The sequence below is a fragment of the Lagopus leucura genome, unplaced genomic scaffold, assembly GCF_019238085.1.
Source record: "Lagopus leucura isolate 7727_CA_CO unplaced genomic scaffold, USGS_WTPT01 Super-Scaffold_100030, whole genome shotgun sequence".
Taxonomy (NCBI): domain Eukaryota; kingdom Metazoa; phylum Chordata; class Aves; order Galliformes; family Phasianidae; genus Lagopus; species Lagopus leucura.
In genome coordinates this window covers 6,108,853-6,250,494 of record NW_024962281.1, presented here as the reverse complement: position 1 = coordinate 6,250,494, position 141,642 = coordinate 6,108,853, and the positions used below count along the sequence as shown (strand labels likewise).

The following is a 141,642-nucleotide window of genomic DNA, read 5'->3' as shown; positions in this document are numbered from 1 at the left end:
TTGCACTTATTTTCCAGCACATTAAAGGCAGGAGCGTGAGGATGTTACACTTCATTTAAAGCATCCTTGATCTTTACTTCACTGTTTGTCTTGTTTGTTCTAAAAGCTGTTGCTGGCTTCCCAAGGTAGTCACAGCACCTGGGAGAGAACAGCAAAATGCAGGGAAAGGACTAAAGGCTTTACAATGCTTTCCATGGCAGTCTCTCCTTTTCTCTAGATGAGCTGCCTTTACAATATACGATCTGGTTGATTCTCAGGAGAGGTAACCCAGACTTCTGTGATAAAGCCAGAAACAGCTTTAGATTCCTGTAAAGCTCACAGCTTAAGCCTGTGGCAGGCAAAGGGTGTCCACACACTTTTCTGTGAACTACAGCTTTGGAAACACAGAATACTGAAAAACACGGCACTGAATTCTTATTGCACTTTTTGCTAGCAGTCTGGAATAACTGACTCCAAGAGGTCGTGTAACCTCCTGATTTTCTGGACCATGAAGTTGTCATATTTTGTATGCATTAAAAAAAAAAATAATAATTACATGTGGTGTTCTTTTTGTTCCCTGTTGTTTGAGTCTTAATGACTACAGCACAATGCTTTGCCCTTGAAATAGTTTTTGTTTTGTTCATTATCCCCCCCCACCCCCTTTGCATAGGAATATTCTTGCACAGTCACAGGACTCTCATGAGCATTGCCAGATACCCCAAGACATTTGATAAAATCACGACTGTTAGCAGCTGTGATTACAGTCATTCCATCCTGCCTCCCTGATTTTGTTTTTTTTCCCTTTCATCCACCAGATGTCAACTATATTAGGCATCACACAATTACAACAGCTGCTAAATCAATCCAGATGCCTATTTTCAAAGTGACCATACTGAATCCTTTAAGAGGAAGAACCGAGGAGCTTTGCATTTTGTGCAGTACATTTCCTGCTGTCCTCAACCTTTCCTCTCTGCACAGCCCTGTCTACAGGATATCTTTGCACAGAACAGCTCATAGGGATAGAAAGGATTGCAAAACTGGCAGAGGCTCTGTGCTTCTGTACTCTTCTAATCCTACTGTGGGTGACAAGGACCAGTTCTTCGGGGATGACTAGTGAAGTCTGAAGGCTGCTCTCTAATTTGTGCTGCAAAAGCCCAAAGCTGCAGCAAGGATTAGCCTTGTATTAGCTGCACTGGTTAGTTACTTTTTTCCTTTCACCGTATCTATTTTGCACTGTTTCAGCTCTAGGAGGAAAAGAAGTAATATTCACAAAAGCAAATATTTAATAATGACATCACAGAGACACTTGGGGGTGACTTACACTATCATTTGGGCCAAATAGCCTCTGCAATGCAGGTAACAACCGTTGTACCATCTGGCCATAGAACACATAGTAGCAAATAAACATTGATGGAATCAAAAATAATTCTAAGCCGAAGTTTTCAGAGCCAACTAGCAGTGCCTGGAAATACACAATACAAATTAATTCCCTTGCTCCTCTCTACAACGTGTTTCATGAGACAGAAGTCTGATCATTGAAGACTAAGTAGGATTTATGTAAGGCTGGGATGTTTTCAGGGAACACACACAAATGCCCTGACAGCAGCACCACAGCTTCCCAACAAGCCTAAGAAAAAGCATTCCTGGTTATCTCAGAGCAGGGATGAGCTGCTGCCTTCATATGCAGACCACCAGCAGCAGCCTGAGCACGTGTCAAGCCAAAAGGACAACACACAGAACACATTCAATGTCATTCCCCCAGAGCCTCTTTCACCATGCAGACCACCAGGCTGACAGCACAGGGCTTTGTTAAGGCAGGCAAGCACAATCGTTACAGCTGCAATTAGGCAGCTCCGAAGTGTCAAGAGTTGAGTGCTGTCGTTAGAAGATGGGCAGAGGGAACTGATAGTTTATTAGTTTGTGCACCATAAGAATTTCTTTTCCAGACAGCAAAGGATGTCAGAATTGCTCCACATGTTTTGCAGAAGCCAAAACCAATTCAGCTTTCCAGTTAAAGAGGGCTCCTGCCTACAGCACTGCCAGCATCCCTAGGGGCCAGCACTCAGCCTGCAGCGTAAGCCCCATTCTCACTCCATCCAGGAGCTCACCAAGCTGTACACTGAGGAGATACAGCTTGCCCCCAAGCTGCCTACCTACAGCCAGCAGATTATCACATGTGCTTCCTGATTTGAGAGCGGCTTTCATGCTCCACTCCTCTCTGCTTGCTAACAGGATGACCTTGCCCTTACCTCAGCTACTCATAGATGTTGAGAGGAGATGGCTGCGACCCATTGCTAGGCAAAGAGCAGCCCCAATTTATACTGACAGAAGGAGTACAGAACTGCCTTGCTGTCAGCTTTTGTATCTGGTGTAACTGGCAGTCAAGGCAGAAGTCATACAAAGAAGGCCAAGTCATAAATAGTTTTCCAGTGATTTACTGGAAAATCCACAAGCCAAATCCATCCATGTGGGGAGAGAGAGGAAAAAAAGGTACCTACTAATTCAACCCTATATTGATAGAGTGGTGCAAAGAACTGAGATTTCTCCCTACCACGACAAAGGGCTGTTATGAAATACTGTGCAGTGGCACAAATTTCATTGCCCCCAACCTTTCTCCAGCCTAGAATATGCTGTGCACAAGCTGGAAGGATAAGAACAGCTATGAACTTGAAATAAGAACAGTTTTTAAGATCCACTTCTTTTTCTGGTCTTCAAAATTCTTCAGAAAGTCTTCCTTCCTGGTTTTATCAACAGAGTAGAGGCAGGATGAGCAGAGAAGAAAAACTGAAATCTTGCTGAATCCCAGAGGATAGTCTTGACCCTGGGTTCAACTGTCAGAAGCATCTAGAAGGTCAAATTTCTGACTGCCTGATACCCAGTGGAGCAAGGGACATAAACACATGCCCCAGTGCCAAGTGGATGCAAAGTACTGCCAAATCAGATGCAAAGGAACATTTTGAGCACACCTGGCACTGGTGTGAATGATAAACCAAGGTGCAAAACAGTATGAAAAAAAAAAAAAAAATCAAGCTCTGAGAGACATCTTCAGATGTACCAAGAATTTGCTGGAAGGGAAAAGGTTTAAAACTTTAAGCACATAGCTCTTGGGAATGCAGTTGTTTTGTCTATAGAAGAAGAGAGCTGTCAGCAGCTAATATGTTTTCAGTTTGTGAAATCCATGCTATTGGAGCAATCCACACTGGATGCTTTTTATTTACTTCTTTCTTGGCAAAGTCCAATTACTGAGGTGCTCCATGAGTGATGCTCCTGGCCATCCCAGGTGACAGCCAGCTCTGCTGGTGAAAGCAACAGCTTTCGGGGCTTTTGTGGCTGGATCCATTTCATCCTTCTATGTTTGTCCAAAGAAAAGAAAAGCACTAACTGTCCTGGGAGAAATCATGCTTAAGTAATCTTTCTACATAGAGAAAAACGCAGCAGAGCTATTACCTAGAAACGTTTCCTTAACAATACACCCACAAACAACTCAGGTTGTTCATATGCCCCCAGGATGGCCCATGCTCCTCTGGTGCCTCCTTGGCATTCCAGAAGATTTCTGCTCTTTCTCTTTCTATCTCACAAAAATTAACAACACAGAAAAGGAGACCCAACTCACTTGAAATTGGGCAGAGTAGCAATACGACACAGGAAGCAGAGTGGCTCCTTGTCCCCTATGCTCATCAGGCTACACTGGCATTAAGAGCTCCATTTTGCAATTTGAGTCGCTTAGAAAAGTCATCTGAGAGGCACTGCCCTGCAGCAACGACAGGGAGAGGAGGAAGAGGCTGTGGGGCTGACAACCCTCACTGCAATGCAGTGGGTCTGCAGCCTGTGAGGAGAAGATCCCAGGGGCACAAAGGATGCCGTGAGTTTTTTAAAAAAGACTTATACTTAAGGAATCTATTGTCTTCTTGCCATAGCTGCTCTAGCCCAAGAACCAATCAGCCAAAGCATTCCTCCCCGTTGTAGGAAGGGAAGTACAAAGGGGAGCATCTTCAGCTCACCATCCTTTCCTAGATGCCCCAGATCTCCTTTTCTAGAATTAGTCATCTTCATCACTTCCCTCTTGTGTGTGTGTGTGTACGTATTTTAATACAGCTTTCACAACATCTGGTCTCTTTTCCTAAGCGCTCACACTTCAGAAGGGTGCTGAGAAACCACAACGCTGGCTTTGTTTCCAGCTATTTGTCTTTGATTCCATTTCTACTTTCAATAGCCCTGTCATATATACAGTTTTTTGATCTCTAGATACAAGGACAGCTGCATGCTAACAGAGTCCAGCAAGAAATAAGGGTGAAAGAAAAAAAATACTCCTGAAAGGAAAAAGACAAGATGAATTCCAGTATCCTTTAGGGGTTTAAAAGCAAACTGTGGTTGAACCCAAATATTTGATTTTTCCAGACAGAGGGTGGTGTACCTAAGACTAATCCTCAAAGCCACATTCATTCAGCATAGGCACCCATTTCTGTGACAGCTGCTCTCCTGAAAAGGCCTTTCCCACAAAGCTCTCAGAAACGTTCAATCTTGAGACAAAGCACCTGGTGGATGCTTCTATTGAACCCATAATTAGCTCATTCTTCTAACAGTGTTTAGTGGAAGGCAGTGATTTACTTTGACAAAACTCAGTGCTGTAATATCTAAAAGCTTTATATTTTTGTTTCATATATTGGTAGGAAAAAAACCATTAACAATTCTGCATGCTCCTTATTAGAAAGGCTGCCCACATTCCAGCTCAGACAGAGCATAGCCTGATAAAAAGGCTTAATACATAAATGCTTGTTTGTGTTTGGAAAGCTCCTGGAGCTTTGCCAAACATTCAGTGTGCCGAGGAAATACAGAGAGACAAGGGCCTGCTTTTAAAGCGATGCTTGTCTGCAGCTCTGTATTATCCTGAGTGACATTCTGTCCAAGTACAGTAATAACACACGTCCTTGCCTGCCACTGAAAACAGATTTTAATACCTGATGGAAACAATCTTGCTTCTGGGAACATCCAGACCTGGAGGAAAAAAAAAAAAAGAACATTCTGCTTATAAAAATTCTGATTTTTTCCACGTATAATGAGCCGTTTTCCAACAACAAAAGCCTCTCAGATACTAGGTTGTAATCTCCTAGCTGCTGCCTTGACAGCCTTTTAGCAACGCCTATAACTTATACAGAGATGTTTCACCATAGATTTCAAGGAGGCTGAACATCTATCATTCCAACTCACTAAGAGGGAACTTGGAAGCAAAGAATGGGCCTGTGCTCATATCAGTGCTCATGCAGCAGGGAAAGACTGGGAAGATCCCCACCTCCCAGTGCCCAGGGCTACCCACAAAGCTCTCATCCCGAACCAGGGAGAAATCATGAGCACACATTCTATATCAACTCAGCTTTTACTTGAGTCAATGAGATGCACGCACAGGAAGAGCGGTCAAAGTCATGCTCAGCTGACCCACTGAGCTAAGCTGCCACGTATATCTAATCAACGTTCCAGGTGACGTCACTGAAATATGACATCTATTTCTTATCCTGCTTCCTTTGCTTCTCTGGTTAAAAGGTGTCGAGGTTTAGGCAACAGTTAAGGAGTGAGCCAACAAGGGACAAGTCTTAGGAGAAACCCAGAGGTGGAATTATACCAAACAGAGTCCTGCTATCCATCACCTCCCTAGAGTGATGGACAAGATTTTCTGACAAGTGACAGCGAGCTCTTTGATCCCACTGCAAGAAACTTACCCTAAAATGCATCCTAATGCCTGCACAAATATTTGCATGTGTTTGAAGGGTAAGACTGTGCTAAGCACCTTTTACTGCAAAGAGCATCATTCAATACCACAGGAAAAATTTCTGCCTCCGTTACTAGAGATCTGCCTTTGAGGTCCACAGCACTGCTCTGTAGTGGTCCTTGTTTCCTTAAGGGCTCCCTGGAGTATGGTGAGAGAGGGGCTGAGGGCAAGCAGGAGGTCTGTGAAGCCAGCATTGGGGAGGTAGCAAGGGGGCAACTGCTCACTGCTGAGTAAGTGGGGGTGAGGGGTGGAATTTGATGAAATGATCAGGCAGGCAGCATGTCTGACACAAATTAAATAAAGTGTTCTTTTACACAGCTGATTTATGGAACTCCTTGACAAGTTATTGCAGAAGACAAAGGATTTTAAAAGGATTTAACAGGGGACTAGACAAAGTCATGAAGACTTAGTACCTTAGGGTGCTGATGCCAGCACTGGCTTGAAAGCCTTTAAACCAGCAGTTGCCAAAAACTGGAAAGGTTTATCTGAGGCAGGTTCAGTGTGCATTTATTTCTCACAGATTTTGGGCTGAGGTTGTGATGCTGTGTCCATACTATCTCTAGCAGCAAGCTGGGGAAGAAGACATCTTGCAAGGCAAGATAGCAGGATTCAGCCCCTCACACTCAGCACTGGCCTGCAGACAGCAGGGCCATCGGCTCATTTTCTCCTTGATCACTGCTGAGGAGCCTTCTGTGCCTTTCAAAGAGAGGGGCTCTGATATTGCCCATGGAGTCACCTTCCTGCACATCCACGGCCAAAGCCAGCCCAGCGTGGTCAGCTCACAGTGTGACCAGCGGACCAGTCAGAGCTGTCCTCCAATGAATTCCACAAGCTTTTTAGATTATCCTTATTAAGCGAAAGAAGATATTTTCAGGTCTTTTTCTCTTCTCATTAAAGTCTCTGTCACAAGAATTACTTGTCACCACAAGTTTAAGTTTAATCTTCAGCGGAGTCCAGCCTTCACGTGTTTGCATTCATGAGATGAGGGACAGAACATGACGAGGAAATTGGACCAAATTAACCTGCTCCCATGACGATCCACAATAATAACAAAAGTGGAAAATGGCAGAGAATTAAACTGTTCTTGACAAAAACTGTAATGACCTCCAAGAATGCCTCTAAAGTAACTGCAAGTAATAGCTTCCAAGTGTAATTTGAAGGATATGCTATGCAAACTCGCCTTGCAGAATTTCAAGCTACTGGTTAACAAGCCTGCAAAAAGAATGAATGAAAGGAAGGGGTAATCAATACTACAATTAGCAACACAGTAATTTGAAACAGGGATATGGTTAAATAAGGACTGGTAGATTGGATTAGGGAACACTCAAAGGTAAAGCAGAAGAGTTTTAATCCAATCTGCTTTTAGCACTGCTAAAGTTAACACCTTAAAGAAGTTGTGCAATAGGGCATCTTGCTTCATTTCAAACTCAAAATAATCATTGGGGGGGGAAAAAACAACAAGAAAAGCAAACTGATTTCAGATAGGGTAATCTTAATTAGTCAATCCCCAAGTAGAGAAATAGCATCCACCAGTGTCAGGGAAGAATGAGAATGAAAGGCCATCTGTGGCTGGGCCAATCCTCTGAACAAAAAGGATCCCCAAAATAAAAATAGTTTTACAAAGTAAAGAACAGAAGCTATATCTTTTTTCAAGCCAACTGAAGAAGCCAGGGCTGTGTCTTTCTGGGATTAATAAAGAAAAGGGAAAGAAAACCCATGTCATTGTCCTTGTAACAAAGGCTCTGCCACCATCTAAATGCTCCTGCTCAGAATCAATATTTCTGAAAATGGAGTCAGTGTCTATCATACGAAGAAGAAATTCAAGAGGCTGTGCCTGAATTGTAAAAAGAGATGGAAATACCATCTTTAGGGTAACACTGTGTTCTGACATTCTGGCCACAGGCTACACAATAGTAGCACAAAGGCACCCTGGCCATATCAATGCACAGCTGTTCATAGTTCAAGGACTGTAGAAATGTAAGTAATTCCTTCAGATAAAACGAAGTCGCAGTACAGCATTGTCATCATACACCTCCTTAATCTAGTCAAATTCTACAAGAAGAAAGAAAGTAATCCTTAGAGGATTTGCACTAATTTAAACAGTAATATATTACCCAAGGGCTTAATACTGCTATACTAGGAAAGATCTCTAAAATGTAACATGACAGACTCCCAGATTTCAGTTCAGTACAGTACTTCATGTGGGATTCATTTGTTCAATGTCAGATACCTACAATATGCGTATTTACGTATGAAAATTCTTTTGAAGTCCACATTTGAAGATCCAGATAGATACTTCTGAAGGGAAATCCCTTTTATTCCAGGACTGACGGATGGAGAAGAATAGCACTGCACATGACTAATGCTGAAGATAAATCCCATTTTTCCAGTCTAAAAGACTGGAAGCTCTTTGGCCAAGATACAGACTTTTCTTCAAATTTTGTATAAATTAAAAAGCAAAGAAAGCCTCGGCATCACTTCACAAAGACAGAGCATTGCATTATTCACAAAGTTACTCTTATCACACAGTCCTTCTTTTAGGAAACATCCTCCAACATCACACGAATCTCAAGGGCACTACATGCAACACTTTGGGCCAAGTTTCTGTTTCTTTCTTTAGATACTGCTCCTACATGAAGTATTACTTTGTTTTAGGAGACAGTTCATGGCACAAAGTTGCAGTCAAAGCTGTCTTTGCCAAGTGAAAAGAGTAGGTAGATGACTGTGTTAGATGTCTTTCACTGGCCCTTTGATACAGCTTGGCTTTGAGGCAAAGGAATAGCTTGCTCTGAAGATGCACAGGCAAGCAAAGGTCTGGAAAATACTTGGATCTTGATGTTAACATCCCAAGGTAAACCCTTAGACCAAAACCAGGTCAAACCATGCTGTAAAATGAAGTAAAGAAAGAGGCGGGGAAAAAAAAACGCAGCTAAGACTTGGAAATGGTCCCACGTGTCAGGGGATGAGTTCACTATTGGTCTCTGTGCTTTTCCCAATTTGAAGATTCTTGTAAGAGTTTAAGGCAGAAAAGCCCTGCAATTTAAATAGACCTTTCTGACTGTCAGTTAGATTGATTACAGTTTTCTGCAAACAATGCATTTTTAAATAGTTCTGCATAGGGTTTATTTTACTCCCAACATTTTCCCTAATATAAAAACCTCGTAACAAATGCAATCACATTTCTATTCACTGTCTCTCCAAAGTCTTTCTCCCTTCCTTTTCTCCGGCCACCTGTTAGCTCTTCCTTCTCTAAATTTAACTCTTGTAGCTTTGTTTGGTAACCTTTTCCTCATGCCCTCATTATCTGAATTCTATTCCTGCTGTGGAAAAGCTGTGGGAGGCTGGATTTAGGTTGTTATTCTGGGTGGGGGAGGAGACAATGCATCAATCCATCAGCAGATGTTTATTTATGGATTTTTTTTTTTTTTTCCCCCCTAACAGATCAAGGTCTCTACCACCTTTTACAAGGAATTCAGTGCAAGTATAACTTTGGAATATATTAAAATACATCTGATTCCTGGTTGTCTGTTACTTTGGATAATAAAAAGGTCCTTTACAACTGCAAAAGGTATATATAAGCATGCCGGAATTGCAGCTCATTTGTTTAATGCTTGGTTGATGTTCATATAAGAGACTGTGGGGAAACCGTACAGAACAGAGCTGGGGTTCTGTGACTGTTGCGTTTAGCAGGCAGCAGTCCTGTCTTAGGCTAGCTGCTGCTGCTTCCCCCCACCTCTAAACACATGCCTGATACATTCAGGACCATCTTCCCTTCTACCTATCTACAGTGATACAGTATTTAGGAAATTGCCTCTTTGAGGATGAAGGTAATCTTCTTCTTGCTCTTTCATCTCACTGACTACAAAGATTCCTCACTGACCATTAGCCAAGGTAGATCTAGGTAGTGACCTAGAGTCTTTCCACATATGGTGATGATATCCAACTACCCTACAGGAGGCTGGTGTATGGAAATGTATTGTCAAGAGGGGAGAAAAAATAAAGAAAGTGTTTGCAGAATGAAGAGACAGAACTGCTTTACTCATTCTTCATAGACACAGATCTCAACCCTTTTTTGAGTTGTGCAGGTGCTCAAGGAAAATCTTCTATATGAGTTTCAGTCTCCATTTGTAAATTTTAGCAAATTAATATTTCTTGACACTTATATAAGAGCCACCTTAGTGACTTTCCCCGAGTTCAGAAGCCTCAGGTAGCTGGAAGAGACCAAAAAGGAAGCAGGATAACAACCATTTGTGTATTATTCTCCTGGAAATATTTTACCACTAGGATAGACTCAAGGAAATGAGACTGGTCTCAAGTAGCATCACCTCAGTGGAAGAAATAGTTGCAGCCTCTCCAAGTATTATGTTCAATGTACACCCAACACGCTCTTCCAAGAACTCCTTGATTGCTCTGGGTAAACCTAACTTATGGAAACCAAGCAATCCACATAAAAGCCGTACAGCTAACACACAGCGAGGTTACTAAAATAATTAATTTGGATGCAAGCAGGAAAATAAAATCTATATGCATATTTCAGTGACAGTGAGAGCATGGAAAACCCTGCTCCCAGAAAGCACATCCTGATTGTGAAAATACTGCGAGTTTGCATCAGGACACCGAGGGGAAATATTTTTGAAATGTTAAGTCGCTGGCTTGACACCAAGCATTGGTTTAATTTCATTTTGATACTTGATCAGAACCAAAATGACTCACATTCCCCATGAAATACAAATCTGTACACAACACTAGTTGTTAATTACTTTCCCTGTCTCCGTTAAAGAGCAAAGTGACAGTTTCAACCTCTCCCTAGGTGAGCATTGTATTCTCTCACTGTCTCCATCCCTTGCCAACAAATCTGTTGTTACAACTCAAGTGGCACTTGAGATATTCAGCATAGCATTTCAACAAGAGCATAACAACTGGTAATTTGACAACAAGAAGCCATCTTTAGAAAACTCAAGCCACTTGGAACTGCAGTAGAAATAGGTAAAAGTATTACTGCACACAAAGGAGCTCATTTGGCCCTGCCCAGCACTGATCACCTCAAGGCTGGGAGCTGCCATCCCCAAAATATTGCTGCTCTACCGCATTGGCTCCATTGATTGGAGGAGTTTTATCCTTCATTTACTTACATGGCTACATTATTGCATAAGGAACATTTTGAGAATAAGTGGGCTCAAAAGGAGATGATACCTAGCCACATGGTGCCTGTTCCAGGCATCCCCAACCCCAAAACCACTCTCCAGCTTCAAGGAGTTCCCCTCAGTGACCAGAATACACTTCACCTACAACTCTGTTGAAAACAGTTTAGCAAAATTTTATGCATTTCCTTTCTACCTTTGCACAGTGCATTAACTGGAAGCAAATGCAAACATCGTAGCAATTGCCATCAATAAACGTTCAAACAAATCATATTCTAAAAGTTACAGCAGCTTCAGACATGACCAACAGAAATTTAGGTCTCCTTGTTCTCTGAGCTTTGACCTTTTGGGAGACTGATTGTTCTCTCAGGACTTTTTGTATAGCTGTGAATGGCAGAAGCAATTTTCTTCAATATAAATGAATGTTTTGAAATGCCCTCCTGGGGGCCTTTATAGATAAAATGAAATATTATAAGATTTAGAATATAATCATAAGGAAAAAAAAAGCAACACTGAAGTCACTACTCATTTACAGTTGTGGTAGAACTGCATTCATGTATTACCTAAGAAACTGAAAAGAGTACCAGAATAAAACAACGTAACATTTTTGATAATTAGAGTAATCTCCTGAAGGAACCCAAAGAACAACAAAGAGCACTGAATTCCAGCCTTGCAAGGTTAATTGTACAAAATCCATCTGCATGAAAAGCATTGCCCAGTTAACTCCTGCCATTCCCCCCCCCCCCCCCCCCATAAAATAGTTTAAAGCTAGTTATTCATTCCATTGAATTTTTCATAGGGTTTTTCATCACATTTTACCGTTGTGGTGAGTGACTAATGACCTTGAAAAAAATAAAAAGTAGCCATACGAGCATTAGCAGAATAATGTATACTCCAGATTAAGGAGGGAATGTTTCACATTTGCTCAGTGAAGTATGCAGTTTACTCGACAGAGAATGATTTAGATGGAAAGGAATGGGAAAACACAAGATGTTTTTGAGAAACAGAGTAGGTATAAGCACAGATGTAGCTCCCAGGAAAGCAGGATCTCAGCCACCACCATGGAAATAGTAACGTACTTCCACGCTTGAGTTCCCTAGCCCATACCTACCCTATTTAAATCTTTGAATCCAGGGTCACCACAACTAATAGTCTGCGCTGCATCTGTTTCCACACATGGGAGAAGAAATGGGAACAGCTAACAGGGTAACATCAGAATCTAGTTTTCCTTCTAATGAGAAATTACTGCATAGTGAATTGATGACGATACCAGGATCACTACTTATTCTCTGTGGTGTGGCCTGTTCACAGGCAGCATGCTCAAAACTTTTAGGTCTTTTCCCCCTAAAGCAGCACTCATTTTACTTTTCACAGGAGCAATCAGCTAAAACCTAATGCTACTATTCTGACCCAATCCTAGAGATCATTACAATTGCAATCTATCCAACTCTCTGCTTTTTGGTAGTAACCAAAAAAACCACCAAATAAAAAGGAGTTATTCCAGATAAAAATGTTTTCATGGATACATGTTTAACTGCTGCACCCTGAAATGCCTTTGGAAAAATAAGACAATGCTCAGAGGTTGGCCACATATAGATTACTGAGCTGGAAAATTATTTTGGACCTAAAGTATCTGTACTTCAATTTTATGGGTAATTAAACCTAACGTATTGCCATTCAGAAAGCAATTAAGTCCAATATCTATATGCGGTGTCCCCTTGCAGTGAGCGATGGGGAGGAAGTGACAGGATTCACCATGTTGACTGACCATTCCTGGGACTTCTTTGAACTCTTATGTCCCCTCATAAAGCATGAATCTGGCAACATGAAGAGGTAGAGCAAGACTATGTTCCCTTATACACCTTGTACACGTTATCGATTGCACATTCACGGCAGGTTCATTAACAGACCTGAGAGAGCAGCTGGACAGAAGATTTTCCTGACAATTAGACAGCTTTATCTGGATATCATTGTACTAAGGAGACAGCAATGGCCAAAGAGAGGACAAACTAGGGACGCAGCAATTATTTCTGTTCTCTGTGATCTTATCAAACACACTGGGCACCCTGGAAGTCTTTATGCACTGGGGTTTTTTTCCTGTTCTCAGAAGACACCAAGTCAATCTGGCTAAAGGCAACAAGTCCATCAACAGAGACATTGCAAAATCACTCTGGCTGAGAGCCACACATAGTGTGAGGCTCTTGAATCAATTCTTAAATACCAGAAAGAAAGGAAAAAAAGGAAAAAGCAGAGCAACGTGCTGACATGACAGAGAGCAACCCTAGGTGTAAGTGAGCGAAAGGGGCTGCAGTTCATGAGTGGTTTCCCCCAGAGTCCACCACCCACTGTGCACAGCCCCAACAACTGTGAAGCATTTGCTTGTGCTGGGCTCCTTGGGCCCCAAACACTGCATGTGGGCCATGGCCACACAAAGGCTCATGCATGGTTCAGGAAAATCAAGAAAGGTGACAGATGTGACACAATGGTTCAAGATACAAAGCACAACGATAGGTGACCTGCCCCTAAGGTCACTGAAGGCTCTGAGTTGAGATCTTCTAGGAGGTCTAGGGGAGAAGGGCTTATGTCAAAGTCCCAATAACATCACAGTATTTGTTATAAATTATGTTATTGAATTTAATAACACGGGGCACTGGGACGTAATTGCGATCAAAAGGTTTGCCCAAGGTTAGAAAGAAAGTTGGCTGCAAAGTCACAGAACCAATCTAATCTCTCGCTGTGCAGTCCTACACTTTGGGAAGATGATAATTGTTACTAAAGCTCACCAGTGGGTAGCTGCTATGAATAAAAACTTAGGCATTATATGCACTCTCAATTACTATTTTTCAGTGTAACTATGGAACATGGAAGGAGATTGGTAGAAAAAAGTAGAACAAGAATACAAACAATACCTCCATGAATATCACATCAAATCACATCTCAGAGGTTCTATTACAACCATACTGATCTAGCCAAAGCATTGGTCATTTTGATAAGAAAAGTTAGCACCAAGCAGAGATTTCTTGAAACATTTTTCTCCTTTCCTGTTATTTTTTCTACTACTATTTGAATGCATCAGCTTGCTGCTTCCTTCGTGACTGGGTAGCTTAGTGATAAGCCTGAGCATTACAAATGTTTTCTCCATCTTTGAGAGCAATATGCAATATCATTAGATTTCCACAGTTTGCTTTGGCAGTGATACGTTCAACAGACAAGCTGGTCTTCCTATTGAAGAGATGGGACTGGCTCTGAGTAAGCAAGATAGAAGAGGAGCATTAGTGGAAACCTATTATCTCTGTTCAATTTTCCCAAAGAGTAACCAAGGCTTCTTCTGCAGCAGAGAATAAATGAAAACATTTATCGTCTGATAAAAATTAGTAAGCTGCTCTAACACCTGCCCATACTGGCATGTTTCCTTGCCGATTACAGTGCTATAGAGTGGCTTTGGATTATGAGCAGCACTGACAGCCTCAGAAACCACCGAGCATCCCAAGCTGCACGTATTTCACCTCTTGTGATAAGAAAAACCGCCCAAAGACCAACCCAAAGGCATTTGTGCCAGCAAAAGGGCGCGCGTGCTCGCAGTAGAGCAATACCTCATGCTTCAAGAGCTGTGCACCAGATTTGCTAACAAAGGTCCAGAAATCCACCCACACCCTTTCCTCCTGCCTTGCTCCCACAGCCCTGTGCTCACCCTGGGCTTAGGGTCAGCCCACACAGAGCGCACAGCTCAGGCACAGACACTGGAAGGATCTACCTGGTGCAGTTCTGTTCTACTCTCCTCCTTCTATTGAGCTGGCTCTTACTAAATCACTGCTGTCCATGGGCCACAGATTGTTGCACCCCAACAACTGCATGTTCAAATGATGACAGCCCTTCCTGGGGGCTTCTGCAAGAGGAATTTTCCCAAGACACCGAGCTTGTGGTTTTGTTGTATTGCCTGGCTGGTTTTACACCCTGTATCACCCACAAGAACATCGACACCTTATGAGCTCTGCTAATGGGCCATATTTCTGCATCACATCCCCCAGACACCCCTGAACAGCAGTGTGTGACACATCAGGAATTTCCTAATTTGTTGACTGTCACGGGTTTGTTTTCACCTTCGTGGAAAATCAGTCCCAGGAGTCTAAAGCCAGATTTTTATTCTTGACTGCAATGCCTTCACATTCAGCATGTGCTGGTTAATGATAGCGTGTAATAATAACAGCTCTTGGCCTTCAGCTGATGATACATTAAAGACAGGAAGGGGAGGTGAGATCTTGCTAGCTGAAGGCTTGTTCTGTATGCCTACAACAAGCTTTATACTCATAAAACATAGGACTCAGGTGGATTTGAATCAGTACCAAGCTGGAGCCTGCGGCAGAACCTTCCTTTACACAGAATGGGTCTGCAGTGCTTTTATGAACAGACGTCACTCGTTGCCATCTGCTTGTACCCTGCCATCTTTGTTTGGCCTGCTAGGACAGAAAGTTAAGAATTAAGGAGAAATAGTCTTTGGCAAAACGTAGGAAATGCTATAGGCATCCTCCCAGATGCACAATAAAGCAAAGGAAAAGGCCTAAGGTTTCATCAGATGCTTATTATCTCATTTCATACCTGTAAGCGATAACAAGGGACATCTATCCAAACTGTCAGACTTCTTCCCCTTGCATAGAGGGACAGAAGAGGACAACCCACAAGAGTTTGAGTTTGTAAAGGCAAGCTGGAAGGCAATTAAAACTTCTTGCACAAAATCAACTAACTGTCTTATAACTTCCAAGCAATTCCCAGTTCCCCCAGCAAGGCAGTAGGGACACGTTGGACATCAAATTGCGAAGCCTGAAAGCCTTTCAAACATGAAGACCTTTAGAAGAATTATCACTCGGTATCTATACAGTCCATTTGATCAAATTTGATTCTGCGCACAGCTTGCTTATTTCTACCAGCAGTGCTCTGATGATAGCACAAGCACCCAACATAGAACCCACCTGTGATGGCTCTCACCAGCAAGGACAGCTGGACAGAGCCTGCATTTCCTTAGCATGCTTCAGATCTGATCTGTCCAGACATGACACAGTCATGTCATGCTGTTATACAAGGTGTAGATTTAAGCTCCAAAACAGGACCCCACAACCCCCTCCTGCAAAGTCAAATGGTAGAAGTTCCCTTCAGCTCACCAGCAGCGCTGAGCTCCCTGCAGCATCCATCAGGGTGAGTGGCAGATGCTGGATTCAGTCAGCCCTGCGTGGAGTCTGCAGTGCTCGTGGGCTGATCATCAATCATTCAGAAGCTGCTTTGTGTCCAGAAGTTCTGAGGGGCTCTTCTGCCTATTGCCAGCCCCACAAGCGCTGTGACTGTCACTCTGGGTCCTAATGGCAACAGCAGGGTGATGTGTCCTATAGTAGCTGTCATCTTTGCTTTAAGGATCTGCCACTTGTGACATTGTTTGATCTGAGTCAGACTGAGTTACACACTTTTGGAAACTGCAGTCTCAGTCGTGAAAGAACTGAAGGAAAAGGAAAGCAGGTGGGATGGAGGACATTGGCTTTATTTTACACCCTCATCCACCAAGGGAGAGCCAGCCATGCTGCCAAGACAGTGACCAAGTAAAGGAGCAGTCAGGTCTGCAAACCCAAAGCCTGGATGAAAACAACAACATGAGGTCTGTGCTAACACTGGAGACCTTTTTAGAAGCTACAGACCTGTACAGGCTTTGGGGTAGGCCAAAATGGGAGGTGATGATACAACTGGAGAAGATGATGGGAAACAGAAGTTTCAACACTGCTGTCATGCAATAAAGGAACAGCAAAAACAACTCAGCTTCAATGAAATGAATTTTATATGTCAGGTCAGAGCAGAGTGAATGGCTGCTCCCATCTCCTTCCTGCCAGGGTAGTCAATCTGGAGTAAAGTTATATTGCTGAATAATTATTTCATTCCTGCTGAAGTTATTAGCAAAAGCAGCCTGGGAATGCTACAGAGTATGGTCCATACATTCTGTAATTCTTTTCCCATCTTGAGAGGAAAAAACTAAACAAAAGAAAAACACGTGGAACACCTCAACAATTCATCTTTCCTGTAGCTGTTTCACCCAACTGGACTCAGCATGTGGCAGTAAACCCATTTCAGAGCAGATAACGCACCAACTATTAACCTAAAGGTGAGAGAAGCCATCTAAACCACTGCAATGGGCTGTTAGGTGCCCCACACTCAACGCTTCCAGAGCAATTAAAGTGCTATATTGCTGAACATTCCTTCTAAAATCCTGTTTTGATAGGTGTACCATGTCGCATTTCTTTAAAATACAAGGGGAAGCCATACAAAAAAAAGTCTACAGCCACAGAAAGGAATGCAATCAGAGTGATCCCAGCAGAGAATCAAAGCAAGCAGTGAGCCATATTCCTCACTCCTTATTGGTTAGATTTCTTGTGGTCCTCTGCTGATGTGGTTCTCTGATCTACAACACCCCTAATTTTTGATTGCTTTGATGAAGTGTTCATGGAAAATTTAAAAAGATTTTTTATAATCTTTTAAAAGAAGATAAAATAAAACTTCTTCTGTAAAAAAAAAAAAAAAACACAGAGCATGAACCCAAATGACCCCATTCAAGGAGCCAGTTGCAGAAACCAAACCCTGACCTGTATCTGTCCATTGACAAGGGGATGCCTAGTGCATTTCTGTGACACAGTAACTCAGATGCTTTCAGACTGCAGAACAGCCCAAGCCCTTAGTGAAGCTGGAAGAGCCTTACTTGTCACCCAAGCACAGAGCATCGCTCATCTTTAGGGCTCTGGATTCCAAATTCAGCTTGTGAGAGCCACCACAGTGCCTGCATGAAGATGGACCACATCCTGCAGTGCAGGTTATGGCACTTTGGAACACAGCAGCACATCAGAGAAGGAGCAGATGCAAGCACTGAGTGACTGACAGAGCTAAAGTGACCAAAACAGGGTCCTGCAGGTGGCACTCCACAGACCCTCCAAAGATCTCCCTGTCTGCCAGCCACCAGCCAGAATGTTTGAAATGAATGTGTTTTCTTCTCTCCCAAACACTCACGCCTCCCCTGCCCTGAATAACCACTTAAATGCATTAGGTGACAAATGCTTTGTTGTCAAGCACTGCAGAAGCCCCATGGGACATGTCTTCTGACATCTCTGCTGGTAAATGAAAGAGTGACATAACATGACAGGGGATTTTAAAAAATTAAGTCTTCCCAGACACTCCCTGGGGGTGCTTCTGCTATGATAAGCAGGCTGGCAGCGCTGCTGCTTGAGAAGCCGCGTTCCCATATTTCCTTGTTTTACAAGAAATGGATTTCACTGGTTAGTGAATCTTTAATGTGACAAAAGGAGGGGACAAGGCAGTGGTGCTGGAGTGCTTCTCTTCAACAGCACCCTGCCACAGGAGGTATGCAGCAAGGGCTGCCTATGGAAGAGTGCTCACATTGCTCTCGGGCCTGCCTCTGCACAACCAATCATCAAATCAAATCAATAAATAAAACTTTCAGAAGGAGCAAATTGCAATCTTTGGCATGTGAGCCTTTTATGCTGAGAAGCGTTAGGAAGGGAAACAGAACTGGGGGTGGACCAGACAGCCACCCAAGCAGAATCACAGAATCAGTAAGGTTGGAAAGACCACTAAGTCCAACCACCAGCCCATGCCTGTGACCACTCCTGACCACAGCACTCATCAACCCTTTTCTTGATTGCCTCCAGGGATGGTGAGTCCACCACCTCCCTGCGCAGCCAGTTCCAACACCTCACCAACGTGGGACAGGCAGGTCCTTCTCTGTCCCTTCCTGTTTGAAACAAGGCAACACATTCCTCAAGATCATGCAGGAGGCTTTACGGCAGTCATAGAATCATAGAACTGCTCAGGTTGGAAAAGACCAGTCCACCAACACCTTTCAGCCTCCACCAACTGAAGCTCATATCAATGCCCATCTTCTCACCTCCAGTACCTGCCACTGTAAATCATACCCCAGAGAAATGCTTAAAAGAGAAGGCATCTAAATCACAAAATAAAACAGGTCAGAGCTGCAATTATGATCAGTGAAGCAGGCATCAGTATGTTGTGCATAATTAAAATGACTGTAGGACTTCTCTATAAATATCAGCCAGAAAAGTGTCTCTTTGTGTGTGGGCATAAAAATGAGATGCAGGAAACAGCCTGCTATGATGTGACAACATGACCTTGGAACAACTTTCTCGCCTCCATCCCAGAGTAATTACACTGTTGAAATGTCTGATTGTGTCCCTCTTGCCATCAGCAACCAAGTCTTTGCAGCAATAAAAGTGTAACCGCCAGTAGTTCAATAAGGACCCAGACAGAGAGAAACTAATTTTGTGATGGCTGCTGCTCCTTCAGGTTCTATGAAAGTGCTGCTCCAAGAGCAAAAGCTCTTGTTTTCTCCTTTAAAAGTCTGAACTCGGCTTGAAGATGATATCCACTCAAGATGATAAATGGTTACCATGCAAAGCTTGTCTTACACACATCTTTAAATATTTTACTTACCGCTCATCAATCTTCCCCATCCACGCAGCATTCTCAACTACTTTGCAGTAATGGAGCCAGCTCCTTCAGGGAATTTGGGAGGCAAAATATATTCCCACTCTTCTCAACACTATGATGACAGTAACTATAGAAATGTTAAATGGGAAAGGACGCTATGAAGCAGAGAGCTGCTTCAGCTCACTGTGGTGTGGCCAGATGGGGCTGTAGGACAAGGGCTGGTTCCCGTCGGTCCAGCAGGTGATGGGCAAATCTTCACAGCCCACACTGGATCTCACAAATCCTGGAATGTGGGCAGTTTCATTGGGAAGAACTAAGGCCAACAAACCAAGCCTGAAATGTTATGGCAGGTCCCATTACAAAACTTGACAGGTGAATAACATCACTGTTAATAGGCAACATAATGGAATTGCTCCTTTCATCACAGAGAACTGAAAAGGTTGGCAAGTGGCAACACGCATGGTATGTTTTTATTCAAAGCTATTCCAAAATCAAATTCTTTAATCTATAACATCTTACCTCCCATTCAATAACCCAGTAATCCCTCTTTGATCAGCGTAATGCCTGGACACATTTTTATTGACCCAGTAGTAAACTCACGGGACTTACCATTATTTTACTAGAAATGACTGGATATATTTCTCCCTGCAGTCAAGTACTTATCAGGCAGAAGGCAAATAAGTGATTCATTGACTCATAATACATTACAGATAAATAATAATGAAAGATCTATGCATCATTCTTGTCAATGTGCTGAAAAGATTTGCTGAGTGCTCAGAGGTCAGGGGAAAAAAAGTTGAAAGTGTTAAAATCTGCAGGAAAAGACAATGGATAGCAATGCATAGGCTCACTACCAATGGGTAATGGCACACGGCCACAGAAACCAGACTGTTAGTACTAGCCAATACACAGCCTGACGTCACATCTCAAAAACCGTGTCATCACTGTATATTCCAAATTAAATGCTCCAAATTATCCCACAGCCCAAGGTACAGTTGAAAAATGTTTAGCAAGTATTCAGGTTTAAAAAAAAAAAAAAGGTTTAAGACATTTCAGGATATCTTTGCAGATCTTTCAGAAGCTGAACTGAATAAATTAAATCTGTATAAATGATTTTTCTATATGAAATATTAATGTGCTGGCCAACTTTCAAACGTCACAAATCAAAATAAAGGCCCACAATGAACTGAATTGGAACACTGGAAGAAACTAAAGCAGGGAACAGTTGTTATTTTCAATCACTCAAATATAGATCTTCTTTATAAAGAATAATGGTGCATCCAAAACGGTCATCTCCTTAAAGTACATAAAGCACTAGAAAGAGAAGGACATAATACATGACTTATTGTTGCAGTGTTGTCAGGTCACCATTTTCTTTTTAAAGTGTTATATTGCTTGAGCTTCTGTTGGGAATTCTCCCTAATAAATCCCCCTTTTTATGTTCCTTTTCAGGACTATCATTTAAAGGATGCTATTAAAAGATTCAGGAAGCTTCTGGTATAATGCTTGCATCTGGTAACCTCTGGTAGAAAGGAGCACAGCAGCTCCCTGTCACAGGCCCCACTTGAATGATAACCAGTGTTGGTGCTAGATGTTTGTCAGGAAGTCTAATAAGCCATCTGGATGCTGAAAAGACTCCAGGTTCAGCTCCTGTAATCCTCTGGAACAGTTGAAGTGTGACAGGGAGAGCCCCTCTTTGTAGCAGGATTTGGGGAGACACAAGGACATCAACCTGCTGCAGGGTTGTCGTGGGCACAGTCATCATCAGAGCCTGTACCCTGTGGGGAAGGAATCCTCTTAACTCACATCCACTGCCTTGGTTTTTGTCCTGAAGAAAACTTATTCCAGAGCAAATGAAACATGGCACATTCCATTGGCCTAGAGAATTAGCACTGCCGTGCCTGAATTTGTTCTTTTCAGATAGACATACATGTGTACACACCTCACATACCAGATTCCACCTAACTAGCCTGGACATACACCTACCCTTGACCTTCAGTTGGGTCAGTATTGGATTATCCTCCCTGTGCGCACTCCAGGGAGGCAGACAGCTCTGCACTTCAGCCTTACTCATGGCAGGGACATATAATGTCACAGGGAAAAAAAAAAATAAATCATGTTTGCAAAATATTAGGCCAATGGCATTGCAACCCAGTGCTAAACAAAGCGAAAGAAACATTCTTAAGTCTCAAGCTCCACGAGGAACGATCCCCATAGAGCCCACGGGTACGGCTCTCTCAGCAGGCTGGCTGTGCTGTACTGGATCACCTGCCTCCTGCTGCCCAAACTCAGAGAACAGGCAAGAGCTGCTCCTCAAACACTCCTGTATCAAAGCCCATTAACACCCCATCTGCCCTCCTCTATATCCTTCACCCTTGCGGGAGACAAACTCCATTCAAGGCAACTAACAAAGAAAGCTCATTTCCTTTGAACTTATTTACGAGTTTTACCATTAAACTTGCCCACATTATGCAAGCAGCTTGCAATCTTCCCTAATTCTCTGACTTTAATTATATAATTGAACAACCCAAAAACTCATTTTTTCCGGGAAACATTAAACATTACCATCTTAATGAAATTCTTAATGAAACGGTCCTCTCTGCATGCAAATGACTGGCACTGGATTTGCTTATCACACTGCTAGACAAAAGGACAAATGTCCTTCATTTTGTCAATCGTCAGGAGTCACAGCCCTCTTTGCCAGCACTCCTCCTACATAACACGGAGGAAATCACAGACAGGAGGAAGGCAACATAGAAGGGTAAAGAAGTGGCCAGGAAGGATTGCAAGTTGCAGGAGGCCATAGGGAAGGAAAAACACCCAGACACCTCCTGCTGTCTCTCGCCTCTCCAGCCCACTAATCAGCAGCCCTCTGTTCTGCCACTTGTACAGGAGAGGAGAATTCAGCCCTTACCAATGGGGCAGGAAAAAAACTACTAAGATCATCTAGCCCATAAGCATCAGCCCGTCACCACCGTGCCCTCTAAACTCAGTGGTCCCACATTCTCTTCTGCTGCCCCACCGCTTCTCCAGCCATCACCCCAAACACCACAATAGACTTGGCTTACATGCTGCAGTACAGCTCTCCCAATACAAGCCCATCCAGCACACCGTTAGCACTTTTTACAGGGTGATTTTCAGCAGCTGAGGGATGGTGTGGTACCAGGCTCTGCCCAGCTGAAAAGTTTCATAACATCTTTCCACTGCAACCATCGCTTTGTTGTGCTTTGTGCCCAGTAGTTCAAAGACACCAAGAATGTCTTTCATTATTATTCCAGTTCAAAGACACAGCCTCAACATTCACGCTTCTGAGAACAAGGCAGACCCCAGCACTACACCAAAACTCACATCACCAAATCAGCTTGCTCGACTCTCTTCAAAAATCTAATTCTTCCTAAATCTAACTCTCACTGATCAAGAGCAGAATGGTTTTATTCAATAAGTGTTAGTTATTTTTCTCTCCACTCTCCTGCTTCATTGCACCTTCAGTGTCCTGCCCCCTTTAGTCCAGTGATGCTCCTCATCATGCTACAGCTCCCAGATTGGCCTGATTATTTATTGACCATAAATGTCAGGCCCTGGGTCCCTTTCCCTAATTTACACCCTGAACTGCAATTATGTGGTACATGGTCACAGTAAACTTTAAAACAAAAAGAGATGGAGGAGGTTATTAATTTAGAGGGAAAGAAGGAAAACCTGAAGAGGTTAAGCAGAGATGTCAGTACTGCAGTATGCAATATCATTCTCCAAGTCATACAGGTGACAGCGTCCCAGCATTATCTTAAGGAGAAGATTTGGGATGGGGGTGGAAATCTTGCAAGATTTAAAGATTCAGCGGCACTTTGGAAATGGGGATCTAAGCCAGACCTCTGCATGTTCTCAGTTAAGGCTGTTCTGCTGCCTCAGAGTCCTGCTGCTGTGAGATGGCTCTTTTCCCCCAGATGAGGGCAACATGGTCTTCTCAGTTTTGAGGCTAAATCATATAAAAATCTAAGTCAGCTACAAACATCTGACAAAAAAGCTGATACGCAGCTATAAGAAGATACATGACCCATGCAACATTAACTGAGGTGAATGCCTCATGCAGCTTTGAAGCAACATGTTGGGGAGCCTTGCTCTAACAAGCCAGTTCTCCCCCTAGATTTCTCAGTTGAAAATATTTTCTGAGTTCTGCCCAGGTTTGCAAGTAGGTTCGACCAGCTCAGCTCTCCATCTCTCCTTCAAATAACATTTCCCCAGCCATAACCCTACCCAGCATTGCACTGGGAATTGATCTGTGTTGGTACTAGAAGTTCCTTTTAAAACTGATATGGAAAAAGACTCTTGATCCCGTGACAGCTGACAATCCTGGGCAACAGCAGGAGAATTTCAGCTCACAATTAGCAGCCTTAGTGCTCAAACTTTCCAACTGAAATCAATTGATGCATTTGCCCTGAAGGGTAAGAGAACATTCACAAAGCACAAGGGATCAAAATGTGGCTCTCAAGGCCCAAATCCACTCATTAAAGAAAAATAAATTGAAGCAATTCCATGAGCTTCAGAAGGAATTCAATCCAGTGTACAAGCCACTTTTACCAAGTGCTTTTCATTCAAAGCACTCTACAGGAGAGAAGCATCATTACTTGCTGTAACCCCAGAACTTCCCCCTGTTCTTGTTTGGTTTCTTCTATATGATTTTTCCTATTCTGTGTATTCCCTAGTTGTGCATTTTTGTCCTTCACATTGGTTTGTGTCCTTTGTATCCCGCGCTGTATTCCTTGGCAATTATTTATAGAAGGACTCATCCACCCCAAAACCACATCCCTGGCTGTATGTCAGTGCAGCTCAGGCTGTTTGTCTCCCAGGAATTCAATCACCTTTCTGCTTGCAGGCTGCAGCTCTGCATTCACAACAGCTGATCCCCTCTGCAATAGCAGAGTTTGATCCCCCTAAATACGAGATTCCCATTCGGTCTCCAAACAGAGGGAAGAACTCTAATTTGGTGAAGGTGAACCTCTGAGCACAGCACAACACCAAAATCCTACTTTCCTCTAAAACAAAGTTGGGCTTTTTATTTGTTCCAACAGATTTTTTTTAGCGTAGTAGCATTTGTGACAACAAAATACAACAGCTCAAAAAAACATTACTGCAACAATCCCTCAAACAAAAGTACAATCCTACTGTGCTCTACAGGCCAGGGATTTTTCTTCTGACCCATTCAGTATTTTCTGTTACCTCTTCCTTTGTCCTCCATTTCTCCTCATTTTAAAGGAAAGGGACACATTTTTCTTTCTTTTCTGCCTGCCCTAAAGAGAGAGTATTTCTGCCTTTTCCTTAGCACAGCTGCTGCCCACACACCCCTGCAGTGTCAGCCTCCAACTGTCCTTCCTTGCAGCCAACTCTGAAATTAACTTTCCTTCCTATACAGATTCATACCAGTGCCCCAAACCCAGCTTGCTCCTGTGTCTGAGAAGAGCTGCTCCATCACCAGGCGCAAGCACCCAGTTACCAGCAGCAGCTGCTGTACTTTTTCATGCAGCTCAAGCACTCTTTTGTAATTCAACAAACCCCAGGTAACCCTTATCCTGCAGAGAATCCGCAGGGTGGGATGGGAAGGGAACCCTTCAGCAATGGGAGGGGCAGCAGAAATTGTCACTGAGATGCTCCCAAAGTGCTGACTGTGCTGCTGACCACCAGGAGCAGCCTCCTGGCCACGCTCTGCAGCTCTCCCCAAGAAAGATGCCCTTTCTGAAGGAGGCATATTGATGGCAAACAACCGTCCCAACAAGCTGCAGAGAAAGGTCACCAGCATCCATCTCATTTGCTCTGCAGAGATTCTGTGGATTACAACAGAGCAACTGTATCATTCCAGCTAATGAGAACGTAAGGTTTCATTAATGACTTCCACAGTCACTTAAATCCAAACTTAGCAAATTAATTTTGCAAAACAAAAAGTGACTAGCCAAATAAACTCCACCACAGCTTGACAGCCAGTAAAATTATATGAGTTAATGTTTGTTTAGAAAACAGACCACGAAAGCGCAAGGAGGAGCAAGGGGTGAAGGATTAATATTCAGCCAACAACTGGCTTTTAAATCAGCTCAAGAGACAGGGAGGGCAGCCTTAGCAGCTGCCACATCTCTGCAATGGACGAGGAAGACAATCACCTTTGCACAATACATTGAACCCCAGATCTCAGCCACCCGCAGCACAGGAATCAGTTGGTCTCACCAGCAGCATCCTGTCCTGAGGCAAACCAGAGGTCAGCTGTGCCAGAAGCAAAGGTTGGTCACACCTCTGGCACCCGCAGCCACCCACAGGTGTAAGCATGTAGGGACACACATACAGCACAGGTTTCCTAGAATTATACTGGCAGTAACCTATTTGCAAAGTGTAGAATCATAGAATCACAAGGTTGGAAAGGACCTACAAGATCATCTAGTCCTTCCATTCTCCTATCACCATTACTACCCACTAAGCTACTAAAGCATATCTCATAGCACCTCATCCAGATGCCTTTTGAACACCACCAGGGATCGTGACTCCACCACCTCCCTGGGCAGGCCATTCCACTGCCTGACCACTCTCTGGGAGAAAAAGTTTTTCCTTATATCTAACCTGAATCTCCCCTGGTGCAACTTGTGGCCATTTCTTCTGATCCTGCCTGTTGCCTGAGGGAAGAGGCTGACCCCCTCCTCATCATAACCTCCCTTCAGGAAGTCGTAGTGCGTACTTAAGTTAAAACAAATATATATATATAGCAATATATATATATATATATAAAGCAATTATATATATATATATATAATATATATATATATATATATATAGTAAGAACTCAGACTGGTTGCTTTTTTGGAATATTTTGAAATCAAAGAGATACAGCAGGAACCTTGCCTGCCCTAAACCAAACTTCCAGCCCCATCTCTTCTCATCAGAGAAAACATTCCCTCAGCAAAGGGAAAGGAAATCACTAAGAGACAGCTCTGAGCCTTGCCCTGAGCGGTGTTTAAGGCAGGCAGTTGCACAGCTCCTGTTTCAGGAGGTACTGCTGCAGGCTTTAGGAAGCACAGGGATAACAGATTAGCTTTACCACCCAGCAAATCTGACTTGGATGAAATGAACTTCGTCTCCGTGAGGAATGCAGAATGACATCTGAGAAAGGCTAAAACCGGAAGGTCCCACCAACGACCCCACTGCAGCTCTGTGTGAGCACCGGCCCCATCACGACATCACAGAAAGGCACAGGGGTTCAGGAGCAGCAAACCACACGCACTGGCAACTACACGGCAGCACAGTGCACCTCAGAGAAACAAAATTAAGCATCAGCAATGACCCATTTCCTTGCACAGCAGGGAACGGCGGAGCTAATCTGGCACTGAGAAGGAACACGCTGTGGGCTTCCCCACGCCCAGAGTGCTTGCTGCTAACACACGCACCGCCCGCACTAATCCACCTTGACCCAAAACTGTTGACCGTTTCTGTTGAAAGAAATAAGTGGGGGATTAAAAGGAGAAATCCTGAAATCCAACAGACTTGAAATTAAGCTGGCAGGGAAAGTGAGCTGCTGAGAAGCAGCAGTTTGCACGGGGGGAGGGGGGGAAATGCGTGGAGCTGCTGCAGGTCAGGGGAATTGTGTGGGGGTGCAGCAGCAGTCATCCCCTCACCAGCACTGGGGTTTGGGTGTTTGATCCAATCCTCTGACATTCACTTCCCAGGGAACATGTTGCAGTGTGACAAAGCACACAGCCAGCTGTTTGCACTTCATCCAAACTGCAGTGACAGCTGCTCCTGATGCTCACCGCCACCTTCTCCCCCTGCCACACTCACTTTCCTTTGCCTAAATCCACAGCCATTTGCATCTCATTTCTTACCAGATACATTTGCCCACATCTTCCTTTATAAAAAACATTCTGAAAGCCAGATCCCTAGCTGATGCTAACCAGCAGAGATCTCAGACCTGAATCAGAGAACTGTTCGTTTATTCCAGATGAGGATCTCACCTCACAGCTTCCAGTGCTTAATCTGTAACAGAAGTAGGATCAGACCAGGACATTACATGCCTGGGAGACTTCCAAGATGCTTTCAGGTACTATAGAAAGCAAAGCCAGCAATTCTGCCTTTCCTAAGTTTTATTCTCTCTCAATCAATACAATGGAGCAAAGGAATCTTTTCCAGCAAGCATACTCTTCCAGTTAACATACATGCCAAGAGCTGCCATGAAGTCTCATGATGGTAAAAATTCCAGGGACACATCTGGTCCATTTTCTAACTCAAATCTAACTTACATTCAGTTTTTCCACTCCAAAAAGCAGAAGACCCCATAAGCCTGGCAAGGTGCCCTGCACACAAAGCTTTCCCAGTCCAAGACTGGGTGTTTTTTTAAACAACTCTGCAGGTTTCTCCCCCTGGGAGCACAAACAGAGCCCTTCCCCAGCAATCTCATTTCTTACTTTGCCTATCACTATTAATGTCTTGAGGTAACTAATTGAATTCAAGTTGCTTAATTGAAACATGTGAAGTGCAGCGCCTGCTTCTAACGCAGCAGGAAGGGGAGAAGTGAGTTTCAGAGCTGTCTCCATTCGTGGACAATTTTTTTCCTACCTTGACGTAGAACGGGATGCTCAAAATAATTTGAGACTATTTGAATTCCTACCTAAGAGCGAGAGAGGAGATCTTCCTTCTGCACAACAGCATTGCTGTAAGTTTTGTTTAGCTTGCGTGGGATACAGTTAATTACAGTAATTTATCAAAGTGGCACAAGGCAACATTCACACACAAAGTTTTTCCCGCAGTCAGAATCCTTACTTTTATATGAGGCTGGGTTGTGCTAATTGAATTTTCACTTGGGTAGATAAAATCTTTAACAACTATGGAATAACGAAGCACTCTTTGTTCAATGATGTGAATCAGGATGATTTACAGCACCTTTCACATAATCACGTTAATTTTGCTTTCATATGATTAATTAAAACAATATGTTCTTTCTTTGTAAAATAGAATTAACGCACCCAAGGAGACAGGTTGCATTGCAAACTTCTTTTTCTGATAATAAAAGCAATTTTCACACACCATCTTTTTGGCAAAGAGAAGTAAACATGCTTAAGTGGGCAAGAAAACTGCAGCCAGGTCGGATCCCTTCCTGGTGCATCACCAATGAGCTGAGAAGATTGCACCAGAGAGGATTTAGCCCCATTGCTGTGAAGCTGGCCTGGACATCCCAACAACAGAGTAATGGCATCAACGAGCTATGAATGATAACAGATACTTTGCAGAGACCTGAAGCCATCCAGATTCAGATGATGAAGCTCAACACAGATGAGTAAAGAGACCACGCTGAGCCCTACATCATGCAGAAGCGGCACGTAACTCATTTCATACAGCCCTTTTCAAGGCTGGCAGAGGGTTTTGTGCCCAATTCTGGAATCCCTCCAGAAGACAAACCACGAGCTCTTGGCACTTCCCTAACAAGCTTAAAAACCAGAACATAAGGCAGGGTTTGTGGAAGTTCTTTGGAATTAAAGGACTGTGATGTCAGCAAGCAGCAACTGCAGCTCAACTCAGCACCTGGGTCACAGCTGCATGCACTTGGCCACCCCCACCCAGGATGGCACAGGAACTCCCCTGCTGATCTCTTCATACAAAGGTGACAATGGGACCTGGAGAAAATGGAGAGTACCTCAACCAAACCAACCAGCCACAAGAGGGGAAAGTTTAGATGATGCTGGAGATGCCCCAGGCAGCCCTGGCTGTATCAGACCATTTGATGGACATTGCTAATTAAGCAGGTGCTGGATTAACCTGGCAGTGCCCAGCAGTTCCTGCTGTTGAAGTGACCAAACCACACATAGTTAACCAAATAATCAGTAGGAACTACTCCTGCAGTTGCAGAAGTGATCTTTTAGGACCCACGCAGATGTTGTGAACAAATTCAGCAGGGCCTCACTCTGTGCTGGGTACCAGAGAAATAAGAATGGTCTCAAAAGCTAGGGTGTTTTTTTATTTGTTTTGAATTGCTCTAGTTTTATATTACTGTGTCTTGGCAGAGTTATTTAGATCCTTACTAAGGTAAATCCTAATGGAATACCCTGGATAATGAGACCTGCTACGTGAGAGTGGCAGAGCAGATCACATGGTGGGCTCTGGAGGAGAGGCAGCTGCTCTGGCTGATGGCAGGAAGGGAAGAGGGAGCCTTAAGAGACTCTCCAGTGGCATCAAGGGGCTGATTTTTCAACCTGATGTATGAGGATGCACACTCATGACTGTCATTAGCATTAGCAGCGATCAAGGATGGCTGAACTCCCCACACATAGCACTGAACATGAACATTCACCTCCGTGTGCTCCTGTTTTATTTCACTTCAAGCCTGCACAGAGGCACTGGCCCAGAGAGGTAACCCACTTCAAAGTTTCTGTACCTACCAAAAAGGTCTCTAAGCAGAACAGTGCAGGCTTTCTCTGAAAATCACTAGTAAACCCAGGGACACCAAACACGGGGGAGAACATCTCAGCACAAGCATTTGACAATTTTATGGAGTAAGGCCTCCTCTTCATGGGTTAAAATATTCATATTGGTATCAAACAACTAGCTGCATTTTTCACATGCCAGGCTATTGCTGTACTGCAGAGATGTGCCTAACCAACTAGTGCCAATGAAGTATCCGTGGTGTACAAAGCATCCATCTCTACATCTGTTTGCCTGCTCCAGCAGAGATGGGTGTGTGGTTGTTTTAAGAATTCCCATCGCTGCAAGGAAGTCACTGTGCGCACAGATCTCTGCAGGGCAGAGGATGAGCAAAACAGCAAACCACATGTGACAGGTCACTTAATGCATTTCATGGCAGTGCTTAGGGCTGTAGTCAAACTATCTACTATCAGACTCTAATTCAAGCGTCACGACTGCTTCTCTTTCGCGGCTGATTAGCAAGCTGCAGTCTAGGAGCCCTGGCCAATGCCTGGCCCCAATCTCTCCATGCACTCTGAGCTCAGGCTACAGCACAGCTGTAGCACAGGAAGATGTTGTGGCCCTTGGACGCTCTTGTGCTGAGGGCAGAATAAAACCAAACAAAACTGGAAAAGCATGGGGAGAACAGAGCAAGGGGTGACTTTCAGCTTAGGTAGTTCAGCCATAGCTGATACAGTCTGCGTGTCCTCGTGCCACTGGAGCCAGAGCCCACGCAGGCTGCATGCTGCACACCACGGCCACCTGCCCACTGGTTGGCATTTCTGCTTCTCTAAAATTAAATTAATGGCTGAATTAAACTAATAATTGACTCACTTCCAAATGCGGTCTCCTGGTACACTTGACTTAGAACGGGCTTCTCCTGGGAGGCACCAGGGAGCTCTCGTTGTATTACTTATGGAATCAGGGCTAATTAAATTAATTTTTTGAGGGAATGTACTTAATTTCACAGATGGTGGCTGCCTGTTTCTCGTGTAACCAGGGCCACAAAGTAGCCAATAACTTTTCACTTTCCCCATGATGTAAGAGATAATAATGGCTCCAATTATTAAAGTCACCTTGAAGGGAAGGCCTTTTATCAAGGGGAGAGCCAACAGTGGGCCACCACTTGGGAGAACACTGGTTCCCTTATTCCTGGTACCTCACTGCCATCCCCTCAACTCCCACTGAGGCACAGAAGGCTCAAAGAGAAGAGCTGCACTCTGCTGTGCTGACATTATAAGGTCTCCAGTACACGATTAAATTAGAGTCTTGCTACTCCCTCCAGGACCACATACTGTTATTTGCAATACAGTTGAGCTGCACTTAAAATGAGGACTTGTGAAAGGAATAGACTACCATAAAAAGAATTAATTTTCTACACTCCAGATCAGAGCTGCAGCACTCAAGTCAGTCCTTTAGAGGTGAATAACCAAAAAGCAGTAAACCTATTAAAAAAATAAATTTTTACTACACAAAAAGAGTGAAATAGTGACCTGCCACATGAATAGCTCAGTTAAATGAATACATTTTCTGTTTCGCAAATCAAAGCACATTTCCCAGGGAAAAGGACATTTTTGAACAAAATGCCTCTTTTAGGATTAGGCATGTTGGAACTGCAGCTCCACTTTACAACATGGCTGTGCATTAATTAGCAGGTTTTTACTAGAGCAAGAGTTATGGATGCAGTTAGCAAGAAAACCAAAGAGGATGATCAGAATAGTTGGGCAGTGAAGAGTGACTGAGACTGTTCTGCATGCAGTGTGCTCTGGAGCTGCCACCTTCTGTCAGTTACACACAAGGGTGGCCGCAAGGCTTCAGGTGGAGGCACTGCTTAGAGACAAGTGCTCCTTTTCCCAGGGACTCTGTAGCTTTGGATTTCCCACCTGCAGCCATTGCACATCCAGTCTGTTCACACCTCCACCACTTGTTTCCCAGGGGTCACAGCAGGGACTGACTGCTGTCATAGGTTCTGCCATCAGGTCCTCCCTCTGCCTGTACAGGGCCTGTGCATCAGTTGTGCATCTCTTGGGCAGCCTCAGTCCCAGTAATCTAAAGCTGCACTACTTATATTTAAGTCCTGGGATAAGTCATGATAAAAGAAAAGTTTGGGTTTCCCCTCAGGCTGACACTGACATGCTCCCAATCCAGCTACACAGATGAAGAAAGGAAGCCCAAGCCTTTACAAAGCAAACACATGTTTCTAGGAGCTACACACATCAGAAAGTTGAAGAGCCAAAGTTAAAATGGCAGAATAAGCCACGGTTATGTGAACCCACAACACCCCACAACGGTGAAAGCAAAGTCTGCCTTGCCCACATCCCACACAAATTCATGCAGTCCCTCTATTCTTCCAGGGAAACATTTTTATTTACCTTAAAAAAAGCTGTATCGTGATTCCGATGAGCTCTTGCTGCTTCTCACTCTCTCCCTGGAGAAGCCTCTTTCAGGGAGCATCCAACACAGCACAGTGCGGCCCTACCTGGCAGAACCCAGCTGATTGCCAGGCTTTACTCATCAGCAAAATCTGTCTTCTTTTGGGTCACTTAAAGAGCTCAAGAGTCCAACAGCACTGCTTGCAGTAATGCATTCTGCCTCCCCTTTGCTCCCCTCTCAAACACCCTCTCAATTTTGCTGGACTAAAGGCAGGGGTAAGGTCAGGCAGCCGACAAGGCTCCTGGGATACTGCAGGGGCCATAAACCAACCAGAATTAAAGCAGGATATATATGCCAGGTTATCGAGCCCATTTCCTGCCCAGCGCAGTTTAGTGGCCCATGACACATTCCCTTGTGCTTTATCTACAGGTCCTGAGTGGAGCTCGGAGCCATTCATTCTGGTCACTGGGATTTTGCAGCTCTTCAGGTGACATGTGGGCTGGTTTGATCCTACACCTGCAAGATTGTCTTGTCTAAGAAAAAGCATTTGGTGTATAAAGGCAGAGATAAGAACTTACTCCTGCAGAGACGGGTCCCCAAGGTTTCAGGGCTTTATGCACTACCAGCAAGTTCATTGTACTTGTAAGATCTGCCCACATCTCCAGTGCTTTAAAATCCACATTTGAAAAGAGTCTGCTTTCCCCCACCCCTCCCCTTTGGATTTTCAGAAGGCTGGAAAGGAAGGAGAAGAGGGGAAAAAAAGTCACAAAATAGGACCAGCTCCAAGAATATCAGCTACTTGTCAGCTTCGCAAAATATCCACTAATTTATAGAGGAGAAGTGTATGGGTTCTTTCAGAGCAATACGTCAAAGCTTTCTCGCTGTGATACCTAGCTTTATTTGGCCTTCATATTATGGACCAAATTGGATTTCTTTGGTTCTGGATAAAATGCATAAGGGTGATGTACGCTATGATTTATTACCGTAAGTGCTTAAAATGCCTCCCACTAAATTTGTTGTGACCTTACCACACTTTAAAACCCAAAGTAAATAAGTGCAGCAAGTAAAGGTTAACAACACACCAAATAAAACAAACAGCAAGCACAGAGGATGGGACCTGCTCACATTGCTGGCATGCTCCAGGAAACAGCATTACCACATGGTCTGACAACATGAGGGGAGAGCCCAGGGGGCACAGAGCCTTCAAGGTGGCAGAGAGACAGAATGGGCTTCAGCTCCCCCACCCAGCAAACATGACAGCCCAGCTCAGTGCTTTGCAAGCACCTTCCTGAGCTACTCCCAACATCCGTGCCCGCAGGATGCACAACTCCTCAGGCTGGTTAAAGTCAAAAAGAGCTGAACTGCTTCCACACGAGCCAAGAGGTCAGAGCTACCCACTTCTGGAGCAGGCAAACCATCAGATAACAAAAAGCACATCAACACAAGAGATATTATTGTCATGTTCAGAGAACCAGTTAGCATCCCTTTCCAGGCAAAATATTGAAACCTTCAGGAATAGCTCTGCATCCACAAGAAAAACCTTTAGAGAAAGGAACCTCATGCTATGGTTTGAAGGTGGTCTTCAGGACAAGTTTATCCCAGCATTTTAAACGAGAGCACAGTCTTTCATCCATGTACTTTCCCTATACTAGGTATTTACTTCCTGACAGATCATATCAAGGTCAACTTAGGCTCCTATCCTTCCAGTACATAAAGTAAACCTACAAGAAAACTGGGGAGGGCCTCCATCAAAGAGTGCTGTAACAGGACAAAGGGGAACAGCTTTAAACTGGAAGAGGGGAGATTTAGGTGCAATGTCAAGAGGAAGTTCTTTACTCAGAGGGTGGTGAGATGCTGGCACTGCTGCCCAGAGCTGTGGATGCCCCATCCCTGGGAGTGCCCAGGCCATGGATGGGTCCTGTGCAGCCTGAGCTGGTGGGAGGTGTTCCTGCCCATGGCAGGGGTTGGGACTGGATGGACTCTTAGGTCCCTGCAACACAACCATGCTATGATGCTATGACACCTTCTCACGCATCTCTCAAACATTTTCAGGGTCACTCAAATAATTCCTACCATTAGGAATTAGAGAACCTCTTGGAGAAACACCAGCAACAATTTATGAACAAATCCAGACCAACTCAAGCAAAAACAAACAAACCACTTTGAAACAGTATCTTAAAGAAGATTCCTTGCTGTTTTGTAGAGGTAGACAGCCTCAACCCCAGGTGTTTATCATTACAAGAACAGCTTGAAAAAAAAATAAGTAAAGCTTTGTACAACCCAGAACAATGGGACATGAGTTCCCACATCCCCAAAAAATCAGAACCTGATCAAATGAAAGCAACATTTAAGAAAGCATACTTCATTATGAAGCTTCGAGAAAGTGTTTGAAGTCACCAAGACAAAAGAAAACCAACAACAATTCCTGAATAAAAGCTGAGGCTGGTTGTGTTAGTCTGGCCCCTGCACTCAGCCTGATTACAACAGTGGTTTTGTTCCATAATAGAAATATTCCTGACATTCCAGGTGAGTGTGAGCTTCTGAAAACTTACCCCAAATGTTAAAGTGTTTGAATATAAGATGTAATACTCCAGGCCACGTTTTCTTTTGATATATCAGCAAAGGCAAGGGAGACTCAGGTCATTAGAATCTCCCTCTTACTTATTCTCACAATTGTGATAATAAATTCATTATTTTCATAATTACTACATTATAATTTAGTAATAGGTTCACATTAATTTCAAAAGTCTTACTACAAGGCATTATCCAAACAAAATAAGAAACAATTAGAATTAAATTAATCTAAAATCCTACTTACAAACCATTACACAAGCAAAATAAGTAATACACACCATGAAATTTATCTAAAATCCTATTAAAAATGATGACTTTGAGGCCAAAAGAAAAAAATTTATTAGACATACAAGAAAAAAAGAATTTTTCTGCTGTGTTTCTCCAGCAGAAGCAGCTAGTGAGCCACAGTGCCAGATCAGAGAGGCCAGGTAGATGGCAGACAACGAATCCAGCACCCCCCCCATGGCCTCTTGCAGTCCTCCAAGGCTGGTCCTAGCCCACCCTTCTCATTCAGCCTGTCTCTGCCCCCTAAATACTCTCCTCAGGGTGTTATCACACCAGTCACTCACTGTCATCTCTGCAGCCAGAACTCCCGATGCCTTCGAGCCTTGGGGTGAAGAAATGCCTTCTCTCTAACTGCAAAAGAGCCCCCATGCCTTCTCTCTTCTCCCTGTGAGCCCCAGCGCACACCTGCATTCTCCCCATATGATCACAAGCACCACCTGTGCTTCACCCCTTCCCCCCCACAGCCCCCACTGTACTGAGCTAACCCAACTCCTCAGCCCGTAATCACAAGCACCTGGGTGGGTTCAACATGGCTACCCATTATATAACAGTATTTCAATGAAAGAAGCCTTCAAACAACCAGCACGTGTCTGCTTTGGTGAGTATTCGTGCACTTGCAGAAAGCACAGCAGGTCTAAGGTTGTTATTTGTTCCCTCAGGCTTCTGAGATCTTTGTGGCACGATCTACTACCCTAAATCATCAAGTGCTTTATTGCTTGCTGCCTAGGGAAGTGCAGCAATTGGACAACTCAATACAGTGGGAAAGGTGTTACAACAAAGGTGTGATGACAGAAGGACCAGTGCAACAGAAAGGTGCTACAAAGGAAGGGAAGAAGATTGCTCACCTGTATCAGAAGATTCCAGGTTCACAAAGAAAAGCTTCACCAAGGAGGGATCTCCAGAAAGAGATCTTTCCCCACTGGCAGTCAGCCCTTCAAGGAGGTCTAAGAGAGGTGCAGCCAGGCTCCACCCCTTCTGGTGGCACTAAATTGCCTTCACCTGTGCTCCCAGGGCTGATCAGCTCCTTTCCCAGCTGCTCAATCAGTGGATCAGGCCGTGACTCAGCATTCCCATACAGGGAGCACGTGGCTACGTCCTGCCTTGGACTGTTCTTTTGAATTTCCCTCCATGAAGCCACAGCAGTTTGCAAGTTAAAACCCTCTGCATCTTTAATGTTAAGCATGTGTCAAATTGTTCTTGCTGGAGAGATGCATTTTGTCTGCAGCAATGAACTCATGTTAAGGCAAAAAAGCTGTGCAAGTAATACAATGGTAACCCTAATGCACTTCCACAGTTCATCTCAATATCTAGGTCACATACAGCAGTAGGATGAACATCACAGATCAGATTAGCATCTGTTATGCCCCTCACAGGGCACAAGGTCCTAACAGCACCCTGTTACACGAGGAACTTGATCAGTGTCCCATTTTACATAAGAGAACATGTCCACATTCAGAAATGCATTAAAGCAAACACTTCACTCCACCCTTGTCAGTTAACTCCTGCTTCTGCATTTCTGGAACGTGTCATTAACTTCATTTCATCTGTTCAGTTCCAAAATCTTCAAATTCAGCTGCAAAAATGGAACCCCTTTGATCTCAGATTGCCGCTAATTCATAATTGATAACCCAGACTGGAAGGAAGGGGAAAACTTCATCCCCATTAGTCGTTCCATTTAATATGTTCTGGTGCTTCAATTATGCAAAACTCAACTCTCAGGGTCTGACTGCCTTCCAAAATGTGAGTCAATGGGGGAAAGAGGAAAACCTAGATTGAATTATTCCAGCTGTAAATCTTTGTAATAGCATAGATGTCACGAGAGTGATATCCAACACTGAACAATTCTGTTTATTTTCTGAGCTGTTGCTCCATAGAATTCCCCAGGCATCCATTAATGACTTCAGAGAGTTCAACAGAGAAGGACTCACTCTCTCCCTCTTACATTCTTTGGTCAGGTCATTATGCTGCTTGCTGTAATGACCCTTTTTGGCTCAAGGCACTAAAAGCCTCGGAATAATATATGCCCTGGTAAGCGAGTAAGTGAGAAAGAATAATTAACACAAGTCATTTTGTCCTTTACTTTGGAGAAGGCAACTGTCAATTCTTTTTGAAGATGTTTAAATTATAAATGTTAAGAATATGAGTGCAATGAAGAAAACAGTAATGTGCAGACATCACTCGGGCAAAACACATTTCTCTATGGGGAGATGAACAAAAGCAAGACTGCGCAGCAGGGAACTCAGTTAAAATGGCACAGATGCATACACCACCTTACACAGATATCCAGCAATGAAAAATATATATGTGGCTATACCTAGCAGCTGGTTGTGTTTAAAGAAATGTTGTTTGACTTACAGTTCTCTTGGATAAAACTGTACAAACTCCCAGGAATCAGAGGGAAATAAGGAATGCAGTTGCATGGGTGCTGTTCAAATGAGGTGAACTTCTTCATAGCACAGCATGTCCCCCTGAAATCAGCTGGATTACCCATTCAGGGTGTCTAGGTCTGATCGTTGTCCAGAAATCACCTACATCAGCACAAGAAGAAAAAATGTAGCGCGATTTCCTTTTGGTTTGTGTGGAGTGACTGATGGAGATCATGCTGTAGCAAAAGTCGAATTCCAGCTGAAAGTTTTCCTGGATAGGTCCATAAGACTCTTCTCTGGACATCACCACAACTTTTTCAGGGGCTTATAGGTTCTCTGCTCTCCTCATCACTGACTCTCTAGAAATTTCACTATCTTTCAGACTTGTCATCAACTGTCAAACTTGGTCAGCAGGTTCTGACAGCACCAGAGAGTCTGGCAGATATCTGCAAACAATGCAGGTGGGATAAGCTTCCCTTCTGTAGTAAACCATGCTGAACAAACAAAAGCAGTTTGCAACAGAACTTCACACCCTCTTTCCTTTTGTGTTTCTTTACAGCGAATTTCCCACAGTGACACAGTAAACTCAAAAGCTTACAGCAAATGGAGGAAACATCTTCACTTGCACTTTCTGCCAGAAAGCCATCACCTGAACATCCTCGCATTTTACATAACATTTTAAGGGACACACCATTAACCTTTAGCAACACTGAATCTATCATGTTCTCCAGACCTCCCTTGCTCAGCTCTTCCTTCCCTGCAGAGATCCCTTCAGTACTTTCAACTCACAGAGTAGACCATGTACTTGCCATTGCTTTTTCCCCCCTGGCATCATCTATCCCTCCCAAACGTCCCTTTCCTTCTCAAGGGAAAGTTATGTCACAGCCTCCACCGGTTGATAAAGAACAGTCAGCCTGGTTCTCTGGGCAGTCCAAATCCTTCCTCAGACACCACGTCAAGGGCCACCCTACGTGTTACACAGGTCCCACAGCCAGCAGGATTGGGGCTTTGATCCAGGGCCAGTTCTTTCCTCACCCTTTGCTTCTCCTCCTTTGCTGCATGTTGTTTCTGTTTTTCCACAGATACCTGCCAAAAGAAAAACAACTCTGCACCTCAAAGACATTTTAATAATTCATATTCAACTTCAGTTCCCACAACTTTAATAAACAAGTACTTATTAGAATACAATCATTTCCTCTTAGAATGGGCAGTTTTTAGGAATGAAATAACAATAATTGTCTCTAAGAATATGTATGAACAACAAACATTCAACCTTCCTGGTTTTGTTCTTTGGTTCATGTGCATCAAAGCCTTCCCTGCTGCTCCCCTCGCCTTTGTTTTAGCAAAGATTCTGCTTTTAATTGGGTTCAAACCAAAATCTGTATGTAAAAAAAGCTACACACAGCAACCAGCTCATCCTAGAATTCACGGAAAGTAACAGGAGGGACTGAAATTAGATTATATCAAGAGCTCTCTTGGATTCATAGGAAAACAGTTTTATTGCACTTGCCTATTTCTTCAGCCCTCTGTTGGGATGCTTTAAGACCCAATTCCTTGCCAAGCAGAAACAATGGATTTTACACAGTAGACTGTGCAAAACTAAAATAAACCCAGACATTGTTAAGTGGCATCCACAACAAACACATCTACTAACTATCACACACCCTTAAGCCTTCAAAGTCTGTTGATCCCAAAAGCTTTGGGCCACTAAACAGAAGTCTCAGAGGCCAAGGTGTCTTATTCCAAGTTTTATTTCTTGTTGCTTACAACTTCCAGGTCCCAAACTAAATAAGCTGAAGTTTGGCTCTCTGTAGATGAAGGCCACACATTTGCACTGTACCAAAAGACTCCTAGAGTCCAGAGTAATTCCTCTGTGCCACGCAGTTTTCCTCTAAGTGTTAATCACTGGTATTGCATGGAGAGGTCTGTGGTGAAAGGCCCTAAAGAAGCACAGTCACCATTTCTTCCTAGATTCCACTTTCCAAGCTTTTGATGTTATTTTCTTCCCTAAAAGAGAACAGAAATTAATTGAGCATTAATAGGTCGCAGTTCTTTAGCACATCCTTAGCTGACATAAATTAACATGCCTCTGACTCATCCTCCCAATTCATACCTTCTTGCCAAGACAGGAGCGTATCTTTGGTGGTAAAACAGCATCAAGATTACTACAGTTAACCTTCTTGAAAGTGTTTGTTACTAAGAACTCAATTTCCTTTGATTTTGGTAGACCTTCTTTAAGGTCTAGAAGAGGAAATAGACTTATTTCAGTATCACAGTGTATCCGCTCCTGCCTGCGGCACATTGCTTCTTCCAACTCACTTTCCCTGGCACACCAGCATAAAACTGCACCAGGAAAATGCAGAAGGAAAAAAAGAAAAAGAAATCACCAACAAAAATAATGAGCTTGGATCTAACCTAGTTTGGGAATCCCTAGGATGCAGCAGAATCTGAACTGGCTACCCAGTTCCAGCTTAAAAAAAAAAAAAGAGCACTGGCTTCTTTTTAAGCTTTTTAATGTACAGATCAAACAAACAGACTTCCAAGCGCTTTCATTTAACTTTGATGCCAAACTTTGATGTCTTCACCATTTACAGTAATCATTTTTATGTGCACTTAATATTTTTTTTTTTTTAGTCCAAAATGTTACACATAAAAACACCAACTTCATTTGAAATACACAGCTTTTTTACTATTCGAAACCTCTGCATTTTTAATTTGTTTCTTATCAGCAGACTACTTCTGGGGCAAAGAGAGAACATCAAGTTTTGAATGCCTTTTAGCTGATTTAAATTAATATTTTATGTTTGCATTCAAACAAGCTGGCTACTAGAAGGGCTCTGACATTTTTTCCACACTTTTTCTGGCACATCTTAAATCAGAAGCAATGGTTATCTCTCAAATGTTTGGTGCTTTATTCCATGATGGGGACCCAGAAGATGACACTTCTACATAGTTTAATCCATTAGAATCATTGCTCCTTAGCCCTGTGCCAAGATGGGGAGGAGCAGCTCCCCAGTGTCTCAGGAATAAGACAACACATCGATCCTTCACTTCAAATGCAAATGCCTATTCTGTTCTTGAATGCCCTCTCCCCCAAAAAACAATACAGGGTTGCAATTCTCTAGTTCTGTATTTCCACCCAGCTCCTTCCCAAGAACACAGAAAACCAGATATGAGTGAAGTTCTAATGAAAAGGGGTCTGAATGATTTCTATTGCATTTAATAACCACTACATCACTGTCAGTAGATGAAAGCGCTGTATTGGATTCCACAGCTGACAACAGTGGTGAGTTAAAGGATAGCCTTCAATTAGCCTTCTTCCTTTTAAAACTGATGGGGAAGGAGTATATTTGAAGATCACAGACTGGGTCTACAATTAAAGTCTAGAGAAGGAGGGAACTTAGAGAAGAAATGTAGGTACACACAGCCCGTACTGTGGTGTTACCCCCACGATTCCATTTATGCCATTATCCAACAGGATAGGATACAGGGGGGAAGTTTTCCTCTCTAGGGCAGATGAAGGAGGAGAGCACTGAGAAGCAATTATTAGTAAGATAATCAGTTGCCTGCTTTGCACAGTTGCCACAAAGTGTCGATGCCATGAGTGCTGGCCTGCCAAAGCCACAGCTGTGCTAAAGAACTACATACTGCTGGGGCTGCTGCTGCAGTTCACCTTGTAGGTGTATGATGCACCCTTGGATCAGCACCCCTATTCCCCTGCTATGCCAGGCAACACATTGGGAAAATGTATTATCAGCCATCTGAAACCTAGAATTTTGGCCCCAAACGTAACATCTCTAACCTACTTTTAAGAAGTGTCACTTTATGAAAGCATTTATTTTGCACACCCCATTTTCCAACCAAGTTCAGTGCAGCAGTCCTTGAAAAAGGAAGAATGCTTTTGTTTCATGTGAAAGGAGACGAGCACAGAGAAGAACTAGCAAGAAACCCAAAAAGGGTTAAACAAGCATAAGCAGTCATTGCAAAAATTTCATCAAGAAGTCTCACTTATCAGAGAGAAATCATATTAAAGGATATGGTCTAGCAAGGAAAGACGTGCACTGCACAGTAACTTATTCATGTGCTCCAAGTGTAAAGAGAGCTGCTAAGAGCACAGTCCTTAAGGATACTGCAGGCTCCCTGCAAGATACCAATGCTCCCAGTTCCAGTGGTTTCAGAGCACTCAGCACACTGCAGGATTTACCTCCAATGGCTATCTGATCCAAAAGCCAAACTGTTAAATGAGTGAAATCCCTGCATGCTAGATCAGGACCGGAAACGACTGCCTGCATTACCGACAGATTATCAAATTAATAAATCTACCATGTGATAGCTAAAATAAATACCCAATAAAAATACAAATCTCTCAAAATACAAGGAAAAGAAATGCACAGACTCTGAAAACCATTAAAACAACAGACAGTGCCAGAATGAGAACAGGTGGAAGAATGAATAGTAGCTGCTTTCCAAGCACCTATCCCCACAAAAGTAGTGAGCATAGCAAAAGAGACAGGTAATAAAAGGAAAATAAAAATTAAGAGCATCGTTGAAAAATCAACTGCTTGATGAGAACGAATGAGATTCTCTGCTTTGAAACGTGGCACACTAGGGACAAATGCAGATGTTTGTATCTATTTAGCCAATAGTTTACATGGTACTGCTATGATCTCCAATAGAAGTTTCTATATAGTTTCGTATGTAAGAGACATAAGTGCACCACACTCCAGTTCCAGTTGTTTCACACGCAGTCTCTCAGTCAAAAAGGGCCACCTGCCTTCATCCACAGTTCTACACCATCTACAACCAATGGCCACGGGCAGGATAAAAGCTTAGCAAGTATTATTTTAAAAAGGTTACTGCAAACCAAGATCTTGGGATGCTTCCCCAGTGGACAGGGCAGAGAGAACATAGAGCATAGGTACAGGTCTACCATTACAAAAGAGTTTTGCTGCTGCTGTTATCTAAGCACGTTGAGATCATCTCTGGTGACCAAACCTTTCCAGCTCAAGGTTCAGTATTTGCAGTTTGTCTTTTTCTTGCAATAACTGTGCTATAGGTTCAGTATGCCTCTGCCATGGCACAGAGGGTCACAGGTTGCTACTGCTCATGCTCTGAGCCAACAGAATAAGAACCCATCCAGAAGGCCTTCAGACACAACACTGACCCGAGTCAAGCCCTGAGCCCGGTCCTGCTGCCTAACTCAAGGCTGCTTTCCCAGCTGTGCAGGCAGGTTCTTATTTAAAGACAGATGATCACTTAGATGCGCTGAACTAGAGACACACTGCAGGCCTGAAAGAAAAAAAATATAAAAGATATGTTTTAATAACAGGAACCATAAGGAAGAGCTGAAAACTAAAGCCATGTAAGTTATGACAAAGCACATTGACAAAAAACATTTACTTGCTGGAAGGAGGTCCCATCATCCATGCTGCACTACAGTGGAGTTCAGCTGCCTCCTCCTTTTCCTGAAAGCTTCTTTTCTGATGTGCAGCCCTGCAAGTGCTTTCCAGTACTCTTCAGTTCGGACGAGAGAGGGTAGCAGGATGAGGTTCGTTATTAATAATACAATCAGCCATTTGGGGGGTTTCTGGGTTTGTGCCAACTCTACCTTTGGAATTTTAGGACACACTGCACAAGGGGAAACAGGACTTCTGTGCATGCTCTCAAGCTGTTCCATTACACCTGATTTATAGCATGACACTGCTTGTTCTAGCCCATAACCTTGAGCTTGTAAACCACACAAGGGAAAATTTACTAACTACTGAGTTCATCTTAATGCACTATTGGGAATTTTAACCGGGGAAAACTAAGGCAAGGTGCTGGGGACATTTAGAAGAGCTAGTCCTGCACAGCAGTCTTTTAATGGCTCAGTGCAGCACACCTCATAGTCCACTCTGTTTTCTTTTAATTAAAGCTTTAATTTACATGGCCAGCATACAGTAAGGTCCTATGTTTGTCTTCCTCTGAAGATAATTGACAGGAGAGATGAAGACACATTTCATTGCCTCCGAGCTGCATACATTGATGGAGTTTAACCACAACAACGTGTATAAATGCTTTTATTCCACTCTTAGTTTGCCTAAGAGTTTGATTAATAACTGAAGCCAGAACACAGTTCTGCAGCTCTCCTGTTGAGAAAGAAAGAAAGATCATCACCCACACAGCAGAATCATTTCCTGGCGGTGAAGCAGTCTGCACTAGTGTATATAGAAAAGCAATGAGAGCTGGAACACAAGTGTCAAAGGTACCTGCTGCAATTTTGACAAGCAATCTCAAAAGGACCTAAGAGTTGTATGGGCACCAGGCTGAATGCGAGCCAACAACACTCTCTCACAGATACAACAACCTGCATATCTGGCTCTATAGGAAGCATGGCCAGCAGACAGAAGGGAGATATCCCCCTCCAGTCAGTGATGGCAGAGGTGTACCTGGAACATCAAATTTGGTTTCAGGTTTCCCGGAGCAACAGAGAGGGGAAAAAACTAGAAAGCGTACAGCACAAGGCCTGGAGAACTGGATTTAAGAAGAAAGGCTGAAGCTGGGCTTGTTCATCCTGCCAAAAAGAAGCTCCACAGGGTGATCTGACAGCAACATCTACAATGTGATAATCAGCCATTTCTCCACAACACCACACCATGGAACAAAGGATTACATCAGAGTATGATTTGAGGCTGAGCGTTGCAAGAAGTTTGCACAGAGAGCAGCTCAGTATCAGTACAGGCACCCAGAGAAGCCTTTGCAGGTTTCAAATGATTATTAGTCACATTAGTGACCCAATGCAGTGTCAAAAATGTTCCCACTCCAAATTAATTTAAAATAAAAACATCACAAGAAGATGTTGTTTAAGACAATTCATTATTTTTGGTAAAAGAAAAAAAAATGAAGTGAATTTAGGTAACTTAACTCTGCTGTACAAAAGTCGATGGTTGTATAATTAAGCAATACACAGAAATACCACGAGATAGTAAAGCGAATGCTCTGACCCACATTTTGTCTTTAGGTGCAAGAACACTCAGCTCTTCAAGCGTATTACATACTTTCAGATTCATTTCCTCAGTTAATAATCTGAGATGGATGCATAATTTGCCTGATGTAAAGTTACTCTCTCCTTGGCTTGTTCTGCTCAATGGCAGGCTGCCCTCTGTACCAGCACATAACTTCCTTGAAATGAGAGTTGATAGAGCAAATATAAAATTAGCTCTGCATTTGCTGTCTACTCCCAAGAGATATCTTGTTCCTTACTCCAGTCTAAGTACTCAAAAGTCAGTTCCTGACAACAGTTCCTGCAACTTTCCCCTCAAGTTATTTTCCCCAGGTAAGGCTCCAGCAAACACTAACTCATGTGACTATTAGCACTGTTACAGTCTTGTATTTTGTTTAATTAGTAATTATTTTAAATTACATGGCTGAAGCGGAGCTGGGTAGCTGTCATTCAGCTATAAAGACTTGTTCTTTAAAAAGCTAGGAATAGGGGCATTTTCAAGAGAACTATAGATCATAGTGAAGTATGTCACACTTTGTTCACATGGTTCATTGAAGACATTAGGAGTAACCTTACTCCTATTTAGAAAAGAACTGTTTGCAAATGACCTTCCAGCATCCCACCGGTGGGTTTTCATGGGGACTGACAGAAAGCAAAGAGTAATACCTACTGGGCATTTGAACAAAGGACTTCCCAAGCATCTAGATGCTGAGGAGGCAGCACTCTTACCCAGCTCCCATATTTGTGCAAGCAGAGTTAATCAGAAGCTTTATGCTGTATGACCTTGGTCCAGTCAAGTTTATTCCAGGTACTGCAGCACAGCTGAAGCACTGGGCAGATCTGTGCCGTGTGCCATTCCAGCCACAACAGGCCACTGTTTAATCACACTTAGATTTATCTTCTGTGTTTTTCAGAAAGCTCATGAATACTACATTCAAAGGTAGATTTAGGAAAGATTCATTAATAATCTCCTCAGTAATTGCCACAGAGTTCTAAAAAGGAAAAACAAACAAAAATTCATAGCACATCCAGCAAGACATCAAATTGGCAAAAGTACTTTGACTTTCTCAGCGAGTACTTCAAAATGTTTATGAACAAGCCCAACAGCAGGTTTTCAAGCTTTCATCAATTAAATCTCACATTGCTGAGCACAGCTCACAGTTCTGCTCTCCTCAGATTTCCCTGAAGCCTTACTACACCTTCACGCATACTTGCTCCTGCTGCAGTTTCTGTAACATCAGCACACAGGTACACAAGTGGTGAGTTTACAGTGCCCCAGATGCTATTAATAAAATTAGCATCAAGCAGAGGCCTAGGTGCCTCTCCCATCCTGTCTGATGACAGCTCATTTAAGGCTGTTCTTTTATTGGAGGTCACAGGAATAAACAATCATCTTCTGCAAATGACTTGTTGCAATTAACAGTGCTTTCCTTCTGAATCCATCTCACAAGCATAGATTTACTAATTAGTAAGAAAGCACAGCAGAATAAATGAGAAACAATTTTATATTTAGAACTTGACAGTATAAAGCTTTATCACTAGGTTGTACTGAAATCAAGATCCAGGCAGGCTCCATAAATCACTTCAGACACTTCTACCCTCCTATAAGCAAAGGGGAAGAATCAAGTCACTTCAAGCTCTGTATCTCACCAGACCTCCCAATGTACTGTTACAGCCAAGGATGTGGATCTTCCTTGGCCAATACCATAAGGATCCACTGTTATGCATCGTTCAGAAGGAAAAAGCAGATAAGATGGGGCCTGTAAAGCATGGCCAAAAAAGTCTTGCTATTTTTTGTTTTGAGAAAGATGACAGAAATGACGAGCAACAACCACTTCTGTGGTTGCATCTTGCCTTTTGACTGAAGGCCATTTTAGGAAGTGTCAGGGCCAGCAGCTGCATCATGAAGGTGGAAAAGACATCAGCCACATTCTCACTTCTCTTCCAGTTTTCTGAGAAAACGAAAGCAATTATACAATCTTGTCTGGAGTCCAAAGGGATTTGAAGGGAAATCTACAGCTTTCTCCTGAAAGAGGTTATCTAGAAGTCAGGTTTTACATGCTTAAATCACGAGTGCTGTTAAGTATGGATTATCTTCCAATTCTTTAATCTTCTCCCAGATCACTGACAACCCTCCATGAGAACAAGTACTGCGTCTGCAAGCACACCATGCAAGAACAGAGGGCAAATAAGCACCATTAGTAGTAGGAGCCATGTAAGTATCTGCATAACTTCACAATCCCCTAACACTCCTGTACTGTAAATTGTTTCTTCAGGAGCCAAAAGAAACAGCTGTAGGCCACTTCCATTAGGACAGCTAAGAATTTGTTTCCTTACAAACTGTCCCTTTACCACCACTCAAGCACTGATGAAATTTTCAGTCAGTGTGGTAAAAAGACCCAAATGAGGTAAGCAATCAATCTTCCACTAGTGCTCTCAGAATGAAAAGGTCTAAATATCAGATATTTTCATAAACAAGCAACTATAATTCTTTTTATGCCAATGTCCATGATCTGATTTTCACCTGGGTGAAAACATGACAGTGTGAAGATGTTTTCACCACTTTTTCTCTTAATTACAGTAATGAAAAAAAAGGATATTGGGGTTTTTTTTGTTTGTTTGTTTTTTTCCCCTCCAGAGAACTGGAGGTCTGGTTCATGCATGCAACAAGCCATTCCACATTAAATCCATACAGCATTTTACTTCCCTCAACATTACAAAAGCGATTTGCTCCCAGACAGTATAATTAGTTCACTCTCCACTACTCATATTGAGTTTCCACAGAGAACAGCATGAACTCCACACACACATCAGACTATTAATGCCACGGTCAGAATTCAGAACGGTTTCAGTGTGCTGCAAGTTTTCCCTACCACGTCCCTCCCTGACAAACTAAACATTGCCACCTACTGACACTGCCAAAATCTGAACTTGGAATTTTTCACTCCCCACAGTGCCTACAACAGAGACAGTAAGAAGGTGGCATTACAGCCCAGATAAAGGAATCATTAATTGATGCCTGAAATCCAAGACTGATGTCACTTCTGTTGAATTGTTGTGGCTACTTTCCGATGTCCAGTTCTGGTAAATTTACTCCAACTCGTGCAACCTGTCTGCCAATTGTACATTGCTACAATAAAGACCCTGAATGTACATAACAGAGTTGCATGAACTGCATGAAAGAATTCCCAACAAGTTTTAAGTGCATTGTTTCCCCTGGATTCGATAGCACAGAAGTTGAGAGCTGTAGTCCAAGTAACTCAAAAAGTAACATCTGTTGAATCTGTTGCTGCCCTTCCAACATTTTTGCACATCTTAGGCTTGACAAATAAGAGATCTATGATCATTCTTGCATCATTCAGCTCCAACAGTAACAAAACATAATAAGAACATGTTTTAGGTTTATTTTACATAACTACTTTGTCAAACAAGAAGTACCTAGGCAGTCACAAAAGTCCATCACAGTGTGTGAACAAGGGTTCTACTGCGCAGCTGTTGCACGTATTCTTTTGCTTGGTCAAAAGCAGTCATTCGTGGCTCTGGAGGAGGAGGAGGCCCTTCCACCAACTTCACAAAATAGTGGCACTTGACGATTTTCATGATGCCAAACATCCCCTTCCCATGGTAACGGATCCGTTTTGTATAGTGGCCTTTGCCTGCCAGTGACTCAGCTGGAGGAAGAGAGGTGGGGAGGAGAGAAGACCAGTCAATCGCAGAATAAACTGCTATAAACCTGCAGCTGGAACACTGTCTTACCAGTGGATTATTCCGTGACTGCAACTGAAAAGTTAATTCAATTAATGATTCCCTTCTCCATCCTCTGTAACATTCAGCAGATTAGTGCTACAGAGGAAATCCTGGAGTTGAACCAACACTTCAGAAGCACCAAAAAGGTGAATTTAGAAAGTATACAAATGAAGATAACGTCAGTTGTGACGCAAGTACAAAGCATATCTTTGAGTTTTTGCTGAAAATATTTACTAGGAATTGTATTTCAGCCATCTCTGCCAATTTGAGACAACAAAGTCTTACTAAGGATAAACTTTTCATGCAGTAGTATGACATTCTTCTGTGCTAAAATAAAAAAATACATTACCTATATATAAGTTTGATTTGAATTCCACGTTGTGATTTCTTACTGCCATTTCCTGAGCCTCTAAGAGAACCTGTAACAAAAAGAGATAGAAGTACTGAGCAGGAATTGAAACAACATTATTTCCTATCTGTGGATAAGATGAAGAAATTTGCGAGTTCAAAGTCAATTACAGAAAAGTATTTCAGAGAGATCAAAATTGTTAAAAACAGACTTATATCTTACATAATTACATTCTCTGCACACAAACTGGGAAGCTTCACATCAACCTTATTATATTTTTGGGTTAGATGGCTCCCACCAGCAGCTGTCAGTGAATGGACCTTCAATTGGTTTATATAAGATTAGAAACAGACATGGGTAGAAATCAAGTTATGCCATTCAGTATTTTTGAGCTAAAACTTAATACTACTCAATTATAATTATGCCAGAAACCAATGCTTTGGCCAAGCAACCAATTTGATGCTCCCAACAACCACTGTGTATGAAAAATGTCTGTGCTTTAACAGAGCTCAAACCCTTCCCCGATGACACTCCTCATCATTTATGACTTTGAAGAAATGAAGCACATTTACAGAGCAGCTATTTATAACAGATTTGGCATTACTTACCATGATCTTAAATCCAAAGATTATTATAGTGAAGGTACCCACATGCTGTTTGTTATCATCAAAAGTTTAGAACATTCAGCACAAGCTACTCCTGTATATCCTTAAGTCACAACATTACATGACTGCTACAAGAACGTGGTCTGAATGGGTTCTCACAGGCTTACAGAAACGTTTTAAACCAACATCATCAAATATTAGGGAAGTTTTCTTGAAACTGGGTTTGTTAGAGAATACAGCTGCATACCTCTTTGATCACCTTTGCTCCCTTTTTATCATTAAATTCCAACTGAGCAAGAGCTTGATCAATGGACATTCCTTTAACCTGCAATTTAAGTGTTAAAGTTAACTTGTGTAATTACAAATATTTCTTCTATTCAGAAGACAGTCTTTAAATTATTTTGCTGTTACAAAGAACAAATCAGAAGACCAAGCTTCCTTAACACACATTTCTTCAGTGCAATATCATACATACAATTCTTCTCAGCTAAATGCTGAATGATAAATTACTCAACTTTTTTTTAACTGTCTTCTCTCAGAGCAAAAAACCAGCAATTACTCTGCTCCAAAGATCCCTGGGTACACATTTGAGAGCATACTAAGATTAAGATAAAGTGGCTAAATCAAACTACAAACAACTGCCTGCTGCACAACTGCATCCTCAGTACTCTATCATAAAGATACTGATTACACTCTGATTGAACTAGACTGTTAAAGCAAATGCAACAATTAAATTTTGTTCTAAAATTCAGAACAAATAAGCACTTTTGCTTACCAGTTTTGCCAGATACCACATCTTATCTTTACTGTATTTTATTTCCCTCCGACAATGATATATTTCCTGGGTGCATAAGAGAGAGAACAAGTAATTTCACTTGAGAACAAAATGAAGCATACACACCTGCCCTGCAGTGCACATTGTTTTGAGGAATAGAAGAACAGCTCTCCCCTGCTACTCATACTCTGAACACACCAAGTCAGGCATGTTGCTGCCATTTTAAACTGTAAACTTTAATACTGTATAATAACAGTAAACCTCAATACAATCTTATAAGAATTAAATTAGTTTATAAACAGAGATCCTGAAAACCATATTCTATTTTTTTTTCCCCACATCTTTTCTTTCCTCCCCACCTTCTGAAGCAGGCTAACGACTCACGCGCCCAATCTTCAACGTATTACTGTGCTGCCACACCATCTTGCTGGGATAGCAACTCAACACCAATGAATTTAATCAGCTCTTCAGAAGTGAGGAGGGTTTTGAGTTTGACTGACATGACGAGGTGTCTCCAAAGGGCCATTTAACATTATTACTGCACCAAGAGAGCAAAAGCAGCCAGTAAAATTTAACGCTGATACATATTTGAAGGACATCGAATCTTTTACAGACAGCAAAGTAACTGATTTAAGTGAGCTGGTTGGTAACTCTATTTTCATGTATATATTGCACTAGTCAGCACTGTATTTCTAATTCTAGGCCACAACATTGATAGAGGTGATAAATGCTAATGGCTCACAAAAGCACGTCAGGAAAAAATGATTCTTATGAGATGCAAATAATTTATTTTGCTGAGCAGCACCTCTAACAGAGGACGCAAGACATCACTTCCCAAGTACACTTTAAAAAAAATGAAGATACAAGACATCAGTTTTCAAGAATGAGGAAATACTGAAAAATTCACCTAAAATTCTCTCAGGTTAAGGTGTAGAGAAATCAGCATTGATTACTCCCTTCAGTGACCAAAGACAACCAATTAAGTTTCCACAAACGACTCAAATTAAAAGACTTGCTTCTATTCACACTTATCTGCAATTCCCAGCTATGAAATGATCAAGAAGAGGGGACAGGGAGGGAGAAGCATGCATGATCTTGCTATTAGTTTTTGATGACAGCATTTGTTATGACTACGTTTTAAAAACAATCATGTTACTTAAACTGACTTCTGCCAAAGTTGTCTTGAATGGCTATCAGGCCTTCATTGGTTTTAGCCTCTTTGCTTCTATTTGTGGTTTAGTAAACACAAGTTATTGTGCAACGGACTGAAGAACAATTCCACTGCACAGTGTTTACAAAATGCTTTCTTAAGGAGAGAAGACTTCTGCCATCACATTCTTTACCTGACTCCCGTGTCTGTCCCCACACAACTCTACAATCCCTCACACATGTCAAACAAATGAAGCAACCATTATGAGATTAGACAACCTATGAACAGCCCCGTTAAGAGGGAGGCCACAGCGAGAGGCAACAGAATATCACATCTAAAAGAATCCTATAAAGCAGAAAACTCAAAAAATTAAAAAAGCATGCACTCTATTTAAACAGGTACCATTAGTTCCACTGCTAAGGGAAAGTTACATTTATAGTGATAGCAGCTGTCTTCTTTCCTAGATACCTACTGCTGGATGAACAGCACGAGTGTAGAACAACATTATTGGTGACTTTCATCTCTTCATTGTTCAGAGAATTCTACAAGCAGAGGATGGCATCTTTGCAGTTTGCAATACACTGAGTAGATGATCAGCTGCACAGCAGCTTCAAGTTCCAATTAAGTTAGAAATGGAAAAGAATCAAAGCAATGTGAACTCCTACAATTTCAATATGCGAAACAGAATAAAACCTTAAACAATCAACAAAAAGCAACCAGACTCGTGCCTTGTGGAGCCCTCCAGAGACAATCTGCTTTGAAATTGCTAAACACAAATGTGTAAAGAAAGGTGCAGGTGTGTGCTTACAGCTGGTCTGCGAGGTTCCCCGGGCAGCTGAGGAGGGTAAACAATCCTGTTCTTTTTCTCCCACTTCCCAAGTTTCTGCAGGGATGCACTTGTGTGGATGCATGACAGCGGGAAAGCGCTACCAGCTGCAAACCACCTGCAAGACAACACCACAGTCACTGCTGTTGAACATAAAAGTTCTTTGCCACTGTCCAGACTATCTGAAACAGCTGTGAACTTGCTTGCCTTCATAAAGAGAACTGACATATTTGACTACTTTCAAAGTAACGCTGTTAAAGTCCTTTACAGTTTACACTGAAGGGCTTTTTAATTTAATAAAAAGCTTAAGGCTTCCTAAGGCATGCCAAGTAGCTTAAGTTACATTCGTATAGCATCAGATTCCACACGTCCCCTGATCATCACACACAGACACCATTACCTCTCTTTTCTTGGATGTGGTTCATTACTTGCATAAGGAATTCATGTCTTGTAATTTTCCCAAGACTAATACTCATCTAACTTTTAACAGCAAGTATTCTAACAGCAATAATTTGTAGCTTTCTAAGGAACTGAGAGCGAAGAAAAAAAAAAAAAAGCATCAAAAGCGTGTAAGCATTTATCATGTCTGAAATTTGAAAGGGAAAATAATCTCCACTTCCAAAGTGCAAGGAAACCAATGCAAGATAGATGACAGCAAATATAAAACTTTCCACAGCTTCCAGCCAGTTTGCTCACTCAGTCACAAAGACTGAGCTGCATGTTGCCCCCTGCTGACCAGGCAGAGCACTACGAGGCAGCTGCTCACAACGGCAAGAAATCGACGAGTTCAAAATGAAACACTTGGAGCTTTAACGAGGCTCTAACTGCTCTGTGTGGGTTGCCAAGTTATGCAAAACATTTTAAAATGTCTGGCAAACAAAACGCACTGAACAGCTTCACGAAAGCATTGCACACCTTAGAAAGTGTTCACAATATCAGTACGGGGCAGGATGATAAATAAATGTTTTAGGCACCTTTTTTCCCCAGTTATTTACCAAAACAACAGTTTCCCACCACGACATAATATCAACCAATACAGACAATATTCGACCACCACGCAAATATCACTTTGCAGTTTCACAGCCTAACAGTGAACTAAGCATTACTCTCCAGGCATCAGCACAACACACACGAGCCCTGACAGACTGAGGAACCTTACATTTTGTATCTTAAGGCAATCCAGAGAACAACTCTATTTACCATAGTTCCAAGAGAGGAAAAAGGACACAAACATATTGCAAGGAAAAGAAAGTGACAAGCAAGAGAAGTTTTTGTACTTTACAACCAAGAGGTTCGTTTAAATAAGTTACATACTGTGCAACTTTACAGGAAGAAGCATTCACAAGCAAAAGGTGGGAGACACACAGAATTGAAAAACTGATCAGGGAAAGCAATTCAGCTGAGCTGAAGGGCAGTAACACAAGAACATTTCATTCTCTTCAGTGACCACCTCTGTGATTGACCTCCACAGGCTCCGGCAGAGACCAAAGCTCTGCACTTTGAGCACCACACCTTCAGCTTTTCTTCTGGAACTTGGGGATGCAGTGGGCATTGACCAGCACTCCCCAGCATGCCTATGCTGCTCCTCCAGAACAAAGGAGAGGCCAGACAGGAGGGCAGTGACTGGGGAGAGCACAGACAGGTGCAGGAGATGCGCTCTGAACCACGCAACCAGAGAAAAAGCTGCGTGATGGATACACGGGGCCAAACGAGAGCCTCTCACCGTGCCACAGAGCGCGCAGGAAGATGGGCACAGGGACGGGGAGCGGCCCAATACACACAGCCCAACCGGGCCTGCTGCAGGACGGCGGAACCCCGCACTCACCTCTCCGGCCGCACCCAGCCGAGGAGCCCCCGCACCCAGGCACTACCTGCAACGAAGAAACGAGGTGAGCCCAGAAAGGAGCGAGCGATACCCGCGGAGCACCGCACCCGTCCCCTCACGCTCACCCGCACCTCCCGCGCAGCGCGCCGCCATCTTCGCCGCTTCGCTTTACGGCGGCCGCTCCCTGCGCATGCGTAGCACGGCGGGCGGGAGGGCGGTTTTGCGACAGTTTGCGACGCTTTGCTCGGCGGGAGCTCCCGAGGTGAGCGTGTGGCGGCGGCGCGGCGCGGCGCGGCGCGGGAGCATGGCGGCGGCCGTGCGGGTGCTGCCCGCCTCGCCCAACTGGTACTGCAGCCGCTGCAGCGACACCAGCGGAGACGGGCGGCTCTTCGGCTTCGCCGCCAGGCATCGCATTAGCGTGCTGGATGTCAGCACCGCTACGCCGACGTTTCACGGTACGGCCGCGATCCCTTCTCCCGCTGCGCGCCGTATTTATAGGAGCGGCCGAGATCCGGTCGGGTGCGGGGAAACCGTGTTCTCACAGCGCTTCTCTCGGTACAGGGGAGCTGATCGGGCACACGGAGCGCGTCGCCGCCTTCGCCTTCTGCCCGCACCGCGAGCACGGCTCTCTGTGCGCCAGCGGCTCGGACGACGGCAGCGTGCGGCTGTGGGACGCGGCGGGGCTGGCGTTGCGGGCAGAGTACGGCCTGCACCAGGTGGGAGCCGGGCCGCGGGGTTTGGTTCGGGGCGATGTGCCGCGGGCGGATCTTGAGCTGCCGGGCGGCTCGTTCCCTTAGTTTTAGGTGTACGCTGCCGGTACAGCATTGTAACGGGCTGTTGGTCATTGTCGGCAGCTCCTTGCTGCCGCACCCAGCTCGCTTTGCCGTCTCAGTGCTTGTGGGCAGTTACTGCTGCTCGGGAGACTGGCAGATGAGTGGCAGCCCAAACAGTTTAGGACAGGGAATGCTTGCAGGTTAGTTTCTGCTTGCTATCCTGGGCTGTACAGTTACAGAATGGTTGAGTTGGAAGAGAACTCAAAGCCCAAACCGCTGCCCTGGGCAGGAACACCTTCCTCCAGATCAGCCATCATCCAGGGTCTTGAGCACCTTCAGCAACGGGGAACCCCCACCTCCTAGGCAGCAGCAGCACCTCATCTCCCTCTGAGGATGATCTCTAGGCAGCCAATGAAGGCAGGCTCTTAGAGCAACGTTCTGTTTTCTGTCCCAGAAGAGCCTCCTGCTAAATGCACTTCACTTTATGTTCATAGGATCACAAGGTTGGAAAGGACCTACAAGATCACTCCCTGAGAGAAAAAGTTTTCCTTATGTCTAATCTAAACCTCCTATGGTACAACTTGTGGCCATTTCCTCAGGTCCTGTTTGTTGTCTGGGAGAAGAGGCGAAACCCCTCCTCACCACAGCTTGCCTTCAGGAAGTTGTAGAGTGCAGTGAGGTCTCCCCTGAGCCTCCTCTTCTCCAGACTAAACAATCCCAGCTCCCTCAGCCATTCCTCATAAGACTTGTGCTCCAGACCCCTCACCAGTTTGTTGTGCTTTAGTTCTTTAAAATAACCTACAAAATGAATTTAGTTGGCCAAGCATGCTCAATGGCTTTACATGTATTCAATTGTCTTTCTTCAGAATGCAATCACAGCGTTACACTGGTCACCCCTTGTGAAAGATCTGATTGTATCCGGCGATGAAAAAGGAGTGATTGTTTGTTACTGGCATAGCAGAAGTGACAGCCAGCAATTCTTCCCAGAGCCTCGGACTATTTTTTGCCTTTCTTGTTCTCCTCATCATGAAAACCTGGTGGCTATCGGGTAAGTGTTACGTTTTGCTTTCCGTTCTTCATCTGAAAGTGTCTTGTTTGGATTTTTTGTTGCACAGTTGTGAGGTTACTTTTAAGAAATTTCAGTGGCTATTTTTTCATAGTATTCCAAATTGTATACAACAATTTAGAAATAATATTCTGGTAGATGTGCAAGGTGTACAATTCTATAACCATTTATAGAAATGAATTTGATTTAAAATCTGAAGTTACTTAAGACAGATTTTTAAATTAGATTTCATTAATGTTCATCACATTACAGGTTACCTCATCTAAAAAGTTTCATAGATTTATTAGCTTTTTGTTAACAGTTGCCATTCCAGTCCTTTGGACATCCAAGACTGTATTGAATGAAGCAGGAATGTGAAAGCCTTTCAGATGGGAGAGATGGAGAGAATGAAAGTTATTTGTAGAAAAAGGAAAAGTTTTTCTCTTATAAAAGCCACTGTTACTTTTTAAGACTCTGAAAACTGTATTGCAAATAAATTGGTGTTATTCTTGGAGCCAAATATACTTCTGGTGTCACTTCTCAAACAGAAGGCAGCTGTGTTTATGCTAGTGCGACACTTGAGCTCCAGCTGACTGGTCTCATTGCCACCTGTGATTGGGCTTCTCTTACTGATCCTGGGTAATGGCCTGAAAATCGGATTAGATGTTCTTCCACAAGGGTCTAACAATCTATCATTAACTGAAATCTCTGTTTTTAGCTACAAGGATGGCATGGTGGTTATAATTGATATCAGCAGGAAGAGAGAAGTTCTTCATCGGCTCAGAGGTCACGACGATGAAATTCATTGCCTGGCCTGGTGTCCTGTACCTGGTGAAGGAAGGTTGCCTGCTTGGCAAGATGAGCTCCAAGGTATGTACAAGTGATACATAGTTTGTGAAGTGATTTTTTTAGCTCAGGAAAATTCCCTTTGGAGAACTGAATTCCTTATCCCTGTGAAGTCAGCAAGTAGCTCATCGGATGGAACTGATGAGTTCAGTTACAATGTTCTGATCCAGAGCAATAGGTTTTCAGCTTATGTTCAGAGCTTTGAATTCTAATGGTGTTTCCTTCAATGGTGTTTCCTTCAGAAGAAGGTGACGTTCCAAATGGGGAGCTTAAACAAGATACAGCCATGAAGAAAAGTTGTTACTTGGCTTCAGGAAGCAAAGATCAGACGATACGAATATGGAGCTGTACTAGAGGCAGAAGTAAGTAAGATTCTTAATTTAAGTGACAACAGTATGGGTGAAGTGCTCCTATCTGACTGTAGGTTTCATTTGCTAACCCAGTAGTTTAAAGAGTGGAGAGCCTACTTAAAGCTTCAGATTCACGGGTCTTTTTTTCTGAGAATTCAGATGTACAAAGTCGAGATGATCCCTTTCTTTTCCTAAGGTGTAATGACTCTGAAGTTGCCACCCACAAAGAGGAGAGGTGGAGCTGTTGATCCTGCTGTTAAAGAGCGTATTTGGCTCACTGTTCACTGGCCTTGTGGTCGTCCCACAGAAATTGTATCCAGCTCTTTTGGGTAAGTAGGAGACAAAGCACGTTAAGTGCAGACAGCAATTGTAAATTAATTCATTGATATTTCAAGAACAGCTGGCAGGAAACACTGACCCCCATCTTCCTTCCTTCTTGGTATAGTGAGGTAGTGGATAGATGTGCATTAGCACTGATAGTCTGTATTATTTTTTGAAGTGAAGGATGAAATACACATACTTTCAATTTTACAGAGGAGAACTGCTACACTGGGATTTGACCCAACCTGGAAAACGCAAGTGGACACTTTTGGGATCTTCAGAAGGACAAAATCACTCTCGTATTGTTTTCAATCTGTGTTCCCTGAAGCATCAAGACAAAGAGCTGCTTCTTTCCATTTCAATGGACAGAGATGTAAGAACCATTTTAAAAATTAACATCAAAATAGCGGCGGCAGTTCAGCCTGACTGAGTGAAACTAACGCTTTGATGACCACTTATTTTCTCCTAAAGCAGGCTTATCCCTGGCTTTTATAACATCATGGCTCGACATTTCTTCTGAGCACAAGTTGTGCATTTCTTTGTTAGCGTGTAAGCTCAAGCTTTTACCGTAGTGGACAGAATGGTTATGCCGTATGGACTTGAAAATTAAATGTTCAACAGCTGGAGCTCACGATTTCTGCCTTTTTTTTTGTCGGGGGGGGGGGGGGGCAAGGCAGCTAAGGAGGGAAGGGTTGTTGTTTGATTTGGTTTTTTTGTGGGTTTTGTTGGTTTGTTTTGCCTTTTACCAGCAGAGAGCCTCCTATTTTGAATTCACAAGAGGACTACATAATTAAACCGTGGTCCTTTTGTCTTTTCCATCACAGTCTTGCAGTTATTACAGCCCTGTCTTTGACGTGTGCTGCTCTGAGTGGAGATTGCGTACTTTGAGTCTTCCTCTCACCTGTGCTTTGTTTTTTCCCCTATCATACCACTCACTTTAAATTTATCATTTGTTGTTCCTTAAATATTTTTTAGGTAAAGTGCTGGGACCTATCAACTCTGGATTGTAGCTGGACAATGCCTTCCCTTGGGGGATTCGTCTATAGTCTCGCTTTCTCCCCTGTGGACCCAGGCTGTCTTGCCGTTGGTGTTGGAGACAGCATGATCCGTGTATGGAACACGTTGTCTGTGAGCAACATCTATGATGTTAAAACCTACTGGCAAAGCATCAAATCCAAGGTTACAGCAGTAAGTGTGCTTTTGATTCCCTTTTTTTCTCGTCTCTTTTCTTCCTCCATTTTTCGCTTGGAGGAATGTTTTTGTCTCACTCTGAAGATTTTTCCTCAACAAAATACCATCATGCCAAGTTGTCACTTCTGCTCTCAACTCGCGTGATACAAATTTTAGAATTGAACAACATTTTAGATGTTTTTAGATCACTGGGCATTTACATTGCACAGACTGAAAATGAGCTGAATTTCAGGTGGTTACTGTCTCACTTTGTTGGTTTTGTACACCACTGTGATTATTCCTTTTGTCATCCATGGTTTCCTTTGCTCTGCTAGGAAGTTTAATGTGCAAAAACTGGCACGGATGTCTTCAGTTTAGGTTTTACCAGCAGTTGGCTAAAGCTAACATCTAGAAGAAGGTGGCAGCATTAGAACACATTAGTTGGTCATGCCAAAAGCTTTCTCACAGTTCTAAAATATTGTCTGTTTCTATGTTGTAATGTAGATGTCAGGTAGTATTTCAGTGATTGTAGTTCCTTTCATCTTGTCCTAATAACTGGTAAGGGAAAAGTCTTTGATTCACATCACAGAGTGTTTAAATTGAGTTGCTGTTGTTGGCAGGGTGGAGATAAGGGACAGTGCTTGCTCTTTGGTTTCAATGCTTAACTTTTTGTTCATCTTTTTAAAATTAATTGTCCATTCCTTTTGTCATTATGGGTCTCTTTCTATTTTTCTTGCAGCTGGCATGGCATCCAACTAAAGAAGGTTGCTTGGCTTTTGGAACAGATGATGGAAAGGTTGGCATATTTGACACATTATCCAGTAGGTAAGACAGTAGTTTTCAAATTCATTAGTGTCAGATCTTGCTGGCATGACAGCATGCATAGATGATGTGGTCTTTCCTGAGGTCTACATTTGCTATTTGTTAATAGTTAAAATTAAATTAAAAATAGTAAGATGCATTTTAAGTGTATCTTTTCATCTGTTGGTCGTGACTGGTAGCTGCTAAAGTAACCTTACTCAGACTGTGTAACATTCACCTGTTGCAAGTCATCAGTCAGGGAAAACTTTGGTCAGAAACAGTTGCATAAAATGAGCGACATGCAGGTGCAGTTCATTAAGTGTTCTGTTCTGATTTTAGTAGTGTTCTGCAGGAAGCATCAATGGCTGAGCCATTGCTTTAGTATATTGAAGCATCTGTTGTCTGTTTTCACTAGAAATACGTTACTTCAATTTTTGGGGGGTTTTTGCTTGTTTTGGATTTGGTTTAGTTTTGGTTTTTGTTTTGTTCTGTATTTTGTTCTGTATTTCCCTTTGCTGAAATCTGATTACTCCTGCTTCCTTACCTTCTTGCACAGTGCTAAGAATAAGCCACCTCAGATCTCCAGTACTTACCACAAGAGGACTGTATACACATTAGCCTGGGGGCCTCCAACTCTTCCTCTATCTGCTGGTGAGTGTTATAACATCTTGTTACAAAGTAGAAATCCATACAGAGCCCAGTCATGCCACAAAGTTGGTGTGCTTCCCTTCCTTAAGGATGCGAGCTCCATTTGCTTGGTAGCTGTCCTTTCTGTCCACTAAGGATGTAATCTGCCTGAGGAATTGTTAATAGCAAGGGAGCAAAATAACCTGTTCTGTGTTTTGAATTTTAGTAGCTTCAGGAAGTAGGTGGGAGTAGAGTACAACACCACATAGTCACACGTTTGCAATGCACTGTAATACTTGTACAGGCTCTCCACAATAATTGGTTAGGATCTAGTACAGATTCTTTAGCTCCATAAGTGTGTTTCTATCATTAAACAGAATGGCTCCACTGGTCATCTTATGCAACTTCCCCCCAAGTTTATTGACCAGAATTTAAAGGGAGTTTTAACACAGCAGCAATTGTGCTGTGGAGAATGAACGAGAGGTCCTTTTAGAGGATTGTATTTTGAGAATTTCTTCTTGCCAGATCACAGAGAATCAAAGCATACATACAGCATTTTAAAATAGTTTTGATTTGTAGTGACAATGACTGCTTTTCCTAAGACTGATGAAGAGCATAGTATTTTTACATTTTTTTCTCTGTTGAATAGGAGAAGAAGGCGAGCATCCCTCTGTAACTTTGTATAGTTGTGCTGGAGAAGGTATTGTTTTTCAACACAACCCTTGGAAACTTAGCGGAGAGGCAAATGACATCAACAAAACCATCAGAGACACTAATTCAATCAAAGTGAGTATGATTTTTGCCTTTTTCTATGGATCTGTGACTATAGTTGCTGTTGCCCTGTAGTTGTAGGCTTTTGAATTTTCTTGGAACATGTAGAGCTTTCTAAGGAGCACAAGGAGGTGGAGCATCAAGGTCCTTTTGGAATCCAGACAGATTTCATTGGACACATCCCCCTGCACTGATAAAAACAGCCACTGGTTCTTGCAACATCTTGCAGTTCATTCAGTCTTGAATTGCCCAAACTTATGTCACTGCTACAAAATGCAGCAGACACTTGTGTAGCTTCTGTTTTGCAGACTAATTGTAATTCTGTCTAGTTGCCAATTGTGTTCTGTTGATGTATGTGAGAGAGACCAAAGAGCTTGTGTGATGGCTGGTCATAGCTGTGCCTTCTCTCTACAGCACAAACTGCCTGCACGTACAGAGATCAGCTGGAAACCAGATGGCAAACTCTTGGCCCTTGGCAATGAAGATGGGTACGTTTCTCTTGTCAGGATTGGCGCATGCACAACCTTAACCTACAGGAGTCACTGTTACGAAGCAAAAGTACTTTTGTTGTCCTGGTTTGGCTCTTTTCTTCCATTGCCTATGTATCTGAATTGTGAAAATACAGCATTCTTTGCTGGGATTTCATTTAGTTGCTCTCAGCATGGAGGATCTACAACATCATGGTACATCATTTTTCAAGGATCTGCTCATGACTGACACTCATTTTCTTGATGTAAATTGGAGTGTGACTTGGATCCAGAACAGAAAATCTCATTTAGTTTCACAGACTGTCATTCAGGACAAACAAAACAAAATTGCATTTTCACTGACTGAAGGATTTCTCACGTTGTTATTCTTGCATTTCAGGTCAATTGAAATATTTCAGGCTCCAAGCTTGAAGTTGCTCTGCACTATCCAGCAGCATCACAAATTGATTAACGCCATTCGGTGGCACCATGAGCATGGGAGCGATCCAGAGTTGAGTTACTTGATAGCTTCAGGCTCAGTCAATGCCATTATCTATGTGCATAATCTGAAGAGTGTCATAGGTAATGGTTTGCAGGTTCTATCCCGTGTCTTGGCATCTTATTTTGTTTTCTTCTTGCTTTGAATCACTAACTAGCTTGTTCTTTTATTTCTTTCAGAGAGCACTTCAGAAAGTCCTTTGACTATAACAGAGCCTTTTAGAACTCTGGTGGGACACACAGCAAAGGTCACAAGTCTTTCTTGGAGCCCCCACCATGAGGGAAGATTGGTATCAGCTTGCTATGATGGCACTGCACAGGTACTTCTCTACAGCCACTCAGAATTGTATTTCTTTTACTTTCAAATCATCCTTTCTGCAGTATTTTAGAACCAAGCTGATTGAACAGAAAGCCTTTCTGAGTTCAGTTGCTTAATTACTGCATATTTACCCTTGGCAACAATCTCATTTTGGATACCTGATTTGGATACCTGATACAAAGGTATACTTTTTTCCTTTTGCTTATTCCCGCTTTTCTGACACGCTGCACAAATGAGAATATTGCAAAGAAGGCTTTTAGTCCAAACCTCTGGCAATGAACAAAGGGAAGCTGAGCAGTAGGTATGGCTTTGTGCCTTGCAATTTGATTTGTAAATCCAGTAGCATTTTTGGATTCTTAAGAAAGACGTTAGGCAAGTATATTGGTACAAAAAAAGAAAGCTCTCTGAGTTTTCTCTATTTGCTTGCTGGTGACTGAAATGCCTCTGCAAACTCACGAGAAGGCGAGCTCCTACAAATGTACATTGCTAAATTGGAAGCACAGAGTTTCATGGGTGGAAGAGGCTGAGTAATTAGGTTTGTTTCTTGGTCATAAGGTGTGGGATGTTATGAAGGAAGAGCCGCTCTGCAACTACCGAGGGCACCAGGGCCGGCTGCTGTGTGTCCAGTGGTCACCGGTGGACTCAGATTCCATTTATACAGGAGCTGATGATTTCTCTGTTCACAAGTGGCTCATCTCAAAGCAGGAGCATACACGGCCCCCTCAGGGTAAGTATATTCAAAGATCCTTCCCTGAAGGTGATTTGGGAGCCGAGAAGTAGAGAGTTGCCATGTTGAAATGGCAGTAAAGCTTTTATGCTGATTCAGTACTGCCTGCTTCCCCTTTAGGGAATACTGTCTAGGTTTAAATTCAATTGTATTCTTATTTGCAAACTCAATGTTGATCTTAAGAGGCAAACACCTTATACCCCAAAAATGTCTACGGTAATATCAGAGTAACTTCTTTGTGACCTTTCATAGGCAAAAAAAGTATAGAATTGGAGAAAAAAAGAAGTATCCAACCGAAAGTAAAAGCCAAGAAGAAGAAAAAGCCTGTAGGAAAGAGTCCAACCAAGCAGGATCTAAGTGATGCCATGAATGGAGAGGAGAGCATGAAGGATACATTGCTAGAGGAAAATGGAGTGTCTGACCATGAAGGAGAAAAAGAAGCTCAGGAGACAGAGTTGTCCAATAAAGATTGCGTGGCTGGTAATAAATTAATTGTCTTAGTTTAGTGGCTCCCAGACTGTTTAGCCTTCAGAGCATCAGCAAGCCTAACATCTGTATGCAGGATTTTCTTCTAACACAATTTTACTGAAATAGTCCACCTGAGGGAAGTATGATTCTATAACACCTTGCATAACTTTATAAACTAATTGAAAGACAACCATTTCCAAACAAGAAATTCTGGACTAACAAAGTTAACTGTTTGCCTTGAAACAGTGTTATTTTTTATCTCTGTTGATTTGTGGTGATAAATCTTAATACTGATAGACTGTCATTAATATCTTCTGTCATCTTAGTTTTTGACAGTTCTGTAATGTTTTCTTATTATTTCCTTTCCCTAAAAGGCTATTAAGTTATATGACAAAGCAAAGCTTGCTTTCTATATATTTTGGTATTACTGTTGCACAATATTAATGTCCATTATTTTGCATGTATTGTTAATCCTTTCTTAATCACTTCTTAACTGCAGTGCCCAAGGATACATCTTTATCTGCATATGATTACTCTTCATTCAGCTCATCAAAGCCTTTTGTAACCCAGAAAGTCACTCCTGTGAAAAAGGATCCACCTAAAGAGAAACCAGGTTGGTACATTTCAGATACTTGCACCAGTCCTATATCAAAAGAGTTCTTCATTCTTGGTTTAGGCTTGGCTGCATCTTCCCTTATTAACAAGTGGTGGAGAAAGAGAAGAGCGTGCTCATAAAATGTCTTAAAGATTTCAAGTCTCTTATTTGCCCTGCTTGCCAGATCAATTGAATATTGTTTAATGTGGGCACAGATGGTGCCTTACAGTTGCAAGTTTTAGTCTTGGCAGGCTGGCAGAAAAAAAAGCAAAGCGATCAGTATTTGAAAGTTATCACTGTAATAACAGGGATGCAGGTACCAGTTGAGTATGTTTTTCATTTTCTTCTGTGAAGAACAGGTAGGCTGGTTTCTGTTTGCTTTTCTGCATATGTCAGAGTTCTGCTTTCTCTGTGCAACAGTGACTAAATGTATTGGTTTTTCAGCTCCTGATGCCTCTCTGAAGAAGAGGAAACCTCGCTCTCTTTTACCCTTCAGCACATCCATGGATCACAGATCAAAAGATGAATTGCATCAGGATTGCTTGAGGCTGGCAACGTGTCTGAAAACCAAAGGTATCAGTCTTAAACTGTAGCTTCCCCTCTCTGATCAGCTAGGTAAAATACTTAGAGGGAAGGTGCTCTAAAGTATTGAGAAGCATGTCATGAATCCAAGGTGTCTGGACAGCTTGGCATTAAGTTTTGGAAATGGTGATCTACTGTCTCTTGTAGTGCTGTGGCACTCTGTAGGCACTCCAGACAGGTTTTTTTTAGGATCCTGCTTTGTAGAGATAGGGTAAGATTGTATAGCTTGGGTTTTTTTTTTCTCCTTCAGAAGGTGAAAGGGAAAATAAGTCATCAGGAAGACGTTTTTATCCCTAGATTCAGATCATTCCAAGGGAATTTCCTATGTTTGATTTGGAGTAAGTGTCCTGCACACACAAAATTCTTCTATTCAAACTCAGATGTAAGCTCTGAGTGACAATCTGCAAATGCACAAACTTCTTAAATCTGCTGTAAAGAAAATGGAAGACAGAAATATTTGCAATAGCTGAGTGTAGTAGAGCAGTATACTGACTTGGCACGTCCTTGTTTCCCCTGTTGTACCAAATCCTAAATGTTCATTCTCTTTATCTGTGTTAGATCATAATGAAGATGTGTCCCCTGACCTCCAGAATCGCATTCACTTGGGGCTGTTCACAGACAGAGCTTCTCTGCACAACATGATTGATGTGGAAGGTAAAACGAGCCCAGTTTGGCAGTATGTCCATTGTCACTGCGATATTCAAGAACAAAACTCCTACTGCATATTTAAGTGCAGGATTAACAATGCAAGTCTGCTCGAAAAGAACAAAAGGCTTCCTTTTCCCAGTTTTTACAGCTTTCAAACACAAACCTAAAATGCTTTAAGCCTGAACAAGCTCATTTCTGTCAAGATATTTTACTGTGTCAAATAATGCTGGTGCACTCATTCTGAAAGATAACGAGGAAGCTTGTTTACTTCAAACAGGAAAATACCACTTGGAGAATGGACATCCAGAGCTCTTTCAACAGCTCATGTTGTGGAAAGGAGACATGAAGGGTGTACTCCAGGCAGCTGCTGAGAGGGGAGAACTGACAGACCAGCTGGTAGCCATCTCACCCATGGGTACGTTTGCTCGTGTGACACATAAGCAGATAGAATTAGTTGCCAAACTTCGCCTCGTTGTTTTAGATTGGAAACTCATTACTCTTCTGGATTGGATAGCAGTTTCTTCTTTAACAGTATGATGACAAAAATCAAATACAAAACAAATTCTATTTATGACAAAGCCTGGATGTTCCCACAAGCACCCTTAGATTAGCACAGCAGAAAATAAATTTCCTTTGGGACTTTCCAGAGAAGCATGCTGTACCTCCAAGGGCAAAGATGCTGCTTTGTGATATGTAGCAGTCCTGGCTTGCTGTTGGTTTAAGTGTACTTTTAAGTTACTTTACTGCTTGTGAAATCCTACAGTTGTTTTCAAGTCCAAGCTTTGTCCCGTTTTATTGCCTCAAGTAGCTTGCAATAGAAAGATGAAGAAGTACCTGAGTGGGGGCAAAGAAAATGCGTGCTGAAGAAACCAATGAATTCTTGAAGAGAACAGGAATTTTTTCTGTTTTAGTTTTTTTGCCTGTAATTGTATTGCTTTCTCTTTTGCAGTTGGATATCAGGCTTGGGTTTGGACAGTAGAAGCCTTTGCAAAGCAGCTGTGTTTCCAGGAGCAATACGTGAAGGCTGCCTCCCATCTCCTGTCCATTCATAAGGTGTATGAAGCTGTCGAGCTCCTGAAAGTGAATAATTTTTACAGGTTGTTGCATGTTTGTGTTTTAGATTTTTTTCTTCTGTTTTGTTTTTGTTGTTTGTTTTTTTTTTTCCCCATGAAATACTTGAGGTAGTTTCTTTTTAAATGTAAGAGATGATTCCTTTATGAAAGGAGAAGGTATTTATGTATTTTTAATACAATCAATCTTCTGTCTGGTTTCTCTTACGTGCATTAGGGAAGCAATTGTAATTGCTAAGGCTCGGTTGCGTCCAGAAGATCCAATTCTGAAGGATCTCTACACCAGTTGGGCAGCTGTATTAGAAAAAGATGGTCATTATTCCATGGCTGCCAAATGGTAAGTGTTACTAGTAAGAAGACAGAACTGAGGGCTTCACATTTGTGATTACCAGTTACTAATAATATTTGGAATATTTTGGTCTGGGATTGCACACTGGCTTTGCTTGATGTTGTTTTTGGCTCCAGCATTTTTGGAGTTTTCATACTTCTGAGAAGGATTCAGCTGAAATCCAGACACAGGCACTAATTTTTGTCTCTTGAATCTATTTATTTGTATTACTCTTGTAAGCCATGCATGGTGTACATACCACCAGCAGTTTTATTCTGGACTATGAGGCTTTGTGACCTAGAGTCAATTTGCTGTTTTCTCTTTTCAGTTATCTGGGTGCTTCCTCACCCTACGATGCAGTTAAAGTGCTGGCAAAGAAGGGGGATGCAGCATCCCTTAAAACTGCTGCTGAGCTTGCTCTGATATCTGGAGAGGAGGAATTGTCAGCAAGTTTGTCTCTCAGATGTGCCCAAGAAATGCTGTTATCCAGGAACTGGGTTGGAGCACAGGAAGTCCTTCAGCAACAGAAAACTTTATTTGTGAGCCTCGTTCTTTCCTTTCTGCTTTATTTTAGTAATGTCTCTCTCCAGATTAACTTGATTAACTTTACACCTCTACACAATACCTCTTCCTGTGTATTAACAATCCACTGGTAGCCCTGAGCTTGTTTTGCCTCAAAATTTTTTTTCTAGAAGTTTATTGCAATGACACTTCAAAAAAACATGCATCTTGGCAGAGAAAAATGGCCTATGATAGGGAGGCATGTAGGCTCAACACACGTTCCATCCATAAGAGGTAGTTCAGAAGGTTTTTCTGCTTGTTTTTGCTTTGCTTTGTTGTGGTGGGTTTTTTTTGTTAGTTATATAGTGCAGATTTCTTTTTTAGTACATAGTACTGATCATAATAAGAAAGGTAAAAGAGTGTTCACTGTTTACATTAAATGAATATCTCTATCTGAGGCTTAATCCAAGAATTTCTTATAGCACAGACTGAGAAGCAGAATGTTGCCTTAGCCTGTTTTGATGTTTCCTTCTGACCTTAGAGCCTCTGTCAGTACTTTTCCTTTAGAGCTATAGTAGTGAAGTATGCTATCAGCAGCAGCCTGCTACTAGCTGTGTTTTTAATTTAGCCACTTGGTGTAGGCAGTAAGAGATTATTTTTCAGCTCAATGCTCTTGTTTTCTTCTCTTGTTAAAGGGGCAAAGACTCGTTTTCTGCCTCAACGAACTGCTCTGTAAGTGCCTTAGCGAAAGAAATCCCTGTAATCGAAGGAGCCCTGTGCCTCCCTGTTACCACAGCTGGGAGCTGAACAGAGATGCCTCCTTTTTCGACATGGTGATAGAGGTATGGCAGAAGGTCTTAGGCATGGACACCACTGAAAAAGCCACGTGTGCACGGGAGCAACTGCGCAGTATTGAGCATCTTCCTTGTACCAGCAACACTCACCCAAAGCAGGTAACTGGACTTAAGTCTGTGCACAACAAGCCTCCCTATGGCACGTGCAGCCACTTTGTGGTGTCCTGGGAGCTGTTTCCAGGAGACTGCTTTCTGCTACAGGATGAGGTTACAGTCTGAGAGAGTTAATGATGAGACAACTGGGGCAGCTTCCCCCAACAAGATTTTGTTTAGAACTGTCAGGGGAGGCCAGGATGCTTGCTGTTACAGATATGGTAGAGTCCAGGTATGGTCATAGACTGATGCTCCTGCAGCTCTTCTCTCTGCCCTCACTGAGTCACTGATCATTGGGGAACTTCTCAGCCACTTAAGAGGACAGAGGCAAGCACAGTTGCTGATAATTATAGTGACAGGTCATGTAAAGATGCTCTGATTTCCTTCATAAAGGAAACCATGTAAGTTACATCACTGTTAAAATTTCTCTTGGTTGTTATGTGCTTCTGGACTTTTCTGTAATAGTTTTAACTAGCAAGTCATTCCTATTTAGCAGTATAACTATGAACTGTGCTCTCTGCTGCTTCCTCTAGGTGCTTTTCTATATCTCCCATGACCTGACCCTCGCAGCACTGAGCTATCAGGCTGCTGCCTGGGATGAGGCAGTGAAAAGTATTCTTGGTGCTGTGGCCCGTAGTTACGATGCTGGCAATTTTACTCTGATGCAAGAAATTTGCAGTATTTTCCTTCCTGAAGGTACGTCTCTTCTTGTACATCTCCTAGCAATGACAAATATAAGAATCTTCCTCGTAAGCAGAGTTATGTGTCCGTTACATCCTTTGTTGCTCTTCCCTTTATTCTCCAGACTATGCAGTGCATTCAGCTGTAGCTGTTGATCACATGAATATCCTAATTAGTGATTTAGGACACAAGGGAGTTGAGTATGGATGATAAGAAGATGCAGTCTCATGCTAGCTAGAAGAGAGTACTGTATTTAAAAGGATGGCAAAGATGCCTGCTTTTGCTTTTCTGCTTCCAGCGTCACTCTGCTGCATCTGAGTAAATCTGTGTTAGGAGTCTCCTGTACAGCCATCCAGTTATTAGATCTGGTTTTTTTATTTGGAAATCCTTATATTTGTAACTTCTTTTTTTATTATTAGGCTGTGAGAACCTGAGAGACAAACTGGACAGCACAAATTCTCAAAGCGTAGATGCTTGCAGAAGTTTAGAGGGCTTTGTGGCTTATGGACTGCTGTATGACCTGTGGTGGAACCCACCGAAAAGTTCTTCTGCCATGCAAAAGGCTGGTTTGGATCCTGTGTTGTGTCCCAGTGAGCAGACAGCTCTTGAGCAGAGTTGCATTCCTGATCACTCCTCTCCTGAAGAAACTCCTGATCAAACTGCAGTTGAGATGGATGAAAACCTCAGCAGTACAACTGAATTTAATAGATGCAAGACAGAAAGCGACTCAGAAAGTAACTCAGTCAGTTTGGCAGACAGACAGTCAAAACTGAACGGCTGCAAAGTGCTCCTTTCAGAAGCAATTGCTGCTTTACAGAGCACACAGAGAGATATAGCTGAGGTCCAGAACATTTTGGCAGACATGATCCACCAGCATCAGCAGCAGAGGAATAACCCCCAGGGAAGCACAAATGGAAGTGTCCATGAGAACAATGTGCAGCAGAGTTCAGAGAACGAATGGGATGAAGCATGCTCTGACAGCAGTCAGGTTAAGCGGTAAGCTTTCGAACATGAGATGGATTGAAAAGCATAGCTTTTCAGTTGGTGCTTGTGCAGTGGATTTCTTACTTGCTCAGATTACTTCTAATCTCATGCTGCTCAATGAATGTATGCCTAAGAAGTCTTGCATTTCCCTAAGGCATTCACGTGTGTGTGAACTTACTATGGCTGAATGACTTTTTGATAGGTGGGTTTATTATAGCAGGGAGGCTACACAGTCATTTAAACAAACCAATTACTCATAACACCTGCTCTTTTCTTAACAGTAAAGATGAAGAAAAAGAAACAATTACCCTCCCTGAACTAACAAAGCGACTCTTAGAAGCAAAGCAGAAATTAGCAGAATTTCCAGACAGTTTAAAGGTAAGTTTTCAGTAGAGGCAGTATAATTCTGAAAGAGGACAGCCTTTTTGTAAGTCGTTGTAATGCTATAACATGATGGAAAGTACAGCAGTAATAGTGGGGTGGCAGAGCCCTAGCTGCAGCAAATGAGAAGCACAAACGCAGAGCTATGGATACAGAAACAAAGGGAAAAAAATCACTTACGTTTAGAAGGCTTCAGGCATGCAGGGATCTCCAGCAAGATCCTCTAGCCTCCACTGCCAACCCTTAAAGGAGGCCTGGGAAGGGATGGATCTTGGCTCCACCCCTTCTGTCTCTCAGGAGTGTTGCATGCACCTGAGCTCCCCTTTGCTGGCCCTGCCTTCCACCAGGTGCCCAATCACTGCTTCAGGCTGTGACTCAGCATTTCTGCTAGTTTGTTTATACAGAAGGAGCAGTGACTTTGTGCCACAGCTGCACTCTAGTGTAGGATAAAGGTGTAATGTAAATATAAGCTGGCTGATATAGGTGGGCAGAATCACCCTCCTTTTCCCTGAATGAATCCCACAGCAATTCTGAGAGAATTCATACCTGGCATCAGCGTTTGATTCTTGCTTCAAGCATTACTTTCTCCATGCAGTTGGAGCACATAGATGAAGTTTCTGCATGAGACAACTCAGTGGGATATCCTGTATGCATCTTTCCCATGTATTCTAAGAGCAATTCTATGCTAAGTACAGTAATTCCACGTACAGAAGAAGTTTTGATAGTGAAGTCCTGAACGTCAAGCATAACATGGCCTATTATTAATTAGAAACTGTTCAAACGACACATTGTGAGATTGAGAACCACCCCCTCTAGTCTATCATGTAAGTATTTACGGTGATTGTGCACAAGGGAGCAAACTTAACCAAGTTAAATGTGTGCTGGTGTCCTGGAAGAAGAGGAAAAAATCCATCTGACTCATGACTGCCTCTCCCAGATAAGATACTGTAAAGCAGTGTTTGTAGATGCAGCTGCTTGAACGTGTGGTAGTAGAACAACTCCAACTGAAAGAGTGGACTCACTTTTCGTTCTTTTTTGTATGCAGGTCTTTCCGTTCCCTGATGTGCTGGAATGCTGCCTTGTCCTCCTTCACATTGGAGCCCAGTGTCCTCCTGAATTACGTGAACAGGCAGTGGATCTCCTTAGGAAACATGGTAGTGCTGACGTTTATGGAAAGGCTGCCAGGAAGTTCTTGACGTGACCTTTTGAGACCAGACATCTCCTCTGAGCTGCTCACAGTTACTTAGCACCAATTAACACCAAGACTGTTCTTTCTTCAAAGTGAAGGCTTGTTTCTACAGATATAGTTACTGATGACTGCTGTTTTGGATAAAAGTACAAAACAATCGGGTTTATATGCATACATCCATGGTTATCAGCTACTACTTAATGGGATTGCGTGAGGAAATTGAAAAGTAGCAGATTGCAGCCTTGAAACTTTACAGGAGTTTTATGGCACAGGAAGTGATGCTAAGGAAATCTCTTGGAATTTACATGCAAAATAGTTTTGAGCAGCTGTCTTCCAGCAGAAGAGCACTAGCTGCCCTCTGAAGAAAATAATGGTTCCTTCAAGTAGTCTGACCTTTGAACCAGTGTTGTGTGACTTTATAAAGTGTGACTTTATTTTCCCGTCTTTAAATAAAGTCTTCTACAAGCAGGAACAGGCATTTAATGAGATATCATTAGAAGCAGTTATTTGTGTTGTTGCTAGAACAATAGAAATGGAACATGCTGGACAAAGCAGGTGTTTGTTGCATGTCGTAAATTAGCTTCGTGTTTTGTTTGTTAGTTTTTAAGTATAGTGAGGGTAAATTTGAGGCAGTAACAAGTTCTCCAAGTGTCAAAAGTGATCCTGGATCCTGCAGTGCTGAACATGCACCGTTTTGGCCATTCTTACAGTTTACTAGAGCTTTTTCCATCTTAACATAAGAACTTCTTCCTGAAAGAACAAGGCTGTAAAGAGCCTCAGTAAATTCTAGAAGCAAAACGATTCAAATGGCAGCAAGTAAAAGGAGGGAGTTGGATCAAAAGATTAATTAATTTTAGATTAATTAAAGATTAATTAATATTAACCTGGTGAGTTGTTCCCACTAACTTGGAATTGCTTGAACCAGAAGGGGGAGCTACTGCTTAACCAAACAGCTCTCCTCTCATATAGGCAAGAATGGGTATGGTGGAGCTGAAGCAGGAAAATTTCAGGCAGGACACATCAGCAAAATAGATTTGTCATTTTAAGTGGCTGAGCTGCTTGCTGAGCTAGCAGAAGGTCAGAAAGAGAATCTAAGTCCACCAAAGAGATTTTAAGCTCAAACTCACTGAAGAACAGCTGATAAAAGCAAATTTTAAGAACTATCCCAGTCGTATATCCTAAGTAGTAAAAGAAAAAAACTTCAGCATCTTCCCTTCCTTGCATGCAGGCACCTCTTGAGTTCAGATTCCAGCGTTCCATCAAGTACTAAAATTCCCAAACAAAGCCTTGTTTAAAAAAATTTATTTTACAAAATTTAAAAACAAGTACTATTTACAAGCATTTCAAAAACCAGCTCTAAACCTTCGTTCCTAGTAATGAATTAAGCTTGTTTAAAATTCATGACCAAGTCAAAATTTTAAGTTTGCCCCATCCAAAACTTTTTTTTTTCCTAAATCATGTCATTACAGAGCTGCTGAGGGAGGAAAAAAAGTATGGCTTGATTTTTAGAAGTCAGAATCCCACATTGTTCATCCATTCTCTAGCTCTGTTTCAGATGTTTTTAATGACAAGAAGGAGAGCTGTTTTGCAGGTTGTTAAGCGTAAAAAGGGGGGAGAAGAGGAACAAGTTTATCCATTTTCTGAATTAACTCTGTCAAAATGAGACTAACATTTGTAGATCAAGTTGAAGACGACTGAAGTCAGAATATTGGTCCTGGCAAGAGGTTCTCAAGCAAAAATTAATTTCTAGACCCTCTTAATCTCTATCTAGAACAGTTTAACGCCTGTAAGAACTAAGCCAAGGCTCAGTATGGATCAAGCCTGCACCATACAGAAGCAAAAACTACGAAGCTGACCAAATCAACTCCAGACTCAAGTAATATCCATTCCCATTGTTGTAAAGCAAATCTCCAAATAGTTTTAGCTGCAAGGATCGTTTTTAATGTTATCCTTTCCCAAACCTCTGCAGTGATCAAAGGGAGCATATTTTCCACAGACTAGGCAAAGATAAAATAAGCAAAAAATGAGGTGAAGCTGTCACCCTCACAACATGCAGAAGTTTTAAAATAAGCTTTCTAAAGCACAGTTTGTGAGTTTGTGTGCACGTCTGTGTCTGACTTCACTAGATTTCCAGGTCCTTGTCTTAAAGGAATATTATTACACTGTTAAGTCCTCCTTGCAGATTCTGTACAGTATAAAGAGGAAAAAAACAGAGGTATACACAGTAGTTTCTGTCTTTTGCCCTTCGTATTAAAAAGATGGCAAATCACAAATGCTGGCATTAGGAATTTAGTCAACTCTGTCCAGGGTTTCAAAAGAAGACGCAGCTCTTCAGCAAAACTGCAGGCCTTCCAAAGATTGTGTACTGTGCCTTTTGAGACACCGTTAGGGAAAATGGGTGAGGACAGCAGCTGCCAATGTAGTAACCACGTTCTGCTGAGGGCTACCACCTATCATGGCTGCATGTTGTTGATAATAGCCAAAATGCTCATTTTCTCCTGGGCTGAGTCCACATCTTCATTTTGTTTCTGAGCCACTCCTGTGCCAAGACCATACAGCCGCCCGCAATACTTTGCATCGTCAATCGTATCCTCAAAAAACAACTGCAGAGGGGAACAAAAAAAGAGGAAGAGAAATTAATTGTTCCTCTAAACTGGAAAGCACCTAACCTTAATTAAAGAGTTCATCTGAAATCAGCCACTCCTAGGATTCAGCATGGGCAGTAAGACAAAGACTGGAAGGAAGAATAAACGGGAAGATTCAATGCCAATATAAACGATCTCTATTACTGACCATTTTGAAGTGTGATACTCACAAGGCTCAAAAAGAAAAACACCACCAAAAGCATGGTTTGTATTGATGCTGATGGACAGAGACTGGAGAAAGAACCAAAAAGAACACTGCACTACCTCTTTCATTCTGAAGAATGCCATTCCTGTGAGAAGAGAGTCTGATCCTGCCTGGTGCTGTCTTCCAATTCGCTGCAAATCCAGTTGATCTGCCACTTCTTGAAGGCCGCCCTGCAATGAAAACAGATGAGTTTATTTTCTAAACATCTGTGTCTTACCATAAGTGCCAAACTTCTCCAGAACAGAACTGTTAAATACTGTGTGCAGATTCCAGTAACATACACACCCCAGCTGTGAGTGAAATACAACGATAAACATTGTCCAAGAATGCAGAAACACTCTAGTCAAATTTAGGTACCTTGCTTTCCTGTTGCAGACACACAGATGACTGTGGGTACAGTCACAGGTTACAAATGCTGCACCTTTCCCACCCTTTCCTGAACCAAGGCTGTGATTCAGTACATAAATAATTTTCAACCCTCTGAGTGCCTAGCAATTAATCAAGTCATGGAGTAGTTCACATAAGACAAAAATGCTCCACTTTGTGCAGGGGGAAAAAAAAAGATACACATGATTATGTGAATATTCCTTATATAATAAACATATTGACAAGCTTATAACAGGGGAGGCAGTACCTGTTAGATACAAACTTAGCCTTAAGTGTCTGTGTGGCTACTGGATTTGATACTTCAGTTTAGAGAGAGAACGGTTCTGTCATTTGGCGTCCTGCAGATGTGCAGGGCTGCTGTCCATCCACCCCTTGTTTGCACTGAAGACAAAATTACCTTGAGGTTTTTGCAGCTCTTCATTAAGTATTTTACATCATAGATAGATGGGAAGAAAAGGTTCAAGATATGGAAAAATTCATGTTCCTCTTCAGGTAACCTGGAATCTGTCAACAGCTTCACCATGTAGCCGAAGTCATAACCACTGAAAACAAACATAAAGAACCTGACAAACACCTATATTCAGCTGGTATTAGTGTTACATCAGTTGTAAGAGGGTGTTTTTCTATACTTACAGCCGCCTTTTCCACAGAGGAAGCAAAAGAACTTGCAAGCAGCACACGCACAAAATGCAGATCAAAATAGGTGCTGATATAAAATGAAGTACCAGCGTGCTTAAAGTTGGCCTTTACAATTTCAAACTTACATTAAGAACTGCACAGCTGCTAAAATTCATGTCATTAAAATCCGTGTCAGACTCCATGGTCCAAAGCAGCAGGATTTAAGCCAAAAAGAGGCATCTTGCTCAGTAGCACCAGTGATCATCAGACCTACCTGTGAAACGACAGCCACTTCACACTGTCACTAAGGACGACCCCTGAAGTCATGAGCAGCTCAGCAAAATGCAGGGTATCGATCCCTTCTTCCTCATGCTTCTGGAACTGCAGCCCAGAGCTTGCAAGGAGGTCTATGGAATCCTGAGAGTACATATCCTCCCTGAAGGAGAAAAGCAGAGCTCTGTAGTCGGCTCATTTCAGAAAGAATTCCCACACGTCGCATTTGGAAAATCAGAGCAACCTGCAGGCTGAGGCTGTCCACCTCTGAGCTCCATTGGGTGTCTCTACAAAGCTCCAATCACTTTTAATACCATTCATTACTCTTACACATTTAACAAGATATTCTACAACCTTAACCGAATATCAATTCTGCTGCTACTGCCAAATCTGAAGAATGCACCTCCATAGAACTGACACTGTGAAAGATATCTCTGAGGTAATGGAAGTGCCAGATGATGGGAGAGAAAAGGGAAGTCATCCCAAAGAGGAAGACACAGACCTCTAAAGCAGCAAGCACCACTGCTGTGTTTTATTTGTCACATGACAGCACTATATTACCTTATTATTATCTGCAATGCTATCTTAGAGACTAAACAAAATTGCATAACGCTTGACTACAGAGATGAGTGTTGATAAGGCTGGAGAAGAGCTGAGCAGACACCCGAGTTTTATACTCCTAAGCTCCATCTGGAGGTGGGGGACATGACAACACAGAACAAAACTCATACCAAACATGATAATTTAGAGTCAAATAGGGTTCACAGCATCAAAACCTCTTTGTTATGACTTAAATGCTTTTAAAAGGCTGAGAGAGTTGTGCAAGTAAACACTGCAACTTCTGTTTTCAAGAGCAGTATGATCAGCTTATATGAACAGTTTTTTGGTAATGTTCTGTTTCACAGTAATACTGATTCCCAAAGAAATGCACTTTTGCCAGAGAAACTTTCTCTATTTCCAGGCAGCTTTTGGGGCATAGATGCCAAACTTCTCTTTATAATCACACAGGAAGAGATAAATAAACTTGCTTCAACTGCAGCCCAGGAAACGATAGTGTGGAAGAATCAAGAAGTGCCACACTCACTTTGACAAGGTTGATTCTCCCAAACACGTGTGATAATTCCACCTATGCTTTTTCCTTTAGATACTTTAGCAAAGCTCTGTAAAGGGGCTTTTTCCTTTTTGCTGAAAATTGCACGTCCACTTTTATTTAGCAGAAAGACACAGATTTGCACTGAATCGATTACATGAAATATATGGAAATATATAAAAACCACCTAAAGTTTCAAATCATAACATTATTCCAGAAATACAATTCCTGTCATGCCAAAACTGAGCCTCGCATGATCTGCTCTGGAATCTCAATTTTCAATGCTCAGAACCAACCAGTGATGAGGAACAAATGGATTTCTGCATTTTCCAAAGACAAGCACACGGCAGCACTGGAAGCAGCCATTGCTCCCTGGCACAGAAGACTCACGTAAGGTTGAATTTGAAGTTGAACTGCCAGGTGTTGATCCCAGAAGGATATTCTCCCTTCTCATTTGTGAAAGTCAGGCCCAGCTGGATAATTTTCAGAAGATCAACATTACACCGAAGAAGCTGATACTGATAGTCAATGGAACTGCGGAATTCACCAATGGGCCTTACAACAACCCCAGGAAACTCCGTGTCCTGGAAAAGAAGAGGAAATCTTATCCCACATTCTGGCAGGATTGTACTCAGTTCCATACCTGCAGGTCTCAATACTGCAATCTGTGAGTCCTTCTATTAAAAACACTTATTTTTCATCCCATTTCATATTCTTGTATGGGCTTCAAACCGCTACAAGTCAGAACTAAAAGAAAACCTACATCATGTGTCAGCCGACTGCACTCATTCACTTCTCACTGGTAACCTTTCCTGTGGCTTTGTTTCAAAACAAACACGTCACAGAATCACCCAGTATGAGTTACTGCATCACTTAAGCATCTCTTACTCCCAAGGGCCTACCCCTCTTATTTTCCCCATATCTACTGAAAATGATTTATTTAAAAATACACATATAGCATTCTTTCAAGTTCCAAATGTAAGTTAAATCCAGCACTCTCACCAGTACAGATCATGGTAACACCATGGTAACAACAACAATACAGATCACGGTAAACTTTGTAGTTATTAAAAAAAAAAAAAATAGCCAATACTACACTGATAGAAATTGCTGCAAATCAAGACAGACTTTAACAACAAAGCGACCATACTAATTTCTACTCTCAAGTCAAATAGCATCAACAGATAGATAGACTACAGCAATACTACAATAGATAGACTACAGCACACAAAAACTTTCAGAGGATCCAGTACATAAGAGAATTTCTCCCTTGCACGTCTTCCTGTACCCACTCTTACAGCACAGCAATTACAACAGGCAAACAGGCCAGAAAGAGATGAAACACAAAGCATATTGAAGCAAGGCATTCATTTCCAATCAACATACAATTAAATATATACATATATGTTTACTGTTTACTTCACAACTTTGTTCTGCGCTGAATTCTATGCACACTGAAGGCACGTGTATTTCTATGTCATGCTTTTATTACAGAATTCTCTCCTATCTTTGAGTTTAGCATCCTCAGTCAAAGCTGTCGTAACTGAAGAGTACCATAACTCAGTTGGCTGTGTGAGTGCCTGGCTCCTGCCAAGCAGATAGAGACTTTAAGAGCAGAAAGGGATTCTTCCCATCTGGAGGATATTCTGCTGCTCTGAAATAAAACTTCCTGAAATGTGCTGTCATATCAACAGCCAGAATATTCTTCTGGAACAACCAACACATGAGCACGCTAAGAAGGAGCCACCGCTGCTAACAAGTTGTCACTTGGAGGTTTCTTCTCCTACAGTTTCCTGCCAATTTTCCAAAACGGGCAAGAAATTTACAGGACAAATATGCTGGGGAACCTAAAGATTTGTACACCTGAACGCCCCACCTTCTACTGTACAAACTAATACACGCTGATATTCAATTAATTCCCTTTTCTAAGGTGGTCTCTCCCTTCTCCGGCTTTCCATCAAACCAGAACGAAGACAAGACACACTATGTTCTGGTATGTCTCTCTAGTGATGAGTTTCCTAATATTTCACCAATTAACTGCTATTTTTGTTTGGTAACAGATGAGGGAAATCACTTTTCACTCTAGAAGCACCACAGAATCATCGACATTGGAAAAGATCTCTTGGTCCAACTATCATGTGCCCCTATTTCCCGAATAAGACAAACAGGTCAAGCACGAAGCATTTACCATTGCGATGTAGCTGTAACTCAGCACAATCTCTCGGATTTTCCTCATCTCTTCCTCCAGGTTGTTGGCCCACACCTCACAGATCACCTGGCTGTTCTCCGCCAGGGCTGCTGGCATCCTGCCGGGCCCAGGGCACAGCCAGCTCCCCCCGCCTTCAGATGGCAGCGTACAGCCGCAAGCCGCGCGATCTAATCAGCGTGCTGCAGCGAACAGACGGAAGGGCTTGAAAAAAGAGCTACAAAAAGGAACGAGCCAGCACGGTATGGCGCGCCTCCGCGGCATCACCGCAGCCCCACTTCCGCGGGGCTCAGCGGCCTCCGCCAACGGCCGCCCGAGGCAGCCGGCAACGAACAGCGGCCCCAGAGCCGCGCCGGCCCCGGCGGGAGCGCGCCTGGCCCCGCAGCCCGCGCGCCGCGCGCGCCCCCACGAGCCGCGCTGCCTCAGGGCAGAGGCCCACCAGCCACCGCCGCCCTGCGCCGCGAGGGGCCCCGCACCTGCTAGAGCCCGCCGAGCCCCGCCGCGCCGCCTCCCGCGGGCCTCCCGAGCCCCGCCCGTCCCCCACCGCTCGTCCGCTCCGCCGCTCCCCATCGCTTTCCCCTCCCCCAAGCGCTACCTGCCCGGAAGCTGGGGCCGGGCCTCTCGCCTCCGCGCAGGCGCGATGACGCCTCCGGCTGAGGCGGGATTTCCGGGTTGCCGCCCGGCTCTCGCGAGAGTTATGGCAAAGCCGCAGCGGCGCGCGGTGCGGTACGTTGCGGCTCGCGCCTGGCGCGCGCTCCCGCGGAGGGGACGGAAACGGAGGGGGCGGGGAAGGCGGAGCGCCACGCGGGGTTCTGCCCGCGGCGCGCATGCGCAAAGCCGTGTCCTTGTCGTGCGCCCCGCCCGGCCGTGGGCTCGCGGCGCGAAGTGCGTGACGTGGCGGCGCGTGCTGTTACGTGGCGTGCTGTAATGCAGCGTGCTGTTACTGCTGTATTGCAGCGTGCTGCTATTGCTGTAATGCAGCGTGCTGTTACTGCTGTTATTGCAGCGTGCTGCTATTGCTGTAATGCAGCGTGCTGTTAATACAGCGTGCTGCTATTGCTGTAATGCAGCGTGCTGTTAATACAGCGTGCTGTTATTGCAGCGTGCTGCTATTGCTGTAATGCAGCGTGCTGTTACTGCTGTTATTGCAGCGTGCTGCTATTGCTGTTACGCGGCGTGCTGCACGCTCGGGTGTCCGGGATGTGCTGCTTGTCCGTGCTCAGGAGCCGCTGTCTGACTGCTCACGGCTGTTATTCCGCATTTCTGCTGCTGCTTCGGAGCGGTTGTCTGTGCACCTATGGGTTCATTTCCCCGCGTGCCCTCAGCTGACTGCTCACCATTTCCATAAAAGTACCCAGGAAAACACCTTGGCAGCTCTTACACATCAGGCATTGTTCAGCGCCTCGGCTTTAGTCCTCATACCTCAGCAGAAAAAGCTCTGACAGTGCTGCTTTGCTAAAGGCTGCTCTCTTATCGATTAACCTTGGAGCTGTCAGCATTCTGAAGTTTATTTTGATTCGCCGTTTATCTCCACGGTCGATAGTTGGCGTTTTGCATGCTCGGCTCGGATCTGCGGTCGCTGCTGTAATGTATGCCACGTGCTGCATTTGCAGAAAGGTCTCTGTCACCTCTAGCAAAGAGCAAATCCCATTCTTGCATTGCTCAGAGCTCAGCCTTTGTCTCACACTGCAGTGTTTTTGGTGGAGGTGCAGCTCAGGGCACAGCCTGGCCAGCGAACAGCTGTGTGTTCAGTGCTGTCCCGTGACCCGAACTGCGGTAGAAAGCAAACGAAGACATCCTTTAAACTAATCTTAGAGGCTGTAAATCCTTCAGATAGAACCCATATCTGAATTGGACGGAGGTTAAAAAGAAACTGACATCCATGCAGTTCACTCTTATCACCTACTTTAGCATATTAGATTAACAGTGCTACCAGAGCGAGACCAAGTCCAAATAACATGCTGGACAACCTTTATTCTCTTGAAATGCCAATTTTCACTTCCTCCTTTGCACGTACCCAAATAGCTTGGAGGAATCACGTTGCTCCATATTAAGTCCATGATAAATAACAATTAGCAGTAACAGCTGAGAATTAAAAACTCTTTCCTCAGTAGGAAATACTTTGCGTTAGTCAAGAGAAAGTGTCAGTGGAAACAGTAGCAGTCTCAAATATGGAAATGAAGCAACGGGAACAGAGATGAAATGGCACCAGGCTGGGAGGGGAGTTAGGAATGTTCCTTCCAGAAAAGGTTGCTTGATAAAAATATAATGGTAGGTACAAAGAAATCAGGCAGGGACAACAAGGCACCACCATTACTCGTGCTTGCAGATCACTGCAATTCTCACTACTGCTAGCTTGAAATTCTGCTTACAAAACAGCTTCACTCATGAGGGGCTGAGGAAGTGGTCCTCAATTTTCCTCGCATGGAAAAATAAACACGGTAAGTTATGTCAAGTAACACCCTCATTTCTCTGAGCTTAGTTTACAATAGGACACTGTATATTGGGCAAGTAGTACGGATCGGGGCCACATCTGCATAATAAAGACAACACTCCAGCACCTTACATCTTGCAATACTGTAATTACAGACTTCATGGTTGGTAAGCATATTTAAACACAACTGAGCCCAACCACATTCTAACCTATTTGCATTTCATCCTTGTAGATGGAATCAATACCTGTAACTGTTTGATGTAGCGACAGCTGTTGCAGTTTATAGATTTAGTGAGACATGATGAAAGCTGGACTGCTGGGCTTTGCCAAACACCCCTGTAACTCACATGCGTTGAACAAATACACCTTTGACCCATTCAGTTGCATTGGCATCAGCTACTTTGTGCTGAAAACATGAGTTCATGCCTAGTAGAAACGACTTATCTTTAAGGTAGAGCTGTCTTTTTTATTCTCAATACACTCTTGATGAAAAACTCTTACCTGCAGAGCTGTATTCTGAGCACTGGACTGAGTGACAGCATGTGCACACGCACAGGGAGCAGTGCCAGCACTAACAGTGACACGGTACTGACTTCACATGACTCGTCTGGGAGGGGACAGCCAACTCCTGCCTGGAAACACCCCGGTGCCGGTGCCTAAACCCTCATAAAGTTTCCGCAGCAGTAGTGAAAGGTGAGGAGTTGTACTCTGAGCAGAAACAAAGGACCTCTCCTAGGCTACAGCCAGCGGGAGGTGAGCAAAGAGACTGAGATCAAAGGTATTGTGGCTTGAAAATACCCGATTGAAACTGAAGAAATAACTAAAAGGCACTGCCATGTGTGTGTTTAAAATACAATTGTAAGCTTTTCTAGGAACTGTAATTGCCTTGTGAGCTATGCAGAGCTTGGCACGATAGGAGACCCACCAGACACAGCATCTAGTCCCGTATCTGACTGTACAGTGTGGCTGATGTGCAGCTTTTGTGGAGAGCAGGTAGGTTGTCCTTACATTTTCTTTTATAGGTTTTGTACTTTTGCAGAGAAGTGGAAGACAAGGTGGTTTGCCACACTGGCCGTGCACTGTAAAGGTTGATTCCAGCGAAGTAATAAAATAGAAGATTCAAGCAAGAGGGAAAAAGGAGTCCCAAGCAGCTGGGCTGGCAGCCAGTCCATCACTGCAGACATCTCCAGTTATTCCTGCCAGCAGCAGGAGCACAATACTGGGTGCAGTACAAGGGGAAGTGGGCAATGGTGCATTCTCAGCATGGGACTGTCTGGGCAACAAGAAATGTAAGGGGGCATTAATAATAATAATAATAATAATGTAAATTTTTAATACAAAAAAATGTCTTTTTTATCAGAGTTTTCTAACAGTTTGTTTGGTTGTTTTTCTTTTCTGTTGATGTTAAGCATTTTAGAACATGGCCTGGACAAGCTAGTGCTTTCTGATAGCTGAAATGTAAAAGACGAAGCAGAGCTCATACTTAGTTGTTGGAGAAATGATGAAGTACGTGGAAATAAAAGAAATAGTTTGTGTTGGAATTCTTTACTGCCTAAAGCCAGAAAAGCATTGATTTACAGTTTCCTTTGGATCAAACTTTGTGTTAACAAGTCAGAGATAACCTCAAAGGAACTTCTATTTTAAACAGCACCGGTTCTGTCTAATGCTTGCAAATAGCTGCAGACAGCTGAGGTCTTCACTGATTGCTTCAGGGCTGTATAACATGCCAAAAGAAATCAGTGCCAAGCAGTTGGAAGGACTTTTTGTTTGCTCAAACAGCCATGGTTACATGAATGCTTCTGTTAACATACCTGGTGCATTCTGAATCAGAAGAGATAATCGGCATAAAGAGAGCAATGGGGGAAAACACAATCCATCAAAATGTATCTTGTTTTAGTGGAAATAACATGAAGTGTTTCTGTCAATAAAGGTAGAATATTGAGATTTTGGGGAGAGGGAGGGTAAGCAGAAATGGCAGTGCTGTTTCAAAACAGAAGGTTTTGCTCAAGAATGGCTCCTGGGATAAAATAATCCCGTGATTATTTAAAAAAATAGGAGGAATAGAAACTTATTTACAGCCCCACAGAAAGTGGGGCTCAGCCAAGCAATGGCTTTCTCTTCCCAGCAGCTCCAAGCAGAGGTGCGTTCTCCACTGTGCCCTTTGCGTGCAAAGATGCAGCACTGCTGTACGGAGCCGCTGATGGTAACTGAGACATCTGCACCTCTCAGATCCAGTGCTGTCTGTTACAAGATCGTCTGGGAGTGCAATAATCTCTTACCACAGACACTCTGGCCAGCACTATTTACTGTCCTGTCGCAGTAGAATAATTTCATTGTACTGTTTTCTGTCTGTGCTGGGTGGTTGTAAAGAAGTTAGCGAGGCATACAACAAAAGGACAAGGGACATGAGTTACAACAAGGGGCATTCTGACTAGATATTAGGAAAAAAATACAGGAGAGGTAGTCCAACACCAGAACAGATTTCACAGAGAAGCTGTGGAGTCTCCCTCCGTGTGGATGCACAGAGCTCAGCCCAAGGCTCTCAGCAACCTGATCTAACTTTGTAGTTGGTTTTGTACTGAGCAAGATGTTGGACCAAGTCTCTTCCCAAGTGAAATTGGGTTGTTATTTTATGTAGTGAAGTAAAACATCCTTAAAGAGTAAGGAAAGTGTTGGAACAGGGACTGGAATGGCTCAAAGCACCATGAATGAATGGGTTATTTATTCATTTGACGTGTTCCAACCTTAGTGGTGTTTTCATAGAGATAATCAGCACTCCTGCAGAGGACCTGTGTGACAAGATGAGAGCACACTGTGTATTGCATAACATAAACTCCTTCATCAAGATCAGGAGGTCTTTGCAATGAAGATAAGATCAGTTTGTCCCATGGCAAGTTATTTATGTTGTCCTCTCCAGACCAGCATGTTATTTGTTATTGTAACTCCTAGGATATAGTGCTCTCCATCAGGTGTATTGTAGTCCCAGTATATTTTACCAGTGAAGTTTTGGTTGGCAAATTTGACGCAGAGGGGGAAAAAAATCAGAAGTTCTCATAGAGTAGTTCTGTTAGCTCACAAAATCTCATAGTGAGGAGCTTTCTTCTCATCTTCCCATTGGAATATTTACAACTCCAGTGTTGAAATACAGGGTTGGGAGTTAGGGCTTGTGGTTCCACATCACATCTCTTCTTGTCTTTTTGTCTTTTTTCTTTTTTCTTCCCAGAACTGTTTCACTTCAGTAGTTTGGTGGACTGGCCTCATCTTTTTCTGTCCTTGAGTGAGCAGGGATACAAGTAGGAGGAAGGAGTCCAGTTTTTCTCTCTGCTGCCCATTGATCTGCAGACTAATCTATCGTAGGGAAACAGAGCTGGAAACACTTGAATAGACAGAAAATTTGTGAATAGACAGAGAATAGACAGAGTCACATTTGTGAGGCTGTACTCAGAAAGCTGTAGTCCAGCCTCCTGGATAACATGATGGTTTCTTTTTGGCAGTATATTCCTCCTTTCTGAAACACTGCAAGAAGAATACTCCCAAGACGCTTGCTATCATCACAAAGGTAACGAAACATCATCTCTCTAATTAGCCATTTTCTAACTGTTTGTACCTTATACAGGTGCCTTGGAGTCTTCTTTGTACACTCCTTTGTTACCTTAGGTAACATAGTTTGTCTGTGCTTCATTATTGTTCCAAGTATGAAAAGCAAAACAGCTCGAATTGTGCCATACTCAGTAAATCTGTAATTCCTGTTATTAGAGTTCACGTGCTTTTTTCTTAATGTCTGTGTGAAACCAAGAAAACCTTATGGAATGTCCTCTTAGCTTTCGCTAATTACAGTTTATGATAAGAGTGCAGCAATATGAAAACAGCTACGCAATATTCCCTATGGCAGGCACAGCACACCTCCTGAAACTGATCTTTCTGTGGCCAAGGAGAGCAGTTCAGACCCAGCAGCTCCTTCAACCTTGTGCTCGATGCTTTCCTTTTTTTCTCTGCTAAATTCAGAGGTGACAATCAACAGTCCAGTCGGAGCCAAACGCAAGGAGGTCTATGGTGAGGCAGCCACCTGCCCTTCGGGTTTTAATCCTGAAACTGACAGCTATTTCAGTCATTATCAACCACGGCTGGACTTAAAGCAGTGATGATTTTCTCACCATGCTCTGGGGCTGTATCTTCCAGTTCCTCTGCCACGTGGGTGAGGGCTGCACGGTGCTCTGCTGCATTGATACTTCATGGCACAAGCTCACATTGTAGTAGTCAGGTTTTTTGGTTTTCATCGATGTCAGTTTAGCAGCATTCCTGCCTTACAGTAGAGCAGTCATCTCGTGTCATTGTTTGCTTGTCAGCCTTTGCAGGGCAGTTCCTACAGAGTGCAGCGTGTTTCTGGGACAGACTGAGGGAGAGAGCTGTACTGCAGCACACCAGCTTTGGTTTGGGCTCTTCTTCCATTTTAGTTTGCTACCCTTACATCCCCATCAGCATTATGGTAAAACACTTAACTCACCTCAGGAAATAAGGGAACTTTTGTAAGGCTTTCTATAGAAGCTTTTTTTTCTTGTACAATAATGAAGGATGGACAGGGCACAGAGAGTAAATACCTCAGTTTTGCAACTAAACTTGCAGATGAAGTGATTTGCTGTTGTTAGTGGTGCATTCTTCCACCCTGCAGCTGTGCAAAGCTCACTCAGATCACTTCTTATTTCAGATGAAGAGAGACTCCGGGTATTCCACCATGGCTGCACATCAGGAGCAGGTAAAGACTCAAAGTCCATCTTTTAAAGGAAGTGATGAGCAGGTGCCTTGGAAAGCTGGATGAGCTGAATAACCTTTTAAGAGCAGCAACACACTCATCAACTCTGACCACTTCAGCACAATTAGGAGGTCATCACTCATCATACGGAAACATTTTCCCAGCATTTTTTCCTCCCAGTGAACCGCAGCTGTAGCGCTGAGTGGTGAAAAGCCTCTTATTGTTGCTTGCGTGGCAAGATACCATAATATTCCACATAGCCAGAAACTGTGCCACCTGTCTGTGCCCAGTGCCAAAAGTGGTGCTGCTGAACAGCCTGGTTCCCAGCTGGTGTGCCCCAGTCTCTTTACCTTGCAGGTAGGAACTCCAATTGGCACTCCAGCTATTTAGCAAATTGTACAAGGCCTTTGATCAGCGGGTCAGAGTTTGGAAACCTCTCTGGAGGTGTTGCTTGCATGAAGAGAAACAGGGTGTTAGCACTTGGACTTGATGAACAAGATTTTTTTTTAATGTGAACTTCTCTGTCCCCGCAGCTCATGTAATTATAGTGCATGGGATTCATTCATGTAATCACTTCCTCGCGTGTGGTAAAAGCACAGCCTCCAAACAAAACAGTTTCTATCAGAAGGCTTTGAAAATAGCTGAAGTGCTGAACTTTGGCTGCTCCCCGTCCTGCCTCAAAGCAGGTGGATCAGGAGTCATTCATTTTTGTGAATCTTTGAGATCTTCAGCTGGAGGACACTCAAGAATCAAATGTCATTTGCTCTAACTAAGCATTCCAACCCTCTAAAACTAGAGAGCTTTTCTTTGGTGTGTCTGTCATCTCAGGAGAAAGAAGGATTTGTAGGACAGAGTTCTGTTAAAAGACTTAAAGTATTTTATGGCTTTTTATACTTTTTTTTTCCCCTGAAGAATACCCAGATGGTGCTTCAGGCTTTAAAGATTCAGAAATCCTTATCTACTATCAGCATACATTACTGTAACATGGACAATGTGGATACAACTGGAAGCGTGTGACCTGTGAGAGCAAATGTCCAGCCCTGAACCCAGCACGTACTGTGTGGAGCTGGGACAGGTGACTTTTGCCAGCCTTGCATTCCTGGTGGAGTCGCCCACTGATAATGCTGGCAAATGATTGTATTGCTTTTAGAGTAGGCCTGTAGGGCTCACTGCCACGAAGCTGTAGGGCAAGAGTCCAGGAAATGACTTTCTCCTCAGTTGCCAGCTTGACAAAAAACTGAGATGATAAGAACAAATGTTTGTTTCAGTGAGGAAAGTTTCATTGCTAATGAGCAAAGTTCTGTCCTGGGACGGATAAACATTGCTGACAAGTTCTGGGCAATGTTTAATATTCTGTAGCTGATACAGAACCCAAAAGAGCTCCTAATGCTGAGAGCTGTGTTGAGAGGGTTCCTCCGTATTGCATTACCCAAAACACACCTGCATTCAACAGCTACTCCTGAGCTGCCTCTCTTGTTTGTCCTCTCTGCTGGGAGAGGACCAGGACAACAGCTATGAATCATGCTATTTTTACTCTGGTCTGTTTTTACAGCACAACGTACCAATAAAAACAGGAAGGACAGAGTTATGCACAAGGCACTACCTGGTTATTACACTGTATAGTTTTGAATTGCATTTGTTTTTTAGTCATCCTGGCAATAAATATAATGCATACTCACCTGAGAAAACTCAAACTAAGATTTCTGAACTCCAGAGTCAATTCCAACTGGGGCTATGCTAGAAGACAAATCGTTAATTATGTATTTGTCGTATATTTGATAAATACTTTAAAATATTTACTCAATCTATTTCAATATATTTGTTCAACTATATTGAATACTGCTTTCTGAATATTCCTATTCCTAAAATCAAAAGGACTCTGATAATTTCCTCATTGTTGCTTAGTGAAGTTCAAGTCCTTACTGTGCTAAAGGATCACGTTAACATCACAGTGCTCTCCCACTGCACGCAGGGAGATTCCACCAGCAGATCACATTTCTGTGACTGAGAGCAAGGATTTAGAGAACGCTGTACTTTTAAGAAGCTGCGTGTTTGGACTCCTTGTTGTTGTGCAGTTGTTCTGTATAGGTGGCACATGGTGCCTTCCAGACCAGCTGTACTCCCAGTACTAGAACTGAGTTCTATCTGCGATGGGCGAAAGGCACAGCACAAGGCAACGTAACGTCCTGTGTTAGACCTCTGTTATGGGGGAAAGGATAAGCTTCTGAGCACGAGTCTGTCTTTAGAACCAGTCTTCAAAGCTGAAAAGGGAGCTGAGACAGTAGCTCCAGATCACCTGAGCACAGCAGTTCATCGTGACTGCAGGGGGAAAGCCCATTGCACGCTGGCAGGAAGAACAGACTGGTGGGGTGGCAGAGGTGCTGTGATGCAGCAGCATTCCTTACCCTCAGTCTTCCATTCCTAGTGTTCTGAGTTGTCCAGAAGCCCTTTGTAGCACAGTTCAGGTACTGAGAAATCTATCCAATAAAATTGGGGAGAGAAAATTCCGTGGTCCTTAACAGCTGTTATCGTGTTCTTCAGAGCGTAAAACAATACAGGCTGACATAAGACAACCTGTACCACATACGTTTCAAAGACAAAAGCTCTAGTATAGCACAGCAGCGTGAACTTAACTCTCATTGCTTGTGCACAGGAAGAGAAGCTCTGGGCTGCTGTGAAGATGTCTGCCCTTGTCCTTGGCTCAGCCCTGCTCATATTCACTGCCTTAATGAACTCTGTTTCTTGGTAAGATTGCTCAGACAAAAGAGGCTTGAGGAGAAGTGTTTTTGTGTAGAGGGGATAAATGGGCTGTGAATGGATGAGTGACTAAGAACACTTGTTCCCACAGGTGCGTGCAAAAGATCTGCGATACTTCAGGCTACTTTTGGCAGACAACATGGCTGAAGCTTTACTACCTGTTTGAGGGAAGGGAATGGTCACTTTTCCTCTTTGGTGAGTTCCTCAGGTTTACAACCCTTTGCTGTGCTAAGAACCATCCATGCAGTGCATCTAAACTGGAACATGGGTGTCCCATCCCCAACTCACTGAGAACACACGTAGGCTTCCATGCCAGCTACAGCTGACGGCACATCCATGCTGCTTTGGAGTGGTTCCTCATTAGACCCATTACACAGGTTAAGAATTTGATCTTTTTGCTAGAAAAGAAATGGCTTCCTTACGTAGACATGCTCTTTGCTCCTGTGAGAAATGAATGACTCAGTAGAACTAATTTCTGAAAGTTGAAGTGAAATTAGTGAATTTCACGCTTGCTGTAGTGCATACACAACCCTTCTCCATCTGTGATTAACTGCTGGTGAACAGGCTTAGCAGGGATGTTGCAAGGTCCCAAGGATCAACTCAAACGTATCCAACGTGTATTTAAACGTCAACCATGAAGTAGTTCCCCGTCCTCCCAGAAAAGCCCACAGTTTTGGCAAATTTTAGCCTATGGGGCATTTATGCAGTTTAATTTCCTCACCATTCCCTAGATCTAAACTGGGTTTCAGAACCTGCTCGTTCTATTTTAAAGCATCACAGTGCAGGGGACCCAGCACACGTAGCTCCTAGTGAAGTCCTCTGGATACAATTACTTTTTCTTTTTTTTAATCTGTCCGCAGCTCCCCAGGTATTTAAGTATCTGTCTCTTCCTCACGTCACAGGGGCTGCATTGGTTCCTAGCCTTGCTTTTTGGTGCTTCAATGGAATCCTTATGGTGGCTGATGTAACAGGAAAGCCAACTTTCATTACTCGGTATCGCATTCAGCTGGGCAAGAATGATCCTGTAAGTATTTCTGTGTGCTGCTTCTGCTAGCTAAACACTTCTTGCAGTCTGTTAGGTCAGGAAAGGGGAGAAGAAGCACTTATGCTTTTCTCTTCCAAGCAGATAACTCCCTTTTCAGCTTTGAAGACTGATTCTAAAAGACAGGCTCATGTGCTAAGTATTGTATATCTATTGCAGAGGGAGGCAGTTCTTGTAATTAGGCTGCTGATCAGGTCTTGATAGCCCGCTTGTTAACAAGTTGATCCTACAGCTACCTAATGAAAGCAGCCAACAAATCTTAAAGCTCTTTGTCTTCCAGCTTAAAGCCACTGTGCTTCTGCTATAGCCCGGAATCCTGACTTCTTTTTTGCAGGTGGACACACAGAAATTGCGACAAGCCATCTACACAGCGCTGTTTAATCAGTTCTTTGTCTCCCTTCCCATGCTCGTGCCCATGTTCTATGTAATGAAATGGTGGGGCAACACCTTCAGCAAGGAATTACCCACTTTCCAATGGTTTCTTGTGGAGCTGAGCATCTTTACCTTAATAGAGGAAATCCTCTTCTATTATTCACACAGGTGAGCTGAGTACAGAACAGGACTCTGGTTTGAGCCCATGCCGTTAAGCTTACACCCATCTCTTGAAACAGGAATGGTCCTGGTTCACCCTCTTCCATCAGTCTTGTATTTAACCCATCCTTATTGCTTGAGGCTTAGCTGCTGCAATGCTGCTAGGAACTACAGGGAGCAAAAATGGGTAAAAACTACAGAAATGGCAGCTTAGGAAGAGAAAAAGAGCTATTTTATTTGAAAAGAGGAGAATGGGAGCATCCTGAAAGAAAAAAAGCTTAAGAATTCAGAGACTGATGTCCTCTTCACCTGAACAGCACCTACAAAACATAGCCTAGCTCCCAACACTACAAGCATTGTGACCATTTACTCCAGTAGTAGAAGATAAAATTGAAGCAAGGAAGGAAAAAGTCTGCAAGACCATGCAGAAGCAAGCACAGCATTCTCAGAAATACAGAGATTTCCCTTTTGGGCAATGGTAAAAGAAAACACAAGAGGCCATTTCTTACTAAGGGCCCAGGAAACTTAAAATCCTGTCTCTAATTGCTGCCAGTCGGAAAAGTCAGAATATGGAGAATATGAAGTGAGTCTTTCACTAAAATGTGCTCCCAAGTCTGAGCAAATCAGTCTTTCATAGACTTTGTTTTATGGGATGTATCAGAACTTAAGTTTAACATCAACCAGCAGACAGTGAAACCATTGGATGAGGGCTGATGCTAACGAGAGGAAACCACAGATCCTACACTGCCACTCCCAGCTCTAAGATCTGTTTTAGATGGACAGAAGCAAGTCTCTGGGAGATGTTCTATTACTCTGCATTCCTTTCTTATGGGGTGCAAAACTACATTTCTTTTTTTTCTCTACTTAGGCTCGTTCATCTCCCACTCCTGTACAAGCACATCCACAAGAAGCACCACGAATGGACAGCCCCCATTGGCGTGGTCTCCATTTATGCTCACCCATTAGAACACATAGTAAGTGGATTCTCCCATGCTCACCTTCCACTTCCTGCATGGAGTGCAGTTTCCATGGGATGAGGAGCAGCGGTAAGGGAAGCAGAGCAAATGCTTCCTTGGAATCTTCTTTCTTAGAGGAAGCTAAGCTGCATTACCAGGAAGCCTAGCTGTAGAAGTGCTGCAGTGCCTGTTTGTACTGCACCTCACCAGCTTTGAGAGCACAAATCCAAGGGCCTCAGGTAGGTAAGGAAAAGTCTGAATGGTGTTTCCTTGAGCACAGAGCTTCCACTTCTAAATACCATCTCCTGTTAATAAGAGGCCCAAACTGCTCCAGCAGCTCTGAGAGTCTCCCTCTGACAGACTTTGGCTATAAGAATGACTTTTTGGTGCAGTAAGCTTGTGATCTGGGCACTGACAGCTATTCGTGCCACTGGGAGGACGCAATCATCACATTGCTGCACGTGTCCACACATCACGTGGACTTAGAACCTTTTTACAGCTTGCTTTCCCAAGAATCTTTTATTGCAAGTTTAGGCATCTGGGGCACTGACTGTATTCCACAGCGAGCAAACCTGAGTTGGCTCAGAGTACAATTGTATCTTTGATGATTATGTAGTTTTGGTATTTTCAGGTCTGCCCTTTATGCTGCTTGCACAAAACCAATAGACCCAGGTGAAACAGTTCAGCCCCTAAAGGACAGCCTGCTCATTGTGGTCCCATTAACGAGGTGGTTCTACTTCTCTTTTCTAGCTCTCCAACACGCTGCCTGTCATGACTGGCCCAATGCTCATGGGGTCTCACATGGTTTCAATCACAGTGTGGTTCTCCCTTGCTCTTGTAACAACGAGTATTTCGCACTGCGGTTACCACCTGCCCTTCCTACCATCACCAGAATTCCACGACTTCCATCACCTCAAGTACGTCCCAGCTTCCCTTTCTCCTCCTTCCTGTGCCCTGTCACTGCCTGCAGACAAAGCTCCCTTCTGAGAGCCAAGTGATTTTCATCATTCACATACAAGCAGAGAAACCTATCCAGTTCACATAACAGCAGATCAGAATGCTGTCAGGTCTTAGAGCAGTTAAACAGAGCTTTGGTTTCCAAACCAAGCTGCCTTCCCGCGCAACTGCCATCCACCTCACTGACATCTACCCTCCATCAGCTGACTTGGAGAGCTTATCTAAAGCACAAGCACAGCAGCTGAGTCCAAGTGTTTCAAGTGTCCTAAGGTGACACGGGAGGAAAGCACGGAGTGTCTGAAGTAGCAGCTATTACCTGGACGTTCCCCAGCACAAACACAGACAGTTCCATGCAAGGCTATTCCTGGAAGTTCAGAAGATACTGTGTATGGTCTAGAATCAAAACAGAGCAGTGGTGAATCACATGGCACAATAAATCTGCAGTAGGAGTCTCCCTGAATCTTTCCCATACGCTGAGGTTAGTGATGTTGATAAGGTAATGCCTTGGCCAAACAGCCTCAGTTAACACTCCTTGGCAAAGGTTCCCAGCTCCCTTTTACACCAGAGAGAGCAAACTTTCAGTACAGCATTCAGGGATACTTACCAAAACAGAAGAAAAACAGTTTCCATCTCCCTGCTGTGCATTAAATTCATACAAACACTTCCTCAAGCAGTTTGCTTCTGCAGAAACAGAAGATGTGGTAGTTCTGATGCAACCTAAGTGCAAAGCAGCACCCAAAACGTGGGCCCAGTTCTTGTTAACAACCATTTCATCTGCAGCTCGGCTCAGATGCTGTCTGGGCAGAACGGCTGTGCCAGCATCTGCAGTGCTGGGAGCACAGCAGCTCCACATCTCTGGGCAGCCTGGTCTCAAGAACATGGCAAGGTGGGTGCCCACCTGCTTCCACAGCTCTGAGCTGCTGGGCAGTGGTTCAGGCAGTTGTTCAGTGCCACCATTCCTGGATAGCGATGGATCGAGGGGTTCATCAGAGCTGTGAGGCAGACAGGTACAGCAGCAGCAATCAGGTGAATGGCTTATCAGAGCTCTGAAAGGAGATGGGAACAGGGAGGGTGAGGTAACTTCAGTAACTTCCAGTGATGTTTGTTCTCCGTTTGACTTCCAGGTTCAACCAGTGTTATGGAGTCCTGGGAGTGTTGGATTATCTGCATGGAACAGATGATGTGTTCAGACAAAGCAAAGCCTACAAGAGACACAGGGTCCTCCTCAGCCTCACCCCGCTCTCCAAAAGCATCCCTGATATACCAAGAGAGCAGGGTGAACCCTCCAGGCTGCAGCTCCTGCAGAGCCCAGGGATAAGGAGAGGAAGAGACAATGATTTACACTAATATTTTACTTGTGAAACAAGTTATTATTCACACGTAATGAATCTCAAAACTGAACTTAAACACAATACTTGAGATGACTTCATGTACTGCCTGTTATTCTCCACCTAAAGCATGAAAAAACAACTCTAGAAAGGTATTTCTAAACCACTGCACTACTTCTTGGTTCCAGCTGCCTGCATGTAAGATGAATTCTAGGCTACGTGGTTTCAAGACTTGCTGAATTTTCACTGTTAAGGTTATAGCTTCTCATAGACCATGTCATGGCCTCTTCCAGCAGCATTCTCTAACAATACCAGTAAGGTCACTGTAACTACATACACAGGAATCAAGCCCACATGGCTTCAGACATCTCCCCTTCATGCACGTAACAGGCCTGCTTTTCCTTCAGCAGTTTTTCCACTCTGTAAGATGCAGGTCTGATTTCAGGGCTGTTCATCCTCATCAACACTCCACAAACCAACCTCTGCAAATGTAGAGTTTCTCCCACAGGAAAGGTAAAGACATTTGGAGCTAAGATTATATGGGGGGAAACAAGAAGCCTCTCAGTCACTGTCCCCACAAGAAAGGAGGTCCCTTCAGCCTGAAATCCAACTGACAAGTCCTGCTACATCAGCTCCTACTTGCAAGCCTCGTGTGTCAGCTCATGGCAGCAGCTCTTCCTGCACTGTCCTCCAGATCCTCCAACCACCCTGCGCCAGCCAGCCCATCCGCAGAGCCTACAGCCCTCTGTGGAAAACACAATGGTTAGCACAACAGAAAACCCAAACCGCACTGTCTTTTGAAGTTTTTATTTTTATACATTTTTTTTTTGTATTAAAAAGGAAAAAGCATAATTACCACAAATTACAAAGGACTAAAGCATTACTAGAATAATGAATCACATCAGCCTAGAAAGCAGATACTCTGAATAATATTAATGTTATAATACAAGCTCTCATTCAAGTATTTTACATTTTTCTCTTTTCCTTTTATATGCGATGATGATCCTAGCACATGGGTCAAAGATTATGTACTATCGACAGAAGATGGATCATGTACAGCGGGCCATATTAACAAGATTTTCCTCCCAACTGATAAATGGTCTGTGATGAGTCATTTTAAGTTTGTCTCTACGATAAATGCGGCTGAAGAAGGTTGCACACACTTTCTAGTCTGGGGAACAGAAGGCTGAGGTTGGGATATAGCCAGTCTGAGAAGGGCCAGCACATCGAACCATCGCCCTGTTGTCCCAGCCACCGAGGCTGAGGTCTTACCCACGTGACCTGAGCGAGTCGGAGCAGGCAGGCAGAGCCTCCCCTGGGTACAACTCAGCGATGGTTTGTGAGATCCAAGGATTTCCAACCCCAGCAGGAGCGGATCAGGCTGGGAGAGGAAGGGGGGAGCAGGGCGGGCTGCCTTCCCTATGGGCATACATCTGCACCAGGGAGGCTCGGGGACCAAGCACCCCTCCCATGACAGCTGTCACCGTCCCCAGCCCACCCACAAGACTGCCACTGGGAGATGGGGGCAGGAGGGCAGCAAAGGCCTTGGGTGACCCAGAGTGCTGCAAAGGGGCGGTGGTACCTGGGTCGGTCCATGCTCTTCTGGAGCTCCCCACTGAGGGGATGTGCTTGTCACAGATACGTCGGTCCTATGTTCAAGTGTCTGCAGAAAGTGAAGCTGTAAACTACTCATTGAAATGCTGCCCTCCAGGCACCCACTCTGTGCCACTGAGATGAAAATTTGCTTTTTAAAAAAGTCATTCTACCTGTATTGGAAACTTTAAAAAAAAAAAAAAAAAAAAAAAAAAAAGAAAAGAGTCAGTGAGGCATTTAACATCAAGTGTAGCAACCCTCTCTAAAAGAGCCTAGCATCCATTTCTAAACAGTGACAGTGACATAACCAGTCTCAGAGGAAACAGGAGAAAATAAGCATTGCAAACACAGCTTGCTACATTTACAGTTTTCTTTTTTTTTTTTTTTTTTCTTCTCTTTTTTCTTTTTTTTTTTCCTTTTCCTTTTGATAAAATAACTGGAAAGGCATTAACAGCTAAAGGCCCCCTCTGCACCGCCACGCTGAATGTGTGGACACGTGGCAGCATGCTGAGGTTCACAAATCATCGTTACAGTACAGTCACCAGTCTGAAGCAATGTGAGCAGTTGCCAAACCTCGAGGGAACCCATGGGCTACAGCAAAAAGCTGCTGACGGGGGGGTGCAGCAGGGAGAGGGACAGACAGGCAAATGGAGCAGCAGTACTATTATTATTATTATTATTATCTTTCTTTCCTTTCCCCCCCTCCCCCCCAAATGAACATATTAAGCAACAAAGTCTCCTCTGAAACACACCATCCAGCTTCACTGCTGACCCCTGCCAGAGGTCTGGAGCTGCTGCGAGTGCCTGCAGCCATGCAGGGGTCAGCAAGTGGCATTGCAGTCACAGGAACTGAGCACCTGATTGCTCAGATCGTTATAACAATTTTAAAAAAATCATTATATATGATCGTGATGAAGCATCCAAACTAAAAGCAAGGCCAAACTCCTTCCTCAGCAGGAGGACAAGAGGAATCCAAGCAAAACCACACTCTGGACAGCTGTCCTATTTCCCTGGGGCGGAGCGAGCCACGAGCGACACCTGATGCACAGTGCCTGATGCACATGGCTGCACAGCACCAGCAGGGTGTGCATGCAAGAGGGGGAGCACTGCAGCCCCATCCCCATGCCTGCTGTAGGACACGAGACAGCCATGCAGAGCTCAGCCCTCGAGCAGTTCCACTGTACCTGCGGATGTCATCACCTGCCCTGCAGGCACCAGCTGAGCAGGCTGTTTGTTTCCACCTTCCCTTCATTCTCTGGAGATGCTGCTGTCCCATGGAGATGCTACAGGGCACACAGCAGCACGCAGCTTGCTGTCCCCTAACAGAGACTGCAACGGCTGGGATCTCTCCTCTGACCTCCTGCAAAAGCCACCCTCAGCCACACCAATGCAACCAAGCACTGACTCAGAGGGGAAAACTCTTCTGTGCCAAGACCAGACAGAGCCTCAGCCTCAGAAATTAGAGGGATAATTTCAGATCAGTTCAAGTTCTGGAAAATTCTATGGGACATTGTTTGCCTCTTCTATCACCCAAACAATTCCACAGTCTGTTCCACAAGGAACATCTCCACAGCAGGAGTTTGTTTCTCCTAGTTTCCTGTTTTGTTTGTTGCTCAAAAGCAGCTCATCGGCATCCAAAGAACACGCACCAATGAGAGGAACACAGGGAACGCAGCAAGGACCACTTGCAGCACGTTCAAACCTGCTGCCACTTGCACACAACCATCAAAACTTCTCTAACAGCCTTGGTCAACCTCAAGTCCAGGCTCCAAGGCTTTTCCTTCCCAAAGCAGGGCCAAGCCCTGTCACATGCACTGTATCAGAGATCCGACTCAGCTCACAGGAGAAGAGAAATGCAGACATAACAGCTGAGGCTGCAGTTACACCAAAGCTAATTGCCAGCCCAGCCTGCGTACGCTGGGAAACCCAGAGCAAGTTGAGGACCTGGACATAACATCCCAAACCCAGCCTCCAAGCGGTACCAAGCTGCAGAACGTTGTGATAGCAGCAGACAGACCAGAACAAGATCACACCATGAGGAAACAGTGAAGCAGCAGCTGCCCAGTTTCACTCAACCCTCGGCTATGCTCTCAATCCCAAGTTCACAAAGCTGCCCTGTAGACCAGTACCTCTCCCTCACCTATAAAGCAAGACTTTGATGCAGTGTCAGTTCAGGAAGGCAACATCAGCCAGGATTCAGCAAGCAGCTGCAGCCACTCCAACCTCCAGCCCCTTGCCCATCTCAGCACCTTGAGTTCTGCTCAGCACCTGGTTACTCCTACCCGCAAGCCTCACAGCCATACAGACACAGCCTAAGGACACGGCTCCCTCCTGCAGCTACAAGACACAGTGCTGTACTGACTTCAAAATACTTTAGGGAAATGTTCGTTACCAGCTTTTGATTTTGCAGAGGACAATGCAATCAGCTGTATCTTTCCACAGCCCACCAAGCGCCCGCTCCGCACCATGCAAACACAGCATGCTCACAGCACATGAGGACAGCGTGCCAGAGTTTCAACCAAGCCAGCTGCAAAGCACAGGTCCTGACCCAGGGCACAGAGCAGAGCAGCAGGGCAAGCAGCTCTCACTGAAGAGGTGCTCTGAGCCGGGGGCACAAATCTCACTCCTGGACCATGTCCCCCCACACAGCCACGTGTTTGTGAGGGATGCAACCAATATGGACCTGGGGAGGATTTGCTGGCCACAGCCCAGCCAGTGCTGCACAGCACAGCCCCCAGGACATTGTCACAGCCCCCAGTGCAGCTACCCAGGCAACAGCCCTCCTCCAATGGGCAACTGCCTACTGGGACATAGAGCAAGATTCACTGGCTGGCAGCAGGAGTTGCACTGTGTATCAGACAACAGCATCGGGTTGCATGAGGCCTTGCCTGCCCTCCCAGCACCAAAGTCCCTCCAGCTGCCTTGACAGACGCTGCCCACCTCCCAGGCACAACCCAGGCTGCCCAGAAAAGGCCGAGCGATGTCACAAGCTCACAGTCACCGTTGCAGGGAGGATGCTACAGTAGTATGTACACAACATAGGACTTCAACTACGTGGTGAGCACAAGTCTGGAGTATGACTGCCATCAGTGCCTTCCCTGCAGGAGCGTCCCAGGGAGCTGTGGGTTGGAGGAGGCTGCAGGGCAGGTGGGCTCGGCAGCAGTGCCGGGAGGAGTCTGTGGGTGTGGGCAAAACGCCCAGCACGCCCTGGGGCACGAGAGGCCAGTGAGCCTCCCCATTCCAGCTCCACCATAAGGCAACTTTTTTTTTTTTTTTTTTTTTTGTATTTTTGTGTTTTTTTTCTTTTTTTTTTTTCGTCTTCAATTAATATATCCAAGGAAGAAAGCAAAGGAAGATGTCTTTCTAGAGTTTTTGTTGTTGTTGTTTCAGGGGTATTGTGTTTTTTCGTTGTTGTTTGTTTCATTTTTCCAAGGGAAAAGGAAGAGGAAGGCTCCTTCAGCAAAGTCCTGTCTTTGCATGCAATGGGCCCTGGGCAGGCGGCTGCGGCATCCACGCAGATTTCAAGTCCAGGTGCCTGCCAGCCTCCCAGCTGCCATTCTTGCAGGAAGGAGTCACAACAAACCTATCCTTGGCAAAGGTCCTTTGGTTGATTTCCAAATTGTCCGTGATGGAAGGGAGAAGAGGTGGGCAGAGGGAGAGCCAGACCCGCGAGAAGGTTGGAGATGAAGACGCTGGGGAGGACGGACCGGGAAGACCAACAGGGCTGGGTGCCTTTAGCGACGGTTGGTGTCGAAGAAGCACTGCCAGACATGGGATGGGAAATGTCAGCCAGGTCATGGAGATCAGAGGCTCCGCAGCACTGCAATGCTGTGGCTTCGGCCCCTGCGAGGGAACCTCACTCCTCTGAGCTTCCTGGCCGGGCTGCCCAGCGATCCAAGGGGTGGGGACACAAAAGGAGTCACCAGGGCTGCACAGAGCGGACTTGTTTTGGTAAATCTGGACAAACCTCTAGCAATAATTTAAAACTTGATATATATATATAATAATAATAAAAAAATCTCCCCTTTCCAACCCAGCCAGAATACTTTTTTGAAGATACACTAAGACACGAGCGTGTGCACAGGAGGGGAGGGATGAGAAGGAAAAGCAAAGGGTGGATCTGGTGGGGGTGGGTCTGGCTCTGGTCAGGTTTGTAATAGCAAAACGGTGTTTTAGATGCGAATCGTCTTTGCTTTCCAGCCACAAGAGAAAAAAAATCATGTGCGTTGAAGTTTCTCCCAGCAGGCTATTCCTGGGCACCCACATTCCAACTCCCTTCCCATCACAACCCCTCATCCTCTTCTCTGAGCCAGTCCCCCACAACCCATCCCGTCTCCTGGTGGGAAGCAGAAGCTGCATCCTCTCTACTTCCCCACTGTCTGCGACTCTGCAGCAGGGACTTGCTGGCTCAGGTTTTTGGCATCCTCTTGTGCAGGCTGACTGGGCGAGGCGTGGGCTTGGCTGGATGGGCACTGGCTGACCGTTTTGCTGGAAGACTGGGATGGGTAGCGCTTCCTGCCATCTCCCCCTGACGTCGTTGGGTATCTCTTGTGTCCACCTTCCTCTCCCATGGGTGGCTGCAACAGAAGCACCCCAGTATCAGCACAGTCTCTATTGAATGCACATTCTCTCCCCTGGATCAGAAAGCATCCCTGCTGCAGGCTCCTGACTGCAGCGCCTCTGACCCATGGGGAACACACATACCTACCCAAGTCACACAGTACTAGGACAGCTGCTCTCCTCTCCAAATCCACCACTGCCAGAATTGCTGACAGTCTTCCAAGAAAGACCAAGCTGTCACCCTGTGCTTAAGGCACCTCCTTCCTCCTGAGAGGAACAGTGTCCAGGAGTCTGGGAGACAAAGCTACACAAGGCCAGCTCCACTCAAGCCACTAAGGCTCACTTTCCTCCTATTTTTCTCCTCTCCCACCAAATCACCAGGGAAGAGGCAGTCATCTATTTCCCCATAGAGCTGCCCTGAAGCTGATGTACAGCATTCAAACCCTGCAGCAATTGCTTTGCTTTAGAGATATCAAGGCAGTAGTAACTGGAAGTCTGATTGATGATTCAGACATTATATGAAAGACCCAAGAAGTAAGAAAAGACCATGTGTCTGCATGGGCAGTGCATGCAGCTCTGCTGCTCCATTCAAACAGATATCCTCCTCTACCTACTCAATGGTTTATCTGCACTCATCACATCCATCTGAGCCACGTCTCCAAACCTTCACTCATCTCTGCTCATATCCTTGTGCTCCAAGGATGGTGTGTAAGCCTTAGCTCCTCAGCTCCTGTTCAGTACCTGAACTGATCTCTGAGCACCTGAGCTGGCAGCAACACCAGCACAATGCTGCCATATCCAGCCTCACTCACTGCCCAGCTAAGGTACAGAGAATGGCCTGCACTTTCCAGGGAAAGGAAAGCACACAGGGCTTCTTAATAAATTTCAGCCCTGACTGGCTTCTGAGCTTTTGCTGTCTCAGCGATGCAGGATCCTTCAGGATGACACAAGACTTTGAAGTGCTGAGGCTGCTTGTTCTTGGCCCAGCTGCAATGATGCACTATGACACTAGGTGTCACTGACTCCCCTGGCCACAGTGCTCAGCAACCCTGTCTTGAAACCCTCTGCCCTTGGAAAGGCCTTGGAGCAGCTGTGGGGGTCCTTCACTGTGGTGTGTGGGGGCACTGTTTCTACTCACATCCACTCGGAAGTCCTCGAGGCGCTTGAACTTGCTGAGGTATTCTTGCAGTTTGCTGTTGATGTCCAGATTTTTGGCTTTGGAATATTTTAAGAAGGCCCAGAACTTTTCCAGCCCATAGAGCTGGCCTAGAGGGGGAAGAAAATCAAACCAGGAGTCAGAAGTCTTTCCTCAGGGCTTCCTCACTGCCTGTCCCATGGGCCCACCTGTCCTACTGGTTGGCACTGACAAAATACAAGGAACCTGGAGGAAAGCAATCTACCATCAGCATAGGGCAGCACCCTTGATGGGAAATGGCTCCAGGCTCTGTGACTGGATTAGTGACCACAATGAGTGGTGGGAAAGCTGTGACTTTCCACAATCTAGCTCCATATTCACTCCACCCTCTCCTGCAAAGCAAGCAGCTCTGCTCTGTGCAGGAGCATTTCTTACCTGCAGGACAGCAGGGCTCAACGATGTCACAGCCTGTCACTGTCAGACACAGAATTACATGGCCTTCCCCAGGTCACAAAAGGAGGCACAAGAGCACACGTTCATCCAGGCAACATCACTGCTAAACTCAGGTGAAGGCAAAGGAGACACTTACCAGCTTCATAATCCTTGATGGTCTCTTCTTGAAAGTCTTTAAATATGTCTGGCCGGAATTTCTTCTCCAGCCCATAGCTGTAGTATCGGAAAAGGCACTCCAGACCATACCTGGAAACAGAAGAGTATGTGGTGCTCAGACACTGGTGCATGCAACACCTAGGCAAGAACCCTGCTGCATCTCAGAAAAAGGATGTGATCCAGGGTGGTCCTGGTCTTACCTTCAAGCCTTCAAAGACTAAACACCCTTCCCACAATCCCATCTCAAAAAAGGCCATTCAGCTCTTCCTCTTACCTGTATCCCTCTTTCCCATCCTCCACAGCCAGTTGCTTAAACTCCTCATACATTTTCTTATTGAAGTGATCTCGTAGGAAGAAGGACCAGAATCGGAAGAGCGTGTTCATCTCCTGGGACTGACCAATGCCCAGCCGCTTTCGCTCTGTTTGGGAAGAACGGCTGGTTACAAGACAGATGCTTTCTCCCAGGGAACCAGCCAGACACAGGGGATCTCACAGAGGAAGGTCTTATTTTATATATATATATACATTTTATACATATTATTGGACACCATTAACTCTCTGGACCATGAGGAATTATCTGCCACCAGCAAGCTTGTCCTACAGGACCCTGTCTACCGCTGTGTGTGGACTCTGCTGCCATACCCCATGCCCCTGTACATCAGATCACAAGCACCCTGCCCCACACCCAGAGGGAGGAAGCCCTCCCCACATGCCTACCATTAAGGCAGCGCCGACGGTACTTGTGGTAGACGTGTTGCGTGAAGCCGTTCTCCTTGAGCAGCTCATGGGAAGGATGCTGAAACTTGGGCAGGGACTGCGGGGTGCAGCCATAGCTTCCAACGGCCGGAGTTCCCTCAGAGGGGCTGGAGCTGCACACAAGAGAGCCTCATCAACCCCTTTCCTTTGTAACCAGACAACAAACAACACAGTGCACTCACGCTCCACTCTGCAACACTCATTTGTTTGTCCCACCTATGAGCGCATCCACTCCAAGTTTGGGACCTGAGCTACAGAGCATCCTACTAGAAAGGAAACCGACACTCCCAGATAAATTGTATCTCGTTATTTCAAAACTGCAAAATTTCACAGCTCCCTCTAGGATGAGACAGGTCCCAGCTCCTTCTGCAGTCACTTAAGAGGTGACCTGCCCTATGAGATCAAACACTGCCCTTCCCTCACTTGCTCTCTTTCCTTTTTTGGTCCCTCCATGACCCCATTCTTCCATCTCCAGTACCTGATGGAGGCAGTTCGGGGTCTATGCTCCCGGGAGTCCATCACCCAGCCCACGTGGCACTCCATTGGGGGGTTTGAACTGTGCCTTGTCTTCCTCTTCCGTGGGGTCTGTGAGACACAGTACATCAGGGACATGTTTGCTTCCTCTCCACATCCCAGCTGGGAAGTCCCGGCCTCCCACCCCACGCCCCAGCCCTGGTCCTACCTTGGCATCTATCGTCCTGCCCTCCTTCACCACTGGGTAGAACCGGGGTGTCTGTGTAGGGTCCTTCAGCTGAGGTGTGCGAGGGGTCCTGGGGGTCCTGGCATTGCGGTAGTTGGGTGATTCTGGTACGGTTGTAGGCAAAGATCGGGCGATGGTTGAAGGTTCAGGTACTCCAAACAACTTGTTAGCCAAAGCATCTGTAGGTACTGCAGAGACAAACCCCCCGAAGCTGGGTCAAATTGATCTCTGAGCACAAGAGCATCACTACAGCCAAAGGGCACCCACTGGATTAGGATCTCTTGGACACATCCTAGTCCTCCTGAGACAAACAACTGCAAAGCCAGTCTGCAACCAGAGAAATCAAAGCCTGGCAGCAGGAAAGCAGACACTTTCAGGGACCCTGCAAAGTATCTGCTTTCTAGGGGAAGATCACACCAGTGCTCTGCCTGGGCACCAGATTCCACCAACAGGCAAGCAGGGCCCAGCAGATAACTGCCTTTAAAATACTCAGCAAGGGACACTGAGAGGGAAGGGTCCAAGAGGAAAGACTCATGGAAGTCTGCCCAGATTTCCTCACTCTGTGGAGACACTCCTACTTTTGGAACTCCAAATCATTTAGCTGGGAGAACAACACCCCACTGGGAAAGATAAACAGCTATGGCTCTACTTGCTTCCCTCTAGCTATTTCTGAACCTCTGAGGACCACTCACCAAGAGGAAAGGGGACAAATTCAGTCCTACCCATTCCTGTCCACATTGTCTTACCTTGCTGGAACCTGGGGGGGCCAGGAGGGACCTCCTGGTTTGGATCCACGGGGGGTTCTGGGGTCAGAGTATCAAACTGCTCCCTGCTGATCATATTCACCTTCTTGAAGTTCTCCACCTCTTGCTGCATTGGAAGAGGAAGATGATAAAGCAACCAAACACTCTGTTGTCCCCTCATCTCAACAGCTCACTGTGACCACCACACTGCTTGTGCAACAGCCACAATGCTGAGCACAAGACACAGCTTCAGTCACTACAAGAGCCTGGGGCAAGTTCCTGATTGCAAGAGTCACCAACCTGGAACTCAAACTCAGAGAGGCAGGTGAGTTTCCTATAAAAAAAAGCACCAGCCTATGCAAACTGGCAGAAAAATGGAGAACAGCACAGGCCAAAAGTGTCCCAGTCATCAATGAACAGTAACTGAGGTCTCAAGAGACCATGCCATTAAGCAGTAGGCACTACAGGCAGTGCAGACAGCTAATTCCTTCAAGTCATCTGCCGCTGCCTATACACTACTGCAGTCTTGAACAGCCAAGACCCTGGCAGACAGCAGATCAGTGGACCACATTTTCCAGGTCACCTGGTTACCAGAACCTCAGTCTACTGGCTGCAGCCTTACAGCACGTTACAGAGCTGTATTGATCCCAAACATAGCACAGCATGACACTGGAAACCAGGAATCCTGAGTTCTGCAGCAAGATCAGTCCCTGCTGAGCTCTGTCCCAGTCCCGGGCCAGGAACTGCTGTACCAAACCCAAACCATCACCATGGCCAACCCACCATACCTCCCTGGGAGGAGCCATATGGCCCTTGTGAATTCTCCTCCTCAGATCAGCCTCTCTCACCTTGATCTGTGAGTACTCTGGCTCAAACTGCTCTGTCCACAGGTCTTGCTCATAGTAGTACAGCCCGTCATTGATCACCTTGGCCAACTCTGAACTCATTTTAGCCCTGGATGTGTGGTTGCCAGTCCGGTCTCCACCAGGATGCCGGCGTAGGTATGGAGGCGTCTGAGTCACGATGAGGATCTTGTTCACATCCCGATCATCAATTTCGTAATCCGAATCCTCGTCTGACCAGTCGGTGAACGTGTTCTTGCGGCCATCCATCTGCTCCATCTCCTCATCAAAAAGGAAGTCCAACTCCTCGGGTTCATCTTGGTCCTTTTGCTTCTGCTGCTGTGGGGTCTTTGACTCCTCTGGTTTCTAAGGGTAGAAGGAGCAATGGTGATGCAGCACAAAGAGCACACAGAGCACAGGCCTACTGCTGGGAGACCCAGCTCTTGCCCCGTGTTTCTTTATGACAGCCAGAAGTTGTCTGTCTGGGGAGAATTATTTATATCTCTGTCACTGAGGAGCAGCCCCAAAGTAGATGGGGGCATCACTCATGACGAACAGACCTTACGTGGTCTGAAACCTGCTGCTCACTTAGGGTTACAGCCCCTGAAAAAACAACCAGTAGGCCTCCACCCCAACAGTCTACATTGCTACATACCTTGGGCCTGGCTGGAGAGGGCCGAGGCCTCTTCTTCACTTCAATCCACGTCTCTGAATCCAGGTCGGGCAGGCTTGTGGACAGGCCCTTGGGCATTGTCTTCAGGTTACTGACTTCCTCTGTTTTTGTGGGGACTGGACTGGTGGGACGTGGGGAGCCAGGAGCAGACTCTAGAGCCAACAAGAGCCACAAATGCTTTAGTGGGAGGCTTGAGTGGTAGCATACATAAAGCACTTGATTTAGAGGAAGTTATTTTGGCAGCAGAGCTTGTGGGACACATGAGCAGGCAATGACTAAGGCAGGAACATTCCTGCTCACCAGCATATTGCCCCAGAGTGCTGAAAAAAATCTCTGGTTAAGGCTGTGATGCTGGTGGTGACCACAGAGCTTTGCAGGTGTGGGTTTCCCAGATACGTAGAGAGCCCTAAAGCAGGTGGTGATTTTGTTGCTCTGGGAGAAACTTTCCCATGACAGCCTGGTACCAGTGAGATGTTCTTCTGCATAAACTCTTACAACAGCACCAATCAGATCCTCTACTTGGCTACTCAAACTCAGGCCTACAAACCAAAAGGCAGAGCCCTGTCCTGGGGAACACTCATGACACTCAGGGGCTCAGACCTGCTGCGGCACCAAGCTGGGTCTCACAATTCCCTCCCTCCACAATCCCCAGACACTAACCTGTCTCCTTCTGGAAGCTTTGCCGGGGCACAAACTCAGGGCAGTTGATGAACTGTGAGAAGTCAGTCTGTGTGTAGTCTGCCATAGGAGGGCCAGGCAGAGCCCACTTTTCTGGCTGCTCTTTTCTTCTGATCTTCTGGTCCACAATTTCCACCACCTTGCTGTCCTTCAAAGCCTAGAACCAAGCAAAATCAGGTCAGCTCAAGGCCCTGCTTTGGCATACAGAGGGGCTCAGCTTCAGTCCTTCCTCCCTATGTGATTCAAGAGGAGGAGGGAGCAAGTCAAGGACAAGAAAACAAGAAGCCAGACAAGAGAGAAGGTTCAGCCTTCCTGGCCCTCACCTTAATGATGAGACTGATGTCAGTAGTCAGTGCCTGTACCCGGTGGAAACTGGCAATCAGGGTGATGGGAAGGAATCCATCTGAGTCCATCTTGCGACGCAGGAAGAAGTCTCGCTCCAGGTTGTCCACACTGAAGTAATATTCTCTGTGTGGACAACACATCAGTGAGAGACAGACCAGCCACCTTCCTCAGGACACCACCACCCCACCCCGTGGAAATAATCCCCCTGCTTCTGCTCTTGTGAGGCTGAACAGCTTACATCTGCCGCTTGATGTAGTCCTTGAGCAGTTCCTGGTCCACGCTATAGAGCTCGGTGCTGCTAATGTTGTCAAAGTAGTAAGTGATGTTGCTAGCATACTTCTGGGTGCGGGAGCCATCTGAGCCCTCAAACTTTCGGTATCCATACTGGTAATCGAAGTGCCCTGCAAGACACCAACAAGGGAACGTCTTGGTTAACACAGAGCCTCAAAATCTACCAGACAGCCTGTGCTGCCATGTGGGGCTGGGCACCAGCAATAACAGCTCTCCCAGCACCGCCCTTGGGGGGGGGGCCCCCCCCATGACAGCACAAAACAGGGCATTGCCAACTCATTCCTCCACCCATTTATCTCAGACTTTGCTGCAGCAGGGATCCCAGTGAAACCTTGACACACCAAGGCAAAGAGAGATCACTAACTCTCCTCCAGGGGCAATTAGATAGCCTAGGTAACGCACCAAGGTTCTGCACTGAAGTTATGCCAAGGGTCACACAGACACAGCTGTGCTGAATGCTAGTAGAAGCTCTTCCTAAAAAAGCAAAGATTCCTGTTTGGCTTTCAGTGCGACATAAAGCCAAGGCAGAATATCAGCATGCTGCAACTGCTGCACAGGAGTGTTGCAAGGGGCAGAAAACAGGTGGAAGAGCTTAGCCTGAATAACAAAGACATTCACCCTTATTAGAATACTAACAAAAATAATTTGCTGTTATTAAAATCAGCTCAGCTGGATGCCACCTCCAGAGCAGTACATAGCTCCTCACAGAGGATTTCAAATCAAGAGTCCTCTTTGGCAGCTCACGCTCCCCAGCTGGGATGACCTGCCACACTTCATTGTCTCTCTACAGCACTCTGCCCTGCCCAGTCTGCTTCAGAACTCCAGGTCACATATACATATCCCTGCACTCTGGCACGTGCCCTGTTCTCTCTTTCTGCCACAAGACAATACAAACAGCAAGTACCTCCTCTGCCCCGGCCACGGCCCCTGCCACGGCCCCTGCCTCGGCCCCGGAAGGCTCCTCGTACAGCTCCTCCCTCGCTCTTCACACTGGAGGTCTCATCATGGTCCTGCCAGGGGCGCTCATGCTTGTTGTCTGGGTGCCAGCCTGCAGCAAAGAGAGGCAGAAGGAGCATTAAAGGATGCAGGTACTTCCCAAGAGCAGGCCCACTGCCCTTGAAGCCCTTCGACTACACAAAGCATTCCCACCACGTGCCCCTGCTGCCCTGTGGTCAAGGAAGGAGAGTAGGGTCCCATTCTGAGCCCCCACCTTTCAGCTCGCCACGGTTGTTGGAGAGGTGCCTGTGCTGCTCATTTTGCCGGTTGTTCCGAGAGGCTGTTTTGTCCCGAGGCACCTCTGACTTCATGTCTATCTGCAAAGGGACCCACTTGTGTTTGTTGCCTGCAAAAGGACAGGATTTGAGTGTGACTCAGGTTCAGAGAACAGATGCTTCCATCCCACAGCCTCTTCCCTCCACACATCCCACCCAACTGTGGGGGAAGCAGTAGGGCTGACCTCTCCTCAGTTATCCCCCAGGGCCTTGCTGTCACCAAAACTCTGTAAGGGGCATAACGAGAATGCTGACAGACTCCAACTGAGACTCTTGGGCACGGAGAAGCATAATACAAAACTCCACTATGGCTTCATGCACTTGTCCTTCCTTTCCCCCCTTTCCACCCACTAAGGCTCAGGCAAAAGCAAGCCCACGCAGCAACCATAGCTGATGCAATCCACAGCCAGGAGCTCTTCTGTGTCACCACGGAGTATACTTAAGGAGGCAGATCACTGCCAGATTCCCTGGACAGACACACAGGTGCCCACACCTAGGCCCTGCTTCACATGCTTTCCTACATATTGCAAGATGCTGCTGAACAGAGCAAGGCCACTCCAGACCAGGCCCTTACAAATTCCCCAAGTGGCTATCCAAGCGCTCAGCATCTGCCTGAGCCTCTCCAGTTACCAAAATGAGACTTTGCTCTGTTGAAGCTTGCAAATACCTTTTCACTGCAGCTGTCAGCATGCTGAGACTGCAGCTGGTCCCACAGTTTTGGACACTTCCACCCAGCTTTGGGTCACAGAAAGGAAGACAGGCTGAGCCGGGGGGACTGTCCCTGCCAGGAGTCTGCCATGTCCTGCCTTACCTTTCTTCTTCTGGGCTGACTTCTGGTTGTCATCGTCACCGTTCTTCTCCTCACCAGACTCATCTGATTTGGTTTTCAGGCTCTCTTTGCCATCACTTCCATCCCCTTTCTCCTGTTCTTTCATGTCTTTCTTGATAGGCAGTTTCCGGAGGGATGGTGCTTTGTGTGGCTGCTGGAGACACGTTAGTGCAGGAAAGATGTGAGGGTCATGAGAAACTAAAGAGTTGGAGGCAGAGCCCAGCAATACTAGTGGGAGCAGGAAAAAGAGGACCTGGCCCTATGCTGGAGGCATCCCTGCTTCACGCTGCCCAGAGCTGTCTGATTCCTGGGGACAGACTTGTGTTTGACCAGGGTAAGGAGCTCCACAGATGCTGGGAAGTGCTCCAGCTAAGACACAAGTCCCAGGCACAGACATTACAAGACGAGAGGGACTGCCAAGAGTCCTGATGCTCCTGGACAGGTAGGTGTGTGGCAGGGTTCTATAAGGGACCAACTGCCACAGGAGCAAGAGGGACAGTGACCCTAGTGACCTGACAGTCAGCCAGGAGTTGGTGAAGCAGCATCCCAGAACAGAAAGGTTTCAACACCACCCATGTCTGGAGCAGAAAAGAAAGGCCATTCCCCTGTGTCTTTTCTTGCACATGTTTTCAGCTTCCCTAGAGAAAGTCTTGGCAGTTGCTCAGGTTCCTTTTAATGCACTGAGCAGCCCTGAAGACAGCAGATCTGGGAGCTGCTATACCTGCTCCACCAAGCCCAGGGCTTTAGACTAGCCTCCAGGCTCCCAGAATAGCATGCAGGGAGGGAGCCCAACATGCAGGGCAGCCCTAAAAGGCAAACCCCTGCACCCAGCATGCTATTCTTGGCTGCCCTCATGCTGGCACTCAGCACCCCCAAATGGCCTGGCTCAGCCAGAGCTTCCAGTGACACAGAGGAACAGGGAGGTCTGCAAGGGCCTGCTCATCCAAACTAGCCCCTGAAGCTGTTACCTGGGAGAAACAAAGAATGCAATTGTCTGCCAAACACACAGCCTCTCTGGGCACACTACAATGGAAGCAAATTACTGCAGCTCAGCCAGATGCAGTGTCTGAGGATTTTGTCTTCTCACCTGGACACTCTTGTGAGCTATTTCTCCAGGTGTTGGCCAATTTGTAGCATCACCGAAGTCACCAACCTTGTATACAAAAGAGAAAAGTCCCATTAGTGTGCTAACTATGAATGCCATTTTCTAGAGCACCAGTTAGAAGCCCTCCCAGCTACAATGTCACTGCCATTATCCACTGGTACACCACACAGCTGTTCCCAAGAGGCTTGGGCATGACACCCACAGCACCACTAGAGCCTTTTCTCCCCACTCTAGTAGGACCCCTGACTTAATCCTCAATAACTGCAGGTAAATTTACATCTGTCAGAGATTGTTACGAAGCTGCCAACAGCCCTGTAAGCTCCCAGCTCCCACTTAGCAGAGTGTATGGCACAAAGCTGCCTGAGGTAACTCACATAGTCCTCATCCCTTGGACAGGTAAAGAATGCAACTTTCTGCACACTTAATTCACCTAAAGCAATCACATACTATCAAAGAAGCTGCCTTGACCTACTGGTACATTACATCCAGGTTTAGTTTCATTTATGGGACCAACTGCCAGTGTTGAAAACCACAAAGCAAAAGGACCATGTAGCAATTGGTGAAGAGGAAAAAAAGTATAATAAGCAGTTATCTGGTGGTGATACTAGCTCTATTTCAGAAATCCCACTGTCACATGGGAGGATCACCAGTCTCTTCCACTCAAGAAGTGACCTGGCCAATATAATCATTATCACCTCCTCCAGCTTTCAGAGAAGACAAGGAAAGAACCCAAAAATCAGCTGCCTTGGCATACAATGAATCATGGCTCGTCACTGAATTTACAATGATCTGGGCACAGACACTCCTCCTTGTCCTTGAGGGGACTATTATTCCTAAGTTAATTTGTAGCCAAGTTGCCCATATGATCAGGACTCTGGGTTCAGGTGCCATGTTTCTCTCCCTTGGAGGCAAGTTTCCTGGGAAAGCCACTTGCAGTGTACAGCCATGCCTGTTTCACAGACAGAAGCACCTTTCACAACCAAAGCCCTGCTTCCTTGAGACGGGACAAGGAAGTCACATCAAGTTTCAAATGCATATTCAGTGGCTGCTGGGACAACACCAACAACCACATCCCTAGCCGTGCTTCAGCTGCACCCAACATCCTCAGAAATAACTGTCTCTCCATCACAGGTTGACTCCCTGGAACAGATTGCCCTGGTTCTTCCCGAGAAGTTGCTTTGTTTGAAGTCAATTACCCTTGCTCTCTGTGTACCAGTAAAGAACAGGCTGGAGAGGGAAGAAAAAAAACTTGCAGATACAAGCTTTCGACATCCAGCACTATGTTGTGAACGATCCCTTCAGGCAGGGAGGTGAACCAGGTCTCCCCCAGCCCAACTGGGCAGGAACCAGTCCCCAGAGCATGAAAATGTCAAAATGCTTAAAAGAAAAACGAGGACATTCTCCTGCACGCTCTGTGCTGACAGCCAGTTCACTACATCAATGCCTCCACCACCACATTTGCAAAGGAAGCTGTCTCCTCACCAGACCCTCAAGGCACTCACACAGCACTGACATCTGAATTAGAAGCTAGAAGCCAGTGAGGGGCACAGCAGGCACAGACTTACCTTGCTTCCCTTGCGCTGTCTCGGGTTGGCAGCCCTCACCACTTTAGCAGGAGTTGTGTTTTCTGTAAAAGGAGGAGAATAAAACTCTTAAACACAGCTGACAGTCATGGAAGCAGAAAGCAAGCCACCTCCCTATTCAGCACAGCAAGGCTACAAGGGAAAGCTGAACAGAAGAGAGCCAGCTTTGGACCAGAGTTTCACAGAGGCCTACCAAGATTACGTGGAGGTGCACTGAACACAGAGCTCTACTGCAGCACTGTGTGCAGATACGGGGTGAAGCCACATAATTAAACCTGCCACTCCAGATTAATACAGGTGACTGATGCTCCGAGAAGATGGGTCCTGAACTCTGCCCCTCTGCAGGAAGGCACTCCCGCACCTAGCTCAGCCCTCCCCTCTTGGCCTTGCCAGTCAAGGAGGAAGGGTGGTAAAGAGTTCAGCTTGTTCCATGAGGCACCATACAGAACTCAATCTGCTGTTACTCACAGCAAAACAAACATGCCCTTGAAGAGGCGAGGCAGCTCTCCATGCCGACACAGCTGGCTCCACACAGCAGAGGGCTGTGGACGTGTACCCACGTGGCCCAGCCCACAGCACATGGACACCGCTCATGTCGTGCCTTGCTTTGATCTCTGGTGCATCCCAGCACGGGGCAGCAAGTTCACAAGAAGGAACACACAGAGACGGAGTCAGATCTAGGAAGGGCTTAAACCCCACTGCAGCCAAGAGTATTTAAATAACTGAGTGCCTCTGGGGTAATTTAAGGTTCAATACCCTGAGCCCTGCCTGGAAAAAGAGCTGTCAAAACTGACCCTGCCAGAACAGCAACGTGGGGTCAAGCTGCTGCACCAGTCCCAAGGAAGTTGGAACAAGTTTCAACCTCTGCAGCCTTGCAGGACTTTGGTGCAGGTCTTAACACCTGTCTTGCAGGGCATGCTGGCTGCTGTAGGCTCTGCACTACAGCAGAGCCCACTGCTGTGCACTGCCAAACAGCCACGCTGGGCTCACCACTGAGGCAGCCCCTCCAGCATCAACTCCACTAAATTTGTTGGAAACAAAACCTTCCTCACTGGGGTAGGGAGGAAAGTGAAGAGAAGAGGCCCAAGGAATTGCAGGGCCTATCTGGGGACACCCCGGGAAACACCATGAATAGCCTACTTAACTCCATTCAAAGTTGGCTTTGATCTGCTGCAGAAGACAGGTTGACTTTGCCTAGATGATCAAAACCGGTATCCTTCCTTGCCTCAAAACTTATGATTCATCCTGCTGGCCCAGCCTTGCTCAGAGCTGGAGACTTTGAAGTGTCAATAAAGCAGAGCCAGACATGGCAGAATGGAGCCATCTGCACTCCCCCACCCCAGCTCCCTTTCATAAGGCTCCCACAGGGGGATTTCACCCCAGGGACAGCCCAAGCTCTCCGCCATGCCCCCAAACCTTTCCCCTTTTCTACCAGGAGTTTCTCAGCCTGCCTGCACTGCTTCAACCACCAAACAGTGGCAATCCCACATGTGTCTCATTCATTCCACGTGCATCTCATTGAGAATCCTGGCTCCACAGCACAAAGCTTGCCACAAGGCTTTTAAACTTCCCTTCCTTAAAACAGCGTAGGAAGAAAGAACGCTTTCAAAACAGTCCCTAAAAATCTTCCACTCAACACCCACAGGTGTCACCAACTAAATATAGCTTCCAAATGTACAAAGTGCTACAGCATAAGCCTGCCGCCAGCCCGGTTTACACAGGTAGGGAGCACCAGCCTGCTCTGACAGCACCAACATACCTGGCACTACTGAAAAAAATCATAACTGAGCTCACTTGGCAGCCTGGCTGCGCACAGATCACTTGGCTGGAGCAGAGCAGGGCTCCTGGTCCCAGCGCACAGGCCCCAGCCGTTTGCCTGCTCCCACCTTGCTGCAGCCCAGAGGTGACGATGATGGCATCCTGCTGTTTTCTACAGCTGCTCTCCAAGCATCAGAGGATTTTGTGCACTTTTGGGAGAGGGTAAATAAAGGTAGGCTCTCTGCACCTCCCCAGGAAACAGGAGGGCAGTGCAGGGGTGCCAGCAGAGGATTGGGTGCTGCAGCTTCTGTCATCTTTACGGATGAAGGAGTAGATGATTTAAAACAAGTTCTGCTAGTTTCCTTATTGGCAAGATAGGAACAGGGATGCCTTATCTAGCCAAGGTGCTGAGAAGACTAATTAGCATTTGCAGAGCGCAAGGGAAGACAAAACACACCCGGTAGAGCACTGCAGCAGCACAGGCACTGCAGCCTGGCGGGAGATCGATCCTGGGCACACAGCCAGCCCAGCACACAGCAAAGGCTGCGGCTGCTCCTGCCAGTGTGGAGAGCTGCGACCCATCGAGAGCTTTGATGGAGATGAGGGCTGCCCAAATGAAGGCAGGAGAACAAGGGGGTGGGAGAGTGCAAGCAGACAGACACACCATCTGCAGAGCCACATGTGCTCGGCCTCCTCCAGGGTGAGTCAACCTAACCCTGGACCTCACCTCCAATCCAACACATTTGCTACAGTGACGCTCCTTTACATCACATTAAAAATTGCTCTCCATGTTCCCTTGCAGAGACTCTAGCAAACAAAAAATCCAACGCACCCAGAGCACATTGAAGCTAACCCTTGTGGTCAGGTTTCAAATGGAAACCTTCACACAAGGACAACACCACAGCTTGCAGCACTCAGCAGAAAAGGCCCCCTGTCAAACAACACTGAGACAAAACTCTGCTGCTCTCCACTACAGTATCAGTTTGATGAATGGGGAACAGCGGGGTGCATCTCACCCATGTGCAGGCACCCAGGACAAGGAGTGCTAATGAGGGATACTAGCTACCGCCCTGCTGGATCGCTGAGCAACGAAGAGCTGCTGACAGCTATCTATCACAGAAGTCACAACACTCTCTGGGTGTTATAAGAGGAAAAAAAAAACAAACAAAAACAAAATAAGAAAACTACGGTAACTTTTCTTGTTGTTCTTGTTGTTGGTTTTTTTTTTTGTTGTTGTTTTTTTTTGTTTTTTTTCCAAAAGGCCTTTCCATTTTGGTTCTTGGGGACATGTAAAGCGTGAGTGGAGCATCCCTGCAGGGCCGTGCTCTGTCCCCATGCAGCACAGCAATGGTGCCAAGGAGCACAGGTGGCAGGGTATCAAAGATACTGAGGGAGAATGAGGAGTGATGTAGCAGCCCTGCCATGTGTCCTGCAGGCACCAACAGACTGCCCTGAAGGCCAGGCTGGGGGCACCCCAGTCCCATGGAGGTGGCAGCACAGCAGCTTCTTGCTGAGCTGGGCAGAGCAGGGGGACTGAGTATAAACACTGGCTTTGCTGAAAACTAACTGAGCACCCAAGGGAACAAAGCAAACCACCCTCCCTCACCACTCCACAGGCCATGCAGAGTCTGCAGGCTTTAGCTTTTTGATGTAAATACTACCAAGAGATTGTTCTGTTTCACAAATCTCATTTTGCACTTATTTGGTGGCAGTAAAAAACATTCAGTTGCATCAGTACTGCTTGAAAACCCAAACCAGGCTCCCGTGTGCTATGGAATGCCCAGGACAGCAGCAGGGGCAGCCAGTCTGTTAGCTGTGCAAGACTGGTAAGGGGACAGAGGCCAGCGAAGGAAGCAGTGGTTTGCCTGAGATCTGAGAGCAGATACTAACACTGCCAGGAATTGAAAGTTTTGATCCCAAACACTACCTGCAGCCTTCTGCCTTCTTTCTGCTCATTCTCATCCCAGCAGTATGACTTCAACAGGAGCACTGGGGTCTTAATGGTATTGCTGCCAAAGTCCTCCCAAGGCCAAAGAGTTTTCTGTTTTTTAACACTGTCTGTAGCACCTGATGAACACTGTAACTGGTAGGGCTGTGAGAACGCTTGTCTTTTCCTTTCAGACCACAGCTGCTACAGTAAGCAGTCCTTTCTGCAGGCATTAGGTCAAGAAGGGGGCAACCAGTTGAGCAAAGACCTCGTATGTGGAAGCACAACAGCCACTGCACAATGAGCAGGGAGCAGCACAACAGCAGCTCTGCAGCCACATGTGCTCCCCAGTGAGGGACTGTTGTGCATGGCCAGAGACATATTTACTGCCTTATCTGGGGAAATCAAACCCTACACCAGCAAAATCAGCTCCCTGCTGATTGTAATGGATTTTTAGAGAACACAGATGAGAGGCTGAAAAAAATCTGCAGGGCTGGGGCGGGACAAGGGATTATGCAGAAGAAATATCTGCTTCTCTAGCAAGAAAGCTGCAGTGCCTGCTGCTGGCACACCACTCAGGTGCAGCATGGACACTACAGTTGGGACAGCCTCTGGAAGGACAGCCAATGCTTGCAACTCCCAGCAGGAATTTGGAGTCCTTCAGGGCTCTGCATGTGCTCCAGCCCTAAAACAGCACACATCCCTCCTTTGCCTGGGATCCAAGTCAACAGAAGGAAGCAGTTCTGCTCCTGAGCCCTGCTAGTCCACAGCCTGGCATCTAGGCAAAACTGCTGATGAAGGTGGTTTTTCAGCCAAGGGCTTGGACTTTGTGCTGGAGAGACAGAGGCTCTGTGCTGCAAATCCTGCTGGGGCAGGAGACAAGCTGGAAGCCACAGATTCCCCAGAGCACCGGATGATCAGCCCACATGCCTCATGGTCTAACAGGATCCATGTAACTATTTTGCAGGGATGAGTCTCCAGACTGTTCTCCCTCCTCCCCATGTTATGCAGGATGCTGCTGTGCATACCAGCCAGGTACTGCAGCCCATCCCTTTCCTTATGAGACAGCAGCTCTGGCAGTGCTGCTCAGAGGTCTTCAGGTGAGCAGCTGAAGAGAGCAGTTTGAGCAAGGGGAGCTGAGCACTAAATGTGTCTGAGCAACTTGCAAAGGAGAGAAGAAACTCCTAGACTGCTAACACTGGGAGGAGAAGACACTGCTTTATCCTCCTGAGAAACCAAGAGACGACTACTTGATCACACTATTTTTGTATAAAGACTCATTTTCAAGACACAGAAAGTCAGCAGGAGTACCAGCAGCTTCCCCCAGAGGTAGTTTCCTCCTTTAGTTTTCAGAGCACGGGGAGAATCCCTTTGGGGTGCAATACATAGGACACACAGGACAGACCTATGAGCACAGCACTGACCTGCAGAGCAGTTTCAACAGGGCAACAAACCAGGGCCAATCTGTATAGGCTCCACCACAGCTGTGATCACAAGAACTGGCTTATGATTCCAGAGAAGAGCTGGGAAGCCAAGCAGAAACAGCTGTACACAGGCTTACTACAGTGTGTTCCCACCACGACAGCATGGAAACATAAAGCATGAACTCAAAAAAGACTTCAACTAGGTCCCAAGCAAGCCCTTTTTCCAAGGCAAGCTGATCCACCCAGTGGTAGGGGCAAGGTAGTGATTTGGGTGAGCTGGAGATATGTGCCTACCTGAGGATTCTTCAGTGTTTTGGAAGAGGTGACACCAGAATACACTCGTGGCACTAACCAGCTGACATCTCCAGCTCCTGGGACTGCAGGAACAACCTGAGCCAGCTGCCCAGGCCCTGCTGCCTGGAGCACACAGTCTCCCAAATTCCAGCTGGCAGCACAGCACCTGGCCCTGACCACAGAGGAATACTTTTGACACCTCTGCAATGCTAGAATTTTCTTGCAGGCATGAGAAAAACTGTTGTAGAACGGGCAACCAGAGGAGCAAGCAAAAGATCTTCAGCTGCAGAGCAGAGCAGGATCCGACACAGCATGTGGGCAGTTCATTCAGCATGCAAGACAAACTACAGGCTCCATGGCTCAAAGCCTTCCAAGGAATTTTCTGCAACTCCTCAGCAGACAGCTCGACCTTACAAGCCCTACTCTAACAGCAAAGGAAGCAAGGAGCTGCCTACACTTCTATGCAATCTAAGCTCTGCGATGCCTGCAAAGATCACTTGCTAAAAATAACTTCAAAAAGGGCATCTGACAGCTCTGCAAAGAGCATGGAAACACTCCTCCCGCCTGGGTGTCCTAAAGCAAGATCTGGGATGGGAGAACAGGAGTTTGCCCTGGGAAAAGGCAAGACACTGAGGGTACAGGCAGCTGTAGGCAGTGTGATGGAGCCGGGGCCTTGAGCAAGCAGTGCAAACACCTGGGTTGTGTTCCCAGCTCAGCCGCCTTCCAGCTCGAGACAAAATCCTTCAACTTGCAGCCAAGCTACCATGAGGAAAAAGCAGGTAAAGAAACACCAACAAGCATTTATAGCATTAACAGCATCAGTGAGGGCACCACAGAGACTTCCTGGCATAGATGACAATTAGAGGTAGCAAATGAACTATCTGAAGGGCAAGTGACATCTTTCCTCCTACTTTTCAAGCAACATCCTCCCCTGAAGATAATTTCTAGAAAACTTTCAACACAGATGATACACACACACACACGCACTCACACGCACTCACAGTGTGTGGGACATCAGGCTCACACAGAAGGGGATGACAAGAACTCCCCCCGTTCTGGAAGGAAAACCAACTTCTCCCATAGAATCTAAAGCAAAAGTTTTTGCTGGGACAGTTGATGGCTCCTAGACCACAGGAGCCACCTCAGTGGGGATGTGGTTAAGCGTGCACAGTTGAGAAGACCCGAGCACTGTCACAGCCAGGAAGCTGGGCTGGCTCTGTCCCCAGCAGTCCCAGGCCACCTCACAGTCACCAGGGAAGGACAGCTGTGCCCACACTGCAGCATCACTTCAGCCTTAGCCCAGCTTTCGCGGTGCACACAAATCTCTGGCCAGCATAGCCAGACTGAGCCAGCAATTCCCCTGTCATCACTCAGGAGAGCAATGCCAACCACTCTAATGCCGCCAAAAACATCTGCAAACACTCTCTGGCAGATTAAAGAGTTAACAGAGAGGGCTAGAAAAGCTAGCATGCTCACAGCTCCCAGGCATCAAGAAGGCACGGCGGTCCCAAACCTGTGGATGTCGATCAGGAACAAGCTGTGGTTGCAGATACTGAGCCCTGAGAAAAGGTGCAAGTTGCTTCAGCTGCTGCTCAGGGCAACGAGGCAAAGCAAGGACACCTCCATGCCAGAGAGAGAACACCAGGGGAAAATAACTTCTGCTTGCAGCCTGGGCAGTCCATGCTCAGTACTAAAGCAAAACTGCAAGGGCCTGGAGAGAATTCCAGTAGGCAGATGAGCCAAGTCATGGAGTCTGAGGGTCAGGCTCTCCTCCAAGCTGGCTCCAAGACCAGCTGATAGTTCATGACCTGAAAATCAGCAGCAAGGCAAAGGGAGGAGCAACACGATCAGGAAGTACAGGACGGCAAGGACAGACGCACAGGACAAAACAGGACTCACAGCTCCTTGTAGAAACGCAGAAGAAAAACCAACTCACTCACCTTTGGGGGCTACTGACTTGCAAATTAAAGGAGGTGTCCTACACTCCTACCAGGACTGGCCTCCACCCTCCAGGACAGACCTGCAGCAGTTTCCTTCACTCCTGCTTACCTCTGCAGACCGCTCTGCCTGTTCTGCCTGGCTCTAATGAAAAGCCAGTTAACAGTTAATTATTACCCATTGAGACACACGATCCCCTACACTGACTGACTGTCGTCCAGGAGGGATAAGACAGTCACGTGATGCAAAAATCCCAGCCTTATGAAAGCACAGGCAACTATATTTAGTTTGAAAAACGATGACCTAGTGGGACTGCCCCTTCCTGTGCCCGGCCCCTTTGAGGAGCAGATCTCTGATGTGCACAGGAAGCTCAGCATTGAACCAAGCTACAGGGTTGAGACCAGGACACTCAGCACACAAGTGACGCATGGTGTGTGTGCACATGCACTGGTCATCCCATGGGATGTCCTGGAGCACAGCACAGGCTGGGGAAACCTTCCTTCCCTCCTCATCCTTGGTGTTGCAGGTCACCTTGCCAGCAACAAAAGCTGATAAGCACCAAAAGCAACAAACAGGACCCAGCCCAAGGCCCTGGACTTTATCTTGGAAGCAGCAGGTATGCTGGGAACTTCACTGGTGTGACTAGTACAGGGGTGGCACTCAGCAGAAAGGCACCAGTTGCTGGTGTCTCACCCAGGGCTGGCAGTAGAGAGTGGGGCTCCACTGCCAAATTCAGTCCTGGATAACAGGAGGGAGGTGACGCTCAGATCTGGTGATGGCAGGCCCAGGGCTGGGATCAGCCCTGCTCCTCTTCCTGTAGTGTAGCTCAGCCAAGGAAGCAGACGGGACTGTACTGAGAACAGAAAGGGAGCAGAAGCAGCTGTGCAGACGTCATGCATGTGTTGTCACCACAGAGAGGGCCCCAGAAAAAAGGTGTGTGGTGACAAAAGCCCAGTCCTGCACGAGCATCATCTGCTCCCCCCTCCCACCTCAGTGGAAGAGCTTCAAAAGAAACAGCCTGAGGACCAGACATCATTAATCTCTTGTCACTGGCAGAGGGGTTTTCTCTGCCTGCATCCCGCTGCAGCCGATGAGACAGCACAACCAGCGGAGCCTGCAGCACAGTAGGGAGAGGTCATTGTGTCGCAGCCAAGCCCAAGGCTGTGCACAGATGCAATCCCTTTAATGGCCGTCAGCCTCTTCTGCAGCTGCAACTGGGGACTTGGAAGCTGACAAAAACCCTTCTACAGAAGCATCTGGTACTTCTCACTGTAAATATTTAACAATGAACAGACAGGAATCGAGAGCCAAGCGCAGCCGTGAGCCCCTTCAGCTCCGTGCCTCCCACTTGCCAGGAGGGCAATGCACACTTCCCACAGCAGGCACCAGCACAGGGAGTGAGAGGTCACACAAGGAAAAGGTGTAAACTCAACACAAGCACGCACACCTCTGGAGAAGCTGTCATCTCAAAGAGGAGAACCAGAGACTCAATTTCTAGAAAGGAATTGTGAGGGAATTCAAATAACATAGCCAATTCTTCCCTGATGATTCCTGATGTCAGGGTATATTCTCCTAGCACAGGAAAAAAACATCTTCACAAGCCCTATATCTCAAGTTTGTGGCAGCGAAATTCAAGATTTTTCTTAATAGTGAAATAACACATACTGCCAACTTCCTTCCAGAGCACACAAACATGCAGATCCTGCTATACCAAGCATGCTTACCCAGCCAGGCAGGTGGTTGCTTCCCCTTTCTCAATACACAACACAGAAGCATTAAAAAGACCCTAATCAGAGTGAGCCTTCCCAAAAGAAGCCACAGACAGAAGGAAGTGCAAAACAGCATCATCTCTCCTAATTTAAAGACACACCTCCTCCCCTTTTCTTTATAAAAGACTAAAAACTGGAAACTGCTTCTGTACAGTGTGAGCATCACCCACATCTCTTTATGAAAGAGCTTCAAGCGTACAATTCAAAGCAGCAATTTGTAACTCAAAAAAGGTATCTCAGTCACTGCTGACAGTTTTCCAATGATCAACTCAGGATGAAGAATAAAAAAAAAAAAAGGAAAAAAAAAAATCAGGAACAGCATGACCAATACAAAGAGCATCGTTTGCTGCTGTATGAAAAACCAGTGCATCCACAACTGAGCCCTGCAGTCAGGTCTGGTCTCTGCATCCCAACAAGAACACAGCAGTTAGAGACATATGGAGAAATATCAGTCAGATGGACCAGGGGCAGCCCTCTCAGAGGTCTGACCAAAAAGGCTGGGGTCCTCCACTACTAAGAGAGATGGGCTGACAGTGGTGCATGATATCGGGATGGCACTGCCTGACACACTGAAATCAGGAGTGCTGCATGAAACTGGTAGGAGATTCACTGAAAACAAGTGAAGTACTTCAAGCAGCAGACAACAAACTTCAGCAAGCCCTGTGAGGCAGACAGGATGGGCAGTCTTGCAGAGGATTCACAGCTGACATATCCACAGAGGTCCCAGTGGTGACATCCCCGCTGTCCTTATCCAACAGCAGGGGTGGGGAGAAGGAAAAAGCCTTTCCTTCTGCTCTATCAACATACAAATGAGCCCAGCACACATTTTTGAAGGATGTTGAGGTCTCTCAGGTTTTCTCCTGAAGTCCAGATCACAAGGTTTGCAGTGGCTTCTGAAAAGCAGCCTACATCTGAAGTACAGTCGCCCAAAGTGAGCAAGGAGAGGACTGAGACCCATCGTACCAGACATGGGTAAATCAGAAGTCTCCTGGACAGAGCAGTTTTATTTCCAAAGACTGTTAACCAAGCAGGATGCAAGCACTGCCTCCCTTCCACCTTCATGGCACCAGCACACGACACCCCACTGTGGGCAGAACGCCTCCAGCACCCCATACCAACAAGCAGGTGCATGCTCTGGGGCATGCCACAGCAGCTGTGCCTACAAAATGGCTGGTGCTTTGGCTCAGGCTCCTCACCTGACTAAGTCCCAGCTCTGTTGCCACAACTCAGCATTCTCAGTCACTGTGCCAAATACTTCCTTGGGCAAAAGGACAACTGACTTTTCATCAAGAAGGGAAACTGGCTATAAAGACCCATCTGGCCTCGTAAGATTAACCTTATAGAATAGGCACTGACATAGATTATTGGAGTCTGGGTGATTTGCAACAATAGAGTGTAGCAAATTGACTCATTAGCAAAGGAAAGGAGGTGAGGAAGTCAAAACCAACAGCTTCAGAAGCGCAGAGCTGCTGGATGCTAGAAGCACCCTGCTGGCAGTGCTTCTCTGCCCTTGCCTGCCACATCCACACTGTGCTGTGCGCAGGGGGTATCAAGCCTTCTGAGTGAGCTTTGGTGTATAAGGAAGAAAAAGCACAGTTTGAAGGCTTTTCTGGAGAAGGCATGAGAAAACACGAAGTACAGTGTCAAGAGGCTGCTATCATTAAAAGGAACCATGTTTAAGCTTTCATACTTAAAAATACAGAACTGCAAAAAATCCCCCAACCCTGTGGGCAATGTTTTCTGCAACACCCCTGACATGTAACATGCTTACTGAAGCACACGCTATCATCTGTTGCAGATGCACTCTTATGCCCCACCCCAGAGCCAGCTGTGAAGGTCCACAACCAGCTGGAGCACAGAGGATGGAGTGGTGCCAACCAGAGGACATCTCTGCATCTGCAGCACAGGCAGACAAAACACACCATCCAATGAAGGCAGACATTCAGTGGGGCAGAGGAGCTTCTTACAAGAAAAAGGAAGAAGAAAATCCCTCAAAGTCACAGAATTTTTTCTGTGCAGTCGTTACTCCATCCTGGCTTCAGGCAGGCTGTACTCACTACACACGAATACACCTCTGCTCCTCCAAAACCAGCTTTAATACTCCACTTTCATGCATGTTATGAACGCAATAAAAAAAATGTGAAAGGCTTACAAATGGTTGGGTTACTTTTGTAAAACCTAGAGAAGCAACTTCTGCAACACTAGGGGAATATCTGGCTGTATATCATGTTAGCTGGCTAGAGCTTCAGAAACAAATATACATACACAACTTCCAACTGCCTGCTCAATTCGTGAAGCCAAATTACTGTCTCCAATGTCACACCATACCTCTTAAAAAATAGTGATTTACTTTTTACTGAAACCAGCTTTAAGATAATTGAGCTGATTTTCATGCTTCCAAATCTCAATCATGCAATGCTTCACAATCAGCAGCAATTTACCCTCACACCATTGTTGCAAACTGGGGAAATGCAATCCTATTGCAAAGCCAAAAAATGCAGACAGGAGGTGGACACAGCAACGTGACCAAGGCTGCCCAAGGCCACATCAAGTACAGCCCCATACTGCCAGTGCCTTCGCTACAAGTCTCCAAAAGGCACTCTAGCTCCTGGGATAACAGGATATTCCTGAGCACTCTTGGTATCACGGAGTGAAACATAAGCCCCTCCTTCAACATGAGCTCTCCAACAGTGTCAACCTGGATGAAGAGCCCGTGACAGTCTGGGAAAAGCAAGAATTAAGGTGACTGATGCCTGCTTTAAAAAGGTACTGGAGTCAGGCCCCCAACTGAGCACAGCCTCCCTTTTCAGCTGATGAGCCCAAGCCTTTTATGCAGGGTCCATCTTTACGAGGCTCTATGCAGTCTGGGGTTCAAGAAGTAAACCATGGTCTAGCATTGACAGCAAACAGGTGCAAAGGGCACCACAGTCCTTAACAGAGATACACAGTAACAACACACATACTAAATTACCAAGGGGAAATTTGGATTTTTTAAAGTATTGCAAATTCAAGTATACACCTTCAGGTGTGTGGGCACATCAAGATGTTTGATAACTAACATAAACACTAACAGCAAAATTCTAAGCTAGGTTTGCATCTTGAGACATCAGTTACACAGAATTAAACCCTGTAAGTTCCAAGACTCTTCAACTATGGAATACCAAATCCTCCATGCTACATTGTTTTGGGATGAAAGCAACCTTCCACCAGTTGTGATTACCATTACAGGAAAGCACAAATGTGCCTGCTATACAGGACTGACTGTCATAGGGGAACAATAACAAAATATTAAACAATTTTTTTTTAGATGTCTGCACCAATCTTCTAAATTTGGTTAGTGCTGACTCTGCAAAAAGAGAAGTGCAGGAAAGACATGGAGGAGTGAGGTGTGAAGAACTCTTTAATTAATACATACCAGACTGGCCATCAGCTGGAAATATATCTGCAAAAGAAGAAAGAAAAAAATTAGTATTAGTTGCAGCTGGAGGGCAAATTATATTTAAAAAGTTCCTCCCCTCTTGATTTGTTTGCTTTAGCTAAACAGAGCAAGTATTTTCCTAGTATCCCAAGTTAAATATCAATCTAGCTGGGAACCCACCCCAATTCAACCACTTGTTGCAAGAAAGATTTTGAAGGAGTTAGTGCTTAAATACTTGAATGCATTGCTCTCATTAATAACCTTCTACACAGGCTTCTGACAGACAGCAGTGAAGAACAAAACGACTGCAAAATGTACAAAGTCCCCATCCACGAGCTAGTTGTGCCAACAACTCCACGCTCCCCCTGAGCAGGGTCACCAAATGAAGACCTGTGCAGAGCATCTAACACAGTGTCCAGCCAGGGGAAAGCAGGGGAAGCCAAGCCAAAAAATAATAATAATAATAATAATAATAATCAAATGAGCTTTTTCTGATGGTTCCATTCTTTGGAGAATGGGATACACAGCAGACTATGAATGGAAAAACCCTGTTGATAAATGCTTCCTAAGATGCTATGGAAACAGTGTATTTTAGAGAGTAATATGCTACATTTTCTTCGAGGAACTTGGAAGAATAGGGGGAAGGGAGGCTACCAGCAAGCCAAGGTCCTTCTAGGACAGGGGCAGGCCCCTGGCACCACCTTATCGGCTGCCCAAAGCACACATTCAGTTGGAAAGTCACAGAAGTTGCAGCACCAACTACCCTTGGCCAAGGCAATGCTTTTCAGACGGCACTCAACCAATGCAGAAACAGCAAAAACACGCCTCTACTAAAAAGCTGCTATTTCTCTGCCTTTGACAGCACACTGTGTACAAGGCATCCTCAGGAAGGGAAGCTTCTCTGCAGCTGACACAGTGAGAAAACACTCAGAACTCCCTCTGCTATTATGTGTGCTCATGGTTTGAGCCACACTCAAGGCATGATCTCAGGGAAAAGCCAGCATGCCCAGAAAAGCCTCCAAGCACCAGTCTCAATTCTTTGCAAACTGCGTGTTCTACTGCAGTCCTCTACCAGCACATCACCAGACACATCTGAACACCTTGCATTTCTGTGATGGCTACTGATGAGGTCAGGCTCCCGACAACAATGAACAGGAACACACTGTACTTGATCTAACAGGTCCCAAATAAGAGGCAGTTTCTTTATTTCCCTGCTTGGGCAACTTCCAGCCAACATCTTTGCAGAGGAACAAGGTGGAAGCACAAGTTAATGCATACCCCACTTTTTTGGATCAGCTAGCTGTACTAAGTACCACCAAAACCAAAATTAACAGATGAAAAAAATAATAGTAAAAAACAATGGCTGAGAAGGGAAATTTCCCTGTGCCAGCCAAGGCCTGCAGGCCTTGGCAACAATTCTCCTTGCTCCAGCCTGTCCAACCAACTCTCCATGTAATGCCCCAACCTGGCCAGCCACCCACAGAGGCCCAGGGCAGCCCCTTCCAGCAGCCACAACCACCACCATGTCAGGCAGAAGCTGCAGATGATCCCTCAGGGATGCTTCCTACTGGTCACACCACTGCTGCAGTGCAAAGCTGGCATTCCCTTGAGGCCTCTATGCTCAGCTCACAGCCAAATCCCCCAGAGCCTTGCTGAGCCTCAGAGATGTACTGCAAGGCTCACTTGGCTTCTCTTGAGATGAGCCATTGTAATTTTAGAGCAGATGTGCTGTAGAAAAGCAGTGGAAACTCCTCAGTGGTGCTGGCCAGCGGCAGACACAACTCACATTCACACTCAGGAAGTCTGCTGCCACCCTGACTACCACTGAGGAATGGCATCTGTCCATCCTCTAATCCTCAGCCCTCTTGCCTAGGGAGGCTCAGCCTGTCCAACTCCTCATACCTATAACCATAGCATAATAGAATTTAAGCAGAGATGCAGAGAGTTGGGTGAGCAGGCAACTTCTTCCAATGCAGAGAAAGAGCACAGTGCAAGCAGCTTGCAGGACACGCTCTTCTGAAACACAGAAGATGCATATGACACAGGGCTAGTGAGGGACTGAGGCACGATGTCCCTCCTGAATACCTCCTACTCTACAAGCAAGAGTGACTAGATTAGAGATTAGCTTGCCAGTTAAGGACAGTACTTTGTGTGCCCAAAAGCAGCCTAAATTGCACAGCTCTTCTCTCAAGAAAGTCACGGGGAGAAGGAGGTAGAAACATGCATGGCCAGCAAAGAAGTGTTAGGGCTGTGTTCCAATGGGCCCATTTAACATGTTTCAGTCCTCCTCAATACTCTTAAGGTTCAAAATCAAACACTGAAGTCCCAGTCATAGAGACAACGCTAAGATCTTGCTTACACAAAGCCTCAATATTGAAAGCAAACCAGCCCCAAGGATTTATCCAATGACACACACAAACAGTTTCCCACCTGCCTCACTTCCAGGCACCCAAAGCCAGGTACCCTAACATGGGCCAGATGCAGCAGGGGACGATGCTCCAAAGCAGCTCTGCACCAGCTGGCTATGCTCCCCATGCAGAGCAGCAGCTTCACCCCTGTCTGCTCCACATCTCCCTGCTACACCCAGCCACGCAGTGCTGGCTGGACACATCATCATCCTCGGGCAACTAAAAGGAAAAGGCAAGATAGTGCCAATGTTGCAGTGTAAGCAAGAGAGCCCCAAGAAATTTGGGCCCTGTGGTCTCACATTTTCTTCCCCTTCTCACGCGTGGGGTCTTCTGTTTTTCACCGGCCCAAATGCCAGGAAACTTTAGAGCCGATATCTGAACAGAAGGATCACAATGACGACATGCAGTGGAATCTCTGCAGAGGCAGGCATTTCTCAAGCACGTTAACAATCTATTCAGCTCTGTGCATTATCCACAAAGCCCACAGCTCAGTGGGAACCAAGTTCCATCCATCTCCCTGTTATCAGTGCAAGGGGTGGAGGAAAGGAGAGAGCAGGAAGAGGTCAAGGATGCACACTGTAGCAGCAGGATGTTTGGGAGGCACCAAGCATCCCTTTTAAGACTGTCACATGACAGTGTGCATGTGTTACAGGGGTGCTGGCTGTGAGCACCAATACCCAGAGCTGTAGTGCTAACAGCCCAGGAAACAGCTAAATTGAGGACAGTTCTTCCTATTTTAGGTGTGAGTGAGAGGGGGATGGGGGAGTGGGATATGGAATCACAATTTTTGCTTGATGATATTTTTAAACAGAAGAGGAGACCGTATGTTTAACTGGGGCATTTACAAAGAAAAGCTGCTGCGTCTACACACAGAATCCCCTCTGCAGGAGCTATTTGCCCACCACTGCTATGTATCAGATATCTGGGACAGCACCAAGCAGGCTCCTCAATTTAAGAGCCCACATCTCCCCAGTGCCAAATCCAAGCACCTTCACAGGAAGTCTGAACCTACCCATGCTCCTGCTGCCTCAACAGGAGCAGCTGAGCACGCCACATTCATTGCTTCCCAGCTATGGGAACAATCCTCACAATGCAAACAGCACAGGTAGGGAAAAGGTCCCCATTTACAGAGTCCATCTTCTGCTGCAAAGAGACCAGTGTTACCTGAATCTCTTCTCCATCCCCAGGCAACTTCTCAGCTCAAATCTGTAACCTGCCTTCCTCAGAGAGGCCCAGATAGTGCCTGCGCAGGTTCCTCAGACAGTTAGTAGCCTCTTCAAAGCAGCGCTTAGCAGAGAAGGGGGCGAGGTCTGCTAGAAAGAAGTAGCAAAGCAAGAAACCCAAACCCCAGAGATTAGCATGGACAATTAGGTCCCTCCCGAGGATCTTGCTTGCTTCCTGCTCCCCTCGTTCCTTTCCTGCCAAGCAGGCTCAGGGAGGGTCCAGCCCTCAGCCACCCAGATCTTCCCAGCCCTCCTCAGCCACCAGCTCCAGGCAGCCCTGGCTGCAGTACTAAGTCTCCTCACCCCCACAAAGGGAAGCTGAGGCTTGAGATGGGTGAAAGATCCAATCCAGATAAGTCGACCTTGGTCACCAATGTTGGCTTAGGCATTAAGACACCACAAAAACCATTCAAGAAAAAGGTTAAAGAAAACAACTGCAGAAGCACTGATCAGCTTTCAGATCCGTTTCTCCAGAAGTGTTGGAGCAGACCGTTAGGCCTTTGTAAGTGGTTTTCTGATGTCCATCAGAGCAGAGGATCAGCTCCTTCCCACACAGGCAGCCATTATCTGGGGACATCCCATTCACCTGTGCTAAGAGGCTAAAGAACAGCAGCCAGCATGAGCTCTGGCATAGATTTTTCACAAACCATGTGGAAACAATTCTTGCAATGAGTTTCTGCTGTAGAAAATCTGTGCCCCAGCTAACTTCATGCACTTGAAAAGGGATGAAGATCTCTGGCCTCAGCAAGCTGCAAGGGAAACACATCCTGAAAAAAATTACCAACTGCAAAAGAACATTATTACCTGGAAGAGCTCCCTAGCTTTAAACTCACACTAAGCACTACACTGAATTAGTACCTTAATGCTGACACCAAGTCTCTTCATGCAAGGGAGAGGAGCTTCCTGAGCGAGGCTGTGACTGGCATGTAACTGAGTGCACAGGCACCAATGGGATCAGCACGGTGCTGGAAGAAGTCTCTTCTCCAGGCATTAGAGATGTTCTGAGGAATGCAGCTGGTCAGCTTGACCAGAGAAAAAGAGAGTGCTCCAAACAAACAATCCCATGAATTCTGCACTCATATATGCACAGACACATGAAGCATAACTGTAAGGTCATGGCTGTTTTTCCTCCCATCCACTTATCAGTGCTTGTATTGGAGAGAACAAACACTGGATGTTCTCTCTCATTAACCCCTTCTCCTCTCACCCCAAAATGCTGTTCTCAAACCACAAGCCATAACACCAAACAAAAAGCCAGAGATAGCACACAGCACCTTAAAGGAAGGAGCAAGAGAAAAATCTGATGTCTGATGCCACAAAGCATGGCAGCTGACCCAGGTGTCTCATGCTTCTTAATCACAAATAAGCCTCCAGCCTTCAAGAGGTGAGCACAGACAGACCCTACAACAGCCTGAGCCCAGCACAACCTCATCCACCGTCTCCAAACTGTTCTTGAAACTAGTGGGCATTGAACAGGCAATAAAGTTTCAGGCATCATCAGGCAAAATTGATGTGCTTGAAGAGAATCCTGTTGAAACGCAGGAACAATTCTGGAGCAGCCTGGAAGCCAACTGGATCCCATCCTACAGAAACTGATGCAGGAGGGGGTTTCCCTATGACAGGCTTATTGCACACTGCCGTGCTACATGCACATTGGCACATATGTGCCTGCCACACCAGGAAGGGATGTCACAAATCCCTGTGAAAACCCCCAGTCTGAAATTCAAGGCTGTCTCCATCTTAGTGCTGAGGATAAAGGGCCAAGCAGGGAGTCTATAGGATACAGGAGGCAGCACAGTGAATACAAGACAATTAAATCTCTTAACTGAATTACAAATCCTCAGACTTGCAGCCTGTGTGAGACATTTCCCACTCTGGACCAGACTTTAATCAAACACACAGCTTGTCCAATCACCCTCCAAATTTTGTCCTTGCGTGGTTCCACTTCTCCACTGTTAATGAGATCAACTCAGATGTCAACCCCAAGTCAAGAGAGAGCTGCCTGCCTGTAATCTAGCACGTCTCCTCCAAATCTTCTTCAAGGCCGTACTTACAGGTTTCATTTTATGTTTTAAAGATGAGGGTCACTTGTATCAAATTCCTCCCTGTACAGAGTGCAAATGTCATATACAGCATTCTCTGTTTTAAGTTAAAAAAAAAAAAAAAAGAAAAAAAAAAAAAAGGGAGATACAGTAGTTCACCCCCAAGACTGAGAAACCAAAAGAAACCAGTCCCCTTTTTGCTCAGTCCACTACAACACCCTCTGTGCAGTGGACTTCTGCATGCTCAGAAGATGCATTAGATGGTGTTAGGTATTCCCCCGAGCTTTCAAGGTTCAGCTGGGAGTTGGAAACAGAAATTTAATATGATTACAGTCAGGAACATCTCATGCTTTGTCATCTGAGCACATGGCAGGGACATCTCTGTGATTTGCTTCCTGTCTCATCGGGTGGGATCTCAAGCACAAATATCCCATTGCTTCTTTTCCAGTCAGACTGAAATCTCCTAATGACATTTTTGAGTCCCATTTCTCCACATTTCAGTACCTGCTGCTTCAGTGACAACATTCCTCTTCATTAATGTGAGCTGGTATCATTCTTTACATTTTATTCTTTGCTCTGTTTACCCTTTATCTCCATCCCTGCACAGCTTTGCAGCAGACTTGCCAATGTGGGCTGAACACAGACAGGGTAAAGTGCTTCTGTCACTCCATTACATTCTTTTGTGCTGGGCGAAGAGTATCGCTATCTACAGGCATGTGGAAACTCGATAGTATGGTCCTTATTTTCAGGAGGCCTGTTTTGTGGGTTCAGGGGGGTTGGCACAAACAGACATTGTTCCCGAGCTACGTAAGCATCTGGAAGGGCAATAGTAAATGTATAAAAGCTTTGTAATGAGAATCCTAAGTGTCTTGCAGGAAAAAATTCAGTGTTCCTTCTGCAACATTCCACACACATTAAACAAAAAAAGACAATTTGACCTTGAAGAATCTGAAGAAACTAATTTCCTGCAGTTTGAAGTGAATGGTGGCCTATCAAACATTTAAATCTTACTTAATTACAATTTCTATTTCACTTGTTCACTAGCTTCTTTCATCTGTAAGTGTGCAAATCGGATAGCCTGGCAACTCACATTTGGTAAAGTAATAATTACTCATTCGCAGCACTGACCAGATGCTTCCAAAAGCACTGTTATGATGGGGGAGAGGAAGCAAGGTGAATTCAGTGTGAAAGATGAAAAGGTGTTGCAAATTATCTGGTTAGAGGCAGTGCTAGGTATTTAACAACGCACCCACCATCCGGCAGCATCTCTGAGTTACCGAGCAGGTATGACACCCCCACCCAAACTCCTCCCCACGCACCTTTCTCACCAATAAAACTCTATCCTTTCCTTTTTCTGTGGCTTTTACACTCAGATTCTTGTTTCCCCACATATTTAGTCAGGAAAAACTCACCTCTTTTCTCAGCGTTTCAGACTCAGTATCTAACGAATCTAGCCCTGAAACCGCCCTGTTCTCTCCACGTATCATCCAACGTGTGACTCGGAAAACTCAGAGGACTGTTGGGAAGGGAGGAGAAGGGGCGAGCCACCCCCTGTGCCCTCCCACTCAGCAGATGGGCCGACCCCCCCCTGGCGCACGGCCATGCCTCGCAGACTGCAGAGTCACTGCAGGCACACTGCATGCTGCTGCTCAGCTGGAGACGCGTCGGGGACAAACGCTGCTTCCTTCCTTCCCCTCGACCCCTGGGGCTGCAGTCCCACACTGAAGCACAGGAGATGTGGGGCCAGCATGGAGCACGTGCTCACTGCCCTCCCAGGCTATGGGGCGGAAGCCAAAAAGCCAACAATGAAAAGCACCAGAGATGCTTTCCCTTCATGCCCATTCTCCTGGGGCAGCGATGCCACTCCTGCACCTTCTCAGAAGCCAGGGCCACTTTGGGGAGTGAGTCAGGATCACAGAAAGGCAGCTGCAGGCCTGCTGGTCCCAGGCCAGCCCTACTAAAAGCAGCAGCTTACAGCCTGCATCCAGCCACCTCCAGGGGTGTCGGGCAGGAAGCGAGCACACTTCCTCAGGAACACACATCAGGGCACGCTCAGAGGGAACCAGAGTGCCATTTTGTCCATTATGTGAACAAAGGGTGCCTGTGTCACCTCCAAGTACCACCGATACCAGACTGAGCCATAATGATAAACCACAGCCACAGGCAGCTCCGTTAGGTCTTATCCATTTCTGAAATAAACACCGGCTTCTGTCTGACACAAAGCTCTCACCCCCAGGCAGGGCTGCCCTGGTCATCTCCCACACACTCCAGTCCTGGGCTATCTGTAGCACAGATCTCCATTGGCCCTTCTGACTTGGAAAGAAATAAGATGACTCCAAGTCCTCAAAAAATCACAACCACCACCGAGTACTGCCTGCCATGCGTTCCCATACAGCACTGCAACAAAAGAAAATGTTGAGGCAAGCTGCTGCTCATAAGTCAGCTTTGCTCCAGAAGGACATTGAAGGTAAACCACTGATAATGCAGGTATTAGCCCAGTCAAGTCACAGTTCCTCTTTCTCCTTGCACGTCACAGCACAATATCCTCAACCACATGTGGCATTAATGGTTGACACTAGCAAAATCCACTGTGAGCTTCACACACCTAAGTGGGGCCAGCTGACTTGCTAAGGATGGCTTCTGCAGTTCGATCCCCATCAGCAGTCTGCTGTTGTCCTGTAACTGGCAGAGGTGCCACGTGCCACGAACTGATCTGCCCAGAAAAGGCAATACTCCCTGCCCCAGAGCCCCCAGGCTGTTGTACAAATATATGCTCTGGTAGAGAAAAGTTCAGTTAGGAGAATTTTCTGGGAACCTGCAATTACAGGATGTGTCTATGTTTGGAAACATGTTGACACTGTATTTGACCACAGTTTCTACAACCCTTCCCCCCCCCAAAAAATGTACATCTTGTGCAGCCTTAGAACTACCATCACACCTAATTCTTCCAGTGCCTTGTGCCAGTTCTCACTCCTCTGCAGCAGCACCCTCATGTGCACCCACTTCTCCTCCCAGGCAATCCAGCCTGAACCTGACCTGGGACTCCTCCCATGGAGAACTCTAAGAATTTATTTATTCGAGGCCAAATTCAGTTCCTATTTGTTCTGATTACCAATTATTGTTCCCTAAATACACAAACAGTTGCCTTAAGTTCTTATAACTCTGTATTAATTTCTTAGAAGTTCTTCTTTACTTTCTCCTCTTACCTGCTGTAGTCACACACCTTCTGCTGACAGATTTTGTACCGCTTGCTGACAGATTTTCAGATTAGCCGGTTACTTCAGAGCAAGGAGTAAAGTCTCCCAGCTCCGCTCACAGATCACTAAATAGGCCCTAGACCTACAACAATGAGTCTGGAACTGAAGCATGGCCTTGAGACAGCTGCAAAAGCAGAGCTGGCCACATCAGAAACCATGCATCACACAGTCTTCAGCCCCTGTTAGTACATTAGAAAAGGATCCAGTGCCAAAATGACCAGCAGGTAACACTTTTAAAGGCCAAAACGTAGATGCACATCATAGTCGGGAAGGAACAAAGCTCACCACTCTCATCAGACTCCTGGTAAAAGGAAAGAAAAAACTATGCCCAGCTCAGCTACCTGTGAGATCCATAGTGAGGCACTGCACCTTGGTCTGCCCATTTGGTCTGCAGAGCTCCTCCAAGAGCTGTGTGGTCACAAAGGACTTTGCAGCACTCTGGCAGTATGCAAGTTTATTTAAGTTTTCATTAAGGTGATGACATTTTTAACCCTTGCTGTTTCTAGCTAATAACTGTAAGGATTAAAACACTCAACTTGGTCCAGCAGCACAGCTTTCTACTAAAACGCACGTTCCCTATTTAGCCAAACAACTGCTACCACTGAGGTGGTATCTGAGATTCCTTACAAAGTAGCTTCAAGTGCGCAAGGAGAAACCTCATGCTATCCAGGTTGGCATTTTGCATTCCCTGTGAATAATTTCATACTATTTGAGCACAGTGAAAGGATCAGGTGTCATAATTTAAAGCAAGCATACAGCACTGCACCCGGTACCTCAATTCCCAGCTGTTTTTGCACTCTATTTTGCCCTACCAGCAGAACAAAGCCCTCCCTCCATCCAATGATCCCAGCGCAATCCTCCCCATGGTACTACAGGCAATAAATTGCTTAGAAGAGTTATAGAAGTGAAAGAGACTGTTGGTGAGGTTCATCCAGCAATACCTCGTGGCTGGCAGCCTGGAACTGGAGGTTGAGGTGGAAGAAGGCACCGAATCTCAGCAGCTGGGGCCCATGAGTCAGCTCCATGGAGCTGCGCTCCCCCGCCTTCCCGAAACAAACAGCACACAGCAGGGCAAAGGTCCAGCACAAAGCTGAAGGGCAAAGGTATGTGGGGGAGGAATAACAGCACCCTGCATGTTTGGGGAGCAACAGTTCCAGTTATCCTCATGCTCGCCAGTAAAATGGGAAGCGTTACTCAAACATGAGTTGTGGGATCGGAACAGCATTTCAGAGAGGAAACTTGGGGTGGTGGGGAGAGGACTGTGCTGCGATAGCAGCTCTGTTGCAACCAACAGCCAAAAGAGCTCCACAATTACATGCCAAGACAAAGCAAGAATTGCCCAACGCTTTGGAAATAGGTGTGTGCAGTTCAGTTCTACCACGCTAGATACCCCAGCAGGCAGATGTGTGCATCTATTCTAAATACAAAGAAATGCCAAAGGTAAAATGAGCTTTCCATATAGCTTATCTCCTGTACTGGATGCTGGCTTCAAGGAAAGCCCTTTGGGGAGTTAGTCATTGAAGGGTGAGAAGCTCATGAATCCATCCTTCCCTGCCTTCTCCTCAGCACCAGTAGCCAGCCCAGCCTGTGTGCTGCCATCTCTGAACAATAGGCAGCCAACCTCCAGTGCTTGCTGCTAGGAACTAAGGTGTGCCTTCTGGAAAGTGCTGCTTATCCTCCCAGTGCATCTGCCAAATGGCAAGCAAGAAACTCTGCTGAGAAACTAAAGCACCTCCTGCATCTCCACTAAGACGTACTGAGTTTGCAACCAGAAGGAGAGATGGCATAAAAGTTAGTGCTTAGCAATGGCACTGCCAGTCATTAAAATTTGCATGTTCTTATTTCCAAGATGTAAATGGCTTTAAAAATTAAGAAGTGCCAAGTGCCTTGATGCAACATTTCTTGAAATAAATCCAGCAGGTTTTCAAAACGGGGTGCTGTTAACACCTGTCTGCACCAACGCTTGCATCACTGCTAGCACTGGTGCAGGGCACAACAGAGGAGTACAAACTGTTCCAGAAGGTCGAGTTGCCTTAACCGAAGCCACATTTCTTTATTGAAGAATTAGGAGAAAATATTTCAAATTTGGTTTACAGCCAGAAGCGCAAAGCTGTTTTTGTCAGAAAAATGTTTCCTTCTCTTCTGCACATACATTCCCTGCAATTGTGTCTTTGCAAGTCAGGCTGCTGGCTGCATTTATTTACATGATAAGAAGACACCACACAGCAAGTTGCATGTAACGAGGGACTGTCACACAGACCTTGCTATTTGATGAGAGAGCAAAAATGAGGTGTCATTACCAGCCTTGTCAGCGTCCCTCATGAGCAGTAAGTACTAACACAACCCTTGCCACATTTGACATGCTTATGTGTCTTTTCACAGCTTAAAGGACCACCCCCTCCTTCCCACTTGCACCCCAACTCTGAAATGCACACAAACAGAAATACAGCGCACATTGTGACAAGCACCACGACAGATTGCTGGGTGCATCTCTCCACCAGAGCCTGGTCCCCTGCTTACAGCACCAGCAGCACTGCTGTTGTCTAACTCGACCTAATGGTTTCTACCCTTAATGCCACGCAGTTATGCTTTTGGGAGGAGGGCTTAAGCGCCAAGGAGAGGCTTTGCTTCAGCCTGCCCTCTTGGAAAAGCAGCAACATTTACTCAAACTTCCCAATACTGACCTCGCTCCCAACCTTCAGAGTGCCCCAAAAACATCTGCTTCTGAAAACAAACCCTAATTCCCCCCAAACCAGACCCTGTTATTTCGAATCTGCATCAGGCCTCCACGCATTCATCCTTCCCAGGTGATGTTTAGCTGCAGGAAGTAAAGCTCAAGATGAGCAGAGAGGGATTTGCCAAGCTCTTCCACATCCGTAGTCAGACACAGACGGTGAAAACTCACAGAGATCTTGAGTACAGCTCTGTTTTTCTCTGAGCTTGAGCTCAATTCCTTTACTTTAGTAAGCACTAATTCCAGCACAGATCATTACAGAACGGGTGAACTCCTTAAGGAGCATGTCTTGTCCATTAAATCTGCTCTTCAGGCCTATAATTAATACAATCATTATAAAAAATTAGGGCTTTGAAAGCCTGTAAAACAAGTCATAGAGGGATGCCCATATCTTTAGAGAGCTGTCCTGATGTTCAATAGCTCCTAGCCTTCCTCGCTACCTCCTCAATAGCAGGATCAGTGCGGAAAACATTCAGTACATCAGCACACAAACACCACGCTGGGAGCACAGCTCAATTGCCAACCACAGTTCCTAGGCTAAAAACCTAAAAACATTCAGTAATGCCTTTCCAGAGTTTACGTGTGCTCTATGTGTTTCAAGTGTACAGTGAAGCCACTTTTCTTTTATGGTCTCCTGGAGGTCACTGGAACACCACAGCTCATCTTCTGCACTACAGCACAACTTTTGCACATTCTCACACTCCAGATGTCTTTTCAGAAACATCTGCTGGAAGAAACACTCCTTCCAAATCAGCACAGATCTGGCAGGAGCCTGTGAAGTCTACGAGAAGGCACTCAGGCAAAGGGCCGCTATGCAAGGCCAGCCACCAGCCTGCCTCTCGTGGGAGTTCGCCAGCCGTGCTTGTTTTACACGTTTTCTCTTCTGCTAACGAACCAGGCAGCAAAAGAAACAATGCCCCAAGTGCAAGGGAGCCAAGTGGCAGCGTCTGGGGCACTGCAAAAACCAATTCCATTATTTCAACTCCTCCAGGAATACTGGGAGAGCTGGGCCAGGCTCAACAACGTGCTGGGTGTTGCATGTTTATTGCCCACTGTTATGCTATTCCCTCAAAATCACATCAGGCATTGCAGAGTCCCCTCCTCTGCCACATGGTGCCTGCTCAGGCTCCTGAGCCCCCACTTTAGTGTGTTTTAGATGTGCTGCAAGGCCTCTAACTGGAACCCTGGGGAAACACCTCCTATTTTTGCACCTTTTGCTTGATTCCTAGGGAGTGTTGCCTAAGGAGGCAGCATAACAGAGCCCAGCTCTCACACAAAGGAGCACTGTGAGCAGCTGGATGTCACGCTGCATGCAAGAGGAAAACGCAGACAGCAGCACAGTCCTGGATTTCGCTGTGCATTGCACACACAATGACAAACCACCAAACCATCTGGGCACAGACTTCTACCTGGCACACTGACCTTCTCCTCTACACTACCACTAAGACAACAGCTTTCCAGGTGGAAATTGCAGAGGTGTCCATCTTTCAAAGATCAATAATATCTCCGGTGAATCATCCCACCTAGCCTGCAACATTTCTTGCAAAACATAGCACAGTAACAAGAAACCTGATGTCATACCTGGCAGCGTGACTGCGGAGCTTGCAGAGATAAAAATATTAGGAATTAAGCTTCAGCCGAGCAGCTCCCAAGCACAGAATGATAGAGGCTGGAAAAGGCCTCCGAGGTCATCTAGTCCATCTGTACTCGTACCACCAATGCTCCCCGCTAAGCCCATCCCTCAGCACCACATCCACATTTCTCGAGCACCTCCAGGGCCGGGGATTCCAACACCTCCCCGGGCAGCCCATTCCAGAGCCTCACCGCTCTTCCTGAGAAGAAGCTGATCCTAATACCACCGCACCTCCTACCAAATAAACAAGCAAAACGACAAAAAGAAAGAAACGCGAAGAGGCGAAGAAGCGGCGCTCAGCCATGTCGACTCAGGCTTACGAAGGGCGCCGGGGCCTCCGGCAGAGCAGGCACGGCCCCGGGAACCCGCAGGGCCCGCACAGCGCGCACGAGGCCTCCACACGGCACCCCAGGGCCTCCCTTCCTCCCTCATCGGGCCGAACTCGGAGCCGCGCACGTGGGCCGGCGGAGGAGGAGGCCGAGCTGCGTGAGAAATCACATGCCGGGCCGGGGGAAGCCACCACGTTGCCTGCGCGGCGGCGGCGGAATGCTGGGAAGGGGAGGCCTCCTCCCGCCCGCCCGGCCCAACGAGCGCGGCCCGCACCGCGCCCTCCGCCCGCCTCGGGCCTCCCCCAGCCGCATGGCCCCGGCCCGGCCGCTCCCCTCCCCCTCTCCCCGCTCGCGGCCCGGCCGGTTCCCCCCCTCCCCCCCCGCCGCGCTCCCTCAGGCCGCACGCCGTGCCGCATGGCGCTGCCGGTCGGGGCGCGGTCGCCGCCGCCGCACCCCCGTGTCCCTCCTCGCCCCCCGCACCCACCTGGAGGCGACTGCCCGTTGACCGCCAGCGCGGCCGCGTTCTTCGTCCAGGGGTTCACCTTGGGCGGCGGAGCCTCGATGAACTCCCTTCTCCCCGCTCCGCCGCCGCCCGCCTCGCCGCCCTCCTCCGCCTCGCCGCCCGCCCGCAGCAGGCTCTCCTTCTCCTGGTTGTTGCTCTCCTCTTTCTGCTGCTTGGCGCTGGGCGGCCGCTGAGCCGCGGGGCCGCCGTCGGGGCCCATGGGCGCTTCGCCCTTCTCCCGGCCGCCGTCCTGCGGCGGTTTCAGCACCAGGGCGCGCTCCTCGGCGGGCAGCAGCGGGGCGCCGGGCAGCAGCGCCTCCACCTGCGTCGCCATCTGCGCGCCCCCGCCCCGCACGGGGGGAAGCGCCCCCTCAGCGCACTCACACGCGCACGCGGCGTTTCCCCCCCGCCCCCCCCCCCACACGCGCAGCGGCCGCCGCCGCAGCAATATGGAGACGCGCGGGGACCACGCGACTAGCCGCGGGGGCGCGCGCCGCGCAGCGCCGCCCCGGCCGCGCGCGCGCGCACACACCCGGCCTAAGGGGAGGGGAAGAGGGGAAAGGAGGGGCGGGGCGCGCCCCCGGCCGGCCGGCGGCGCGCACGTGCCTGATGCAACGCCCGGCCGCGAGTGGGGGCGCTTAAAGGGGCCGCGGGGGCTGCTGAGGCGGCGTGTGGAGGGGATGGGGGGTGGGACCGCTGCGATCTGCTCCTCGCAGCCCCCGGCCGGGTGGCTGGTAGTGCAGGAAGGGAAGCTCCAGAGGAAGGTTGGGCAGCGTGTAGGGGTGGGAGTGCAACGGGAGGGGTGTTGTGAGGCGCTGGTCGTTGCCCGGCTGTAGGAGCGTCGCTGCTGAACTGATCCTGGGGGCTGTGATGGCAGGGGGCTTCGCAGTTCTTCGCCAGCGGGTGGCCGGGCGTTAGAATGGTGTCTGTAGGGCAGTGGCTGTGGAACCGAGGTTGCCAGAGTTCAGGAAGCATCTGGACAACGCTCTCAGTCATACGGTCTGATTTTGGGGTGGTTCTGTACGGTACCTAGTGATCCAGAGTCCCTTCCAGCTCAGGGTGTTCCTGATTCTAACTGAACTGAGACAAGGGACACCCGTGGTTCCATAGCAGATTCTCTTCTCCATCAGGGGGACACAAAATCAGGTGGCTGATGATCACAGGCTGTGTCTATGGCACAGCACGGAGCTGTGTTAGTGAGGGTAAGGGGGACGGTAAGGGAAAAGCTCTGCAGCAGAAGGTGGTGGGCATGGAATGGGCTGCCCAGGGCAGCTGGCACAGCTCTGAGCTGCCGGAGCTCAAGGAGCCTTGGCTCTCAGATGTAGGGATCTGATTTGGATGGTGCTGTGTGGAGCCCGGAGTTGGACTCAGTGATTCCTGTGGGTCCCTTCCAACTCGGAATGCTCAGTGACTTTGGTGAAGGTTAAAGGCAGGAGGGCTGGGAGGATGGCTCATGGCCCAGAAGGGCAAATAAGGAGCCATCAGAAGGCTGATTAGTGACCGCAACCAGGAGAGGTGGCTTGGTGGCTGTCATAGGGTGACTACACCACGACGTCAAAAAAACATGAAAAAGGCAAGTGTGAACCTCAAATGCATCAGAAGCTCTTTATCCCATTAGTGAAGGCACTGATGAGCCTTCCTCCGGAGCAGTGTGTGTAATTGTGGTTATCCACATTCAAGGATGATGAAATGGTGTAAGGACTACAAAGATGATTGGAGAATGCAGTGTGTTTCATGGAAAGAGATTAAAGGAATAGCTTTTGTAGCCCGGCAAAACCTGCACACTTTCATTTGAGGAGGTTAAAATACTTGATTAACCCCTAGCTAATGGAATGTCGCTTGGTCATGACTGTCTCTAATGCCCTCAGTCCTTGTCCCCTAAAGCAGCAGGCCAGCCAGAGTCCAAATCCTGTGTGTAGTTATGCACAACATATACATATATGAAAAGCAATGCATAATGCTAAACCTGCACTATTGTTATCATTTAACAAGACTTTTCTGATTCACAGTGTCTCTTTATAAATTAAACCAACATTGATAACAAGCTTCACACCGGCCTTTTCCCTTCAGTGAGCACACTGCCTCATTTGTACCCAGAAATGTTCACCTAAAAAACCCAGTGTTTGATATGGAGAGACCTATGCAGACCCTGCAGAAACACTAACAAAGTGACAAGGCACTGAAAACATAGCTCCCAGATAATGCATGGAGAAGAATGGAAAGCTGATTGCATAGCTAAACAGTTAGAAGGGAAGGAGAGGCAGACATACTTTAGCATCTTGTTCAGAAGGTTAACAGAGTCGGAGGTCTGACTGGCCCCTAGACAGAGACTTAGGTTATCAGGGATTCTCCACTGAGGCTATTTTGGCCCCATATGTCCCTTGATACCCAGCCCAAGATATGTGTACTTATTGCCTAGTTCTTACTACAGCCAGTGGAGTTCATGTTTCCAGCCTTGAAAGCAGAATGAAGCCCAAAGGAACTTCCATTCCCATCCAGGCTTTAGAAAATGTTTTTCTCCCTCAGGATCCTCTTGGCTACCCCCATAGCAGTGAGTGCATTCATGTGATGCAGTGTCACTGTGTGCCACAGCCCGGGGATCAGCAGAATGTGCCATGTGTCCCAGAAACTTTTAAGAATCTGCCCAGTACAATTACGAAAGGAAATGTGTATGATTAGGTTATGACACTAGAAGAGATAGCACTGGCCTTGCTGCCTGGCTGAATATCCAGAGCAGATGCTCTGCTATCTGAGTTGCAACAACAAAACTGTATCCTGTACTGTCAGCCCAGTCCCATATTTCCAAGGGGGTCTCTATGCGCTCATAAGCACACTTTGGGGATTACACATCTCATGTTGATTTCCCTCCAGCAGGGCTCTGTGAGGCTCTGGGATACGCAGTGCCAGCCTCAGCTGGGTGGCAGATGCCAGCCTGGGCTGCCCAGCTCTGCCACGTGAGCAGGAAGGGCCCACGATGGGTGAGAGCCAAAGTGGCTGCAGGGCGGAGCGAGCTGGGTGAGGCTCTCGCTCCATGCTCACTCTGTGGGCAGCCAGACTGAACCATGTCATAGTTTTAAATGCTAAAAAAAATAAATTAATGGCCAAGGAGGAAGAAAGAGAATTGTTCGCGCAAGCAGTCGAGCTTATGCACGGCCTTTATGCGTCAGCCAAGAGGACAAATTGCCTCTCTGCCCTTGGCTGGCTACCACGCAAATATGGATGCTCTCTGTGAAGGGAAACTCTGCAGGTGAGCTGTGCTTGGTGCATGCAGGCTCGAGTGTAAGCACATGGGCAGCATCTGGCAGCCACCACGCACCACAGTGTTCCTGGTGTCCTCACCTCTGCCAGCACATCTCCCCCAGTCTGCCCAGCAGGCAGCACATGCTGTGTTGGTAGCTGGAATATTCTGTTCCCGAGCTCTGGGGACATGCTGAGAAGCAGCCAAGAAATCGCAGTGTTTCTGCGGCACAATTTACCAGGAACAAATCCAGCTCTGCTTTCCCCAAACGCAATAAAAGCACCTCACCATCTCCCCAAGCCTGCCTCTAAGGTTGGCCCTTCACCCCAGCTGTGTCCCCATGACTTCCAGCTTTCTCCCATCCCTGTGCTTTTCGCCAGCCGCGGTGCAGCCTCTGAGCATGCAGTCTCTGGGGAAATTCCTCTGCTGGCATCAGCAGCTGCGGAGCCGGCTTTGGGCAGGAGCTCCCAACCTCCCTCACCCTGCATACAACAACTCACTTCTTTCTCCCTGAATGAAGCATGGCTTGCATATTTATTGCTGCCGCCTGGCTGCTTTGACTCTGGCCTGTAGGTTTAAAGATGCTTTCCAGGTCGACAGCCTCTCCTGGGGGAGTGACCTTCACTTTGGGAACAGCTTTAATTCAGTGCTGCTCCTCTCCAACCCCATGCATTTTTCCTCCAACCCTCATAAAACCCAGAGCAGGATGCTAACAAGACAACAGGGTGCCTGGTGTTTTAAACCGAGCTACTGATGCATTGAACGTTTTAGCTAACGTACTTTCAACAAATACCTTTATGATAACAGTTTCTGGACTGACTGAGATTTAAGGTGGTATCAATACCTCTGAGCTACTTGTGGCCAAACCAGGAGTGTGTTTGTAAAGTACTAATATTAAAAAAAAAGAAAAACAGCTCTGAACCCTGCTAGACAACACAGGGTGTGAAACAACTGCTGCTATATCAGCAAGTAACTGTGCTTGACAGGTGCTGGAGAAGGAAGGTCAACATTACTTGCGTTTTGTGGAGTTTTTCTTTAGCTGTAGCTTGATCTCCATTGCCCACAAGTAGCTGCAGTGTGCTGGGCATGCTCTGGATCACATCATTTTGTCTCA

At 45.6% G+C, this 141,642-nt stretch overlaps 5 protein-coding genes and 1 long non-coding RNA gene across 25 annotated transcripts; 2 read left to right on the top strand and 4 right to left on the bottom strand.

Annotated features, from left to right (window-relative positions):
- Positions 1-39,129: 39,129 nt before the first annotated feature.
- MRPL22 (mitochondrial ribosomal protein L22) lies at positions 39,130-53,821 on the bottom strand. Of its 5 annotated transcripts, XR_006180922.1 has the most exons (10): positions 53,779-53,821; positions 53,654-53,699; positions 51,811-51,946; positions 49,853-49,918; positions 49,325-49,402; positions 48,473-48,542; positions 47,815-48,047; positions 42,795-43,522; positions 42,559-42,683; positions 39,130-39,401 (listed from the first exon to the last, which is right to left on the bottom strand). XR_006180922.1 is itself a non-coding variant. In XM_042881547.1 (8 exons), the coding sequence occupies exons 1-7, from the start codon at positions 53,804-53,806 to the stop codon at positions 47,836-47,838; spliced, it is 636 nt and encodes a 211-aa protein (XP_042737481.1). In that variant the 5' UTR covers positions 53,807-53,821; the 3' UTR covers positions 39,130-39,401; positions 47,815-47,835. The 5 variants fall into 5 exon arrangements, 3 of the variants coding, with proteins under 3 accessions (XP_042737481.1, XP_042737480.1, XP_042737482.1); XR_006180923.1 differs by lacking the exon at positions 42,795-43,522; XM_042881547.1 differs by lacking the exons at positions 42,559-42,683; positions 42,795-43,522.
- Positions 53,822-53,957: 136 nt separating this feature from the next.
- Positions 53,958-71,214, top strand: GEMIN5 (gem nuclear organelle associated protein 5). Its single transcript, XM_042881413.1, has 28 exons — positions 53,958-54,108; positions 54,215-54,369; positions 55,293-55,474; positions 56,190-56,341; positions 56,560-56,679; positions 56,864-56,996; positions 57,202-57,361; positions 57,964-58,176; positions 58,898-58,983; positions 59,516-59,610; positions 60,236-60,372; positions 60,772-60,845; positions 61,225-61,406; positions 61,503-61,642; positions 62,197-62,368; positions 62,621-62,848; positions 63,336-63,449; positions 63,876-64,004; positions 64,572-64,667; positions 64,939-65,076; positions 65,611-65,758; positions 65,949-66,068; positions 66,388-66,598; positions 67,256-67,513; positions 68,041-68,203; positions 68,608-69,184; positions 69,454-69,550; positions 70,599-71,214. The coding sequence occupies exons 1-28, from the start codon at positions 53,958-53,960 to the stop codon at positions 70,752-70,754; spliced, it is 4,587 nt and encodes a 1,528-aa protein (XP_042737347.1). The 3' UTR covers positions 70,755-71,214.
- A 794-nt stretch (positions 71,215-72,008) lies between these two features.
- Positions 72,009-78,815, bottom strand: CNOT8 (CCR4-NOT transcription complex subunit 8). The gene is made up of 7 exons (XM_042881431.1): positions 78,762-78,815; positions 78,149-78,348; positions 76,351-76,544; positions 74,872-75,033; positions 74,377-74,521; positions 73,652-73,762; positions 72,009-73,345 (listed from the first exon to the last, which is right to left on the bottom strand). Exons 2-7 carry the CDS (start codon positions 78,263-78,265, stop codon positions 73,196-73,198), a joined length of 879 nt encoding a protein of 292 aa, XP_042737365.1. The 5' UTR covers positions 78,266-78,348; positions 78,762-78,815; the 3' UTR covers positions 72,009-73,195.
- Positions 78,313-94,040, top strand: FAXDC2 (fatty acid hydroxylase domain containing 2). 10 transcript variants are annotated; one of them, XM_042881421.1, is made up of 11 exons: positions 78,828-78,892; positions 81,108-81,593; positions 84,095-84,159; positions 85,306-85,353; positions 88,004-88,095; positions 88,199-88,302; positions 89,010-89,131; positions 89,484-89,689; positions 90,549-90,654; positions 91,387-91,553; positions 92,718-94,039. In XM_042881421.1, exons 4-11 carry the CDS (start codon positions 85,306-85,308, stop codon positions 92,938-92,940), a joined length of 1,068 nt encoding a protein of 355 aa, XP_042737355.1. In that variant the 5' UTR covers positions 78,828-78,892; positions 81,108-81,593; positions 84,095-84,159; the 3' UTR covers positions 92,941-94,039. The 10 variants fall into 10 exon arrangements, with proteins under 10 accessions (XP_042737363.1, XP_042737355.1, XP_042737354.1 ...); XM_042881420.1 differs by lacking the exon at positions 78,828-78,892 and adding an exon at positions 79,301-80,607; XM_042881428.1 differs by lacking the exon at positions 78,828-78,892 and having other exon boundaries at positions 79,301-81,293; positions 81,473-81,593.
- On the bottom strand, positions 80,142-92,191 carry LOC122185545. 2 transcript variants are annotated; one of them, XR_006180915.1, is made up of 4 exons: positions 91,910-92,191; positions 89,654-89,848; positions 87,030-87,087; positions 80,142-86,587 (listed from the first exon to the last, which is right to left on the bottom strand). It is a non-coding gene; the product is annotated as an uncharacterized LOC122185545 (long non-coding RNA). The 2 variants fall into 2 exon arrangements; XR_006180914.1 differs by having other exon boundaries at positions 89,654-92,191.
- On the bottom strand, positions 93,713-137,486 carry LARP1 (La ribonucleoprotein 1, translational regulator). 6 transcript variants are annotated; one of them, XR_006180912.1, is made up of 21 exons: positions 137,273-137,485; positions 123,160-123,186; positions 110,617-110,678; positions 109,034-109,099; positions 107,929-108,100; positions 107,057-107,188; positions 106,751-106,894; positions 105,794-105,956; positions 105,534-105,678; positions 105,193-105,367; positions 104,515-104,684; positions 103,866-104,225; positions 103,021-103,144; positions 102,257-102,462; positions 102,053-102,159; positions 101,536-101,687; positions 101,093-101,237; positions 100,799-100,908; positions 100,213-100,340; positions 95,699-99,091; positions 93,713-94,699 (listed from the first exon to the last, which is right to left on the bottom strand). XR_006180912.1 is itself a non-coding variant. In XM_042881416.1 (20 exons), exons 5-20 carry the CDS (start codon positions 108,050-108,052, stop codon positions 98,879-98,881), a joined length of 2,598 nt encoding a protein of 865 aa, XP_042737350.1. In that variant the 5' UTR covers positions 108,053-108,097; positions 109,034-109,099; positions 110,617-110,678; positions 123,160-123,186; positions 137,273-137,486; the 3' UTR covers positions 94,697-98,878. The 6 variants fall into 6 exon arrangements, 4 of the variants coding, with proteins under 4 accessions (XP_042737350.1, XP_042737349.1, XP_042737351.1 ...); XR_006180913.1 differs by having other exon boundaries at positions 97,455-99,091; XM_042881416.1 differs by having other exon boundaries at positions 94,697-99,091; positions 107,929-108,097; positions 137,273-137,486.
- Positions 137,487-141,642: the final 4,156 nt, after the last annotated feature.

Coding starts and splice junctions, on each gene's coding strand:
- CNOT8 (XM_042881431.1), bottom strand. CDS start 78,265: ATGCCAGCAGCCCTGGCGGAGAACAGCCAGGTGATCTGTGAGGTGTGG. Junction 75,034..76,350: donor AACTTCAAATTCAACCTTAC/GTGAGTCTTCTG, acceptor TTTCTCCTTCAG/GGAGGATATGTACTCTCAGG. Junction 74,522..74,871: donor AAGTGGCTGTCGTTTCACAG/GTAGGTCTGATG, acceptor GTTTGTTTTCAG/TGGTTATGACTTCGGCTACA.
- MRPL22 (XM_042881547.1), bottom strand. CDS start 53,806: ATGGCGGCGCGCTGCGCGGGAGGTGCGG. Junction 53,700..53,778: donor GCGCTGCGCGGGAGGTGCGG/GTGAGCGTGAGG, acceptor TCTTCGTTGCAG/GTAGTGCCTGGGTGCGGGGG. Junction 49,403..49,852: donor TGTGGTATCTGGCAAAACTG/GTAAGCAAAAGT, acceptor CTTAAATTGCAG/GTTAAAGGAATGTCCATTGA.
- FAXDC2 (XM_042881430.1), top strand. CDS start 85,306: ATGAAGAGAGACTCCGGGTATTCCACCATGGCTGCACATCAGGAGCAG. Junction 88,303..89,009: donor ATGGTCACTTTTCCTCTTTG/GTGAGTTCCTCA, acceptor CTCACGTCACAG/GGGCTGCATTGGTTCCTAGC. Junction 89,690..90,548: donor CTCTTCTATTATTCACACAG/GTGAGCTGAGTA, acceptor TTCTCTACTTAG/GCTCGTTCATCTCCCACTCC.
- GEMIN5 (XM_042881413.1), top strand. CDS start 53,958: ATGGCGGCGGCCGTGCGGGTGCTGCCCGCCTCGCCCAACTGGTACTGC. Junction 56,342..56,559: donor TTGGCAAGATGAGCTCCAAG/GTATGTACAAGT, acceptor TGTTTCCTTCAG/AAGAAGGTGACGTTCCAAAT. Junction 62,849..63,335: donor CAATAAAGATTGCGTGGCTG/GTAATAAATTAA, acceptor TCTTAACTGCAG/TGCCCAAGGATACATCTTTA.
- LARP1 (XM_042881416.1), bottom strand. CDS start 108,052: ATGAAAGAACAGGAGAAAGGGGATGGAAGTGATGGCAAAGAGAGCCTG. Junction 106,895..107,056: donor CAACCGTGGCGAGCTGAAAG/GTGGGGGCTCAG, acceptor TCTTTGCTGCAG/GCTGGCACCCAGACAACAAG. Junction 104,685..105,192: donor AAGCTTCCAGAAGGAGACAG/GTTAGTGTCTGG, acceptor TGTTGGCTCTAG/AGTCTGCTCCTGGCTCCCCA.